This window comes from Conger conger, chromosome 6 (assembly GCF_963514075.1).
Source record: "Conger conger chromosome 6, fConCon1.1, whole genome shotgun sequence".
Lineage (NCBI taxonomy): Eukaryota > Metazoa > Chordata > Actinopteri > Anguilliformes > Congridae > Conger > Conger conger.
Window position 1 is genome coordinate 64738047 of NC_083765.1, and position 137126 is coordinate 64875172.

Sequence of the window (137126 nt, forward strand, 5' to 3'; positions counted from 1 at the left end):
AATGTGAAAATAGACTGTTCTTTTTTATGCTGCTTCTTTCCTTAATGGTCAAGTCGTTTGGTTTTGTGCATTCTCCCCAATTGTTAGCTATGGATTCCCTTTCTGGGAATGTTTCATGTCATTCTCTCGTCCTTTGTCAACAGATTGTGGTCTGGTTTTCAGACTCATCCCATTATTAGGAGGCATAAAAATTGCCCTTGGTGTGTGCTAGTGGTGTTGGGGTATCATGTTAGATTCCCCTTCTTGCGACCTGCGTTCGATTCCAGGCTGGCGCAAGGGTCCTGTTCCCTTTTGGGCTGCTGCCGCTTCTTCTCTTTGCCAGACGTACCTTAATGTTGGCTGTGTTGAAATATCCGGACATTTGGAACGTTTCAAAGCCCTTTCTGTACTCCTCTGCTCTATCGCAATCTCCAATCAACTGCTTTGCCTGGACATAATCCAGGTTGTGCCATTGGATTACTTGAGTGTGCCATCTGCAACTTGAAAATAGACTGTTCTTTTTTATGTTGCTTATTTCCATAATGGTCAAGTCGTTTTGCTTCTGTGCATTCTCCCCAATTGTTAGCCATGGATTCCCTTTCTGGGAATGTTTTATGTCATTCTCTCTAGTCCTTTGTCAACAGATTGTGGTCTGGTTTTCAGGCTCATCCCTTTATTAGGAGACATAAAAATTGCCCTTGGTGTGTGCTAGTGGTGTTGGGGTATCATGTTAGATTCCCCTTCTTGCGACCTGCGTTCGATTCCGGGCTGGCGCAAGGGTCCTGTTCCCTTTTGGGCTGCTGCCGCTTCTTCTCTTTGCCAGACGTACCTTAATGTTGGCTGTGTTGAAATATCCGGACATTTGGAACGTTTCAAAGCCCTTTCTGTACTCCTCTGCTCTATCGCAATCTCCAATGAACTGCTTTGCCTGCACATAATCCAGGTTATGCCATTGGACTACTTGAGTGTGCCATCTGCAACTTGAAAATAGACTGTTCTTTTTTATGTTGCTTATTTCCATAATGGTCAAGTCGTTTTGCTTCTGTGCATTCTCCCCAATTGTTAGCCATGGATTCCCTTTCTGGGAATGTTTTATGTCATTCTCTCTAGTCCTTTGTCAACAGATTGTGGTCTGGTTTTCAGGCTCATCCCTTTATTAGGAGACATAAAAATTGCCCTTGGTGTGTGCTAGTGGTGTTGGGGTATCATGTTAGATTCCCCTTCTTGCGACCTGCGTTCGATTCCGGGCTGGCGCAAGGGTCCTGTTCCCTTTTGGGCTGCTGCCGCTTCTTCTCTTTGCCAGACGTACCTTAATGTTGGCTGTGTTGAAATATCCGGACATTTGGAACGTTTCAAAGCCCTTTCTGTACTCCTCTGCTCTATCGCAATCTCCAATGAACTGCTTTGCCTGCACATAATCCAGGTTATGCCATTGGACTACTTGAGTGTGCCATCTGCAACTTGAAAATAGACTGTTCTTTTTTATGTTGCTTATTTCCATAATGGTCAAGTCGTTTTGCTTCTGTGCATTCTCCCCAATTGTTAGCTATGGATTCCCTTTCTGGGAATGTTTTATGTCATTCTCTCTAGTCCTTTGTCAACAGATTGTGGTCTGGTTTTCAGGCTCATCCCATTATTAGGAGGCATAAAAATTGCCCTTGGTGTGTGCTAGTGGTGTTGGGGTATCATGTTAGATTCCCCTTCTTGCGACCTGCGTTCGATTCCGGGCTGGCGCAAGGGTCCTGTTCCCTTTTGGGCTTCTTCCGCTTCTTCTCTTTGCCAGACGTACCTTAATGTTGGCTGTGTTGAAATATCCGGACATTTGGAACGTTTCAAAGCCCTTTCTGTACTCCTCTGCTCTATCGCAATCTCCAATGAACTGCTTTGCCTGTACATAATCCAGGTTGTGCCATTGGATTACTTAAGTGTGCCATCTGCAACTTGAAAATAGACTGTTCTTTTTTATGTTGCTTATTTCCATAATGGTCAAGTCGTTTTGCTTCTGTGCATTCTCCCCAATTGTTAGCCATGGATTCCCTTTCTGGGAATGTTTTATGTCATTCTCTCTAGTCCTTTGTCAACAGATTGTGGTCTGGTTTTCAGGCTCATCCCTTTATTAGGAGACATAAAAATTGCCCTTGGTGTGTGCTAATGGTGTTGGGGTATCATGTTAGATTCCTCTTCTTGCGAACCGCGTTCGATTCCTGGCTGGCGCAAGGGTCTGGTTCCCTTTTGGGCTGCTGCCGCTTCTTCTCTTTGCCAGACGTACCTTAATGTTGGCTGTGTTGAAATATCCGGACATTTGGAACGTTTCAAAGCCCTTTCTGTACTCCTCTGCTGTATCGCAATCTCCAATGAACTGGATTGCCTCTAGATAATCCAGGTTGTGCCATTGGATTACTTGAGTGTGCCATCTGAAATGTGAAAATAGACTGTTCTTTTTTATGCTGCTTCTTTCCTTAATGGTCAAGTCGTTTTGTTTCTGTGCATTCTCCCTAATTGTTAGCTATGGATTCCGTTTCTGGGAATGTTTCATGTCATTCTCTCTTGTCCTTTGAAAACAGATTGTGGTCTGGTTTTCAGACTCATCCCTTTATTAGGAGGCATAAACCATGGCCACTCTGTGTGCCAGTGGTGTAGGGGTATCATGCAAGATTCCCATTCTTGCGACCCGGGTTCGATTCCCGGCTGGCGCAAGGGTCCTGTTGCCTTTTGGGCTGCTGCCGCTTCTCCTCTTTGCCAGACGTACCTTAATGTTGGCTGTGTTGAAATATCCGGACATTTGGAACGTTTCAAAGCCCTTTCTGTACTCCTCTGCTGTATCGCAATCTCCAATGAACTGCATTGCCTCTAGATAATCCAGGTTGTGCCATTGGAGTACTTGAGTGTGCCATCTGAAATGTGAAAATAGACTGTTCTTTTTTATGCTGCTTCTTTCCTTAATGGTCAAGTCGTTTGGTTTTGTGCATTCTCCCCAATTGTTAGCTATGGATTCCCTTTCTGGGAATGTTTCATGTCATTCTCTCGTCCTTTGTCAACAGATTGTGGTCTGGTTTTCAGACTCATCCCATTATTAGGAGGCATAAAAATTGCCCTTGGTGTGTGCTAGTGGTGTTGGGGTATCATGTTAGATTCCCCTTCTTGCGACCTGCGTTCGATTCCAGGCTGGCGCAAGGGTCCTGTTCCCTTTTGGGCTGCTGCCGCTTCTTCTCTTTGCCAGACGTACCTTAATGTTGGCTGTGTTGAAATATCCGGACATTTGGAACGTTTCAAAGCCCTTTCTGTACTCCTCTGCTCTATCGCAATCTCCAATCAACTGCTTTGCCTGGACATAATCCAGGTTGTGCCATTGGATTACTTGAGTGTGCCATCTGCAACTTGAAAATAGACTGTTCTTTTTTATGTTGCTTATTTCCATAATGGTCAAGTCGTTTTGCTTCTGTGCATTCTCCCCAATTGTTAGCCATGGATTCCCTTTCTGGGAATGTTTTATGTCATTCTCTCTAGTCCTTTGTCAACAGATTGTGGTCTGGTTTTCAGGCTCATCCCTTTATTAGGAGACATAAAAATTGCCCTTGGTGTGTGCTAGTGGTGTTGGGGTATCATGTTAGATTCCCCTTCTTGCGACCTGCGTTCGATTCCGGGCTGGCGCAAGGGTCCTGTTCCCTTTTGGGCTGCTGCCGCTTCTTCTCTTTGCCAGACGTACCTTAATGTTGGCTGTGTTGAAATATCCGGACATTTGGAACGTTTCAAAGCCCTTTCTGTACTCCTCTGCTCTATCGCAATCTCCAATGAACTGCTTTGCCTGCACATAATCCAGGTTATGCCATTGGACTACTTGAGTGTGCCATCTGCAACTTGAAAATAGACTGTTCTTTTTTATGTTGCTTATTTCCATAATGGTCAAGTCGTTTTGCTTCTGTGCATTCTCCCCAATTGTTAGCCATGGATTCCCTTTCTGGGAATGTTTTATGTCATTCTCTCTAGTCCTTTGTCAACAGATTGTGGTCTGGTTTTCAGGCTCATCCCTTTATTAGGAGACATAAAAATTGCCCTTGGTGTGTGCTAGTGGTGTTGGGGTATCATGTTAGATTCCCCTTCTTGCGACCTGCGTTCGATTCCGGGCTGGCGCAAGGGTCCTGTTCCCTTTTGGGCTGCTGCCGCTTCTTCTCTTTGCCAGACGTACCTTAATGTTGGCTGTGTTGAAATATCCGGACATTTGGAACGTTTCAAAGCCCTTTCTGTACTCCTCTGCTCTATCGCAATCTCCAATGAACTGCTTTGCCTGCACATAATCCAGGTTATGCCATTGGACTACTTGAGTGTGCCATCTGCAACTTGAAAATAGACTGTTCTTTTTTATGTTGCTTATTTCCATAATGGTCAAGTCGTTTTGCTTCTGTGCATTCTCCCCAATTGTTAGCTATGGATTCCCTTTCTGGGAATGTTTTATGTCATTCTCTCTAGTCCTTTGTCAACAGATTGTGGTCTGGTTTTCAGGCTCATCCCATTATTAGGAGGCATAAAAATTGCCCTTGGTGTGTGCTAGTGGTGTTGGGGTATCATGTTAGATTCCCCTTCTTGCGACCTGCGTTCGATTCCGGGCTGGCGCAAGGGTCCTGTTCCCTTTTGGGCTTCTTCCGCTTCTTCTCTTTGCCAGACGTACCTTAATGTTGGCTGTGTTGAAATATCCGGACATTTGGAACGTTTCAAAGCCCTTTCTGTACTCCTCTGCTCTATCGCAATCTCCAATGAACTGCTTTGCCTGTACATAATCCAGGTTGTGCCATTGGATTACTTAAGTGTGCCATCTGCAACTTGAAAATAGACTGTTCTTTTTTATGTTGCTTATTTCCATAATGGTCAAGTCGTTTTGCTTCTGTGCATTCTCCCCAATTGTTAGCCATGGATTCCCTTTCTGGGAATGTTTTATGTCATTCTCTCTAGTCCTTTGTCAACAGATTGTGGTCTGGTTTTCAGGCTCATCCCTTTATTAGGAGACATAAAAATTGCCCTTGGTGTGTGCTAATGGTGTTGGGGTATCATGTTAGATTCCTCTTCTTGCGAACCGCGTTCGATTCCTGGCTGGCGCAAGGGTCTGGTTCCCTTTTGGGCTGCTGCCGCTTCTTCTCTTTGCCAGACGTACCTTAATGTTGGCTGTGTTGAAATATCCGGACATTTGGAACGTTTCAAAGCCCTTTCTGTACTCCTCTGCTGTATCGCAATCTCCAATGAACTGGATTGCCTCTAGATAATCCAGGTTGTGCCATTGGATTACTTGAGTGTGCCATCTGAAATGTGAAAATAGACTGTTCTTTTTTATGCTGCTTCTTTCCTTAATGGTCAAGTCGTTTTGTTTCTGTGCATTCTCCCTAATTGTTAGCTATGGATTCCGTTTCTGGGAATGTTTCATGTCATTCTCTCTTGTCCTTTGAAAACAGATTGTGGTCTGGTTTTCAGACTCATCCCTTTATTAGGAGGCATAAACCATGGCCACTCTGTGTGCCAGTGGTGTAGGGGTATCATGCAAGATTCCCATTCTTGCGACCCGGGTTCGATTCCCGGCTGGCGCAAGGGTCCTGTTGCCTTTTGGGCTGCTGCCGCTTCTCCTCTTTGCCAGACGTACCTTAATGTTGGCTGTGTTGAAATATCCGGACATTTGGAACGTTTCAAAGCCCTTTCTGTACTCCTCTGCTGTATCGCAATCTCCAATGAACTGCATTGCCTCTAGATAATCCAGGTTGTGCCATTGGAGTACTTGAGTGTGCCATCTGAAATGTGAAAATAGACTGTTCTTTTTTATGCTGCTTCTTTCCTTAATGGTCAAGTCGTTTGGTTTTGTGCATTCTCCCCAATTGTTAGCTATGGATTCCCTTTCTGGGAATGTTTCATGTCATTCTCTCGTCCTTTGTCAACAGATTGTGGTCTGGTTTTCAGACTCATCCCATTATTAGGAGGCATAAAAATTGCCCTTGGTGTGTGCTAGTGGTGTTGGGGTATCATGTTAGATTCCCCTTCTTGCGACCTGCGTTCGATTCCAGGCTGGCGCAAGGGTCCTGTTCCCTTTTGGGCTGCTGCCGCTTCTTCTCTTTGCCAGACGTACCTTAATGTTGGCTGTGTTGAAATATCCGGACATTTGGAACGTTTCAAAGCCCTTTCTGTACTCCTCTGCTCTATCGCAATCTCCAATCAACTGCTTTGCCTGGACATAATCCAGGTTGTGCCATTGGATTACTTGAGTGTGCCATCTGCAACTTGAAAATAGACTGTTCTTTTTTATGTTGCTTATTTCCATAATGGTCAAGTCGTTTTGCTTCTGTGCATTCTCCCCAATTGTTAGCTATGGATTCCCTTTCTGGGAATGTTTTATGTCATTCTCTCTAGTCCTTTGTCAACAGATTGTGGTCTGGTTTTCAGGCTCATCCCATTATTAGGAGGCATAAAAATTGCCCTTGGTGTGTGCTAGTGGTGTTGGGGTATCATGTTAGATTCCCCTTCTTGCGACCTGCGTTCGATTCCGGGCTGGCGCAAGGGTCCTGTTCCCTTTTGGGCTGCTGCCGCTTCTTCTCTTTGCCAGACGTACCTTAATGTTGGCTGTGTTGAAATATCCGGACATTTGGAACGTTTCAAAGCCCTTTCTGTACTCCTCTGCTCTATCGCAATCTCCAATGAACTGCTTTGCCTGTACATAATCCAGGTTGTGCCATTGGATTACTTAAGTGTGCCATCTGCAACTTGAAAATAGACTGTTCTTTTTTATGTTGCTTATTTCCATAATGGTCAAGTCGTTTTGCTTCTGTGCATTCTCCCCAATTGTTAGCCATGGATTCCCTTTCTGGGAATGTTTTATGTCATTCTCTCTAGTCCTTTGTCAACAGATTGTGGTCTGGTTTTCAGGCTCATCCCTTTATTAGGAGACATAAAAATTGCCCTTGGTGTGTGCTAATGGTGTTGGGGTATCATGTTAGATTCCTCTTCTTGCGACCCGCGTTCGATTCCTGGCTGGCGCAAGGGTCTGGTTCCCTTTTGGGCTGCTGCCGCTTCTTCTCTTTGCCAGACGTACCTTAATGTTGGCTGTGTTGAAATATCCGGACATTTGGAACGTTTCAAAGCCCTTTCTGTACTCCTCTGCTCTATCGCAATCTCCATTGAACTGCTTTGCCTGCACATAATCCAGGTTATGCCATTGGACTACTTGAGTGTGCCATCTGCAACTTGAAAATAGACTGTTCTTTTTCATGCTGCTTATTTCCATAATGGTCAAGTCGTTTTGCTTCTGTGCATTTTCCCCAATTGTTAGCTCTGGATTCCCTTTCTGGGAATGTTTTATGTCATTCTCTCTAGTCCTTTGTCAACAGATTGTGGTCTGGTTTTCAGGCTCATCCCATTATTAGGAGGCATAAAAATTGCCCTTGGTGTGTGCTAGTGGTGTTGGGGTATCATGTTAGATTCCCCTTCTTGCGACCTGCGTTCGATTCCGGGCTGGCGCAAGGGTCCTGTTCCCTTTTGGGCTGCTGCCGCTTCTTCTCTTTGCCAGACGTACCTTAATGTTGGCTGTGTTGAAATATCCGGACATTTGGAACGTTTCAAAGCCCTTTCTGTACTCCTCTGCTCTATCGCAATCTCCAATCAACTGCTTTGCCTGGACATAATCCAGGTTGTGCCATTGGATTACTTGAGTGTGCCATCTGCAACTTGAAAATAGACTGTTCTTTTTTATGTTGCTTATTTCCATAATGGTCAAGTCGTTTTGCTTCTGTGCATTCTCCCCAATTGTTAGCTATGGATTCCCTTTCTGGGAATGTTTTATGTCATTCTCTCTAGTCCTTTGTCAACAGATTGTGGTCTGGTTTTCAGGCTCATCCCATTATTAGGAGGCATAAAAATTGCCCTTGGTGTGTGCTAGTGGTGTTGGGGTATCATGTTAGATTCCCCTTCTTGCGACCTGCGTTCGATTCCGGGCTGGCGCAAGGGTCCTGTTCCCTTTTGGGCTGCTGCCGCTTCTTCTCTTTGCCAGACGTACCTTAATGTTGGCTGTGTTGAAATATCCGGACATTTGGAACGTTTCAAAGCCCTTTCTGTACTCCTCTGCTCTATCGCAATCTCCAATGAACTGCTTTGCCTGTACATAATCCAGGTTGTGCCATTGGATTACTTAAGTGTGCCATCTGCAACTTGAAAATAGACTGTTCTTTTTTATGTTGCTTATTTCCATAATGGTCAAGTCGTTTTGCTTCTGTGCATTCTCCCCAATTGTTAGCCATGGATTCCCTTTCTGGGAATGTTTTATGTCATTCTCTCTAGTCCTTTGTCAACAGATTGTGGTCTGGTTTTCAGGCTCATCCCTTTATTAGGAGGCATAAAAATTGCCCTTGGTGTGTGCTAATGGTGTTGGGGTATCATGTTAGATTCCTCTTCTTGCGACCCGCGTTCGATTCCTGGCTGGCGCAAGGGTCTGGTTCCCTTTTGGGCTGCTGCCGCTTCTTCTCTTTGCCAGACGTACCTTAATGTTGGCTGTGTTGAAATATCCGGACATTTGGAACGTTTCAAAGCCCTTTCTGTACTCCTCTGCTCTATCGCAATCTCCAATGAACTGCTTTGCCTGCACATAATCCAGGTTATGCCATTGGACTACTTGAGTGTGCCATCTGCAACTTGAAAATAGACTGTTCTTTTTCATGCTGCTTATTTCCATAATGGTCAAGTCGTTTTGCTTCTGTGCATTTTCCCCAATTGTTAGCTATGGATTCCCTTTCTGGGAATGTTTTATGTCATTCTCTCGAGTCCTTTGTCAACAGATTGTGGTCTGGTTTTCAGACTCATCCCATTATTAGGAGGCATAAAAATTGCCCTTGGTGTGTGCTAGTGGTGTTGGGGTATCATGTTAGATTCCCCTTCTTGCGACCTGCGTTCGATTCCGGGCTGGCGCAAGGGTCCTGTTCCCTTTTGGGCTGCTGCCGCTTCTTCTCTTTGCCAGACGTACCTTAATGTTGGCTGTGTTGAAATATCCGGACATTTGGAACGTTTCAAAGCCCTTTCTGTACTCCTCTGCTCTATCGCAATCTCCAATGAACTGCTTTGCCTGCACATAATCCAGGTTATGCCATTGGACTACTTGAGTGTGCCATCTGCAACTTGAAAATAGACTGTTCTTTTTCATGCTGCTTATTTCCATAATGGTCAAGTCGTTTTGCTTCTGTGCATTCTCCCCAATTGTTAGCTATGGATTCCCTTTTTGGGAATGTTTTATGTCATTCTCTCGAGTCCTTTGTCAACAGATTGTGGTCTGGTTTTCAGACTCATCCCATTATTAGGAGGCATAAAAATTGCCCTTGGTGTGTGCTAGTGGTGTTGGGGTATCATGTTAGATTCCCCTTCTTGCGACCTGCGTTCGATTCCGGGCTGGCGCAAGGGTCCTGTTCCCTTTTGGGCTGCTGCCGCTTCTTCTCTTTGCCAGACGTACCTTAATGTTGGCTGTGTTGAAATATCCGGACATTTGGAACGTTTCAAAGCCCTTTCTGTACTCCTCTGCTCTATCGCAATCTCCAATCAACTGCTTTGCCTGGACATAATCCAGGTTGTGCCATTGGATTACTTGAGTGTGCCATCTGCAACTTGAAAATAGACTGTTCTTTTTTATGTTGCTTATTTCCATAATGGTCAAGTCGTTTTGCTTCTGTGCATTCTCCCCAATTGTTAGCTATGGATTCCCTTTCTGGGAATGTTTTATGTCATTCTCTCTAGTCCTTTGTCAACAGATTGTGGTCTGGTTTTCAGGCTCATCCCATTATTAGGAGGCATAAAAATTGCCCTTGGTGTGTGCTAGTGGTGTTGGGGTATCATGTTAGATTCCCCTTCTTGCGACCTGCGTTCGATTCCGGGCTGGCGCAAGGGTCCTGTTCCCTTTTGGGCTGCTGCCGCTTCTTCTCTTTGCCAGACGTACCTTAATGTTGGCTGTGTTGAAATATCCGGACATTTGGAACGTTTCAAAGCCCTTTCTGTACTCCTCTGCTCTATCGCAATCTCCAATGAACTGCTTTGCCTGTACATAATCCAGGTTGTGCCATTGGATTACTTAAGTGTGCCATCTGCAACTTGAAAATAGACTGTTCTTTTTTATGTTGCTTATTTCCATAATGGTCAAGTCGTTTTGCTTCTGTGCATTCTCCCCAATTGTTAGCCATGGATTCCCTTTCTGGGAATGTTTTATGTCATTCTCTCTAGTCCTTTGTCAACAGATTGTGGTCTGGTTTTCAGGCTCATCCCTTTATTAGGAGGCATAAAAATTGCCCTTGGTGTGTGCTAATGGTGTTGGGGTATCATGTTAGATTCCTCTTCTTGCGACCCGCGTTCGATTCCTGGCTGGCGCAAGGGTCTGGTTCCCTTTTGGGCTGCTGCCGCTTCTTCTCTTTGCCAGACGTACCTTAATGTTGGCTGTGTTGAAATATCCGGACATTTGGAACGTTTCAAAGCCCTTTCTGTACTCCTCTGCTCTATCGCAATCTCCAATGAACTGCTTTGCCTGCACATAATCCAGGTTATGCCATTGGACTACTTGAGTGTGCCATCTGCAACTTGAAAATAGACTGTTCTTTTTCATGCTGCTTATTTCCATAATGGTCAAGTCGTTTTGCTTCTGTGCATTTTCCCCAATTGTTAGCTATGGATTCCCTTTCTGGGAATGTTTTATGTCATTCTCTCGAGTCCTTTGTCAACAGATTGTGGTCTGGTTTTCAGACTCATCCCATTATTAGGAGGCATAAAAATTGCCCTTGGTGTGTGCTAGTGGTGTTGGGGTATCATGTTAGATTCCCCTTCTTGCGACCTGCGTTCGATTCCGGGCTGGCGCAAGGGTCCTGTTCCCTTTTGGGCTGCTGCCGCTTCTTCTCTTTGCCAGACGTACCTTAATGTTGGCTGTGTTGAAATATCCGGACATTTGGAACGTTTCAAAGCCCTTTCTGTACTCCTCTGCTCTATCGCAATCTCCAATGAACTGCTTTGCCTGCACATAATCCAGGTTATGCCATTGGACTACTTGAGTGTGCCATCTGCAACTTGAAAATAGACTGTTCTTTTTCATGCTGCTTATTTCCATAATGGTCAAGTCGTTTTGCTTCTGTGCATTTTCCCCAATTGTTAGCTATGGATTCCCTTTTTGGGAATGTTTTATGTCATTCTCTCGAGTCCTTTGTCAACAGATTGTGGTCTGGTTTTCAGACTCATCCCATTATTAGGAGGCATAAAAATTGCCCTTGGTGTGTGCTAGTGGTGTTGGGGTATCATGTTAGATTCCCCTTCTTGCGACCTGCGTTCGATTCCGGGCTGGCGCAAGGGTCCTGTTCCCTTTTGGGCTGCTGCCGCTTCTTCTCTTTGCCAGACGTACCTTAATGTTGGCTGTGTTGAAATATCCGGACATTTGGAACGTTTCAAAGCCCTTTCTGTACTCCTCTGCTGTATCGCAATCTCCAATGAACTGGATTGCCTGTACATAATCCAGGTTGTGCCATTGGATTACTTAAGTGTGCCATCTGCAACTTGAAAATAGACTGTTCTTTTTTATGTTGCTTATTTCCATAATGGTCAAGTCGTTTTGCTTCTGTGCATTCTCCCCAATTGTTAGCCATGGATTCCCTTTCTGGGAATGTTTTATGTCATTCTCTCTAGTCCTTTGTCAACAGATTGTGGTCTGGTTTTCAGGCTCATCCCATTATTAGGAGGCATAAAAATTGCCCTTGGTGTGTGCTAATGGTGTAGGGGTATCATGCAAGATTCCCATTCTTGCGACCCGGGTTCGATTCCCGGCTGGCGCAAGGGTCCTGTTGCCTTTTGGGCTGCTGCCGCTTCTTCTCTTTGCCAGACGTACCTTAATGTTGGCTGTGTTGAAATATCCGGACATTTGGAACGTTTCAAAGCCCTTTCTGTACTCCTCTGCTGTATCGCAATCTCCAATGAACTGCATTGCCTCTAGATAATCCAGGTTGTGCCATTGGAGTACTTGAGTGTGCCATCTGAAATGTGAAAATAGACTGTTCTTTTTTATGCTGCTTCTTTCCTTAATGGTCAAGTCGTTTTGTTTTTGTGCATTCTCCCCAATTGTTAGCTATGGATTCCCTTTCTGGGAATGTTTCATGTCATTCTCTCTTGTCCTTTGAAAACAGATTGTGGTCTGGTTTTCAGACTCATCCCTTTATTAGGAGGCATAAACCATGGCCACTCTGTGTGCCAGTGGTGTAGGGGTATCATGCAAGATTCCCATTCTTGCGACCCGGGTTCGATTCCCGGCTGGCGCAAGGGTCCTGTTCCCTTTTGGGCTGCTGCCGCTTCTCCTCTTTGCCAGACGTACCTTAATGTTGGCTGTGTTGAAATATCCGGACATTTGGAACGTTTCAAAGCCCTTTCTGTACTCCTCTGCTGTATCGCAATCTCCAATGAACTGCATTGCCTCTAGATAATCCAGGTTGTGCCATTGGAGTACTTGAGTGTGCCATCTGAAATGTGAAAATAGACTGTTCTTTTTTATGCTGCTTCTTTCCTTAATGGTCAAGTCGTTTGGTTTTGTGCATTCTCCCCAATTGTTAGCTATGGATTCCCTTTCTGGGAATGTTTCATGTCATTCTCTCGTCCTTTGTCAACAGATTGTGGTCTGGTTTTCAGACTCATCCCATTATTAGGAGGCATAAAAATTGCCCTTGGTGTGTGCTAGTGGTGTTGGGGTATCATGTTAGATTCCCCTTCTTGCGACCTGCGTTCGATTCCAGGCTGGCGCAAGGGTCCTGTTCCCTTTTGGGCTGCTGCCGCTTCTTCTCTTTGCCAGACGTACCTTAATGTTGGCTGTGTTGAAATATCCGGACATTTGGAACGTTTCAAAGCCCTTTCTGTACTCCTCTGCTCTATCGCAATCTCCAATCAACTGCTTTGCCTGGACATAATCCAGGTTGTGCCATTGGATTACTTGAGTGTGCCATCTGCAACTTGAAAATAGACTGTTCTTTTTTATGTTGCTTATTTCCATAATGGTCAAGTCGTTTTGCTTCTGTGCATTCTCCCCAATTGTTAGCTATGGATTCCCTTTCTGGGAATGTTTTATGTCATTCTCTCTAGTCCTTTGTCAACAGATTGTGGTCTGGTTTTCAGGCTCATCCCATTATTAGGAGGCATAAAAATTGCCCTTGGTGTGTGCTAGTGGTGTTGGGGTATCATGTTAGATTCCCCTTCTTGCGACCTGCGTTCGATTCCGGGCTGGCGCAAGGGTCCTGTTCCCTTTTGGGCTGCTGCCGCTTCTTCTCTTTGCCAGACGTACCTTAATGTTGGCTGTGTTGAAATATCCGGACATTTGGAACGTTTCAAAGCCCTTTCTGTACTCCTCTGCTCTATCGCAATCTCCAATGAACTGCTTTGCCTGTACATAATCCAGGTTGTGCCATTGGATTACTTAAGTGTGCCATCTGCAACTTGAAAATAGACTGTTCTTTTTTATGTTGCTTATTTCCATAATGGTCAAGTCGTTTTGCTTCTGTGCATTCTCCCCAATTGTTAGCCATGGATTCCCTTTCTGGGAATGTTTTATGTCATTCTCTCTAGTCCTTTGTCAACAGATTGTGGTCTGGTTTTCAGGCTCATCCCTTTATTAGGAGGCATAAAAATTGCCCTTGGTGTGTGCTAATGGTGTTGGGGTATCATGTTAGATTCCTCTTCTTGCGACCCGCGTTCGATTCCTGGCTGGCGCAAGGGTCTGGTTCCCTTTTGGGCTGCTGCCGCTTCTTCTCTTTGCCAGACGTACCTTAATGTTGGCTGTGTTGAAATATCCGGACATTTGGAACGTTTCAAAGCCCTTTCTGTACTCCTCTGCTGTATCGCAATCTCCAATGAACTGCATTGCCTCTAGATAATCCAGGTTGTGCCATTGGAGTACTTGAGTGTGCCATCTGAAATGTGAAAATAGACTGTTCTTTTTTATGCTGCTTCTTTCCTTAATGGTCAAGTCGTTTGGTTTTGTGCATTCTCCCCAATTGTTAGCTATGGATTCCCTTTCTGGGAATGTTTCATGTCATTCTCTCGTCCTTTGTCAACAGATTGTGGTCTGGTTTTCAGACTCATCCCATTATTAGGAGGCATAAAAATTGCCCTTGGTGTGTGCTAGTGGTGTTGGGGTATCATGTTAGATTCCCCTTCTTGCGACCTGCGTTCGATTCCAGGCTGGCGCAAGGGTCCTGTTCCCTTTTGGGCTGCTGCCGCTTCTTCTCTTTGCCAGACGTACCTTAATGTTGGCTGTGTTGAAATATCCGGACATTTGGAACGTTTCAAAGCCCTTTCTGTACTCCTCTGCTCTATCGCAATCTCCAATCAACTGCTTTGCCTGGACATAATCCAGGTTGTGCCATTGGATTACTTGAGTGTGCCATCTGCAACTTGAAAATAGACTGTTCTTTTTTATGTTGCTTATTTCCATAATGGTCAAGTCGTTTTGCTTCTGTGCATTCTCCCCAATTGTTAGCTATGGATTCCCTTTCTGGGAATGTTTTATGTCATTCTCTCTAGTCCTTTGTCAACAGATTGTGGTCTGGTTTTCAGGCTCATCCCATTATTAGGAGGCATAAAAATTGCCCTTGGTGTGTGCTAGTGGTGTTGGGGTATCATGTTAGATTCCCCTTCTTGCGACCTGCGTTCGATTCCAGGCTGGCGCAAGGGTCCTGTTCCCTTTTGGGCTGCTGCCGCTTCTTCTCTTTGCCAGACGTACCTTAATGTTGGCTGTGTTGAAATATCCGGACATTTGGAACGTTTCAAAGCCCTTTCTGTACTCTTCTGCTGTATCGCAATCTCCAATGAACTGGATTGCCTCTAGATAATCCAGGTTGTGCCATTGGATTACTTGAGTGTGCCATCTGAAATGTGAAAATAGACTGTTCTTTTTTATGCTGCTTCTTTCCTTAATGGTCAAGTCGTTTTGTTTCTGTGCATTCTCCCTAATTGTTAGCTATGGATTCCGTTTCTGGGAATGTTTCATGTCATTCTCTCTTGTCCTTTGAAAACAGATTGTGGTCTGGTTTTCAGACTCATCCCTTTATTAGGAGGCATAAACCATGGCCACTCTGTGTGCCAGTGGTGTAGGGGTATCATGCAAGATTCCCATTCTTGCGACCCGGGTTCGATTCCCGGCTGGCGCAAGGGTCCTGTTGCCTTTTGGGCTGCTGCCGCTTCTCCTCTTTGCCAGACGTACCTTAATGTTGGCTGTGTTGAAATATCCGGACATTTGGAACGTTTCAAAGCCCTTTCTGTACTCCTCTGCTGTATCGCAATCTCCAATGAACTGCATTGCCTCTAGATAATCCAGGTTGTGCCATTGGAGTACTTGAGTGTGCCATCTGAAATGTGAAAATAGACTGTTCTTTTTTATGCTGCTTCTTTCCTTAATGGTCAAGTCGTTTGGTTTTGTGCATTCTCCCCAATTGTTAGCTATGGATTCCCTTTCTGGGAATGTTTCATGTCATTCTCTCGTCCTTTGTCAACAGATTGTGGTCTGGTTTTCAGACTCATCCCATTATTAGGAGGCATAAAAATTGCCCTTGGTGTGTGCTAGTGGTGTTGGGGTATCATGTTAGATTCCCCTTCTTGCGACCTGCGTTCGATTCCGGGCTGGCGCAAGGGTCCTGTTCCCTTTTGGGCTGCTGCCGCTTCTTCTCTTTGCCAGACGTACCTTAATGTTGGCTGTGTTGAAATATCCGGACATTTGGAACGTTTCAAAGCCCTTTCTGTACTCCTCTGCTCTATCGCAATCTCCAATGAACTGCTTTGCCTGTACATAATCCAGGTTGTGCCATTGGATTACTTAAGTGTGCCATCTGCAACTTGAAAATAGACTGTTCTTTTTTATGTTGCTTATTTCCATAATGGTCAAGTCGTTTTGCTTCTGTGCATTCTCCCCAATTGTTAGCCATGGATTCCCTTTCTGGGAATGTTTTATGTCATTCTCTCTAGTCCTTTGTCAACAGATTGTGGTCTGGTTTTCAGGCTCATCCCTTTATTAGGAGACATAAAAATTGCCCTTGGTGTGTGCTAATGGTGTTGGGGTATCATGTTAGATTCCTCTTCTTGCGACCCGCGTTCGATTCCTGGCTGGCGCAAGGGTCTGGTTCCCTTTTGGGCTGCTGCCGCTTCTTCTCTTTGCCAGACGTACCTTAATGTTGGCTGTGTTGAAATATCCGGACATTTGGAACGTTTCAAAGCCCTTTCTGTACTCCTCTGCTCTATCGCAATCTCCATTGAACTGCTTTGCCTGCACATAATCCAGGTTATGCCATTGGACTACTTGAGTGTGCCATCTGCAACTTGAAAATAGACTGTTCTTTTTCATGCTGCTTATTTCCATAATGGTCAAGTCGTTTTGCTTCTGTGCATTTTCCCCAATTGTTAGCTATGGATTCCCTTTCTGGGAATGTTTTATGTCATTCTCTCGAGTCCTTTGTCAACAGATTGTGGTCTGGTTTTCAGACTCATCCCATTATTAGGAGGCATAAAAATTGCCCTTGGTGTGTGCTAGTGGTTTTGGGGTATCATGTTAGATTCCCCTTCTTGCGACCTGCGTTCGATTCCAGGCTGGCGCAAGGGTCCTGTTCCCTTTTGGGCTGCTGCCGCTTCTTCTCTTTGCCAGACGTACCTTAATGTTGGCTGTGTTGAAATATCCGGACATTTGGAACGTTTCAAAGCCCTTTCTGTACTCCTCTGCTCTATCGCAATCTCCAATCAACTGCTTTGCCTGGACATAATCCAGGTTGTGCCATTGGATTACTTGAGTGTGCCATCTGCAACTTGAAAATAGACTGTTCTTTTTTATGTTGCTTATTTCCATAATGGTCAAGTCGTTTTGCTTCTGTGCATTCTCCCCAATTGTTAGCTATGGATTCCCTTTCTGGGAATGTTTTATGTCATTCTCTCTAGTCCTTTGTCAACAGATTGTGGTCTGGTTTTCAGGCTCATCCCATTATTAGGAGGCATAAAAATTGCCCTTGGTGTGTGCTAGTGGTGTTGGGGTATCATGTTAGATTCCCCTTCTTGCGACCTGCGTTCGATTCCAGGCTGGCGCAAGGGTCCTGTTCCCTTTTGGGCTGCTGCCGCTTCTTCTCTTTGCCAGACGTACCTTAATGTTGGCTGTGTTGAAATATCCGGACATTTGGAACGTTTCAAAGCCCTTTCTGTACTCCTCTGCTCTATCGCAATCTCCAATGAACTGCTTTGCCTGCACATAATCCAGGTTATGCCATTGGACTACTTGAGTGTGCCATCTGAAATGTGAAAATAGACTGTTCTTTTTTATGCTGCTTCTTTCCTTAATGGTCAAGTCGTTTTGTTTTTGTGCATTCTCCCCAATTGTTAGCTATGGATTCCCTTTCTGGGAATGTTTCATGTCATTCTCTCGTCCTTTGTCAACAGATTGTGGTCTGGTTTTCAGACTCATCCCTTTATTAGGAGGCATAAACCATGGCCACTCTGTGTGCCAGTGGTGTAGGGGTATCATGCAAGATTCCCATTCTTGCGACCCGGGTTCGATTCCCGGCTGGCGCAAGGGTCCTGTTGCCTTTTGGGCTGCTGCCGCTTCTTCTCTTTGCCAGACGTACCTTAATGTTGGCTGTGTTGAAATATCCGGACATTTGGAACGTTTCAAAGCCCTTTCTGTACTCCTCTGCTCTATCGCAATCTCCAATGAACTGCTTTGCCTGTACATAATCCAGGTTGTGCCATTGGATTACTTAAGTGTGCCATCTGCAACTTGAAAATAGACTGTTCTTTTTTATGTTGCTTATTTCCATAATGGTCAAGTCGTTTTGCTTCTGTGCATTCTCCCCAATTGTTAGCCATGGATTCCCTTTCTGGGAATGTTTTATGTCATTCTCTCTAGTCCTTTGTCAACAGATTGTGGTCTGGTTTTCAGGCTCATCCCATTATTAGGAGGCATAAAAATTGCCCTTGGTGTGTGCTAGTGGTGTTGGGGTATCATGTTAGATTCCCCTTCTTGCGACCTGCGTTCGATTCCAGGCTGGCGCAAGGGTCCTGTTCCCTTTTGGGCTGCTGCCGCTTCTTCTCTTTGCCAGACGTACCTTAATGTTGGCTGTGTTGAAATATCCGGACATTTGGAACGTTTCAAAGCCCTTTCTGTACTCCTCTGCTGTATCGCAATCTCCAATGAACTGGATTGCCTCTAGATAATCCAGGTTGTGCCATTGGATTACTTGAGTGTGCCATCTGAAATGTGAAAATAGACTGTTCTTTTTTATGCTGCTTCTTTCCTTAATGGTCAAGTCGTTTTGTTTCTGTGCATTCTCCCTAATTGTTAGCTATGGATTCCGTTTCTGGGAATGTTTCATGTCATTCTCTCTTGTCCTTTGAAAACAGATTGTGGTCTGGTTTTCAGACTCATCCCTTTATTAGGAGGCATAAACCATGGCCACTCTGTGTGCCAGTGGTGTAGGGGTATCATGCAAGATTCCCATTCTTGCGACCTGGGTTCGATTCCCAGCTGGCGCAAGGGTCTTGTTCCATTTGGGGCTGCTGCCGCTTCTTCTCTTTGCCAGACTTACCTTACTGTTGGCTGTGTTGAAATATCCGGACATTTGGAACGTTTCAAAGCCCTTTCTGTACTCCTCTGCTCTATCGCAATCTCCAATCAACTGCTTTGCCTGGACATAATCCAGGTTGTGCCATTGGATTACTTGAGTGTGCCATCTGCAACTTGAAAATAGACTGTTCTTTTTTATGTTGCTTATTTCCATAATGGTCAAGTCGTTTTGCTTCTGTGCATTCTCCCCAATTGTTAGCTATGGATTCCCTTTCTGGGAATGTTTTATGTCATTCTCTCTAGTCCTTTGTCAACAGATTGTGGTCTGGTTTTCAGGCTCATCCCATTATTAGGAGGCATAAAAATTGCCCTTGGTGTGTGCTAGTGGTGTTGGGGTATCATGTTAGATTCCCCTTCTTGCGACCTGCGTTCGATTCCGGGCTGGCGCAAGGGTCCTGTTCCCTTTTGGGCTGCTGCCGCTTCTTCTCTTTGCCAGACGTACCTTAATGTTGGCTGTGTTGAAATATCCGGACATTTGGAACGTTTCAAAGCCCTTTCTGTACTCCTCTGCTCTATCGCAATCTCCAATGAACTGCTTTGCCTGTACATAATCCAGGTTGTGCCATTGGATTACTTAAGTGTGCCATCTGCAACTTGAAAATAGACTGTTCTTTTTTATGTTGCTTATTTCCATAATGGTCAAGTCGTTTTGCTTCTGTGCATTCTCCCCAATTGTTAGCCATGGATTCCCTTTCTGGGAATGTTTTATGTCATTCTCTCTAGTCCTTTGTCAACAGATTGTGGTCTGGTTTTCAGGCTCATCCCATTATTAGGAGGCATAAAAATTGCCCTTGGTGTGTGCTAATGGTGTTGGGGTATCATGTTAGATTCCTCTTCTTGCGACCCGCGTTCGATTCCTGGCTGGCGCAAGGGTCTGGTTCCCTTTTGGGCTGCTGCCGCTTCTTCTCTTTGCCAGACGTACCTTAATGTTGGCTGTGTTGAAATATCCGGACATTTGGAACGTTTCAAAGCCCTTTCTGTACTCCTCTGCTCTATCGCAATCTCCAATGAACTGCATTGCCTCTAGATAATCCAGGTTGTGCCATTGGAGTACTTGAGTGTGCCATCTGAAATGTGAAAATAGACTGTTCTTTTTTATGCTGCTTCTTTCCTTAATGGTCAAGTCGTTTTGTTTCTGTGCATTCTCCCTAATTGTTAGCTATGGATTCCGTTTCTGGGAATGTTTCATGTCATTCTCTCTTGTCCTTTGAAAACAGATTGTGGTCTGGTTTTCAGACTCATCCCTTTATTAGGAGGCATAAACCATGGCCACTCTGTGTGCCAGTGGTGTAGGGGTATCATGCAAGATTCCCATTCTTGCGACCCGGATTCGATTCCGGGCTGGCGCAAGGGTCCTGTTGCCTTTTGGGCTGCTGCCGCTTCTTCTCTTTGCCAGACGTACCTTAATGTTGGCTGTGTTGAAATATCCGGACATTTGGAACGTTTCAAAGCCCTTTCTGTACTCCTCTGCTGTATCGCAATCTCCAATGAACTGCATTGCCTCTAGATAATCCAGGTTGTGCCATTGGAGTACTTGAGTGTGCCATCTGAAATGTGAAAATAGACTGTTCTTTTTTATGCTGCTTCTTTCCTTAATGGTCAAGTCGTTTTGTTTTTGTGCATTCTCCCCAATTGTTAGCTATGGATTCCCTTTCTGGGAATGTTTCATGTCATTCTCTCGTCCTTTGTCAACAGATTGTGGTCTGGTTTTCAGACTCATCCCTTTATTAGGAGGCATAAACCATGGCCACTCTGTGTGCCAGTGGTGTAGGGGTATCATGCAAGATTCCCATTCTTGCGACCTGGGTTCGATTCCCAGCTGGCGCAAGGGTCTTGTTCCATTTGGGGCTGCTGCCGCTTCTTCTCTTTGCCAGACTTACCTTACTGTTGGCTGTGTTGAAATATCCGGACATTTGGAACGTTTCAAAGCCCTTTCTGTACTCCTCTGCTCTATCGCAATCTCCAATCAACTGCTTTGCCTGGACATAATCCAGGTTGTGCCATTGGATTACTTGAGTGTGCCATCTGCAACTTGAAAATAGACTGTTCTTTTTTATGTTGCTTATTTCCATAATGGTCAAGTCGTTTTGCTTCTGTGCATTCTCCCCAATTGTTAGCTATGGATTCCCTTTCTGGGAATGTTTTATGTCATTCTCTCTAGTCCTTTGTCAACAGATTGTGGTCTGGTTTTCAGGCTCATCCCATTATTAGGAGGCATAAAAATTGCCCTTGGTGTGTGCTAGTGGTGTTGGGGTATCATGTTAGATTCCCCTTCTTGCGACCTGCGTTCGATTCCGGGCTGGCGCAAGGGTCCTGTTCCCTTTTGGGCTGCTGCCGCTTCTTCTCTTTGCCAGACGTACCTTAATGTTGGCTGTGTTGAAATATCCGGACATTTGGAACGTTTCAAAGCCCTTTCTGTACTCCTCTGCTCTATCGCAATCTCCAATGAACTGCTTTGCCTGTACATAATCCAGGTTGTGCCATTGGATTACTTAAGTGTGCCATCTGCAACTTGAAAATAGACTGTTCTTTTTTATGTTGCTTATTTCCATAATGGTCAAGTCGTTTTGCTTCTGTGCATTCTCCCCAATTGTTAGCCATGGATTCCCTTTCTGGGAATGTTTTATGTCATTCTCTCTAGTCCTTTGTCAACAGATTGTGGTCTGGTTTTCAGGCTCATCCCATTATTAGGAGGCATAAAAATTGCCCTTGGTGTGTGCTAATGGTGTTGGGGTATCATGTTAGATTCCTCTTCTTGCGACCCGCGTTCGATTCCTGGCTGGCGCAAGGGTCTGGTTCCCTTTTGGGCTGCTGCCGCTTCTTCTCTTTGCCAGACGTACCTTAATGTTGGCTGTGTTGAAATATCCGGACATTTGGAACGTTTCAAAGCCCTTTCTGTACTCCTCTGCTCTATCGCAATCTCCAATGAACTGCATTGCCTCTAGATAATCCAGGTTGTGCCATTGGAGTACTTGAGTGTGCCATCTGAAATGTGAAAATAGACTGTTCTTTTTTATGCTGCTTCTTTCCTTAATGGTCAAGTCGTTTTGTTTCTGTGCATTCTCCCTAATTGTTAGCTATGGATTCCGTTTCTGGGAATGTTTCATGTCATTCTCTCTTGTCCTTTGAAAACAGATTGTGGTCTGGTTTTCAGACTCATCCCTTTATTAGGAGGCATAAACCATGGCCACTCTGTGTGCCAGTGGTGTAGGGGTATCATGCAAGATTCCCATTCTTGCGACCCGGGTTCGATTCCGGGCTGGCGCACGGGTCCTGTTGCCTTTTGGGCTGCTGCCGCTTCTTCTCTTTGCCAGACGTACCTTAATGTTGGCTGTGTTGAAATATCCGGACATTTGGAACGTTTCAAAGCCCTTTCTGTACTCCTCTGCTGTATCGCAATCTCCAATGAACTGCATTGCCTCTAGATAATCCAGGTTGTGCCATTGGAGTACTTGAGTGTGCCATCTGAAATGTGAAAATAGACTGTTCTTTTTTATGCTGCTTCTTTCCTTAATGGTCAAGTCGTTTTGTTTTTGTGCATTCTCCCCAATTGTTAGCTATGGATTCCCTTTCTGGGAATGTTTCATGTCATTCTCTCGTCCTTTGTCAACAGATTGTGGTCTGGTTTTCAGACTCATCCCTTTATTAGGAGGCATAAACCATGGCCACTCTGTGTGCAAGTGGTGTAGGGGTATCATGCAAGATTCCCATTCTTGCGACCTGGGTTCGATTCCCAGCTGGCGCAAGGGTCTTGTTCCATTTGGGGCTGCTGCCGCTTCTTCTCTTTGCCAGACTTACCTTACTGTTGGCTGTGTTGAAATATCCGGACATTTGGAACGTTTCAAAGCCCTTTCTGTACTCCTCTGCTCTATCGCAATCTCCAATCAACTGCTTTGCCTGGACATAATCCAGGTTGTGCCATTGGATTACTTGAGTGTGCCATCTGCAACTTGAAAATAGACTGTTCTTTTTTATGTTGCTTATTTCCATAATGGTCAAGTCGTTTTGCTTCTGTGCATTCTCCCCAATTGTTAGCTATGGATTCCCTTTCTGGGAATGTTTTATGTCATTCTCTCTAGTCCTTTGTCAACAGATTGTGGTCTGGTTTTCAGGCTCATCCCATTATTAGGAGGCATAAAAATTGCCCTTGGTGTGTGCTAGTGGTGTTGGGGTATCATGTTAGATTCCCCTTCTTGCGACCTGCGTTCGATTCCGGGCTGGCGCAAGGGTCCTGTTCCCTTTTGGGCTGCTGCCGCTTCTTCTCTTTGCCAGACGTACCTTAATGTTGGCTGTGTTGAAATATCCGGACATTTGGAACGTTTCAAAGCCCTTTCTGTACTCCTCTGCTCTATCGCAATCTCCAATGAACTGCTTTGCCTGTACATAATCCAGGTTGTGCCATTGGATTACTTAAGTGTGCCATCTGCAACTTGAAAATAGACTGTTCTTTTTTATGTTGCTTATTTCCATAATGGTCAAGTCGTTTTGCTTCTGTGCATTCTCCCCAATTGTTAGCCATGGATTCCCTTTCTGGGAATGTTTTATGTCATTCTCTCTAGTCCTTTGTCAACAGATTGTGGTCTGGTTTTCAGGCTCATCCCATTATTAGGAGGCATAAAAATTGCCCTTGGTGTGTGCTAATGGTGTTGGGGTATCATGTTAGATTCCTCTTCTTGCGACCCGCGTTCGATTCCTGGCTGGCGCAAGGGTCTGGTTCCCTTTTGGGCTGCTGCCGCTTCTTCTCTTTGCCAGACGTACCTTAATGTTGGCTGTGTTGAAATATCCGGACATTTGGAACGTTTCAAAGCCCTTTCTGTACTCCTCTGCTCTATCGCAATCTCCAATGAACTGCATTGCCTCTAGATAATCCAGGTTGTGCCATTGGAGTACTTGAGTGTGCCATCTGAAATGTGAAAATAGACTGTTCTTTTTTATGCTGCTTCTTTCCTTAATGGTCAAGTCGTTTTGTTTCTGTGCATTCTCCCTAATTGTTAGCTATGGATTCCGTTTCTGGGAATGTTTCATGTCATTCTCTCTTGTCCTTTGAAAACAGATTGTGGTCTGGTTTTCAGACTCATCCCTTTATTAGGAGGCATAAACCATGGCCACTCTGTGTGCCAGTGGTGTAGGGGTATCATGCAAGATTCCCATTCTTGCGACCCGGGTTCGATTCCGGGCTGGCGCAAGGGTCCTGTTGCCTTTTGGGCTGCTGCCGCTTCTTCTCTTTGCCAGACGTACCTTAATGTTGGCTGTGTTGAAATATCCGGACATTTGGAACGTTTCAAAGCCCTTTCTGTACTCCTCTGCTGTATCGCAATCTCCAATGAACTGCATTGCCTCTAGATAATCCAGGTTGTGCCATTGGAGTACTTGAGTGTGCCATCTGAAATGTGAAAATAGACTGTTCTTTTTTATGCTGCTTCTTTCCTTAATGGTCAAGTCGTTTTGTTTTTGTGCATTCTCCCCAATTGTTAGCTATGGATTCCCTTTCTGGGAATGTTTCATGTCATTCTCTCGTCCTTTGTCAACAGATTGTGGTCTGGTTTTCAGACTCATCCCTTTATTAGGAGGCATAAACCATGGCCACTCTGTGTGCCAGTGGTGTAGGGGTATCATGCAAGATTCCCATTCTTGCGACCTGGGTTCGATTCCCAGCTGGCGCAAGGGTCTTGTTCCATTTGGGGCTGCTGCCGCTTCTTCTCTTTGCCAGACTTACCTTACTGTTGGCTGTGTTGAAATATCCGGACATTTGGAACGTTTCAAAGCCCTTTCTGTACTCCTCTGCTCTATCGCAATCTCCAATCAACTGCTTTGCCTGGACATAATCCAGGTTGTGCCATTGGATTACTTGAGTGTGCCATCTGCAACTTGAAAATAGACTGTTCTTTTTTATGTTGCTTATTTCCATAATGGTCAAGTCGTTTTGCTTCTGTGCATTCTCCCCAATTGTTAGCTATGGATTCCCTTTCTGGGAATGTTTTATGTCATTCTCTCTAGTCCTTTGTCAACAGATTGTGGTCTGGTTTTCAGGCTCATCCCATTATTAGGAGGCATAAAAATTGCCCTTGGTGTGTGCTAGTGGTGTTGGGGTATCATGTTAGATTCCCCTTCTTGCGACCTGCGTTCGATTCCGGGCTGGCGCAAGGGTCCTGTTCCCTTTTGGGCTGCTGCCGCTTCTTCTCTTTGCCAGACGTACCTTAATGTTGGCTGTGTTGAAATATCCGGACATTTGGAACGTTTCAAAGCCCTTTCTGTACTCCTCTGCTCTATCGCAATCTCCAATCAACTGCTTTGCCTGGACATAATCCAGGTTGTGCCATTGGATTACTTGAGTGTGCCATCTGCAACTTGAAAATAGACTGTTCTTTTTTATGTTGCTTATTTCCATAATGGTCAAGTCGTTTTGCTTCTGTGCATTCTCCCCAATTGTTAGCTATGGATTCCCTTTCTGGGAATGTTTTATGTCATTCTCTCTAGTCCTTTGTCAACAGATTGTGGTCTGGTTTTCAGGCTCATCCCATTATTAGGAGGCATAAAAATTGCCCTTGGTGTGTGCTAGTGGTGTTGGGGTATCATGTTAGATTCCCCTTCTTGCGACCTGCGTTCGATTCCAGGCTGGCGCAAGGGTCCTGTTCCCTTTTGGGCTGCTGCCGCTTCTTCTCTTTGCCAGACGTACCTTAATGTTGGCTGTGTTGAAATATCCGGACATTTGGAACGTTTCAAAGCCCTTTCTGTACTCCTCTGCTCTATCGCAATCTCCAATGAACTGCTTTGCCTGCACATAATCCAGGTTATGCCATTGGACTACTTGAGTGTGCCATCTGAAATGTGAAAATAGACTGTTCTTTTTTATGCTGCTTCTTTCCTTAATGGTCAAGTCGTTTTGTTTTTGTGCATTCTCCCCAATTGTTAGCTATGGATTCCCTTTCTGGGAATGTTTCATGTCATTCTCTCGTCCTTTGTCAACAGATTGTGGTCTGGTTTTCAGACTCATCCCTTTATTAGGAGGCATAAACCATGGCCACTCTGTGTGCCAGTGGTGTAGGGGTATCATGCAAGATTCCCATTCTTGCGACCCGGGTTCGATTCCCGGCTGGCGCAAGGGTCCTGTTGCCTTTTGGGCTGCTGCCGCTTCTTCTCTTTGCCAGACGTACCTTAATGTTGGCTGTGTTGAAATATCCGGACATTTGGAACGTTTCAAAGCCCTTTCTGTACTCCTCTGCTCTATCGCAATCTCCAATGAACTGCTTTGCCTGTACATAATCCAGGTTGTGCCATTGGATTACTTAAGTGTGCCATCTGCAACTTGAAAATAGACTGTTCTTTTTTATGTTGCTTATTTCCATAATGGTCAAGTCGTTTTGCTTCTGTGCATTCTCCCCAATTGTTAGCCATGGATTCCCTTTCTGGGAATGTTTTATGTCATTCTCTCTAGTCCTTTGTCAACAGATTGTGGTCTGGTTTTCAGGCTCATCCCATTATTAGGAGGCATAAAAATTGCCCTTGGTGTGTGCTAGTGGTGTTGGGGTATCATGTTAGATTCCCCTTCTTGCGACCTGCGTTCGATTCCAGGCTGGCGCAAGGGTCCTGTTCCCTTTTGGGCTGCTGCCGCTTCTTCTCTTTGCCAGACGTACCTTAATGTTGGCTGTGTTGAAATATCCGGACATTTGGAACGTTTCAAAGCCCTTTCTGTACTCCTCTGCTGTATCGCAATCTCCAATGAACTGGATTGCCTCTAGATAATCCAGGTTGTGCCATTGGATTACTTGAGTGTGCCATCTGAAATGTGAAAATAGACTGTTCTTTTTTATGCTGCTTCTTTCCTTAATGGTCAAGTCGTTTTGTTTCTGTGCATTCTCCCTAATTGTTAGCTATGGATTCCGTTTCTGGGAATGTTTCATGTCATTCTCTCTTGTCCTTTGAAAACAGATTGTGGTCTGGTTTTCAGACTCATCCCTTTATTAGGAGGCATAAACCATGGCCACTCTGTGTGCCAGTGGTGTAGGGGTATCATGCAAGATTCCCATTCTTGCGACCTGGGTTCGATTCCCAGCTGGCGCAAGGGTCTTGTTCCATTTGGGGCTGCTGCCGCTTCTTCTCTTTGCCAGACTTACCTTACTGTTGGCTGTGTTGAAATATCCGGACATTTGGAACGTTTCAAAGCCCTTTCTGTACTCCTCTGCTCTATCGCAATCTCCAATCAACTGCTTTGCCTGGACATAATCCAGGTTGTGCCATTGGATTACTTGAGTGTGCCATCTGCAACTTGAAAATAGACTGTTCTTTTTTATGTTGCTTATTTCCATAATGGTCAAGTCGTTTTGCTTCTGTGCATTCTCCCCAATTGTTAGCTATGGATTCCCTTTCTGGGAATGTTTTATGTCATTCTCTCTAGTCCTTTGTCAACAGATTGTGGTCTGGTTTTCAGGCTCATCCCATTATTAGGAGGCATAAAAATTGCCCTTGGTGTGTGCTAGTGGTGTTGGGGTATCATGTTAGATTCCCCTTCTTGCGACCTGCGTTCGATTCCGGGCTGGCGCAAGGGTCCTGTTCCCTTTTGGGCTGCTGCCGCTTCTTCTCTTTGCCAGACGTACCTTAATGTTGGCTGTGTTGAAATATCCGGACATTTGGAACGTTTCAAAGCCCTTTCTGTACTCCTCTGCTCTATCGCAATCTCCAATGAACTGCTTTGCCTGTACATAATCCAGGTTGTGCCATTGGATTACTTAAGTGTGCCATCTGCAACTTGAAAATAGACTGTTCTTTTTTATGTTGCTTATTTCCATAATGGTCAAGTCGTTTTGCTTCTGTGCATTCTCCCCAATTGTTAGCCATGGATTCCCTTTCTGGGAATGTTTTATGTCATTCTCTCTAGTCCTTTGTCAACAGATTGTGGTCTGGTTTTCAGGCTCATCCCATTATTAGGAGGCATAAAAATTGCCCTTGGTGTGTGCTAATGGTGTTGGGGTATCATGTTAGATTCCTCTTCTTGCGACCCGCGTTCGATTCCTGGCTGGCGCAAGGGTCTGGTTCCCTTTTGGGCTGCTGCCGCTTCTTCTCTTTGCCAGACGTACCTTAATGTTGGCTGTGTTGAAATATCCGGACATTTGGAACGTTTCAAAGCCCTTTCTGTACTCCTCTGCTCTATCGCAATCTCCAATGAACTGCATTGCCTCTAGATAATCCAGGTTGTGCCATTGGAGTACTTGAGTGTGCCATCTGAAATGTGAAAATAGACTGTTCTTTTTTATGCTGCTTCTTTCCTTAATGGTCAAGTCGTTTTGTTTCTGTGCATTCTCCCTAATTGTTAGCTATGGATTCCGTTTCTGGGAATGTTTCATGTCATTCTCTCTTGTCCTTTGAAAACAGATTGTGGTCTGGTTTTCAGACTCATCCCTTTATTAGGAGGCATAAACCATGGCCACTCTGTGTGCCAGTGGTGTAGGGGTATCATGCAAGATTCCCATTCTTGCGACCCGGATTCGATTCCGGGCTGGCGCAAGGGTCCTGTTGCCTTTTGGGCTGCTGCCGCTTCTTCTCTTTGCCAGACGTACCTTAATGTTGGCTGTGTTGAAATATCCGGACATTTGGAACGTTTCAAAGCCCTTTCTGTACTCCTCTGCTGTATCGCAATCTCCAATGAACTGCATTGCCTCTAGATAATCCAGGTTGTGCCATTGGAGTACTTGAGTGTGCCATCTGAAATGTGAAAATAGACTGTTCTTTTTTATGCTGCTTCTTTCCTTAATGGTCAAGTCGTTTTGTTTTTGTGCATTCTCCCCAATTGTTAGCTATGGATTCCCTTTCTGGGAATGTTTCATGTCATTCTCTCGTCCTTTGTCAACAGATTGTGGTCTGGTTTTCAGACTCATCCCTTTATTAGGAGGCATAAACCATGGCCACTCTGTGTGCCAGTGGTGTAGGGGTATCATGCAAGATTCCCATTCTTGCGACCTGGGTTCGATTCCCAGCTGGCGCAAGGGTCTTGTTCCATTTGGGGCTGCTGCCGCTTCTTCTCTTTGCCAGACTTACCTTACTGTTGGCTGTGTTGAAATATCCGGACATTTGGAACGTTTCAAAGCCCTTTCTGTACTCCTCTGCTCTATCGCAATCTCCAATCAACTGCTTTGCCTGGACATAATCCAGGTTGTGCCATTGGATTACTTGAGTGTGCCATCTGCAACTTGAAAATAGACTGTTCTTTTTTATGTTGCTTATTTCCATAATGGTCAAGTCGTTTTGCTTCTGTGCATTCTCCCCAATTGTTAGCTATGGATTCCCTTTCTGGGAATGTTTTATGTCATTCTCTCTAGTCCTTTGTCAACAGATTGTGGTCTGGTTTTCAGGCTCATCCCATTATTAGGAGGCATAAAAATTGCCCTTGGTGTGTGCTAGTGGTGTTGGGGTATCATGTTAGATTCCCCTTCTTGCGACCTGCGTTCGATTCCGGGCTGGCGCAAGGGTCCTGTTCCCTTTTGGGCTGCTGCCGCTTCTTCTCTTTGCCAGACGTACCTTAATGTTGGCTGTGTTGAAATATCCGGACATTTGGAACGTTTCAAAGCCCTTTCTGTACTCCTCTGCTCTATCGCAATCTCCAATGAACTGCTTTGCCTGTACATAATCCAGGTTGTGCCATTGGATTACTTAAGTGTGCCATCTGCAACTTGAAAATAGACTGTTCTTTTTTATGTTGCTTATTTCCATAATGGTCAAGTCGTTTTGCTTCTGTGCATTCTCCCCAATTGTTAGCCATGGATTCCCTTTCTGGGAATGTTTTATGTCATTCTCTCTAGTCCTTTGTCAACAGATTGTGGTCTGGTTTTCAGGCTCATCCCATTATTAGGAGGCATAAAAATTGCCCTTGGTGTGTGCTAATGGTGTTGGGGTATCATGTTAGATTCCTCTTCTTGCGACCCGCGTTCGATTCCTGGCTGGCGCAAGGGTCTGGTTCCCTTTTGGGCTGCTGCCGCTTCTTCTCTTTGCCAGACGTACCTTAATGTTGGCTGTGTTGAAATATCCGGACATTTGGAACGTTTCAAAGCCCTTTCTGTACTCCTCTGCTCTATCGCAATCTCCAATGAACTGCATTGCCTCTAGATAATCCAGGTTGTGCCATTGGAGTACTTGAGTGTGCCATCTGAAATGTGAAAATAGACTGTTCTTTTTTATGCTGCTTCTTTCCTTAATGGTCAAGTCGTTTTGTTTCTGTGCATTCTCCCTAATTGTTAGCTATGGATTCCGTTTCTGGGAATGTTTCATGTCATTCTCTCTTGTCCTTTGAAAACAGATTGTGGTCTGGTTTTCAGACTCATCCCTTTATTAGGAGGCATAAACCATGGCCACTCTGTGTGCCAGTGGTGTAGGGGTATCATGCAAGATTCCCATTCTTGCGACCCGGGTTCGATTCCGGGCTGGCGCACGGGTCCTGTTGCCTTTTGGGCTGCTGCCGCTTCTTCTCTTTGCCAGACGTACCTTAATGTTGGCTGTGTTGAAATATCCGGACATTTGGAACGTTTCAAAGCCCTTTCTGTACTCCTCTGCTGTATCGCAATCTCCAATGAACTGCATTGCCTCTAGATAATCCAGGTTGTGCCATTGGAGTACTTGAGTGTGCCATCTGAAATGTGAAAATAGACTGTTCTTTTTTATGCTGCTTCTTTCCTTAATGGTCAAGTCGTTTTGTTTTTGTGCATTCTCCCCAATTGTTAGCTATGGATTCCCTTTCTGGGAATGTTTCATGTCATTCTCTCGTCCTTTGTCAACAGATTGTGGTCTGGTTTTCAGACTCATCCCTTTATTAGGAGGCATAAACCATGGCCACTCTGTGTGCAAGTGGTGTAGGGGTATCATGCAAGATTCCCATTCTTGCGACCTGGGTTCGATTCCCAGCTGGCGCAAGGGTCTTGTTCCATTTGGGGCTGCTGCCGCTTCTTCTCTTTGCCAGACTTACCTTACTGTTGGCTGTGTTGAAATATCCGGACATTTGGAACGTTTCAAAGCCCTTTCTGTACTCCTCTGCTCTATCGCAATCTCCAATCAACTGCTTTGCCTGGACATAATCCAGGTTGTGCCATTGGATTACTTGAGTGTGCCATCTGCAACTTGAAAATAGACTGTTCTTTTTTATGTTGCTTATTTCCATAATGGTCAAGTCGTTTTGCTTCTGTGCATTCTCCCCAATTGTTAGCTATGGATTCCCTTTCTGGGAATGTTTTATGTCATTCTCTCTAGTCCTTTGTCAACAGATTGTGGTCTGGTTTTCAGGCTCATCCCATTATTAGGAGGCATAAAAATTGCCCTTGGTGTGTGCTAGTGGTGTTGGGGTATCATGTTAGATTCCCCTTCTTGCGACCTGCGTTCGATTCCGGGCTGGCGCAAGGGTCCTGTTCCCTTTTGGGCTGCTGCCGCTTCTTCTCTTTGCCAGACGTACCTTAATGTTGGCTGTGTTGAAATATCCGGACATTTGGAACGTTTCAAAGCCCTTTCTGTACTCCTCTGCTCTATCGCAATCTCCAATGAACTGCTTTGCCTGTACATAATCCAGGTTGTGCCATTGGATTACTTAAGTGTGCCATCTGCAACTTGAAAATAGACTGTTCTTTTTTATGTTGCTTATTTCCATAATGGTCAAGTCGTTTTGCTTCTGTGCATTCTCCCCAATTGTTAGCCATGGATTCCCTTTCTGGGAATGTTTTATGTCATTCTCTCTAGTCCTTTGTCAACAGATTGTGGTCTGGTTTTCAGGCTCATCCCATTATTAGGAGGCATAAAAATTGCCCTTGGTGTGTGCTAATGGTGTTGGGGTATCATGTTAGATTCCTCTTCTTGCGACCCGCGTTCGATTCCTGGCTGGCGCAAGGGTCTGGTTCCCTTTTGGGCTGCTGCCGCTTCTTCTCTTTGCCAGACGTACCTTAATGTTGGCTGTGTTGAAATATCCGGACATTTGGAACGTTTCAAAGCCCTTTCTGTACTCCTCTGCTCTATCGCAATCTCCAATGAACTGCATTGCCTCTAGATAATCCAGGTTGTGCCATTGGAGTACTTGAGTGTGCCATCTGAAATGTGAAAATAGACTGTTCTTTTTTATGCTGCTTCTTTCCTTAATGGTCAAGTCGTTTTGTTTCTGTGCATTCTCCCTAATTGTTAGCTATGGATTCCGTTTCTGGGAATGTTTCATGTCATTCTCTCTTGTCCTTTGAAAACAGATTGTGGTCTGGTTTTCAGACTCATCCCTTTATTAGGAGGCATAAACCATGGCCACTCTGTGTGCCAGTGGTGTAGGGGTATCATGCAAGATTCCCATTCTTGCGACCCGGGTTCGATTCCGGGCTGGCGCAAGGGTCCTGTTGCCTTTTGGGCTGCTGCCGCTTCTTCTCTTTGCCAGACGTACCTTAATGTTGGCTGTGTTGAAATATCCGGACATTTGGAACGTTTCAAAGCCCTTTCTGTACTCCTCTGCTGTATCGCAATCTCCAATGAACTGCATTGCCTCTAGATAATCCAGGTTGTGCCATTGGAGTACTTGAGTGTGCCATCTGAAATGTGAAAATAGACTGTTCTTTTTTATGCTGCTTCTTTCCTTAATGGTCAAGTCGTTTTGTTTTTGTGCATTCTCCCCAATTGTTAGCTATGGATTCCCTTTCTGGGAATGTTTCATGTCATTCTCTCGTCCTTTGTCAACAGATTGTGGTCTGGTTTTCAGACTCATCCCTTTATTAGGAGGCATAAACCATGGCCACTCTGTGTGCCAGTGGTGTAGGGGTATCATGCAAGATTCCCATTCTTGCGACCTGGGTTCGATTCCCAGCTGGCGCAAGGGTCTTGTTCCATTTGGGGCTGCTGCCGCTTCTTCTCTTTGCCAGACTTACCTTACTGTTGGCTGTGTTGAAATATCCGGACATTTGGAACGTTTCAAAGCCCTTTCTGTACTCCTCTGCTCTATCGCAATCTCCAATCAACTGCTTTGCCTGGACATAATCCAGGTTGTGCCATTGGATTACTTGAGTGTGCCATCTGCAACTTGAAAATAGACTGTTCTTTTTTATGTTGCTTATTTCCATAATGGTCAAGTCGTTTTGCTTCTGTGCATTCTCCCCAATTGTTAGCTATGGATTCCCTTTCTGGGAATGTTTTATGTCATTCTCTCTAGTCCTTTGTCAACAGATTGTGGTCTGGTTTTCAGGCTCATCCCATTATTAGGAGGCATAAAAATTGCCCTTGGTGTGTGCTAGTGGTGTTGGGGTATCATGTTAGATTCCCCTTCTTGCGACCTGCGTTCGATTCCGGGCTGGCGCAAGGGTCCTGTTCCCTTTTGGGCTGCTGCCGCTTCTTCTCTTTGCCAGACGTACCTTAATGTTGGCTGTGTTGAAATATCCGGACATTTGGAACGTTTCAAAGCCCTTTCTGTACTCCTCTGCTCTATCGCAATCTCCAATGAACTGCTTTGCCTGTACATAATCCAGGTTGTGCCATTGGATTACTTAAGTGTGCCATCTGCAACTTGAAAATAGACTGTTCTTTTTTATGTTGCTTATTTCCATAATGGTCAAGTCGTTTTGCTTCTGTGCATTCTCCCCAATTGTTAGCCATGGATTCCCTTTCTGGGAATGTTTTATGTCATTCTCTCTAGTCCTTTGTCAACAGATTGTGGTCTGGTTTTCAGGCTCATCCCATTATTAGGAGGCATAAAAATTGCCCTTGGTGTGTGCTAATGGTGTTGGGGTATCATGTTAGATTCCTCTTCTTGCGACCCGCGTTCGATTCCTGGCTGGCGCAAGGGTCTGGTTCCCTTTTGGGCTGCTGCCGCTTCTTCTCTTTGCCAGACGTACCTTAATGTTGGCTGTGTTGAAATATCCGGACATTTGGAACGTTTCAAAGCCCTTTCTGTACTCCTCTGCTCTATCGCAATCTCCAATGAACTGCATTGCCTCTAGATAATCCAGGTTGTGCCATTGGAGTACTTGAGTGTGCCATCTGAAATGTGAAAATAGACTGTTCTTTTTTATGCTGCTTCTTTCCTTAATGGTCAAGTCGTTTTGTTTCTGTGCATTCTCCCTAATTGTTAGCTATGGATTCCGTTTCTGGGAATGTTTCATGTCATTCTCTCTTGTCCTTTGAAAACAGATTGTGGTCTGGTTTTCAGACTCATCCCTTTATTAGGAGGCATAAACCATGGCCACTCTGTGTGCCTGTGGTGTAGGGGTATCATGCAAGATTCCCATTCTTGCGACCCGGGTTCGATTCCGGGCTGGCGCAAGGGTCCTGTTGCCTTTTGGGCTGCTGCCGCTTCTTCTCTTTGCCAGACGTACCTTAATGTTGGCTGTGTTGAAATATCCGGACATTTGGAACGTTTCAAAGCCCTTTCTGTACTCCTCTGCTGTATCGCAATCTCCAATGAACTGCATTGCCTCTAGATAATCCAGGTTGTGCCATTGGAGTACTTGAGTGTGCCATCTGAAATGTGAAAATAGACTGTTCTTTTTTATGCTGCTTCTTTCCTTAATGGTCAAGTCGTTTTGTTTCTGTGCATTCTCCCTAATTGTTAGCTATGGATTCCGTTTCTGGGAATGTTTCATGTCATTCTCTCGTCCTTTGTCAACAGATTGTGGTCTGGTTTTCAGACTCATCCCTTTATTAGGAGGCATAAACCATGGCCACTCTGTGTGCCAGTGGTGTAGGGGTATCATGCAAGATTCCCATTCTTGCGACCCGGGTTCGATTCCGGGCTGGCGCAAGGGTCCTGTTGCCTTTTGGGCTGCTGCCGCTTCTTCTCTTTGCCAGACGTACCTTAATGTTGGCTGTGTTGAAATATCCGGACATTTGGAACGTTTCAAAGCCCTTTCTGTACTCCTCTGCTGTATCGCAATCTCCAATGAACTGCATTGCCTCTAGATAATCCAGGTTGTGCCATTGGAGTACTTGAGTGTGCCATCTGAAATGTGAAAATAGACTGTTCTTTTTTATGCTGCTTCTTTCCTTAATGGTCAAGTCGTTTTGTTTTTGTGCATTCTCCCCAATTGTTAGCTATGGATTCCCTTTCTGGGAATGTTTCATGTCATTCTCTCGTCCTTTGTCAACAGATTGTGGTCTGGTTTTCAGACTCATCCCTTTATTAGGAGGCATAAACCATGGCCACTCTGTGTGCCAGTGGTGTAGGGGTATCATGCAAGATTCCCATTCTTGCGACCTGGGTTCGATTCCCAGCTGGCGCAAGGGTCTTGTTCCATTTGGGGCTGCTGCCGCTTCTTCTCTTTGCCAGACTTACCTTACTGTTGGCTGTGTTGAAATATCCGGACATTTGGAACGTTTCAAAGCCCTTTCTGTACTCCTCTGCTCTATCGCAATCTCCAATCAACTGCTTTGCCTGGACATAATCCAGGTTGTGCCATTGGATTACTTGAGTGTGCCATCTGCAACTTGAAAATAGACTGTTCTTTTTTATGTTGCTTATTTCCATAATGGTCAAGTCGTTTTGCTTCTGTGCATTCTCCCCAATTGTTAGCTATGGATTCCCTTTCTGGGAATGTTTTATGTCATTCTCTCTCGTCCTTTGTCAACAGATTGTGGTCTGGTTTTCAGACTCATCCCTTTATTAGGAGGCATAAACCATGGCTACTCTGTGTGCCAGTGGTGTAGGGGTATCATGCAAGATTCCCATTCTTGCGACCCGGGTTCGATTCCGGGCTGGCGCAAGGGTCCTGTTGCCTTTTGGGCTGCTGCCGCTTCTTCTCTTTGCCAGACGTACCTTAATGTTGGCTGTGTTGAAATATCCGGACATTTGGAACGTTTCAAAGCCCTTTCTGTACTCCTCTGCTGTATCGCAATCTCCAATGAACTGCATTGCCTCTAGATAATCCAGGTTGTGCCATTGGAGTACTTGAGTGTGCCATCTGAAATGTGAAAATAGACTGTTCTTTTTTATGCTGCTTCTTTCCTTAATGGTCAAGTCGTTTTGTTTTTGTGCATTCTCCCCAATTGTTAGCTATGGATTCCCTTTCTGGGAATGTTTCATGTCATTCTCTCGTCCTTTGTCAACAGATTGTGGTCTGGTTTTCAGACTCATCCCTTTATTAGGAGGCATAAACCATGGCCACTCTGTGTGCCAGTGGTGTAGGGGTATCATGCAAGATTCCCATTCTTGCGACCTGGGTTCGATTCCCAGCTGGCGCAAGGGTCTTGTTCCATTTGGGGCTGCTGCCGCTTCTTATCTTTGCCAGACTTACCTTACTGTTGGCTGTGTTGAAATATCCGGACATTTGGAACGTTTCAAAGCCCTTTCTGTACTCCTCTGCTCTATCGCAATCTCCAATCAACTGCTTTGCCTGGACATAATCCAGGTTGTGCCATTGGATTACTTGAGTGTGCCATCTGCAACTTGAAAATAGACTGTTCTTTTTTATGTTGCTTATTTCCATAATGGTCAAGTCGTTTTGCTTCTGTGCATTCTCCCCAATTGTTAGCTATGGATTCCCTTTCTGGGAATGTTTTATGTCATTCTCTCTAGTCCTTTGTCAACAGATTGTGGTCTGGTTTTCAGGCTCATCCCATTATTAGGAGGCATAAAAATTGCCCTTGGTGTGTGCTAGTGGTGTTGGGGTATCATGTTAGATTCCCCTTCTTGCGACCTGCGTTCGATTCCGGGCTGGCGCAAGGGTCCTGTTCCCTTTTGGGCTGCTGCCGCTTCTTCTCTTTGCCAGACGTACCTTAATGTTGGCTGTGTTGAAATATCCGGACATTTGGAACGTTTCAAAGCCCTTTCTGTACTCCTCTGCTCTATCGCAATCTCCAATGAACTGCTTTGCCTGTACATAATCCAGGTTGTGCCATTGGATTACTTAAGTGTGCCATCTGCAACTTGAAAATAGACTGTTCTTTTTTATGTTGTATATTTCCATAATGGTCAAGTCGTTTTGCTTCTGTGCATTCTCCCCAATTGTTAGCCATGGATTCCCTTTCTGGGAATGTTTTATGTCATTCTCTCTAGTCCTTTGTCAACAGATTGTGGTCTGGTTTTCAGGCTCATCCCATTATTAGGAGGCATAAAAATTGCCCTTGGTGTGTGCTAATGGTGTTGGGGTATCATGTTAGATTCCTCTTCTTGCGACCCGCGTTCGATTCCTGGCTGGCGCACGGGTCTGGTTCCCTTTTGGGCTGCTGCCGCTTCTTCTCTTTGCCAGACGTACCTTAATGTTGGCTGTGTTGAAATATCCGGACATTTGGAACGTTTCAAAGCCCTTTCTGTACTCCTCTGCTCTATCGCAATCTCCAATGAACTGCATTGCCTCTAGATAATCCAGGTTGTGCCATTGGAGTACTTGAGTGTGCCATCTGAAATGTGAAAGTAGACTGTTCTTTTTTATGCTGCTTCTTTCCTTAATGGTCAAGTCGTTTTGTTTCTGTGCATTCTCCCTAATTGTTAGCTATGGATTCCGTTTCTGGGAATGTTTCATGTCATTCTCTCTTGTCCTTTGAAAACAGATTGTGGTCTGGTTTTCAGACTCATCCCTTTATTAGGAGGCATAAACCATGGCCACTCTGTGTGCCAGTGGTGTAGGGGTATCATGCAAGATTCCCATTCTTGCGACCCGGGTTCGATTCCGTGCTGGCGCAAGGGTCCTGTTGCCTTTTGGGCTGCTGCCGCTTCTTCTCTTTGCCAGACGTACCTTAATGTTGGCTGTGTTGAAATATCCGGACATTTGGAACGTTTCAAAGCCCTTTCTGTACTCCTCTGCTGTATCGCAATCTCCAATGAACTGCATTGCCTCTAGATAATCCAGGTTGTGCCATTGGAGTACTTGAGTGTGCCATCTGAAATGTGAAAATAGACTGTTCTTTTTTATGCTGCTTCTTTCCTTAATGGTCAAGTCGTTTTGTTTTTGTGCATTCTCCCCAATTGTTAGCTATGGATTCCCTTTCTGGGAATGTTTCATGTCATTCTCTCGTCCTTTGTCAACAGATTGTGGTCTGGTTTTCAGACTCATCCCTTTATTAGGAGGCATAAACCATGGCCACTCTGTGTGCCAGTGGTGTAGGGGTATCATGCAAGATTCCCATTCTTGCGACCTGGGTTCGATTCCCAGCTGGCGCAAGGGTCTTGTTCCATTTGGGGCTGCTGCCGCTTCTTCTCTTTGCCAGACTTACCTTACTGTTGGCTGTGTTGAAATATCCGGACATTTGGAACGTTTCAAAGCCCTTTCTGTACTCCTCTGCTCTATCGCAATCTCCAATCAACTGCTTTGCCTGGACATAATCCAGGTTGTGCCATTGGATTACTTGAGTGTGCCATCTGCAACTTGAAAATAGACTGTTCTTTTTTATGTTGCTTATTTCCATAATGGTCAAGTCGTTTTGCTTCTGTGCATTCTCCCCAATTGTTAGCTATGGATTCCCTTTCTGGGAATGTTTTATGTCATTCTCTCTAGTCCTTTGTCAACAGATTGTGGTCTGGTTTTCAGGCTCATCCCATTATTAGGAGGCATAAAAATTGCCCTTGGTGTGTGCTAGTGGTGTTGGGGTATCATGTTAGATTCCCCTTCTTGCGACCTGCGTTCGATTCCGGGCTGGCGCAAGGGTCCTGTTCCCTTTTGGGCTGCTGCCGCTTCTTCTCTTTGCCAGACGTACCTTAATGTTGGCTGTGTTGAAATATCCAGACATTTGGAACGTTTCAAAGCCCTTTCTGTACTCCTCTGCTCTTTCGCAATCTCCAATGAACTGCTTTGCCTGTACATAATCCAGGTTGTGCCATTGGATTACTTAAGTGTGCCATCTGCAACTTGAAAATAGACTGTTCTTTTTTATGTTGCTTATTTCCATAATGGTCAAGTCGTTTTGCTTCTGTGCATTCTCCCCAATTGTTAGCCATGGATTCCCTTTCTGGGAATGTTTTATGTCATTCTCTCTAGTCCTTTGTCAACAGATTGTGGTCTGGTTTTCAGGCTCATCCCATTATTAGGAGGCATAAAAATTGCCCTTGGTGTGTGCTAATGGTGTTGGGGTATCATGTTAGATTCCTCTTCTTGCGACCCGCGTTCAATTCCTGGCTGGCGCAAGGGTCTGGTTCCCTTTTGGGCTGCTGCCGCTTCTTCTCTTTGCCAGACGTACCTTAATGTTGGCTGTGTTGAAATATCCGGACATTTGGAACGTTTCAAAGCCCTTTCTGTACTCCTCTGCTCTATCGCAATCTCCAATGAACTGCATTGCCTCTAGATAATCCAGGTTGTGCCATTGGAGTACTTGAGTGTGCCATCTGAAATGTGAAAATAGACTGTTCTTTTTTATGCTGCTTCTTTCCTTAATGGTCAAGTCGTTTTGTTTCTGTGCATTCTCCCTAATTGTTAGCTATGGATTCCGTTTCTGGGAATGTTTCATGTCATTCTCTCTTGTCCTTTGAAAACAGATTGTGGTCTGGTTTTCAGACTCATCCCTTTATTAGGAGGCATAAACCATGGCCACTCTGTGTGCCTGTGGTGTAGGGGTATCATGCAAGATTCCCATTCTTGCGACCCGGGTTCGATTCCGGGCTGGCGCAAGGGTCCTGTTGCCTTTTGGGCTGCTGCCGCTTCTTCTCTTTGCCAGACGTACCTTAATGTTGGCTGTGTTGAAATATCCGGACATTTGGAACGTTTCAAAGCCCTTTCTGTACTCCTCTGCTGTATCGCAATCTCCAATGAACTGCATTGCCTCTAGATAATCCAGGTTGTGCCATTGGAGTACTTGAGTGTGCCATCTGAAATGTGAAAATAGACTGTTCTTTTTTATGCTGCTTCTTTCCTTAATGGTCAAGTCGTTTTGTTTCTGTGCATTCTCCCTAATTGTTAGCTATGGATTCCGTTTCTGGGAATGTTTCATGTCATTCTCTCGTCCTTTGTCAACAGATTGTGGTCTGGTTTTCAGACTCATCCCTTTATTAGGAGGCATAAACCATGGCCACTCTGTGTGCCAGTGGTGTAGGGGTATCATGCAAGATTCCCATTCTTGCGACCCGGGTTCGATTCCGGGCTGGCGCAAGGGTCCTGTTGCCTCTTGGGCTGCTGCCGCTTCTTCTCTTTGCCAGACGTACCTTAATGTTGGCTGTGTTGAAATATCCGGACATTTGGAACGTTTCAAAGCCCTTTCTGTACTCCTCTGCTGTATCGCAATCTCCAATGAACTGCATTGCCTCTAGATAATCCAGGTTGTGCCATTGGAGTACTTGAGTGTGCCATCTGAAATGTGAAAATAGACTGTTCTTTTTTATGCTGCTTCTTTCCTTAATGGTCAAGTCGTTTTGTTTTTGTGCATTCTCCCCAATTGTTAGCTATGGATTCCCTTTCTGGGAATGTTTCATGTCATTCTCTCGTCCTTTGTCAACAGATTGTGGTCTGGTTTTCAGACTCATCCCTTTATTAGGAGGCATAAACCATGGCCACTCTGTGTGCCAGTGGTGTAGGGGTATCATGCAAGATTCCCATTCTTGCGACCTGGGTTCGATTCCCAGCTGGCGCAAGGGTCTTGTTCCATTTGGGGCTGCTGCCGCTTCTTCTCTTTGCCAGACTTACCTTACTGTTGGCTGTGTTGAAATATCCGGACATTTGGAACGTTTCAAAGCCCTTTCTGTACTCCTCTGCTCTATCGCAATCTCCAATCAACTGCTTTGCCTGGACATAATCCAGGTTGTGCCATTGGATTACTTGAGTGTGCCATCTGCAACTTGAAAATAGACTGTTCTTTTTTATGTTGCTTATTTCCATAATGGTCAAGTCGTTTTGCTTCTGTGCATTCTCCCCAATTGTTAGCTATGGATTCCCTTTCTGGGAATGTTTTATGTCATTCTCTCTAGTCCTTTGTCAACAGATTGTGGTCTGGTTTTCAGGCTCATCCCATTATTAGGAGGCATAAAAATTGCCCTTGGTGTGTGCTAGTGGTGTTGGGGTATCATGTTAGATTCCCCTTCTTGCGACCTGCGTTCGATTCCGGGCTGGCGCAAGGGTCCTGTTCCCTTTTGGGCTGCTGCCGCTTCTTCTCTTTGCCAGACGTACCTTAATGTTGGCTGTGTTGAAATATCCGGACATTTGGAACGTTTCAAAGCCCTTTCTGTACTCCTCTGCTCTATCGCAATCTCCAATGAACTGCTTTGCCTGTACATAATCCAGGTTGTGCCATTGGATTACTTAAGTGTGCCATCTGCAACTTGAAAATAGACTGTTCTTTTTTATGTTGTATATTTCCATAATGGTCAAGTCGTTTTGCTTCTGTGCATTCTCCCCAATTGTTAGCCATGGATTCCCTTTCTGGGAATGTTTTATGTCATTCTCTCTAGTCCTTTGTCAACAGATTGTGGTCTGGTTTTCAGGCTCATCCCATTATTAGGAGGCATAAAAATTGCCCTTGGTGTGTGCTAATGGTGTTGGGGTATCATGTTAGATTCCTCTTCTTGCGACCCGCGTTCGATTCCTGGCTGGCGCACGGGTCTGGTTCCCTTTTGGGCTGCTGCCGCTTCTTCTCTTTGCCAGACGTACCTTAATGTTGGCTGTGTTGAAATATCCGGACATTTGGAACGTTTCAAAGCCCTTTCTGTACTCCTCTGCTCTATCGCAATCTCCAATGAACTGCATTGCCTCTAGATAATCCAGGTTGTGCCATTGGAGTACTTGAGTGTGCCATCTGAAATGTGAAAATAGACTGTTCTTTTTTATGCTGCTTCTTTCCTTAATGGTCAAGTCGTTTTGTTTCTGTGCATTCTCCCTAATTGTTAGCTATGGATTCCGTTTCTGGGAATGTTTCATGTCATTCTCTCTTGTCCTTTGAAAACAGATTGTGGTCTGGTTTTCAGACTCATCCCTTTATTAGGAGGCATAAACCATGGCCACTCTGTGTGCCAGTGGTGTAGGGGTATCATGCAAGATTCCCATTCTTGCGACCCGGGTTCGATTCCGTGCTGGCGCAAGGGTCCTGTTGCCTTTTGGGCTGCTGCCGCTTCTTCTCTTTGCCAGACGTACCTTAATGTTGGCTGTGTTGAAATATCCGGACATTTGGAACGTTTCAAAGCCCTTTCTGTACTCCTCTGCTGTATCGCAATCTCCAATGAACTGCATTGCCTCTAGATAATCCAGGTTGTGCCATTGGAGTACTTGAGTGTGCCATCTGAAATGTGAAAATAGACTGTTCTTTTTTATGCTGCTTCTTTCCTTAATGGTCAAGTCGTTTTGTTTTTGTGCATTCTCCCCAATTGTTAGCTATGGATTCCCTTTCTGGGAATGTTTCATGTCATTCTCTCGTCCTTTGTCAACAGATTGTGGTCTGGTTTTCAGACTCATCCCTTTATTAGGAGGCATAAACCATGGCCACTCTGTGTGCCAGTGGTGTAGGGGTATCATGCAAGATTCCCATTCTTGCGACCTGGGTTCGATTCCCAGCTGGCGCAAGGGTCTTGTTCCATTTGGGGCTGCTGCCGCTTCTTCTCTTTGCCAGACGTACCTTACTGTTGGCTGTGTTGAAATATCCGGACATTTGGAACGTTTCAAAGCCCTTTCTGTACTCCTCTGCTCTATCGCAATCTCCAATCAACTGCTTTGCCTGGACATAATCCAGGTTGTGCCATTGGATTACTTGAGTGTGCCATCTGCAACTTGAAAATAGACTGTTCTTTTTTATGTTGCTTATTTCCATAATGGTCAAGTCGTTTTGCTTCTGTGCATTCTCCCCAATTGTTAGCTATGGATTCCCTTTCTGGGAATGTTTTATGTCATTCTCTCTAGTCCTTTGTCAACAGATTGTGGTCTGGTTTTCAGGCTCATCCCATTATTAGGAGGCATAAAAATTGCCCTTGGTGTGTGCTAGTGGTGTTGGGGTATCATGTTAGATTCCCCTTCTTGCGACCTGCGTTCGATTCCGGGCTGGCGCAAGGGTCCTGTTCCCTTTTGGGCTGCTGCCGCTTCTTCTCTTTGCCAGACGTACCTTAATGTTGGCTGTGTTGAAATATCCAGACATTTGGAACGTTTCAAAGCCCTTTCTGTACTCCTCTGCTCTTTCGCAATCTCCAATGAACTGCTTTGCCTGTACATAATCCAGGTTGTGCCATTGGATTACTTAAGTGTGCCATCTGCAACTTGAAAATAGACTGTTCTTTTTTATGTTGCTTATTTCCATAATGGTCAAGTCGTTTTGCTTCTGTGCATTCTCCCCAATTGTTAGCCATGGATTCCCTTTCTGGGAATGTTTTATGTCATTCTCTCTAGTCCTTTGTCAACAGATTGTGGTCTGGTTTTCAGGCTCATCCCATTATTAGGAGGCATAAAAATTGCCCTTGGTGTGTGCTAATGGTGTTGGGGTATCATGTTAGATTCCTCTTCTTGCGACCCGCGTTCAATTCCTGGCTGGCGCAAGGGTCTGGTTCCCTTTTGGGCTGCTGCCGCTTCTTCTCTTTGCCAGACGTACCTTAATGTTGGCTGTGTTGAAATATCCGGACATTTGGAACGTTTCAAAGCCCTTTCTGTACTCCTCTGCTCTATCGCAATCTCCAATGAACTGCATTGCCTCTAGATAATCCAGGTTGTGCCATTGGAGTACTTGAGTGTGCCATCTGAAATGTGAAAATAGACTGTTCTTTTTTATGCTGCTTCTTTCCTTAATGGTCAAGTCGTTTTGTTTCTGTGCATTCTCCCTAATTGTTAGCTATGGATTCCGTTTCTGGGAATGTTTCATGTCATTCTCTCTTGTCCTTTGAAAACAGATTGTGGTCTGGTTTTCAGACTCATCCCTTTATTAGGAGGCATAAACCATGGCCACTCTGTGTGCCTGTGGTGTAGGGGTATCATGCAAGATTCCCATTCTTGTGACCCGGGTTCGATTCCGGGCTGGCGCAAGGGTCCTGTGTTGCCTCTTGGGCTGCTGCCGCTTCTTCTCTTTGCCAGACGTACCTTAATGTTGGCTGTGTTGAAATATCCGGACATTTGGAACGTTTCAAAGCCCTTTCTGTACTCCTCTGCTGTATCGCAATCTCCAATGAACTGCATTGCCTCTAGATAATCCAGGTTGTGCCATTGGAGTACTTGAGTGTGCCATCTGAAATGTGAAAATAGACTGTTCTTTTTTATGCTGCTTCTTTCCTTAATGGTCAAGTCGTTTTGTTTTTGTGCATTCTCCCCAATTGTTAGCTATGGATTCCCTTTCTGGGAATGTTTCATGTCATTCTCTCGTCCTTTGTCAACAGATTGTGGTCTGGTTTTCAGACTCATCCCTTTATTAGGAGGCATAAACCATGGCCACTCTGTGTGCCAGTGGTGTAGGGGTATCATGCAAGATTCCCATTCTTGCGACCTGGGTTCGATTCCCAGCTGGCGCAAGGGTCTTGTTCCATTTGGGGCTGCTGCCGCTTCTTCTCTTTGCCAGACTTACCTTACTGTTGGCTGTGTTGAAATATCCGGACATTTGGAACGTTTCAAAGCCCTTTCTGTACTCCTCTGCTCTATCGCAATCTCCAATCAACTGCTTTGCCTGGACATAATCCAGGTTGTGCCATTGGATTACTTGAGTGTGCCATCTGCAACTTGAAAATAGACTGTTCTTTTTTATGTTGCTTATTTCCATAATGGTCAAGTCGTTTTGCTTCTGTGCATTCTCCCCAATTGTTAGCTATGGATTCCCTTTCTGGGAATGTTTTATGTCATTCTCTCTAGTCCTTTGTCAACAGATTGTGGTCTGGTTTTCAGGCTCATCCCATTATTAGGAGGCATAAAAATTGCCCTTGGTGTGTGCTAGTGGTGTTGGGGTATCATGTTAGATTCCCCTTCTTGCGACCTGCGTTCGATTCCGGGCTGGCGCAAGGGTCCTGTTCCCTTTTGGGCTGCTGCCGCTTCTTCTCTTTGCCAGACGTACCTTAATGTTGGCTGTGTTGAAATATCCGGACATTTGGAACGTTTCAAAGCCCTTTCTGTACTCCTCTGCTCTATCGCAATCTCCAATGAACTGCTTTGCCTGTACATAATCCAGGTTGTGCCATTGGATTACTTAAGTGTGCCATCTGCAACTTGAAAATAGACTGTTCTTTTTTATGTTGTATATTTCCATAATGGTCAAGTCGTTTTGCTTCTGTGCATTCTCCCCAATTGTTAGCCATGGATTCCCTTTCTGGGAATGTTTTATGTCATTCTCTCTAGTCCTTTGTCAACAGATTGTGGTCTGGTTTTCAGGCTCATCCCATTATTAGGAGGCATAAAAATTGCCCTTGGTGTGTGCTAATGGTGTTGGGGTATCATGTTAGATTCCTCTTCTTGCGACCCGCGTTCGATTCCTGGCTGGCGCACGGGTCTGGTTCCCTTTTGGGCTGCTGCCGCTTCTTCTCTTTGCCAGACGTACCTTAATGTTGGCTGTGTTGAAATATCCGGACATTTGGAACGTTTCAAAGCCCTTTCTGTACTCCTCTGCTCTATCGCAATCTCCAATGAACTGCATTGCCTCTAGATAATCCAGGTTGTGCCATTGGAGTACTTGAGTGTGCCATCTGAAATGTGAAAATAGACTGTTCTTTTTTATGCTGCTTCTTTCCTTAATGGTCAAGTCGTTTTGTTTCTGTGCATTCTCCCTAATTGTTAGCTATGGATTCCGTTTCTGGGAATGTTTCATGTCATTCTCTCTTGTCCTTTGAAAACAGATTGTGGTCTGGTTTTCAGACTCATCCCTTTATTAGGAGGCATAAACCATGGCCACTCTGTGTGCCAGTGGTGTAGGGGTATCATGCAAGATTCCCATTCTTGCGACCCGGGTTCGATTCCGTGCTGGCGCAAGGGTCCTGTTGCCTTTTGGGCTGCTGCCGCTTCTTCTCTTTGCCAGACGTACCTTAATGTTGGCTGTGTTGAAATATCCGGACATTTGGAACGTTTCAAAGCCCTTTCTGTACTCCTCTGCTGTATCGCAATCTCCAATGAACTGCATTGCCTCTAGATAATCCAGGTTGTGCCATTGGAGTACTTGAGTGTGCCATCTGAAATGTGAAAATAGACTGTTCTTTTTTATGCTGCTTCTTTCCTTAATGGTCAAGTCGTTTTGTTTTTGTGCATTCTCCCCAATTGTTAGCTATGGATTCCCTTTCTGGGAATGTTTCATGTCATTCTCTCGTCCTTTGTCAACAGATTGTGGTCTGGTTTTCAGACTCATCCCTTTATTAGGAGGCATAAACCATGGCCACTCTGTGTGCCAGTGGTGTAGGGGTATCATGCAAGATTCCCATTCTTGCGACCTGGGTTCGATTCCCAGCTGGCGCAAGGGTCTTGTTCCATTTGGGGCTGCTGCCGCTTCTTCTCTTTGCCAGACTTACCTTACTGTTGGCTGTGTTGAAATATCCGGACATTTGGAACGTTTCAAAGCCCTTTCTGTACTCCTCTGCTCTATCGCAATCTCCAATCAACTGCTTTGCCTGGACATAATCCAGGTTGTGCCATTGGATTACTTGAGTGTGCCATCTGCAACTTGAAAATAGACTGTTCTTTTTTATGTTGCTTATTTCCATAATGGTCAAGTCGTTTTGCTTCTGTGCATTCTCCCCAATTGTTAGCTATGGATTCCCTTTCTGGGAATGTTTTATGTCATTCTCTCTAGTCCTTTGTCAACAGATTGTGGTCTGGTTTTCAGGCTCATCCCATTATTAGGAGGCATAAAAATTGCCCTTGGTGTGTGCTAGTGGTGTTGGGGTATCATGTTAGATTCCCCTTCTTGCGACCTGCGTTCGATTCCGGGCTGGCGCAAGGGTCCTGTTCCCTTTTGGGCTGCTGCCGCTTCTTCTCTTTGCCAGACGTACCTTAATGTTGGCTGTGTTGAAATATCCAGACATTTGGAACGTTTCAAAGCCCTTTCTGTACTCCTCTGCTCTTTCGCAATCTCCAATGAACTGCTTTGCCTGTACATAATCCAGGTTGTGCCATTGGATTACTTAAGTGTGCCATCTGCAACTTGAAAATAGACTGTTCTTTTTTATGTTGCTTATTTCCATAATGGTCAAGTCGTTTTGCTTCTGTGCATTCTCCCCAATTGTTAGCCATGGATTCCCTTTCTGGGAATGTTTTATGTCATTCTCTCTAGTCCTTTGTCAACAGATTGTGGTCTGGTTTTCAGGCTCATCCCATTATTAGGAGGCATAAAAATTGCCCTTGGTGTGTGCTAATGGTGTTGGGGTATCATGTTAGATTCCTCTTCTTGCGACCCGCGTTCAATTCCTGGCTGGCGCAAGGGTCTGGTTCCCTTTTGGGCTGCTGCCGCTTCTTCTCTTTGCCAGACGTACCTTAATGTTGGCTGTGTTGAAATATCCGGACATTTGGAACGTTTCAAAGCCCTTTCTGTACTCCTCTGCTCTATCGCAATCTCCAATGAACTGCATTGCCTCTAGATAATCCAGGTTGTGCCATTGGAGTACTTGAGTGTGCCATCTGAAATGTGAAAATAGACTGTTCTTTTTTATGCTGCTTCTTTCCTTAATGGTCAAGTCGTTTTGTTTCTGTGCATTCTCCCTAATTGTTAGCTATGGATTCCGTTTCTGGGAATGTTTCATGTCATTCTCTCTTGTCCTTTGAAAACAGATTGTGGTCTGGTTTTCAGACTCATCCCTTTATTAGGAGGCATAAACCATGGCCACTCTGTGTGCCTGTGGTGTAGGGGTATCATGCAAGATTCCCATTCTTGCGACCCGGGTTCGATTCCGGGCTGGCGCAAGGGTCCTGTTGCCTTTTGGGCTGCTGCCGCTTCTTCTCTTTGCCAGACGTACCTTAATGTTGGCTGTGTTGAAATATCCGGACATTTGGAACGTTTCAAAGCCCTTTCTGTACTCCTCTGCTGTATCGCAATCTCCAATGAACTGCATTGCCTCTAGATAATCCAGGTTGTGCCATTGGAGTACTTGAGTGTGCCATCTGAAATGTGAAAATAGACTGTTCTTTTTTATGCTGCTTCTTTCCTTAATGGTCAAGTCGTTTTGTTTCTGTGCATTCTCCCTAATTGTTAGCTATGGATTCCGTTTCTGGGAATGTTTCATGTCATTCTCTCGTCCTTTGTCAACAGATTGTGGTCTGGTTTTCAGACTCATCCCTTTATTAGGAGGCATAAACCATGGCCACTCTGTGTGCCAGTGGTGTAGGTGTATCATGCAAGATTCCCATTCTTGCGACCCGGGTTCGATTCCGGGCTGGCGCAAGGGTCCTGTTGCCTCTTGGGCTGCTGCCGCTTCTTCTCTTTGCCAGACGTACCTTAATGTTGGCTGTGTTGAAATATCCGGACATTTGGAACGTTTCAAAGCCCTTTCTGTACTCCTCTGCTGTATCGCAATCTCCAATGAACTGCATTGCCTCTAGATAATCCAGGTTGTGCCATTGGAGTACTTGAGTGTGCCATCTGAAATGTGAAAATAGACTGTTCTTTTTTATGCTGCTTCTTTCCTTAATGGTCAAGTCGTTTTGTTTTTGTGCATTCTCCCCAATTGTTAGCTATGGATTCCCTTTCTGGGAATGTTTCATGTCATTCTCTCGTCCTTTGTCAACAGATTGTGGTCTGGTTTTCAGACTCATCCCTTTATTAGGAGGCATAAACCATGGCCACTCTGTGTGCCAGTGGTGTAGGGGTATCATGCAAGATTCCCATTCTTGCGACCTGGGTTCGATTCCCAGCTGGCGCAAGGGTCTTGTTCCATTTGGGGCTGCTGCCGCTTCTTCTCTTTGCCAGACTTACCTTACTGTTGGCTGTGTTGAAATATCCGGACATTTGGAACGTTTCAAAGCCCTTTCTGTACTCCTCTGCTCTATCGCAATCTCCAATCAACTGCTTTGCCTGGACATAATCCAGGTTGTGCCATTGGATTACTTGAGTGTGCCATCTGCAACTTGAAAATAGACTGTTCTTTTTTATGTTGCTTATTTCCATAATGGTCAAGTCGTTTTGCTTCTGTGCATTCTCCCCAATTGTTAGCTATGGATTCCCTTTCTGGGAATGTTTTATGTCATTCTCTCTAGTCCTTTGTCAACAGATTGTGGTCTGGTTTTCAGGCTCATCCCATTATTAGGAGGCATAAAAATTGCCCTTGGTGTGTGCTAGTGGTGTTGGGGTATCATGTTAGATTCCCCTTCTTGCGACCTGCGTTCGATTCCGGGCTGGCGCAAGGGTCCTGTTCCCTTTTGGGCTGCTGCCGCTTCTTCTCTTTGCCAGACGTACCTTAATGTTGGCTGTGTTGAAATATCCGGACATTTGGAACGTTTCAAAGCCCTTTCTGTACTCCTCTGCTCTATCGCAATCTCCAATGAACTGCTTTGCCTGTACATAATCCAGGTTGTGCCATTGGATTACTTAAGTGTGCCATCTGCAACTTGAAAATAGACTGTTCTTTTTTATGTTGTATATTTCCATAATGGTCAAGTCGTTTTGCTTCTGTGCATTCTCCCCAATTGTTAGCCATGGATTCCCTTTCTGGGAATGTTTTATGTCATTCTCTCTAGTCCTTTGTCAACAGATTGTGGTCTGGTTTTCAGGCTCATCCCATTATTAGGAGGCATAAAAATTGCCCTTGGTGTGTGCTAATGGTGTTGGGGTATCATGTTAGATTCCTCTTCTTGCGACCCGCGTTCGATTCCTGGCTGGCGCAAGGGTCTGGTTCCCTTTTGGGCTGCTGCCGCTTCTTCTCTTTGCCAGACGTACCTTAATGTTGGCTGTGTTGAAATATCCGGACATTTGGAACGTTTCAAAGCCCTTTCTGTACTCCTCTGCTCTATCGCAATCTCCAATGAACTGCATTGCCTCTAGATAATCCAGGTTGTGCCATTGGAGTACTTGAGTGTGCCATCTGAAATGTGAAAATAGACTGTTCTTTTTTATGCTGCTTCTTTCCTTAATGGTCAAGTCGTTTTGTTTCTGTGCATTCTCCCTAATTGTTAGCTATGGATTCCGTTTCTGGGAATGTTTCATGTCATTCTCTCTTGTCCTTTGAAAACAGATTGTGGTCTGGTTTTCAGACTCATCCCTTTATTAGGAGGCATAAACCATGGCCACTCTGTGTGCCAGTGGTGTAGGGGTATCATGCAAGATTCCCATTCTTGCGACCCGGGTTCGATTCCGGGCTGGCGCAAGGGTCCTGTTGCCTTTTGGGCTGCTGCCGCTTCTTCTCTTTGCCAGACGTACCTTAATGTTGGCTGTGTTGAAATATCCGGACATTTGGAACGTTTCAAAGCCCTTTCTGTACTCCTCTGCTGTATCGCAATCTCCAATGAACTGCATTGCCTCTAGATAATCCAGGTTGTGCCATTGGAGTACTTGAGTGTGCCATCTGAAATGTGAAAATAGACTGTTCTTTTTTATGCTGCTTCTTTCCTTAATGGTCAAGTCGTTTTGTTTTTGTGCATTCTCCCCAATTGTTAGCTATGGATTCCCTTTCTGGGAATGTTTCATGTCATTCTCTCGTCCTTTGTCAACAGATTGTGGTCTGGTTTTCAGACTCATCCCTTTATTAGGAGGCATAAACCATGGCCACTCTGTGTGCCAGTGGTGTAGGGGTATCATGCAAGATTCCCATTCTTGCGACCTGGGTTCGATTCCCAGCTGGCGCAAGGGTCTTGTTCCATTTGGGGCTGCTGCCGCTTCTTCTCTTTGCCAGACTTACCTTACTGTTGGCTGTGTTGAAATATCCGGACATTTGGAACGTTTCAAAGCCCTTTCTGTACTCCTCTGCTCTATCGCAATCTCCAATCAACTGCTTTGCCTGGACATAATCCAGGTTGTGCCATTGGATTACTTGAGTGTGCCATCTGCAACTTGAAAATAGACTGTTCTTTTTTATGTTGCTTATTTCCATAATGGTCAAGTCGTTTTGCTTCTGTGCATTCTCCCCAATTGTTAGCCATGGATTCCCTTTCTGGGAATGTTTTATGTCATTCTCTCTAGTCCTTTGTCAACAGATTGTGGTCTGGTTTTCAGGCTCATCCCATTATTAGGAGGCATAAAAATTGCCCTTGGTGTGTGCTAATGGTGTTGGGGTATCATGTTAGATTCCTCTTCTTGCGACCCGCGTTCGATTCCTGGCTGGCGCAAGGGTCTGGTTCCCTTTTGGGCTGCTGCCGCTTCTTCTCTTTGCCAGACGTACCTTAATGTTGGCTGTGTTGAAATATCCGGACATTTGGAACGTTTCAAAGCCCTTTCTGTACTCCTCTGCTCTATCGCAATCTCCAATGAACTGCTTTGCCTGCACATAATCCAGGTTATGCCATTGGACTACTTGAGTGTGCCATCTGCAACTTGAAAATAGACTGTTCTTTTTCATGCTGCTTATTTCCATAATGGTCAAGTCGTTTTGCTTCTATGCATTTTCCCCAATTGTTAGCTATGGATTCCCTTTCTGGGAATGTTTTATGTCATTCTCTCTAGTCCTTTGTCAACAGATTGTGGTCTGGTTTTCAGGCTCATCCCATTATTAGGAGGCATTAAAATTGCCCTTGGTGTGTGCTAGTGGTGTTGGGGTATCATGTTAGATTCCCCTTCTTGCGACCTGCGTTCGATTCCAGGCTGGCGCGAGGGTCCTGTTCCCTTTTGGGCTGCTGCCGCTTCTTCTCTTTGCCAGACGTACCTTAATGTTGGCTGTGTTGAAATATCCGGACATTTGGAACGTTTCAAAGCCCTTTCTGTACTCCTCTGCTGTATCGCAATCTCCAATGAACTGGATTGCCTCTAGATAATCCAGGTTGTGCCATTGGATTACTTGAGTGTGCCATCTGAAATGTGAAAATAGACTGTTCTTTTTTATGCTGCTTCTTTCCTTAATGGTCAAGTCGTTTTGTTTCTGTGCATTCTCCCTAATTGTTAGCTATGGATTCCGTTTCTGGGAATGTTTCATGTCATTCTCTCTTGTCCTTTGAAAACAGATTGTGGTCTGGTTTTCAGACTCATCCCTTTATTAGGAGGCATAAACCAAGGCCACTCTGTGTGCCAGTGGTGTAGGGGTATCATGCAAGATTCCCATTCTTGCGACCCGGGTTCGATTCCCGCCTGGCGCAAGGGTCCTGTTGCCTTTTGGGCTGCTGCCGCTTCTTCTCTTTGCCAGACGTACCTTAATGTTGGCTGTGTTGAAATATCCGGACATTTGGAACGTTTCAAAGCCCTTTCTGTACTCCTCTGCTCTATCGCAATCTCCAATGAACTGCATTGCCTCTAGATAATCCAGGTTGTGCCATTGGAGTACTTGAGTGTGCCATCTGAAATGTGAAAATAGACTGTTCTTTTTTATGCTGCTTCTTTCCTTAATGGTCAAGTCGTTTGGTTTTGTGCATTCTCCCCAATTGTTAGCTATGGATTCCCTTTCTGGGAATGTTTCATGTCATTCTCTCGTCCTTTGTCAACAGATTGTGGTCTGGTTTTCAGACTCATCCCATTATTAGGAGGCATAAAAATTGCCCTTGGTGTGTGCTAGTGGTGTTGGGGTATCATGTTAGATTCCCCTTCTTGCGACCTGCGTTCGATTCCAGGCTGGCGCAAGGGTCCTGTTCCCTTTTGGGCTGCTGCCGCTTCTTCTCTTTGCCAGACGTACCTTAATGTTGGCTGTGTTGAAATATCCGGACATTTGGAACGTTTCAAAGCCCTTTCTGTACTCCTCTGCTCTATCGCAATCTCCAATGAACTGCTTTGCCTGTACATAATCCAGGTTGTACCATTGGATTACTTAAGTGTGCCATCTGCAACTTGAAAATAGACTGTTCTTTTTTATGTTGCTTATTTCCATAATGGTCAAGTCGTTTTGCTTCTGTGCATTCTCCCCAATTGTTAGCCATGGATTCCCTTTCTGGGAATGTTTTATGTCATTCTCTCTAGTCCTTTGTCAACAGATTGTGGTCTGGTTTTCAGGCTCATCCCTTTATTAGGAGGCATAAAAATTGCCCTTGGTGTGTGCTAATGGTGTTGGGGTATCATGTTAGATTCCTCTTCTTGCGACCCGCGTTCGATTCCTGGCTGGCGCAAGGGTCTGGTTCCCTTTTGGGCTGCTGCCGCTTCTTCTCTTTGCCAGACGTACCTTAATGTTGGCTGTGTTGAAATATCCGGACATTTGGAACGTTTCAAAGCCCTTTCTGTACTCCTCTGCTCTATCGCAATCTCCAATGAACTGTTTTGCCTGCACATAATCCAGGTTGTGCCATTGGATTACTTGAGTGTGCCATCTGCAACTTGAAAATAGACTGTTCTTTTTCATGTTGCTTATTTCCATAATGGTCAAGTCGTTTTGCTTCTGTGCATTTTCCCCAATTGTTAGCTATGGATTTCCTTTCTGGGAATGTTTTATGTCATTCTCTCTAGTCCTTTGTCAACAGATTGTGGTCTGGTTTTCAGGCTCATCCCATTATTAGGAGGCATAAAAATTGCCCTTGGTGTGTTTTAGTGGTGTTGGGGTATCATGTTAGATTCCCCTTCTTGCGACCTGCGTTCGATTCCAGGCTGGCGCAAGGGTCCTGTTCCCTTTTGGGCTGCTGCCGCTTCTTCTCTTTGCCAGACGTACCTTAATGTTGGCTGTGTTGAAATATCCGGACATTTGGAACGTTTCAAAGCCCTTTCTGTACTCCTCTGCTGTATCGCAATCTCCAATGAACTGGATTGCCTCTAGATAATCCAGGTTGTGCCATTGGATTACTTGAGTGTGCCATCTGAAATGTGAAAATAGACTGTTCTTTTTTATGCTGCTTCTTTCCTTAATGGTCAAGTCGTTTTGTTTCTGTGCATTCTCCCTAATTGTTAGCTATGGATTCCGTTTCTGGGAATGTTTCATGTCATTCTCTCTTGTCCTTTGAAAACAGATTGTGGTCTGGTTTTCAGACTCATCCCTTTATTAGGAGGCATAAACCAAGGCCACTCTGTGTGCCAGTGGTGTAGGGGTATCATGCAAGATTCCCATTCTTGCGACCCGGGTTCGATTCCCGCCTGGCGCAAGGGTCCTGTTGCCTTTTGGGCTGCTGCCGCTTCTTCTCTTTGCCAGACGTACCTTAATGTTGGCTGTGTTGAAATATCCGGACATTTGGAACGTTTCAAAGCCCTTTCTGTACTCCTCTGCTCTATCGCAATCTCCAATGAACTGCATTGCCTCTAGATAATCCAGGTTGTGCCATTGGAGTACTTGAGTGTGCCATCTGAAATGTGAAAATAGACTGTTCTTTTTTATGCTGCTTCTTTCCTTAATGGTCAAGTCGTTTGGTTTTGTGCATTCTCCCCAATTGTTAGCTATGGATTCCCTTTCTGGGAATGTTTCATGTCATTCTCTCGTCCTTTGTCAACAGATTGTGGTCTGGTTTTCAGACTCATCCCATTATTAGGAGGCATAAAAATTGCCCTTGGTGTGTGCTAGTGGTGTTGGGGTATCATGTTAGATTCCCCTTCTTGCGACCTGCGTTCGATTCCAGGCTGGCGCAAGGGTCCTGTTCCCTTTTGGGCTGCTGCCGCTTCTTCTCTTTGCCAGACGTACCTTAATGTTGGCTGTGTTGAAATATCCGGACATTTGGAACGTTTCAAAGCCCTTTCTGTACTCCTCTGCTCTATCGCAATCTCCAATGAACTGCTTTGCCTGTACATAATCCAGGTTGTACCATTGGATTACTTAAGTGTGCCATCTGCAACTTGAAAATAGACTGTTCTTTTTTATGTTGCTTATTTCCATAATGGTCAAGTCGTTTTGCTTCTGTGCATTCTCCCCAATTGTTAGCCATGGATTCCCTTTCTGGGAATGTTTTATGTCATTCTCTCTAGTCCTTTGTCAACAGATTGTGGTCTGGTTTTCAGGCTCATCCCTTTATTAGGAGGCATAAAAATTGCCCTTGGTGTGTGCTAATGGTGTTGGGGTATCATGTTAGATTCCTCTTCTTGCGACCCGCGTTCGATTCCTGGCTGGCGCAAGGGTCTGGTTCCCTTTTGGGCTGCTGCCGCTTCTTCTCTTTGCCAGACGTACCTTAATGTTGGCTGTGTTGAAATATCCGGACATTTGGAACGTTTCAAAGCCCTTTCTGTACTCCTCTGCTCTATCGCAATCTCCAATGAACTGTTTTGCCTGCACATAATCCAGGTTGTGCCATTGGATTACTTGAGTGTGCCATCTGCAACTTGAAAATAGACTGTTCTTTTTCATGTTGCTTATTTCCATAATGGTCAAGTCGTTTTGCTTCTGTGCATTTTCCCCAATTGTTAGCTATGGATTTCCTTTCTGGGAATGTTTTATGTCATTCTCTCTAGTCCTTTGTCAACAGATTGTGGTCTGGTTTTCAGGCTCATCCCATTATTAGGAGGCATAAAAATTGCCCTTGGTGTGTGCTAGTGGTGTTGGGGTATCATGTTAGATTCCCCTTCTTGCGACCTGCGTTCGATTCCAGGCTGGCGCAAGGGTCCTGTTCCCTTTTGGGCTGCTGCCGCTTCTTCTCTTTGCCAGACGTACCTTAATGTTGGCTGTGTTGAAATATCCGGACATTTGGAACGTTTCAAAGCCCTTTCTGTACTCCTCTGCTGTATCGCAATCTCCAATGAACTGGATTGCCTCTAGATAATCCAGGTTGTGCCATTGGATTACTTGAGTGTGCCATCTGAAATGTGAAAATAGACTGTTCTTTTTTATGCTGCTTCTTTCCTTAATGGTCAAGTCGTTTTGTTTCTGTGCATTCTCCCTAATTGTTAGCTATGGATTCCGTTTCTGGGAATGTTTCATGTCATTCTCTCTTGTCCTTTGAAAACAGATTGTGGTCTGGTTTTCAGACTCATCCCTTTATTAGGAGGCATAAACCATGGCCACTCTGTGTGCCAGTGGTGTAGGGGTATCATGCAAGATTCCCATTCTTGCGACCTGGGTTCGATTCCCAGCTGGCGCAAGGGTCTTGTTCCATTTGGGGCTGCTGCCGCTTCTTCTCTTTGCCAGACTTACCTTACTGTTGGCTGTGTTGAAATATCCGGACATTTGGAACGTTTCAAAGCCCTTTCTGTACTCCTCTGCTCTATCGCAATCTCCAATGAACTGCTTTGCCTGTACATAATCCAGGTTGTGCCATTGGATTACTTAAGTGTGCCATCTGCAACTTGAAAATAGACTGTTCTTTTTTATGTTGCTTATTTCCATAATGGTCAAGTCGTTTTGCTTCTGTGCATTCTCCCAAATTGTTAGCCATGGATTCCCTTTCTGGGAATGTTTTATGTCATTCTCTCTAGTCCTTTGTCAACAGATTGTGGTCTGGTTTTCAGGCTCATCCCATTATTAGGAGGCATAAAAATTGCCCTTGGTGTGTGCTAATGGTGTTGGGGTATCATGTTAGATTCCTCTTCTTGCGACCCGCGTTCGATTCCTGGCTGGCGCAAGGGTCTGGTTCCCTTTTGGGCTGCTGCCGCTTCTTCTCTTTGCCAGACGTACCTTAATGTTGGCTGTGTTGAAATATCCGGACATTTGGAACGTTTCAAAGCCCTTTCTGTACTCCTCTGCTCTATCGCAATCTCCAATGAACTGCTTTGCCTGCACATAATCCAGGTTATGCCATTGGACTACTTGAGTGTGCCATCTGCAACTTGAAAATAGACTGTTCTTTTTCATGCTGCTTATTTCCATAATGGTCAAGTCGTTTTGTTTTTGTGCATTCTCCCCAATTGTTAGCTATGGATTCCCTTTCTGGGAATGTTTCATGTCATTCTCTCGTCCTTTGTCAACAGATTGTGGTCTGGTTTTCAGACTCATCCCTTTATTAGGAGGCATAAACCATGGCCACTCTGTGTGCCAGTGGTGTAGGGGTATCATGCAAGATTCCCATTCTTGCGACCCGGGTTCGATTCCGGGCTGGCGCAAGGGTCCTGTTGCCTTTTGGGCTGCTGCCGCTTCTTCTCTTTGCCAGACGTACCTTAATGTTGGCTGTGTTGAAATATCCGGACATTTGGAACGTTTCAAAGCCCTTTCTGTACTCCTCTGCTCTATCGCAATCTCCAATGAACTGCTTTGCCTGCACATAATCCAGGTTATGCCATTGGACTACTTGAGTGTGCCATCTGCAACTTGAAAATAGACTGTTCTTTTTCATGCTGCTTATTTCCATAATGGTCAAGTCGTTTTGCTTCTATGCATTTTCCCCAATTGTTAGCTATGGATTCCCTTTCTGGGAATGTTTTATGTCATTCTCTCTAGTCCTTTGTCAACAGATTGTGGTCTGGTTTTCAGGCTCATCCCATTATTAGGAGGCATAAAAATTGCCCTTGGTGTGTGCTAGTGGTGTTGGGGTATCATGTTAGATTCCCCTTCTTGCGACCTGCGTTCGATTCCAGGCTGGCGCAAGGGTCCTGTTCCCTTTTGGGCTGCTGCCGCTTCTTCTCTTTGCCAGACGTACCTTAATGTTGGCTGTGTTGAAATATCCGGACATTTGGAACGTTTCAAAGCCCTTTCTGTACTCCTCTGCTCTATCGCAATCTCCAATGAACTGCATTGCCTCTAGATAATCCAGGTTGTGCCATTGGAGTACTTGAGTGTGCCATCTGAAATGTGAAAATAGACTGTTCTTTTTTATGCTGCTTCTTTCCTTAATGGTCAAGTCGTTTTGTTTCTGTGCATTCTCCCTAATTGTTAGCTATGGATTCCGTTTCTGGGAATGTTTCATGTCATTCTCTCTTGTCCTTTGAAAACAGATTGTGGTCTGGTTTTCAGACTCATCCCTTTATTAGGAGGCATAAACCATGGCCACTCTGTGTGCCAGTGGTGTAGGGGTATCATGCAAGATTCCCATTCTTGCGACCTGGGTTCGATTCCCGGCTGGCGCAAGGGTCCTGTTGCCTTTTGGGCTGCTGCCGCTTCTTCTCTTTGCCAGACGTACCTTAATGTTGGCTGTGTTGAAATATCCGGACATTTGGAACGTTTCAAAGCCCTTTCTGTACTCCTCTGCTGTATCGCAATCTCCAATGAACTGCATTGCCTCTAGATAATCCAGGTTGTGCCATTGGAGTACTTGAGTGTGCCATCTGAAATGTGAAAATAGACTGTTCTTTTTTATGCTGCTTCTTTCCTTAATGGTCAAGTCGTTTGGTTTTGTGCATTCTCCCCAATTGTTAGCTATGGATTCCCTTTCTGGGAATGTTTCATGTCATTCTCTCGTCCTTTGTCAACAGATTGTGGTCTGGTTTTCAGACTCATCCCTTTATTAGGAGGCATAAACCATGGCCACTCTGTGTGCCAGTGGTGTAGGTGTATCATGCAAGATTCCCATTCTTGCGACCTGGGTTCGATTCCCAGCTGGCGCAAGGGTCTTGTTCCATTTGGGGCTGCTGCCGCTTCTTCTCTTTGCCAGACTTACCTTACTGTTGGCTGTGTTGAAATATCCGGACATTTGGAACGTTTCAAAGCCCTTTCTGTACTCCTCTGCTCTATCGCAATCTCCAATCAACTGCTTTGCCTGGACATAATCCAGGTTGTGCCATTGGATTACTTGAGTGTGCCATCTGCAACTTGAAAATAGACTGTTCTTTTTTATGTTGCTTATTTCCATAATGGTCAAGTCGTTTTGCTTCTGTGCATTCTCCCCAATTGTTAGCTATGGATTCCCTTTCTGGGAATGTTTTATGTCATTCTCTCTAGTCCTTTGTCAACAGATTGTGGTCTGGTTTTCAGGCTCATCCCATTATTAGGAGGCATAAAAATTGCCCTTGGTGTGTGCTAGTGGTGTTGGGGTATCATGTTAGATTCCCCTTCTTGCGACCTGCGTTCGATTCCGGGCTGGCGCAAGGGTCCTGTTCCCTTTTGGGCTGCTGCCGCTTCTTCTCTTTGCCAGACGTACCTTAATGTTGGCTGTGTTGAAATATCCGGACATTTGGAACGTTTCAAAGCCCTTTCTGTACTCCTCTGCTCTATCGCAATCTCCGATGAACTGCTTTGCCTGTACATAATCCAGGTTGTGCCATTGGATTACTTAAGTGTGCCATCTGCAACTTGAAAATAGACTGTTCTTTTTTATGTTGCTTATTTCCATAATGGTCAAGTCGTTTTGCTTCTGTGCATTCTCCCCAATTGTTAGCCATGGATTCCCTTTCTGGGAATGTTTTATGTCATTCTCTCTAGTCCTTTGTCAACAGATTGTGGTCTGGTTTTCAGGCTCATCCCATTATTAGGAGGCATAAAAATTGCCCTTGGTGTGTGCTAATGGTGTTGGGGTATCATGTTAGATTCCTCTTCTTGCGACCCGCGTTCGATTCCTGGCTGGCGCAAGGGTCTGGTTCCCTTTTGGGCTGCTGCCGCTTCTTCTCTTTGCCAGACGTACCTTAATGTTGGCTGTGTTGAAATATCCGGACATTTGGAACGTTTCAAAGCCCTTTCTGTACTCCTCTGCTCTATCGCAATCTCCAATGAACTGCTTTGCCTGAACATAATCCAGGTTATGCCATTGGACTACTTGAGTGTGCCATCTGCAACTTGAAAATAGACTGTTCTTTTTCATGCTGCTTATTTCCATAATGGTCAAGTCGTTTTGCTTCTATGCATTTTCCCCAATTGTTAGCTATGGATTCCCTTTCTGGGAATGTTTTATGTCATTCTCTCTAGTCCTTTGTCAACAGATTGTGGTCTGGTTTTCAGGCTCATCCCATTATTAGGAGGCATAAAAATTGCCCTTGGTGTGTGCTAGTGGTGTTGGGGTATCATGTTAGATTCCCCTTCTTGCGACCTGCGTTCGATTCCAGGCTGGCGCAAGGGTCCTGTTCCCTTTTGGGCTGCTGCCGCTTCTTCTCTTTGCCAGACGTACCTTAATGTTGGCTGTGTTGAAATATCCGGACATTTGGAACGTTTCAAAGCCCTTTCTGTACTCCTCTGCTCTATCGCAATCTCCAATGAACTGCATTGCCTCTAGATAATCCAGGTTGTGCCATTGGAGTACTTGAGTGTGCCATCTGAAATGTGAAAATAGACTGTTCTTTTTTATGCTGCTTCTTTCCTTAATGGTCAAGTCGTTTTGTTTCTGTGCATTCTCCCTAATTGTTAGCTATGGATTCCGTTTCTGGGAATGTTTCATGTCATTCTCTCTTGTCCTTTGAAAACAGATTGTGGTCTGGTTTTCAGACTCATCCCTTTATTAGGAGGCATAAACCATGGCCACTCTGTGTGCCAGTGGTGTAGGGGTATCATGCAAGATTCCCATTCTTGCGACCTGGGTTCGATTCCCGGCTGGCGCAAGGGTCCTGTTGCCTTTTGGGCTGCTGCCGCTTCTTCTCTTTGCCAGACGTACCTTAATGTTGGCTGTGTTGAAATATCCGGACATTTGGAACGTTTCAAAGCCCTTTCTGTACTCCTCTGCTGTATCGCAATCTCCAATGAACTGCATTGCCTCTAGATAATCCAGGTTGTGCCATTGGAGTACTTGAGTGTGCCATCTGAAATGTGAAAATAGACTGTTCTTTTTTATGCTGCTTCTTTCCTTAATGGTCAAGTCGTTTGGTTTTGTGCATTCTCCCCAATTGTTAGCTATGGATTCCCTTTCTGGGAATGTTTCATGTCATTCTCTCGTCCTTTGTCAACAGATTGTGGTCTGGTTTTCAGACTCATCCCTTTATTAGGAGGCATAAACCATGGCCACTCTGTGTGCCAGTGGTGTAGGTGTATCATGCAAGATTCCCAGCTGGCGCAAGGGTCTTGTTCCATTTGGGGCTGCTGCCGCTTCTTCTCTTTGCCAGACGTACCTTACTGTTGGCTGTGTTGAAATATCCGGACATTTGGAACGTTTCAAAGCCCTTTCTGTACTCCTCTGCTCTATCGCAATCTCCAATGAACTGCTTTGCCTGAACATAATCCAGGTTATGCCATTGGACTACTTGAGTGTGCCATCTGCAACTTGAAAATAGACTGTTCTTTTTCATGCTGCTTATTTCCATAATGGTCAAGTCGTTTTGCTTCTATGCATTTTCCCCAATTGTTAGCTATGGATTCCCTTTCTGGGAATGTTTTATGTCATTCTCTCTAGTCCTTTGTCAACAGATTGTGGTCTGGTTTTCAGGCTCATCCCATTATTAGGAGGCATAAAAATTGCCCTTGGTGTGTGCTAGTGGTGTTGGGGTATCATGTTAGATTCCCCTTCTTGCGACCTGCGTTCGATTCCAGGCTGGCGCAAGGGTCCTGTTCCCTTTTGGGCTGCTGCCGCTTCTTCTCTTTGCCAGACGTACCTTAATGTTGGCTGTGTTGAAATATCCGGACATTTGGAACGTTTCAAAGCCCTTTCTGTACTCCTCTGCTCTATCGCAATCTCCAATGAACTGCATTGCCTCTAGATAATCCAGGTTGTGCCATTGGAGTACTTGAGTGTGCCATCTGAAATGTGAAAATAGACTGTTCTTTTTTATGCTGCTTCTTTCCTTAATGGTCAAGTCGTTTTGTTTCTGTGCATTCTCCCTAATTGTTAGCTATGGATTCCGTTTCTGGGAATGTTTCATGTCATTCTCTCTTGTCCTTTGAAAACAGATTGTGGTCTGGTTTTCAGACTCATCCCTTTATTAGGAGGCATAAACCATGGCCACTCTGTGTGCCAGTGGTGTAGGGGTATCATGCAAGATTCCCATTCTTGCGACCTGGGTTCGATTCCCGGCTGGCGCAAGGGTCCTGTTGCCTTTTGGGCTGCTGCCGCTTCTTCTCTTTGCCAGACGTACCTTAATGTTGGCTGTCTTGAAATATCCGGACATTTGGAACTTTTCAAAGCCCTTTCTGTACTCCTCTGCTGTATCGCAATCTCCAATGAACTGCATTGCCTCTAGATAATCCAGGTTGTGCCATTGGAGTACTTGAGTGTGCCATCTGAAATGTGAAAATAGACTGTTCTTTTTTATGCTGCTTCTTTCCTTAATGGTCAAGTCGTTTGGTTTTGTGCATTCTCCCCAATTGTTAGCTATGGATTCCCTTTCTGGGAATGTTTCATGTCATTCTCTCGTCCTTTGTCAACAGATTGTGGTCTGGTTTTCAGACTCATCCCTTTATTAGGAGGCATAAACCATGGCCACTCTGTGTGCCAGTGGTGTAGGTGTATCATGCAAGATTCCCATTCTTGCGACCTGGGTTCGATTCCCAGCTGGCGCAAGGGTCTTGTTCCATTTGGGGCTGCTGCCGCTTCTTCTCTTTGCCAGACTTACCTTACTGTTGGCTGTGTTGAAATATCCGGACATTTGGAACGTTTCAAAGCCCTTTCTGTACTCCTCTGCTCTATCGCAATCTCCAATCAACTGCTTTGCCTGGACATAATCCAGGTTGTGCCATTGGATTACTTGAGTGTGCCATCTGCAACTTGAAAATAGACTGTTCTTTTTTATGTTGCTTATTTCCATAATGGTCAAGTCGTTTTGCTTCTGTGCATTCTCCCCAATTGTTAGCTATGGATTCCCTTTCTGGGAATGTTTTATGTCATTCTCTCTAGTCCTTTGTCAACAGATTGTGGTCTGGTTTTCAGGCTCATCCCATTATTAGGAGGCATAAAAATTGCCCTTGGTGTGTGCTAGTGGTGTTGGGGTATCATGTTAGATTCCCCTTCTTGCGACCTGCGTTCGATTCCGGGCTGGCGCAAGGGTCCTGTTCCCTTTTGGGCTGCTGCCGCTTCTTCTCTTTGCCAGACGTACCTTAATGTTGGCTGTGTTGAAATATCCGGACATTTGGAACGTTTCAAAGCCCTTTCTGTACTCCTCTGCTCTATCGCAATCTCCGATGAACTGCTTTGCCTGTACATAATCCAGGTTGTGCCATTGGATTACTTAAGTGTGCCATCTGCAACTTGAAAATAGACTGTTCTTTTTTATGTTGCTTATTTCCATAATGGTCAAGTCGTTTTGCTTCTGTGCATTCTCCCCAATTGTTAGCCATGGATTCCCTTTCTGGGAATGTTTTATGTCATTCTCTCTAGTCCTTTGTCAACAGATTGTGGTCTGGTTTTCAGGCTCATCCCATTATTAGGAGGCATAAAAATTGCCCTTGGTGTGTGCTAATGGTGTTGGGGTATCATGTTAGATTCCTCTTCTTGCGACCCGCGTTCGATTCCTGGCTGGCGCAAGGGTCTGGTTCCCTTTTGGGCTGCTGCCGCTTCTTCTCTTTGCCAGACGTACCTTAATGTTGGCTGTGTTGAAATATCCGGACATTTGGAACGTTTCAAAGCCCTTTCTGTACTCCTCTGCTCTATCGCAATCTCCAATGAACTGCTTTGCCTGCACATAATCCAGGTTATGCCATTGGACTACTTGAGTGTGCCATCTGCAACTTGAAAATAGACTGTTCTTTTTCATGCTGCTTATTTCCATAATGGTCAAGTCGTTTTGCTTCTGTGCATTCTCCCCAATTGTTAGCTATGGATTCCCTTTCTGGGAATGTTTTATGTCATTCTCTCTAGTCCTTTGTCAACAGATTGTGGTCTGGTTTTCAGGCTCATCCCATTATTAGGAGGCATAAAAATTGCCCTTGGTGTGTGCTAGTGGTGTTGGGGTATCATGTTAGATTCCCCTTCTTGCGACCTGCGTTCGATTCCAGGCTGGCGCAAGGGTCCTGTTCCCTTTTGGGCTGCTGCCGCTTCTTCTCTTTGCCAGACGTACCTTAATGTTGGCTGTGTTGAAATATCCGGACATTTGGAACGTTTCAAAGCCCTTTCTGTACTCCTCTGCTCTATCGCAATCTCCAATGAACTGCTTTGCCTGCACATAATCCAGGTTATGCCATTGGACTACTTGAGTGTGCCATCTGCAACTTGAAAATAGACTGTTCTTTTTCATGCTGCTTATTTCCATAATGGTCAAGTCGTTTTGCTTCTGTGCATTTTCCCCAATTGTTAGCTATGGATTCCCTTTCTGGGAATGTTTTATGTCATTCTCTCTAGTCCTTTGTCAACAGATTGTGGTCTGGTTTTCAGGCTCATCCCATTATTAGGAGGCATAAAAATTGCCCTTGGTGTGTGCTAGTGGTGTTGGGGTATCATGTTAGATTCCCCTTCTTGCGACCTGCGTTTGATTCCAGGCTGGCGCGAGGGTCCTGTTCCCTTTTGGGCTGCTGCCGCTTCTTCTCTTTGCCAGACGTACCTTAATGTTGGCTGTGTTGAAATATCCGGACATTTGGAACGTTTCAAAGCCCTTTCTGTACTCCTCTGCTCTATCGCAATCTCCAATGAACTGTTTTGCCTGCACATAATCCAGGTTGTGCCATTGGATTACTTGAGTGTGCCATCTGCAACTTGAAAATAGACTGTTCTTTTTCATGTTGCTTATTTCCATAATGGTCAAGTCGTTTTGCTTCTGTGCATTTTCCCCAATTGTTAGCTATGGATTTCCTTTCTGGGAATGTTTTATGTCATTCTCTCTAGTCCTTTGTCAACAGATTGTGGTCTGGTTTTCAGGCTCATCCCATTATTAGGAGGCATAAAAATTGCCCTTGGTGTGTGCTAGTGGTGTTGGGGTATCATGTTAGATTCCCCTTCTTGCGACCTGCGTTCGATTCCAGGCTGGCGCAAGGGTCCTGTTCCCTTTTGGGCTGCTGCCGCTTCTTCTCTTTGCCAGACGTACCTTAATGTTGGCTGTGTTGAAATATCCGGACATTTGGAACGTTTCAAAGCCCTTTCTGTACTCCTCTGCTGTATCGCAATCTCCAATGAACTGCATTGCCTCTAGATAATCCAGGTTGTGCCATTGGAGTACTTGAGTGTGCCATCTGAAATGTGAAAATAGACTGTTCTTTTTTATGCTGCTTCTTTCCTTAATGGTCAAGTCGTTTTATTTCTGTGCATTCTCCCCAATTGTTAGCTATGGATTCCCTTTCTGGGAATGTTTTATGTCATTCTCTCTAGTCCTTTGTCAACAGATTGTGGTCTGGTTTTCAGGCTCATCCCATTATTAGGAGGCATAAAAATTGCCCTTGGTGTGTGCTAATGGTGTTGGGGTATCATGTTAGATTCCTCTTCTTGCGACCCGCGTTCGATTCCTGGCTGGCGCAAGGGTCTGGTTCCCTTTTGGGCTGCTGCCGCTTCTTCTCTTTGCCAGACGTACCTTAATGTTGGCTGTGTTGAAATATCCGGACATTTGGAACGTTTCAAAGCCCTTTCTGTACTCCTCTGCTCTATCGCAATCTCCAATGAACTGTTTTGCCTGCACATAATCCAGGTTGTGCCATTGGATTACTTGAGTGTGCCATCTGCAACTTGAAAATAGACTGTTCTTTTTCATGTTGCTTATTTCCATAATGGTCAAGTCGTTTTGCTTCTGTGCATTTTCCCCAATTGTTAGCTATGGATTTCCTTTCTGGGAATGTTTTATGTCATTCTCTCTAGTCCTTTGTCAACAGATTGTGGTCTGGTTTTCAGGCTCATCCCATTATTAGGAGGCATAAAAATTGCCCTTGGTGTGTGCTAGTGGTGTTGGGGTATCATGTTAGATTCCCCTTCTTGCGACCTGCGTTCGATTCCAGGCTGGCGCAAGGGTCCTGTTCCCTTTTGGGCTGCTGCCGCTTCTTCTCTTTGCCAGACGTACCTTAATGTTGGCTGTGTTGAAATATCCGGACATTTGGAACGTTTCAAAGCCCTTTCTGTACTCCTCTGCTGTATCGCAATCTCCAATGAACTGGATTGCCTCTAGATAATCCAGGTTGTGCCATTGGATTACTTGAGTGTGCCATCTGAAATGTGAAAATAGACTGTTCTTTTTTATGCTGCTTCTTTCCTTAATGGTCAAGTCGTTTTGTTTCTGTGCATTCTCCCTAATTGTTAGCTATGGATTCCGTTTCTGGGAATGTTTCATGTCATTCTCTCTTGTCCTTTGAAAACAGATTGTGGTCTGGTTTTCAGACTCATCCCTTTATTAGGAGGCATAAACCATGGCCACTCTGTGTGCCAGTGGTGTAGGGGTATCATGCAAGATTCCCATTCTTGCGACCCGGGTTCGATTCCCGGCTGGCGCAAGGGTCCTGTTGCCTTTTGGGCTGCTGCCGCTTCTTCTCTTTGCCAGACGTACCTTAATGTTGGCTGTGTTGAAATATCCGGACATTCGGAACGTTTCAAAGCCCTTTCTGTACTCCTCTGCTGTATCGCAATCTCCAATGAACTGCATTGCCTCTAGATAATCCAGGTTGTGCCATTGGAGTACTTGAGTGTGCCATCTGAAATGTGAAAATAGACTGTTCTTTTTTATGCTGCTTCTTTCCTTAATGGTCAAGTCGTTTTGTTTCTGTGCATTCTCCCCAATTGTTAGCTATGGATTCCCTTTCTGGGAATGTTTTATGTCATTCTCTCTAGTCCTTTGTCAACAGATTGTGGTCTGGTTTTCAGGCTCATCCCATTATTAGGAGGCATAAAAATTGCCCTTGGTGTGTGCTAATGGTGTTGGGGTATCATGTTAGATTCCTCTTCTTGCGACCCGCGTTCGATTCCTGGCTGGCGCAAGGGTCTGGTTCCCTTTTGGGCTGCTGCCGCTTCTTCTCTTTGCCAGACGTACCTTAATGTTGGCTGTGTTGAAATATCCGGACATTTGGAACGTTTCAAAGCCCTTTCTGTACTCCTCTGCTCTATCGCAATCTCCAATGAACTGTTTTGCCTGCACATAATCCAGGTTGTGCCATTGGATTACTTGAGTGTGCCATCTGCAACTTGAAAATAGACTGTTCTTTTTCATGTTGCTTATTTCCATAATGGTCAAGTCGTTTTGCTTCTGTGCATTTTCCCCAATTGTTAGCTATGGATTTCCTTTCTGGGAATGTTTTATGTCATTCTCTCTAGTCCTTTGTCAACAGATTGTGGTCTGGTTTTCAGGCTCATCCCATTATTAGGAGGCATAAAAATTGCCCTTGGTGTGTGCTAGTGGTGTTGGGGTATCATGTTAGATTCCCCTTCTTGCGACCTGCGTTCGATTCCAGGCTGGCGCAAGGGTCCTGTTCCCTTTTGGGCTGCTGCCGCTTCTTCTCTTTGCCAGACGTACCTTAATGTTGGCTGTGTTGAAATATCCGGACATTTGGAACGTTTCAAAGCCCTTTCTGTACTCCTCTGCTGTATCGCAATCTCCAATGAACTGCATTGCCTCTAGATAATCCAGGTTGTGCCATTGGAGTACTTGAGTGTGCCATCTGAAATGTGAAAATAGACTGTTCTTTTTTATGCTGCTTCTTTCCTTAATGGTCAAGTCGTTTTATTTCTGTGCATTCTCCCCAATTGTTAGCTATGGATTCCCTTTCTGGGAATGTTTTATGTCATTCTCTCTAGTCCTTTGTCAACAGATTGTGGTCTGGTTTTCAGGCTCATCCCATTATTAGGAGGCATAAAAATTGCCCTTGGTGTGTGCTAATGGTGTTGGGGTATCATGTTAGATTCCTCTTCTTGCGACCCGCGTTCGATTCCTGGCTGGCGCAAGGGTCTGGTTCCCTTTTGGGCTGCTGCCGCTTCTTCTCTTTGCCAGACGTACCTTAATGTTGGCTGTGTTGAAATATCCGGACATTTGGAACGTTTCAAAGCCCTTTCTGTACTCCTCTGCTCTATCGCAATCTCCAATGAACTGTTTTGCCTGCACATAATCCAGGTTGTGCCATTGGATTACTTGAGTGTGCCATCTGCAACTTGAAAATAGACTGTTCTTTTTCATGTTGCTTATTTCCATAATGGTCAAGTCGTTTTGCTTCTGTGCATTTTCCCCAATTGTTAGCTATGGATTTCCTTTCTGGGAATGTTTTATGTCATTCTCTCTAGTCCTTTGTCAACAGATTGTGGTCTGGTTTTCAGGCTCATCCCATTATTAGGAGGCATAAAAATTGCCCTTGGTGTGTGCTAGTGGTGTTGGGGTATCATGTTAGATTCCCCTTCTTGCGACCTGCGTTCGATTCCAGGCTGGCGCAAGGGTCCTGTTCCCTTTTGGGCTGCTGCCGCTTCTTCTCTTTGCCAGACGTACCTTAATGTTGGCTGTGTTGAAATATCCGGACATTTGGAACGTTTCAAAGCCCTTTCTGTACTCCTCTGCTGTATCGCAATCTCCAATGAACTGGATTGCCTCTAGATAATCCAGGTTGTGCCATTGGATTACTTGAGTGTGCCATCTGCAACTTGAAAATAGACTGTTCTTTTTTATGCTGCTTCTTTCCTTAATGGTCAAGTCGTTTTATTTCTGTGCATTCTCCCCAATTGTTAGCTATGGATTCCCTTTCTGGGAATGTTTTATGTCATTCTCTCTAGTCCTTTGTCAACAGATTGTGGTCTGGTTTTCAGGCTCATCCCATTATTAGGAGGCATAAAAATTGCCCTTGGTGTGTGCTAATGGTGTTGGGGTATCATGTTAGATTCCTCTTCTTGCGACCCGCGTTCGATTCCTGGCTGGCGCAAGGGTCTGGTTCCCTTTTGGGCTGCTGCCGCTTCTTCTCTTTGCCAGACGTACCTTAATGTTGGCTGTGTTGAAATATCCGGACATTTGGAACGTTTCAAAGCCCTTTCTGTACTCCTCTGCTCTATCGCAATCTCCAATGAACTGTTTTGCCTGCACATAATCCAGGTTGTGCCATTGGATTACTTGAGTGTGCCATCTGCAACTTGAAAATAGACTGTTCTTTTTCATGTTGCTTATTTCCATAATGGTCAAGTCGTTTTGCTTCTGTGCATTTTCCCCAATTGTTAGCTATGGATTTCCTTTCTGGGAATGTTTTATGTCATTCTCTCTAGTCCTTTGTCAACAGATTGTGGTCTGGTTTTCAGGCTCATCCCATTATTAGGAGGCATAAAAATTGCCCTTGGTGTGTGCTAGTGGTGTTGGGGTATCATGTTAGATTCCCCTTCTTGCGACCTGCGTTCGATTCCAGGCTGGCGCAAGGGTCCTGTTCCCTTTTGGGCTGCTGCCGCTTCTTCTCTTTGCCAGACGTACCTTAATGTTGGCTGTGTTGAAATATCCGGACATTTGGAACGTTTCAAAGCCCTTTCTGTACTCCTCTGCTGTATCGCAATCTCCAATGAACTGGATTGCCTCTAGATAATCCAGGTTGTGCCATTGGATTACTTGAGTGTGCCATCTGCAACTTGAAAATAGACTGTTCTTTTTTATGCTGCTTCTTTCCTTAATGGTCAAGTCGTTTTATTTCTGTGCATTCTCCCCAATTGTTAGCTATGGATTCCCTTTCTGGGAATGTTTTATGTCATTCTCTCTAGTCCTTTGTCAACAGATTGTGGTCTGGTTTTCAGGCTCATCCCATTATTAGGAGGCATAAAAATTGCCCTTGGTGTGTGCTAATGGTGTTGGGGTATCATGTTAGATTCCTCTTCTTGCGACCCGCGTTCGATTCCTGGCTGGCGCAAGGGTCTGGTTCCCTTTTGGGCTGCTGCCGCTTCTTCTCTTTGCCAGACGTACCTTAATGTTGGCTGTGTTGAAATATCCGGACATTTGGAACGTTTCAAAGCCCTTTCTGTACTCCTCTGCTCTATCGCAATCTCCAATGAACTGTTTTGCCTGCACATAATCCAGGTTGTGCCATTGGATTACTTGAGTGTGCCATCTGCAACTTGAAAATAGACTGTTCTTTTTCATGTTGCTTATTTCCATAATGGTCAAGTCGTTTTGCTTCTGTGCATTTTCCCCAATTGTTAGCTATGGATTTCCTTTCTGGGAATGTTTTATGTCATTCTCTCTAGTCCTTTGTCAACAGATTGTGGTCTGGTTTTCAGGCTCATCCCATTATTAGGAGGCATAAAAATTGCCCTTGGTGTGTGCTAGTGGTGTTGGGGTATCATGTTAGATTCCCCTTCTTGCGACCTGCGTTCGATTCCAGGCTGGCGCAAGGGTCCTGTTCCCTTTTGGGCTGCTGCCGCTTCTTCTCTTTGCCAGACGTACCTTAATGTTGGCTGTGTTGAAATATCCGGACATTTGGAACGTTTCAAAGCCCTTTCTGTACTCCTCTGCTGTATCGCAATCTCCAATGAACTGGATTGCCTCTAGATAATCCAGGTTGTGCCATTGGATTACTTGAGTGTGCCATCTGCAACTTGAAAATAGACTGTTCTTTTTCATGTTGCTTATTTCCATAATGGTCAAGTCGTTTTGCTTCTGTGCATTTTCCCCAATTGTTAGCTATGGATTTCCTTTCTGGGAATGTTTTATGTCATTCTCTCTAGTCCTTTGTCAACAGATTGTGGTCTGGTTTTCAGGCTCATCCCATTATTAGGAGGCATAAAAATTGCCCTTGGTGTGTGCTAATGGTGTTGGGGTATCATGTTAGATTCCTCTTCTTGCGACCCGCGTTCGATTCCTGGCTGGCGCAAGGGTCTGGTTCCCTTTTGGGCTGCTGCCGCTTCTTCTCTTTGCCAGACGTACCTTAATGTTGGCTGTGTTGAAATATCCGGACATTTGGAACGTTTCAAAGCCCTTTCTGTACTCCTCTGCTCTATCGCAATCTCCAATGAACTGTTTTGCCTGCACATAATCCAGGTTGTGCCATTGGATTACTTGAGTGTGCCATCTGCAACTTGAAAATAGACTGTTCTTTTTCATGTTGCTTATTTCCATAATGGTCAAGTCGTTTTGCTTCTGTGCATTTTCCCCAATTGTTAGCTATGGATTTCCTTTCTGGGAATGTTTTATGTCATTCTCTCTAGTCCTTTGTCAACAGATTGTGGTCTGGTTTTCAGGCTCATCCCATTATTAGGAGGCATAAAAATTGCCCTTGGTGTGTGCTAGTGGTGTTGGGGTATCATGTTAGATTCCCCTTCTTGCGACCTGCGTTCGATTCCAGGCTGGCGCAAGGGTCCTGTTCCCTTTTGGGCTGCTGCCGCTTCTTCTCTTTGCCAGACGTACCTTAATGTTGGCTGTGTTGAAATATCCGGACATTTGGAACGTTTCAAAGCCCTTTCTGTACTCCTCTGCTCTATCGCAATCTCCAATGAACTGCATTGCCTCTAGATAATCCAGGTTGTGCCATTGGAGTACTTGAGTGTGCCATCTGAAATGTGAAAATAGACTGTTCTTTTTTATGCTGCTTCTTTCCTTAATGGTCAAGTCGTTTTATTTCTGTGCATTCTCCCCAATTGTTAGCTATGGATTCCCTTTCTGGGAATGTTTTATGTCATTCTCTCTAGTCCTTTGTCAACAGATTGTGGTCTGGTTTTCAGGCTCATCCCATTATTAGGAGGCATAAAAATTGCCCTTGGTGTGTGCTAATGGTGTTGGGGTATCATGTTAGATTCCTCTTCTTGCGACCCGCGTTCGATTCCTGGCTGGCGCAAGGGTCTGGTTCCCTTTTGGGCTGCTGCCGCTTCTTCTCTTTGCCAGACGTACCTTAATGTTGGCTGTGTTGAAATATCCGGACATTTGGAACGTTTCAAAGCCCTTTCTGTACTCCTCTGCTCTATCGCAATCTCCAATGAACTGTTTTGCCTGCACATAATCCAGGTTGTGCCATTGGATTACTTGAGTGTGCCATCTGCAACTTGAAAATAGACTGTTCTTTTTCATGTTGCTTATTTCCATAATGGTCAAGTCGTTTTGCTTCTGTGCATTTTCCCCAATTGTTAGCTATGGATTTCCTTTCTGGGAATGTTTTATGTCATTCTCTCTAGTCCTTTGTCAACAGATTGTGGTCTGGTTTTCAGGCTCATCCCATTATTAGGAGGCATAAAAATTGCCCTTGGTGTGTGCTAGTGGTGTTGGGGTATCATGTTAGATTCCCCTTCTTGCGACCTGCGTTCGATTCCAGGCTGGCGCAAGGGTCCTGTTCCCTTTTGGGCTGCTGCCGCTTCTTCTCTTTGCCAGACGTACCTTAATGTTGGCTGTGTTGAAATATCCGGACATTTGGAACGTTTCAAAGCCCTTTCTGTACTCCTCTGCTGTATCGCAATCTCCAATGAACTGCATTGCCTCTAGATAATCCAGGTTGTGCCATTGGAGTACTTGAGTGTGCCATCTGAAATGTGAAAATAGACTGTTCTTTTTTATGCTGCTTCTTTCCTTAATGGTCAAGTCGTTTTGTTTCTGTGCATTCTCCCCAATTGTTAGCTATGGATTCCCTTTCTGGGAATGTTTTATGTCATTCTCTCTAGTCCTTTGTCAACAGATTGTGGTCTGGTTTTCAGGCTCATCCCATTATTAGGAGGCATAAAAATTGCCCTTGGTGTGTGCTAATGGTGTTGGGGTATCATGTTAGATTCCTCTTCTTGCGACCCGCGTTCGATTCCTGGCTGGCGCAAGGGTCTGGTTCCCTTTTGGGCTGCTGCCGCTTCTTCTCTTTGCCAGACGTACCTTAATGTTGGCTGTGTTGAAATATCCGGACATTTGGAACGTTTCAAAGCCCTTTCTGTACTCCTCTGCTCTATCGCAATCTCCAATGAACTGTTTTGCCTGCACATAATCCAGGTTGTGCCATTGGATTACTTGAGTGTGCCATCTGCAACTTGAAAATAGACTGTTCTTTTTCATGTTGCTTATTTCCATAATGGTCAAGTCGTTTTGCTTCTGTGCATTTTCCCCAATTGTTAGCTATGGATTTCCTTTCTGGGAATGTTTTATGTCATTCTCTCTAGTCCTTTGTCAACAGATTGTGGTCTGGTTTTCAGGCTCATCCCATTATTAGGAGGCATAAAAATTGCCCTTGGTGTGTGCTAGTGGTGTTGGGGTATCATGTTAGATTCCCCTTCTTGCGACCTGCGTTCGATTCCAGGCTGGCGCAAGGGTCCTGTTCCCTTTTGGGCTGCTGCCGCTTCTTCTCTTTGCCAGACGTACCTTAATGTTGGCTGTGTTGAAATATCCGGACATTTGGAACGTTTCAAAGCCCTTTCTGTACTCCTCTGCTCTATCGCAATCTCCAATGAACTGCATTGCCTCTAGATAATCCAGGTTGTGCCATTGGAGTACTTGAGTGTGCCATCTGAAATGTGAAAATAGACTGTTCTTTTTTATGCTGCTTCTTTCCTTAATGGTCAAGTCGTTTTGTTTCTGTGCATTCTCCTCAATTGTTAGCTATGGATTCCGTTTCTGGGAATGTTTCATGTCATTCTCTCTTGTCCTTTGAAAACAGATTGTGGTCTGGTTTTCAGACTCATCCCTTTATTAGGAGGCATAAACCATGGCCACTCTGTGTGCCAGTGGTGTAGGGGTATCATGCAAGATTCCCATTCTTGTGACCCGGGTTCGATTCCCGGCTGGCGCAAGGGTCCTGTTGCCTTTTGGGCTGCTGCCGCTTCTTCTCTTTGCCAGACGTACCTTAATGTTGGCTGTGTTGAAATATCCGGACATTCGGAACGTTTCAAAGCCCTTTCTGTACTCCTCTGCTGTATCGCAATCTCCAATGAACTGTTTTGCCTGCACATAATCCAGGTTGTGCCATTGGATTACTTGAGTGTGCCATCTGAAATGTGAAAATAGACTGTTCTTTTTTATGCTGCTTCTTTCCTTAATGGTCAAGTCGTTTTGTTTCTGTGCATTCTCCCCAATTGTTAGCTATGGATTCCCTTTCTGGGAATGTTTTATGTCATTCTCTCTAGTCCTTTGTCAACAGATTGTGGTCTGGTTTTCAGGCTCATCCCATTATTAGGAGGCATAAAAATTGCCCTTGGTGTGTGCTAGTGGTGTTGGGGTATCATGTTAGATTCCCCTTCTTGCGACCTGCGTTCGATTCCAGGCTGGCGCAAGGGTCCTGTTCCCTTTTGGGCTGCTGCCGCTTCTTCTCTTTGCCAGACGTACCTTAATGTTGGCTGTGTTGAAATATCCGGACATTTGGAACGTTTCAAAGCCCTTTCTGTACTCCTCTGCTGTATCGCAATCTCCAATGAACTGCATTGCCTCTAGATAATCCAGGTTGTGCCATTGGAGTACTTGAGTGTGCCATCTGAAATGTGAAAATAGACTGTTCTTTTTTATGCTGCTTCTTTCCTTAATGGTCAAGTCGTTTTATTTCTGTGCATTCTCCCCAATTGTTAGCTATGGATTCCCTTTCTGGGAATGTTTTATGTCATTCTCTCTAGTCCTTTGTCAACAGATTGTGGTCTGGTTTTCAGGCTCATCCCATTATTAGGAGGCATAAAAATTGCCCTTGGTGTGTGCTAATGGTGTTGGGGTATCATGTTAGATTCCTCTTCTTGCGACCCGCGTTCGATTCCTGGCTGGCGCAAGGGTCTGGTTCCCTTTTGGGCTGCTGCCGCTTCTTCTCTTTGCCAGACGTACCTTAATGTTGGCTGTGTTGAAATATCCGGACATTTGGAACGTTTCAAAGCCCTTTCTGTACTCCTCTGCTCTATCGCAATCTCCAATGAACTGCTTTGCCTGTACATAATCCAGGTTGTGCCATTGGATTACTTAAGTGTGCCATCTGAAATGTGAAAATAGACTGTTCTTTTTTATGCTGCTTCTTTCCTTAATGGTCAAGTCGTTTTGTTTCTGTGCATTCTCCCTAATTGTTAGCTATGGATTCCGTTTCTGGGAATGTTTCATGTCATTCTCTCTTGTCCTTTGAAAACAGATTGTGGTCTGGTTTTCAGACTCATCCCTTTATTAGGAGGCATAAACCATGGCCACTCTGTGTGCCAGTGGTGTAGGGGTATCATGCAAGATTCCCATTCTTGCGACCCGGGTTCGATTCCCGGCTGGCGCAAGGGTCCTGTTGCCTTTTGGGCTGCTGCCGCTTCTTCTCTTTGCCAGACGTACCTTAATGTTGGCTGTGTTGAAATATCCGGACATTTGGAACGTTTCAAAGCCCTTTCTGTACTCCTCTGCTCTATCGCAATCTCCAATGAACTGCTTTGCCTGTACATAATCCAGGTTGTGCCATTGGATTACTTAAGTGTGCCATCTGAAATGTGAAAATAGACTGTTCTTTTTTATGCTGCTTCTTTCCTTAATGGTCAAGTCGTTTTGTTTCTGTGCATTCTCCCTAATTGTTAGCTATGGATTCCGTTTCTTGGAATGTTTCATGTCATTCTCTCTTGTCCTTTGAAAACAGATTGTGGTCTGGTTTTCAGACTCATCCCTTTATTAGGAGGCATAAACCATGGCCACTCTGTGTGCCAGTGGTGTAGGGGTATCATGCAAGATTCCCATTCTTGCGACCCGGGTTCGATTCCCGGCTGGCGCAAGGGTCCTGTTGCCTTTTGGGCTGCTGCCGCTTCTTCTCTTTGCCAGACGTACCTTAATGTTGGCTGTGTTGAAATATCCGGACATTCGGAACGTTTCAAAGCCCTTTCTGTACTCCTCTGCTGTATCGCAATCTCCAATGAACTGCATTGCCTCTAGATAATCCAGGTTGTGCCATTGGAGTACTTGAGTGTGCCATCTGAAATGTGAAAATAGACTGTTCTTTTTTATGCTGCTTCTTTCCTTAATGGTCAAGTCGTTTTGTTTCTGTGCATTCTCCCCAATTGTTAGCTATGGATTCCCTTTCTGGGAATGTTTTATGTCATTCTCTCTAGTCCTTTGTCAACAGATTGTGGTCTGGTTTTCAGGCTCATCCCATTATTAGGAGGCATAAAAATTGCCCTTGGTGTGTGCTAATGGTGTTGGGGTATCATGTTAGATTCCTCTTCTTGCGACCCGCGTTCGATTCCTGGCTGGCGCAAGGGTCTGGTTCCCTTTTGGGCTGCTGCCGCTTCTTCTCTTTGCCAGACGTACCTTAATGTTGGCTGTGTTGAAATATCCGGACATTTGGAACGTTTCAAAGCCCTTTCTGTACTCCTCTGCTCTATCGCAATCTCCAATGAACTGGATTGCCTCTAGATAATCCAGGTTGTGCCATTGGATTACTTGAGTGTGCCATCTGCAACTTGAAAATAGACTGTTCTTTTTCATGTTGCTTATTTCCATAATGGTCAAGTCGTTTTGCTTCTGTGCATTTTCCCCAATTGTTAGCTATGGATTTCCTTTCTGGGAATGTTTTATGTCATTCTCTCTAGTCCTTTGTCAACAGATTGTGGTCTGGTTTTCAGGCTCATCCCATTATTAGGAGGCATAAAAATTGCCCTTGGTGTGTGCTAGTGGTGTTGGGGTATCATGTTAGATTCCCCTTCTTGCGACCTGCGTTCGATTCCAGGCTGGCGCAAGGGTCCTGTTCCCTTTTGGGCTGCTGCCGCTTCTTCTCTTTGCCAGACGTACCTTAATGTTGGCTGTGTTGAAATATCCGGACATTTGGAACGTTTCAAAGCCCTTTCTGTACTCCTCTGCTCTATCGCAATCTCCAATGAACTGCATTGCCTCTAGATAATCCAGGTTGTGCCATTGGAGTACTTGAGTGTGCCATCTGAAATGTGAAAATAGACTGTTCTTTTTTATGCTGCTTCTTTCCTTAATGGTCAAGTCGTTTTATTTCTGTGCATTCTCCCCAATTGTTAGCTATGGATTCCCTTTCTGGGAATGTTTTATGTCATTCTCTCTAGTCCTTTGTCAACAGATTGTGGTCTGGTTTTCAGGCTCATCCCATTATTAGGAGGCATAAAAATTGCCCTTGGTGTGTGCTAATGGTGTTGGGGTATCATGTTAGATTCCTCTTCTTGCGACCCGCGTTCGATTCCTGGCTGGCGCAAGGGTCTGGTTCCCTTTTGGGCTGCTGCCGCTTCTTCTCTTTGCCAGACGTACCTTAATGTTGGCTGTGTTGAAATATCCGGACATTTGGAACGTTTCAAAGCCCTTTCTGTACTCCTCTGCTCTATCGCAATCTCCAATGAACTGTTTTGCCTGCACATAATCCAGGTTGTGCCATTGGATTACTTGAGTGTGCCATCTGCAACTTGAAAATAGACTGTTCTTTTTCATGTTGCTTATTTCCATAATGGTCAAGTCGTTTTGCTTCTGTGCATTTTCCCCAATTGTTAGCTATGGATTTCCTTTCTGGGAATGTTTTATGTCATTCTCTCTAGTCCTTTGTCAACAGATTGTGGTCTGGTTTTCAGGCTCATCCCATTATTAGGAGGCATAAAAATTGCCCTTGGTGTGTGCTAATGGTGTTGGGGTATCATGTTAGATTCCTCTTCTTGCGACCCGCGTTCGATTCCTGGCTGGCGCAAGGGTCTGGTTCCCTTTTGGGCTGCTGCCGCTTCTTCTCTTTGCCAGACGTACCTTAATGTTGGCTGTGTTGAAATATCCGGACATTTGGAACGTTTCAAAGCCCTTTCTGTACTCCTCTGCTCTATCGCAATCTCCAATGAACTGTTTTGCCTGCACATAATCCAGGTTGTGCCATTGGATTACTTGAGTGTGCCATCTGCAACTTGAAAATAGACTGTTCTTTTTCATGTTGCTTATTTCCATAATGGTCAAGTCGTTTTGCTTCTGTGCATTTTCCCCAATTGTTAGCTATGGATTTCCTTTCTGGGAATGTTTTATGTCATTCTCTCTAGTCCTTTGTCAACAGATTGTGGTCTGGTTTTCAGGCTCATCCCATTATTAGGAGGCATAAAAATTGCCCTTGGTGTGTGCTAGTGGTGTTGGGGTATCATGTTAGATTCCCCTTCTTGCGACCTGCGTTCGATTCCAGGCTGGCGCAAGGGTCCTGTTCCCTTTTGGGCTGCTGCCGCTTCTTCTCTTTGCCAGACGTACCTTAATGTTGGCTGTGTTGAAATATCCGGACATTTGGAACGTTTCAAAGCCCTTTCTGTACTCCTCTGCTGTATCGCAATCTCCAATGAACTGCATTGCCTCTAGATAATCCAGGTTGTGCCATTGGAGTACTTGAGTGTGCCATCTGAAATGTGAAAATAGACTGTTCTTTTTTATGCTGCTTCTTTCCTTAATGGTCAAGTCGTTTTGTTTCTGTGCATTCTCCCCAATTGTTAGCTATGGATTCCCTTTCTGGGAATGTTTTATGTCATTCTCTCTAGTCCTTTGTCAACAGATTGTGGTCTGGTTTTCAGGCTCATCCCATTATTAGGAGGCATAAAAATTGCCCTTGGTGTGTGCTAATGGTGTTGGGGTATCATGTTAGATTCCTCTTCTTGCGACCCGCGTTCGATTCCTGGCTGGCGCAAGGGTCTGGTTCCCTTTTGGGCTGCTGCCGCTTCTTCTCTTTGCCAGACGTACCTTAATGTTGGCTGTGTTGAAATATCCGGACATTTGGAACGTTTCAAAGCCCTTTCTGTACTCCTCTGCTCTATCGCAATCTCCAATGAACTGTTTTGCCTGCACATAATCCAGGTTGTGCCATTGGATTACTTGAGTGTGCCATCTGCAACTTGAAAATAGACTGTTCTTTTTCATGTTGCTTATTTCCATAATGGTCAAGTCGTTTTGCTTCTGTGCATTTTCCCCAATTGTTAGCTATGGATTTCCTTTCTGGGAATGTTTTATGTCATTCTCTCTAGTCCTTTGTCAACAGATTGTGGTCTGGTTTTCAGGCTCATCCCATTATTAGGAGGCATAAAAATTGCCCTTGGTGTGTGCTAGTGGTGTTGGGGTATCATGTTAGATTCCCCTTCTTGCGACCTGCGTTCGATTCCAGGCTGGCGCAAGGGTCCTGTTCCCTTTTGGGCTGCTGCCGCTTCTTCTCTTTGCCAGACGTACCTTAATGTTGGCTGTGTTGAAATATCCGGACATTTGGAACGTTTCAAAGCCCTTTCTGTACTCCTCTGCTCTATCGCAATCTCCAATGAACTGCATTGCCTCTAGATAATCCAGGTTGTGCCATTGGAGTACTTGAGTGTGCCATCTGAAATGTGAAAATAGACTGTTCTTTTTTATGCTGCTTCTTTCCTTAATGGTCAAGTCGTTTTGTTTCTGTGCATTCTCCTCAATTGTTAGCTATGGATTCCGTTTCTGGGAATGTTTCATGTCATTCTCTCTTGTCCTTTGAAAACAGATTGTGGTCTGGTTTTCAGACTCATCCCTTTATTAGGAGGCATAAACCATGGCCACTCTGTGTGCCAGTGGTGTAGGGGTATCATGCAAGATTCCCATTCTTGTGACCCGGGTTCGATTCCCGGCTGGCGCAAGGGTCCTGTTGCCTTTTGGGCTGCTGCCGCTTCTTCTCTTTGCCAGACGTACCTTAATGTTGGCTGTGTTGAAATATCCGGACATTCGGAACGTTTCAAAGCCCTTTCTGTACTCCTCTGCTGTATCGCAATCTCCAATGAACTGTTTTGCCTGCACATAATCCAGGTTGTGCCATTGGATTACTTGAGTGTGCCATCTGAAATGTGAAAATAGACTGTTCTTTTTTATGCTGCTTCTTTCCTTAATGGTCAAGTCGTTTTGTTTCTGTGCATTCTCCCCAATTGTTAGCTATGGATTCCCTTTCTGGGAATGTTTTATGTCATTCTCTCTAGTCCTTTGTCAACAGATTGTGGTCTGGTTTTCAGGCTCATCCCATTATTAGGAGGCATAAAAATTGCCCTTGGTGTGTGCTAGTGGTGTTGGGGTATCATGTTAGATTCCCCTTCTTGCGACCTGCGTTCGATTCCAGGCTGGCGCAAGGGTCCTGTTCCCTTTTGGGCTGCTGCCGCTTCTTCTCTTTGCCAGACGTACCTTAATGTTGGCTGTGTTGAAATATCCGGACATTTGGAACGTTTCAAAGCCCTTTCTGTACTCCTCTGCTGTATCGCAATCTCCAATGAACTGCATTGCCTCTAGATAATCCAGGTTGTGCCATTGGAGTACTTGAGTGTGCCATCTGAAATGTGAAAATAGACTGTTCTTTTTTATGCTGCTTCTTTCCTTAATGGTCAAGTCGTTTTATTTCTGTGCATTCTCCCCAATTGTTAGCTATGGATTCCCTTTCTGGGAATGTTTTATGTCATTCTCTCTAGTCCTTTGTCAACAGATTGTGGTCTGGTTTTCAGGCTCATCCCATTATTAGGAGGCATAAAAATTGCCCTTGGTGTGTGCTAATGGTGTTGGGGTATCATGTTAGATTCCTCTTCTTGCGACCCGCGTTCGATTCCTGGCTGGCGCAAGGGTCTGGTTCCCTTTTGGGCTGCTGCCGCTTCTTCTCTTTGCCAGACGTACCTTAATGTTGGCTGTGTTGAAATATCCGGACATTTGGAACGTTTCAAAGCCCTTTCTGTACTCCTCTGCTCTATCGCAATCTCCAATGAACTGCTTTGCCTGTACATAATCCAGGTTGTGCCATTGGATTACTTAAGTGTGCCATCTGAAATGTGAAAATAGACTGTTCTTTTTTATGCTGCTTCTTTCCTTAATGGTCAAGTCGTTTTGTTTCTGTGCATTCTCCCTAATTGTTAGCTATGGATTCCGTTTCTGGGAATGTTTCATGTCATTCTCTCTTGTCCTTTGAAAACAGATTGTGGTCTGGTTTTCAGACTCATCCCTTTATTAGGAGGCATAAACCATGGCCACTCTGTGTGCCAGTGGTGTAGGGGTATCATGCAAGATTCCCATTCTTGCGACCCGGGTTCGATTCCCGGCTGGCGCAAGGGTCCTGTTGCCTTTTGGGCTGCTGCCGCTTCTTCTCTTTGCCAGACGTACCTTAATGTTGGCTGTGTTGAAATATCCGGACATTTGGAACGTTTCAAAGCCCTTTCTGTACTCCTCTGCTCTATCGCAATCTCCAATGAACTGCTTTGCCTGTACATAATCCAGGTTGTGCCATTGGATTACTTAAGTGTGCCATCTGAAATGTGAAAATAGACTGTTCTTTTTTATGCTGCTTCTTTCCTTAATGGTCAAGTCGTTTTGTTTCTGTGCATTCTCCCTAATTGTTAGCTATGGATTCCGTTTCTTGGAATGTTTCATGTCATTCTCTCTTGTCCTTTGAAAACAGATTGTGGTCTGGTTTTCAGACTCATCCCTTTATTAGGAGGCATAAACCATGGCCACTCTGTGTGCCAGTGGTGTAGGGGTATCATGCAAGATTCCCATTCTTGCGACCCGGGTTCGATTCCCGGCTGGCGCAAGGGTCCTGTTGCCTTTTGGGCTGCTGCCGCTTCTTCTCTTTGCCAGACGTACCTTAATGTTGGCTGTGTTGAAATATCCGGACATTCGGAACGTTTCAAAGCCCTTTCTGTACTCCTCTGCTGTATCGCAATCTCCAATGAACTGCATTGCCTCTAGATAATCCAGGTTGTGCCATTGGAGTACTTGAGTGTGCCATCTGAAATGTGAAAATAGACTGTTCTTTTTTATGCTGCTTCTTTCCTTAATGGTCAAGTCGTTTTGTTTCTGTGCATTCTCCCCAATTGTTAGCTATGGATTCCCTTTCTGGGAATGTTTTATGTCATTCTCTCTAGTCCTTTGTCAACAGATTGTGGTCTGGTTTTCAGGCTCATCCCATTATTAGGAGGCATAAAAATTGCCCTTGGTGTGTGCTAATGGTGTTGGGGTATCATGTTAGATTCCTCTTCTTGCGACCCGCGTTCGATTCCTGGCTGGCGCAAGGGTCTGGTTCCCTTTTGGGCTGCTGCCGCTTCTTCTCTTTGCCAGACGTACCTTAATGTTGGCTGTGTTGAAATATCCGGACATTTGGAACGTTTCAAAGCCCTTTCTGTACTCCTCTGCTCTATCGCAATCTCCAATGAACTGGATTGCCTCTAGATAATCCAGGTTGTGCCATTGGATTACTTGAGTGTGCCATCTGCAACTTGAAAATAGACTGTTCTTTTTCATGTTGCTTATTTCCATAATGGTCAAGTCGTTTTGCTTCTGTGCATTTTCCCCAATTGTTAGCTATGGATTTCCTTTCTGGGAATGTTTTATGTCATTCTCTCTAGTCCTTTGTCAACAGATTGTGGTCTGGTTTTCAGGCTCATCCCATTATTAGGAGGCATAAAAATTGCCCTTGGTGTGTGCTAGTGGTGTTGGGGTATCATGTTAGATTCCCCTTCTTGCGACCTGCGTTCGATTCCAGGCTGGCGCAAGGGTCCTGTTCCCTTTTGGGCTGCTGCCGCTTCTTCTCTTTGCCAGACGTACCTTAATGTTGGCTGTGTTGAAATATCCGGACATTTGGAACGTTTCAAAGCCCTTTCTGTACTCCTCTGCTCTATCGCAATCTCCAATGAACTGCATTGCCTCTAGATAATCCAGGTTGTGCCATTGGAGTACTTGAGTGTGCCATCTGAAATGTGAAAATAGACTGTTCTTTTTTATGCTGCTTCTTTCCTTAATGGTCAAGTCGTTTTGTTTCTGTGCATTCTCCTCAATTGTTAGCTATGGATTCCGTTTCTGGGAATGTTTCATGTCATTCTCTCTTGTCCTTTGAAAACAGATTGTGGTCTGGTTTTCAGACTCATCCCTTTATTAGGAGGCATAAACCATGGCCACTCTGTGTGCCAGTGGTGTAGGGGTATCATGCAAGATTCCCATTCTTGTGACCCGGGTTCGATTCCCGGCTGGCGCAAGGGTCCTGTTGCCTTTTGGGCTGCTGCCGCTTCTTCTCTTTGCCAGACGTACCTTAATGTTGGCTGTGTTGAAATATCCGGACATTCGGAACGTTTCAAAGCCCTTTCTGTACTCCTCTGCTGTATCGCAATCTCCAATGAACTGTTTTGCCTGCACATAATCCAGGTTGTGCCATTGGATTACTTGAGTGTGCCATCTGAAATGTGAAAATAGACTGTTCTTTTTTATGCTGCTTCTTTCCTTAATGGTCAAGTCGTTTTGTTTCTGTGCATTCTCCCCAATTGTTAGCTATGGATTCCCTTTCTGGGAATGTTTTATGTCATTCTCTCTAGTCCTTTGTCAACAGATTGTGGTCTGGTTTTCAGGCTCATCCCATTATTAGGAGGCATAAAAATTGCCCTTGGTGTGTGCTAGTGGTGTTGGGGTATCATGTTAGATTCCCCTTCTTGCGACCTGCGTTCGATTCCAGGCTGGCGCAAGGGTCCTGTTCCCTTTTGGGCTGCTGCCGCTTCTTCTCTTTGCCAGACGTACCTTAATGTTGGCTGTGTTGAAATATCCGGACATTTGGAACGTTTCAAAGCCCTTTCTGTACTCCTCTGCTGTATCGCAATCTCCAATGAACTGCATTGCCTCTAGATAATCCAGGTTGTGCCATTGGAGTACTTGAGTGTGCCATCTGAAATGTGAAAATAGACTGTTCTTTTTTATGCTGCTTCTTTCCTTAATGGTCAAGTCGTTTTATTTCTGTGCATTCTCCCCAATTGTTAGCTATGGATTCCCTTTCTGGGAATGTTTTATGTCATTCTCTCTAGTCCTTTGTCAACAGATTGTGGTCTGGTTTTCAGGCTCATCCCATTATTAGGAGGCATAAAAATTGCCCTTGGTGTGTGCTAATGGTGTTGGGGTATCATGTTAGATTCCTCTTCTTGCGACCCGCGTTCGATTCCTGGCTGGCGCAAGGGTCTGGTTCCCTTTTGGGCTGCTGCCGCTTCTTCTCTTTGCCAGACGTACCTTAATGTTGGCTGTGTTGAAATATCCGGACATTTGGAACGTTTCAAAGCCCTTTCTGTACTCCTCTGCTCTATCGCAATCTCCAATGAACTGCTTTGCCTGTACATAATCCAGGTTGTGCCATTGGATTACTTAAGTGTGCCATCTGAAATGTGAAAATAGACTGTTCTTTTTTATGCTGCTTCTTTCCTTAATGGTCAAGTCGTTTTGTTTCTGTGCATTCTCCCTAATTGTTAGCTATGGATTCCGTTTCTGGGAATGTTTCATGTCATTCTCTCTTGTCCTTTGAAAACAGATTGTGGTCTGGTTTTCAGACTCATCCCTTTATTAGGAGGCATAAACCATGGCCACTCTGTGTGCCAGTGGTGTAGGGGTATCATGCAAGATTCCCATTCTTGCGACCCGGGTTCGATTCCCGGCTGGCGCAAGGGTCCTGTTGCCTTTTGGGCTGCTGCCGCTTCTTCTCTTTGCCAGACGTACCTTAATGTTGGCTGTGTTGAAATATCCGGACATTTGGAACGTTTCAAAGCCCTTTCTGTACTCCTCTGCTCTATCGCAATCTCCAATGAACTGCTTTGCCTGTACATAATCCAGGTTGTGCCATTGGATTACTTAAGTGTGCCATCTGAAATGTGAAAATAGACTGTTCTTTTTTATGCTGCTTCTTTCCTTAATGGTCAAGTCGTTTTGTTTCTGTGCATTCTCCCTAATTGTTAGCTATGGATTCCGTTTCTTGGAATGTTTCATGTCATTCTCTCTTGTCCTTTGAAAACAGATTGTGGTCTGGTTTTCAGACTCATCCCTTTATTAGGAGGCATAAACCATGGCCACTCTGTGTGCCAGTGGTGTAGGGGTATCATGCAAGATTCCCATTCTTGCGACCCGGGTTCGATTCCCGGCTGGCGCAAGGGTCCTGTTGCCTTTTGGGCTGCTGCCGCTTCTTCTCTTTGCCAGACGTACCTTAATGTTGGCTGTGTTGAAATATCCGGACATTCGGAACGTTTCAAAGCCCTTTCTGTACTCCTCTGCTGTATCGCAATCTCCAATGAACTGCATTGCCTCTAGATAATCCAGGTTGTGCCATTGGAGTACTTGAGTGTGCCATCTGAAATGTGAAAATAGACTGTTCTTTTTTATGCTGCTTCTTTCCTTAATGGTCAAGTCGTTTTGTTTCTGTGCATTCTCCCCAATTGTTAGCTATGGATTCCCTTTCTGGGAATGTTTTATGTCATTCTCTCTAGTCCTTTGTCAACAGATTGTGGTCTGGTTTTCAGGCTCATCCCATTATTAGGAGGCATAAAAATTGCCCTTGGTGTGTGCTAATGGTGTTGGGGTATCATGTTAGATTCCTCTTCTTGCGACCCGCGTTCGATTCCTGGCTGGCGCAAGGGTCTGGTTCCCTTTTGGGCTGCTGCCGCTTCTTCTCTTTGCCAGACGTACCTTAATGTTGGCTGTGTTGAAATATCCGGACATTTGGAACGTTTCAAAGCCCTTTCTGTACTCCTCTGCTCTATCGCAATCTCCAATGAACTGGATTGCCTCTAGATAATCCAGGTTGTGCCATTGGATTACTTGAGTGTGCCATCTGAAATGTGAAAATAGACTGTTCTTTTTTATGCTGCTTCTTTCCTTAATGGTCAAGTCGTTTTGTTTCTGTGCATTCTCCCTAATTGTTAGCTATGGATTCCGTTTCTGGGAATGTTTCATGTCATTCTCTCTTGTCCTTTGAAAACAGATTGTGGTCTGGTTTTCAGACTCATCCCTTTATTAGGAGGCATAAACCATGGCCACTCTGTGTGCCAGTGGTGTAGGGGTATCATGCAAGATTCCCACGCGGGGGCCAGTCGCGGATTGCCGTAACAGAGTTTTTGACCGAAGGTGACCCCTCCCTTGAAAGAAGGGTTCGAATCCAGCTCCGGCTGTTATTTAAACATTATAAACCTCACCTTTTTAAGTTAATGTGACCCACTCAAGTGATGTTGAACAATAACCTTTTATAGCAATTTATAAAAAGGAAAATGCATAAATATAAAGTGACAATGAGTTTTGAGTAGGATTCCTGTCTTTGGAATGTGCATTTGTCTCCCCCCTCAGATAACAGCCTGAAAAGGGTATTCAAAGCCATTCCTTATAGCGGGATTACGATAAAGTCCACTGAATCCAGAGTGCATTGCCTGTATCTGTGACAAATGCTGTTCCAGCAGATAAACATAATTTTTCTGTTAAAAAGTCTTTTCATAATTTTCATTTAAAATTTGTTTTGTATAATTCCATAATTTGCTAATAAACAAAGAAAGATTCATTCCTTTGAGGTCCTGACACTCATTAGATATTTGATATTTTGCGATCGTGAGCATAAACATTTTTGATTCAGTGATTTTATACAGGGGCCTAAGAGATAAATAGGCCTAACAATTATTTCATTGATAAAACCACCTTCAACTGCACAAAGAGCATGACTCTCTTAAAGGTCATTTTATTTTGATCTTTTGATAATTTAAATCAAAATGTTCTTAGTTGATTGGTTATATTACACAAAGTGGTTCAAGATAAAAAGTTTAGTTTCTTAAAATAATTTCAGTATAATAATAATAAAAAGTAAAAATGAGTATCATCAAGAAGAATACATTTCCTGCTTCAGTGTTATTTGATGGTCACCGAACACCTCAACCCTACTCGATGATCAAAGGGGGTTAGGAACAACCATTTGGTTTCCTTCCACATCACATGCGTACAAAATAATGCGTATTCGTCTGCCTGTCACCTCATCAGGGACAGGACCTGCATTTTATTTCAGCATTTTACTTCAGGAGGTTTGGGGCATAAAAGCTCATTCTCATACAACATGATTTTGTGATTGAAATGATACGCTTCATACTGTAATGAAGACTATTTTTGCTGCATTAATAAATAGTTATTGATCTGCATTTTGGACTACAAGTATTACTTCACAAAGGACCAAATTCCTACACATATCAACTGGAGTCAGTGATTTAATACAAACATAATTTATTAATTTCAGTGATATTAACAGACGCACATACACATCCTGATACAGTACCCAATACACACATACATGAAGACACCCGTATACAATACAAACTCTTTAATTACTAGGTATGCAACATCTATGTAAAAAAAACTGTGCGGCAACAGCACAAACATACACTTAAACAAAGGGACTGAAACGAATATATAAACCTGTCCCAAAAAAAGGCATTTTACATTGTTCCAAGGTTCAATGGTGGGGGGTGGGGGCCTGGAAGAACTGTGTGTATCTGTGTGTGTGTGTGCATATGTGTGTGCCTCATTTTCCTCTCTCAGCTGACCATCTCTGTTTCTCCTTTTCATAAAAGGCAGTGGCCTGAAACTCGCTCCAGGTCATCTCCCTTGCCATGCCTTGTGCTTGGTATTGGGAAAATACCTTAGCCGGGCAGTATATGTACTTGCCAGCCACACCTGGGAAGCCTGCATGAATATGCGGGCTATTTGGGCCTTGTTTCAGTTCTTTGTGGCAGAACCTACATAAACGCCCTTTCTGTGCTTCTTCGGCCCTGGTCCTCTTTAATTTCTTTTCTTCAACCCTCACTTTTGTTGCCTCAATCTCTCGGACGAAAAATGGTGTCGATATAAAGTCTTCAAAACGCATTTTGGGGTTTGCAAGACCCTCTCCCTGGTAAGTTTTGAATACTTTAGTTGAGCAGTAAAAGTACCTGCTTTGTCCACTTTGATGGAAGTAATGAATAGAGGACCCGTCATTTTCATAACGTGATTTAGGTTGGCCACAAGCAAGGCACATTTTGGTCCTCTTCTTTTGAGGCAGCTGTTGTTGTTGTTGTTGTTGCTGCTGCTGCTGTGTTTGCAAGATGCTGCGAACCATGCTCTCCACAGCGGCTTCAGTCAGAGGCACAGATACTGTTGGTGGGTTGACAGTTGCGGGGGGCAGAGTCACCACTGGTATGCTGACTGAACTGTCTGATGTCAGGCGCTGCCATAGCTGCTGTGTTTCCTGAAGCTTCTCTGGGCTCGTATTCATAGATGCGTTGGTGTTTTGAAGCTTCGCCAGGTGTTTTACATACCTACATATGTGTAGCTTAGTTGTTGGGTGCAGGAGGCTGTTTGGATCTGTGCTTGACCTATGCACCAATGCCGCGTAATCATGATCCACCAGTCTCAGAAGGTCTTTTTGACCATGATATTTGGTCAGTAGACCATCAATGGCTTCCCGCATTGGCTGTGTCCACCTGCTGTGGTCCAGGACAAACACCCTGCCACCTGTTTTTATTCGTCCTGTCCGTACACTTCGGGGGGAAGCAGAGAGCGGGAGAGCAAGAGATGTTGTAGCTCCTACAAAAGAGAAAAGTTGGCAAAAGAAAGAGACATTATCAGTCATTGTTAAATAGCCAGGCCTTGATCAACAATGATACTTCACACAAAAACAGGAAGAAAGGATGTAGTGAATCTGCGACACCTATCAATTAGGTAGTGTATTCAATCCTGTGGTGATTGAATTAGCATGTCTGTTAACTTGAGTAGTTCCCAGTCTCTTACACTCAGCCACTATTTTCCATGAATCAGTGTGTACCAGCTGTGCAGTAAATATGATAAGATCAAGGGAATGTGTGGCTAGCAAACATATTTGGCGTCAGAGACAGATATCTTTTAATAAACTTTGAAAATATATATAACATACAATCAACCAATAACTACTTTAGCAGTGGCCTGGGCTGTGAGTGAGAGAGTCACCTGTATCCATCTCAGGCAATCCAGACCACTCTGTCTTCACAGTGTGTGGTGGCACGGGCTGGTGCATGAGAGGAGACTGCTGGTGTGGCACAGGCTGGTGCATGAGAGGAGGCTGCTGGTGTGGCACAGGCTGGTGCATGAGAGGAGGCTGCTGGTGTGGCACAGGCTGGTGCATGAGAGGAGGCTGCTGGTGTGGCACAGGCTGGTGCATGAGAGGAGGCTGCTGGTGTGGCACAGGCTGGTGTGGTGGTGCAGGCTGGAGCAGCAGAGTTGGCAGGTGTGGCAGAGGAGATGGGGCTGTCCGGGTTAGATCTGCCTCGGGGAGTGGGGTCAAGAACACGGACATGTCCTTATGTTTCAGAGTCCTGTGTTTATCCCAGTCAATGGGCACAGGACGGCAACCGGGCTCATGGTACCGCAGACCGAATCTCTCTCCGGTATCAATCTTTGAGACTTGCAGGGCAGGATATTTAGGTTGGCCGGTAACCCTCGCAGACACAGCGTTCAGTTCTGCCATAAGCACCGGATCGAACACTGCAGGTAACACCACACCTGGCAGCTTGAGGTCCAGCAGCCGCTGGAAATTCCAGCGAGCGACACCAGTTATCCCCTGTGCTTGGAACAACTCAGGTGATACTTTGTTGCCCGTCACCCACTGCGCTTGGTGGAAGTGGTAGCCCTCCTGTTGAGAGGTGCCTCTCACAGGAATCCAGATGGGCACGGCAGCCCCCTCTCCCTGGACATGGTTCAGCTGGAGCGTGCCCCCGTAGCGGTACTGGATACCATCCTCTAGCTCTGGGTCACTGAGGCAGCCCCTGAGGATGTGCACCCGCTGGATTCTCCAGGTCTTCAGCATGGATGGCTTAAAGAGAGGGAGGTTGTTTGGGTCTTTGGCATGGTGGAAATGGCAAAGGACACTCTCAACCCTCTCTACCAATTCCGCTGGGGGTGGGATTTTCATTCGGCAGTGCTCATGGATGTGCTTCTTTGTAGGCTCTGCTGGCAGAATCCCACAGAAGGCATATGCCTCCTTCAGCTTCTGCAGATCCTGCTGGTCCACGACAGTAAATGCACGCGACAGGAACTGACAGAAGGAGCTGTAAAGTGCATGGTGTTCCGATACGCACTCCCTGCAGAACCGCCGCATGCAGTGGAACAGGTCCAACTTCACAACAATGTGTCTGTTGAACTTGCTCCTCGATGCACATTTGTTGGCACAATTGCCATTTGTGGCCTCTGCAGCTATAATGTCTGTGGTCTTCCAAGAGTCCCAGTAGAGGTGTTCATCTGCCTTGGGATCCTGTACCCGGAATGCTGCACAACAGTCCCTGATGGAAAAGAAATAAAGAAAAATTAGAACTTGTGAAATAGGTACTGTGACCCTATTGAGCAGACACACTTTTCGTATATTGAAATATAATGTCGGGCCTGAGAGATATGTAATTTCATACCTGTCCATCCACTGGTAGCTGGCTTTTTGTACTCCGGCAGCGGTGTACCTCTGTGCCAGTCCTTCGTATAAAGGCTCCAGTGATGCCTCGCTCTCAGACTGGACCATCACCCAGGAGAGGATCATCCAGTTCTCATTCATCACGGCATATGATGACATGGTGCCTGTTGTTAACGTCACCTTCCTGGCGACCTTCCGGGTGTGGTCCGATCTGAGGACCTGGCCAAAGGTGCCCTGGAGGAGGAGATTGATATCTCCCTCTTGTCGCTGGAATTCATTCAGGAGGCAGTCTGTGAGGTAGTATCCAGAAATGGACACACCGGACCACCCATGTGGACTGCCGTAGCCACCAAAGGGTGCAGCCTCCTTACCCCCCCTAATAAAGCCGGTGATGGTCCGATGTCCATGAGCTCCAGCCTCGCCGTCTCTGACACTTTGCACACTGTGCAGGTAGGCCAGGTGTGCCTGCTCATACTTTAAGTGGAGCATCTCCATGACCTGGTTGGCCATATCACCCGGAGACTTCCCGGTCCGTCTCAGCTCATGCACGATGGATTTGCACACGGCTTTTTTATAAGTGAGAATGGCTGGGAGGATGTTTTTTAATCTGGACGGCAGCATGGACAGCCATTCGGGGTTATCTGCGAACCAGTACTTCCTGCATGCCTTGCAGCAAAGCCTGGAGGCAAACACGTAGTATTGTCCACTAATTCCTACAACTGCACGTGGCCTTCCCACGCCAGCAGAGGCAATCTGGGGATGACTGCAGCCGTGGAGACAGGGCAGAACATAATTGTTCCTCGCCCGCTCCATTAAGGACGATTCTGGCTTCCAAATAAAAAAAGGATGGAGCTGGAAATAATTTGGAGAAGGCAGGTCTGATATATGGTCAATGAGCTCCGGCTGAGGAGGGTGACGCCATAGTGAGACCATATTCATGAGATGTCTTACAGGCCGTGACCCTGGCCATAGGCCCAAATCCCCCAATTCGGTCTTCATCCACACCCTCTGCTGGTGTGAACAGTTCCAGCGAAGGAGCTCCTGGTCATAGCTTGGAGGGAGTGGAGGCGGAGGGGGAGGAGTTGTTGCTGGCTGCATTACTGCTACAAAACACAAAGTATGGGGTTACTGACTGAAAACACAAAATTAACAAAGTATCTAAGAGCTGACACAATAACACTCAACAATCACTTCAGTTGTGTTTTTATGGAGTGAGGCTCACCTTCATCCAGTCGTGTCTCTGGCTCATGTTTGGCAGGGGCTGGAGGGTGTAAAAGGGTCATCAGTCAAACAATTGTATAATTTCAACAATTGTAGTATATTATCTAATAAAAAGTAAATACATGAATGATGGCTCTGAATATTTACTATTGGGTAAGGTTCAATGCCATACTTTGCGCTACTGCTTCAGTGGGCTCCACGAACACACGCAGAAGTTCCACTGGGACTGGAATGGGGGCCTTCACTGGCGCTGAAGGTTCATCAGTACCCTCTGTTCTTGACACAGTGGCTGTACATGATGCAGGAGAAGCTATTCAGGCAAAAAAAACAATGTTATCTATGGTATCTAATTTCAGCATAAACAAGTAAAATGATGTAATGGTTAAATATTTACCACGCAAGGAAGAGGCATGCACAGATAGAGGTCTGCCTCTGGACACTGCTGATGTGGGACCACTCGGTTCTGAAGGAAAAAGTCAAGAGTCAAGCTCACATTCTGATACCATTCCTTTTTATAAATGCTATACTTCAATGCTATATTAAAATTGTAAACTCACCGATCCATTAAAAGATGTTTGACACTGCAATAGAACTTTTAGAACACAAGAGAAATTAAACAACACAGCCAGAACACGGCCAAAAAAACAAACCAAGGTAATAAAATATTTGTTATGAGAGGATAGCCTCTCAATAACCAAGGGGGGAGAACCTCTGCCTGAAGACTTCGTTGGAGCTCTGGTGACTGGAGCAGGTGCTGAAGCTGAAGAAATAGACAAGACTTTGCTCAGAGGACATGCAAACCATAATTTCTCATGAAAAATAACCAGATTTGACAGGTAAAAAATTGTTTGCACAAAAAGATTCTTTTATTTTTAACAAAACATAAATTTACTTACACGGCCGAGTCTCCAGTTTGGAGGGCGACAGGTTCAGCATTGCTGCCTCCAACTCCTCATCGTCGTCCATGGCTGTTAAAAGAATGATACAAAATAAAAATTACATTACGCTTGTATCTGGGGCACCGTTTGTCCATGTGTTGAACGTGAATATACACACACGATAACTCACCGAGTTGTTGTGAGCCCTGACTAGAGGGGGCTGGCGCAACAACAGTCGCCGTAGCTACTCCCTGTTGCCGTTGTTGCAGCAGCAGGAACTGTTGCAGCCTGTGCATCCGAGTTCCAGGACCGCATTTCCGTGCCAGGATGAAAGAAGCGTAGCCGTCAGCCCGGCTCTCCCACACTTCTTTCCAGGTGCTGTTGGCCCGGTGCCCGAAACCGACCAAATTTTCTCCATCGCAGGTGACAGTCGCAGGTGGAGCCTGTTTCTTTCTTTCGTATGCCAACAGGTCCTGGATTTCCTGGAAGCTGTGGGCATATTCCAGGAATGACAATAGGCTGTTCTTGCTGTGCCCTTCTGCTGTAAAAGTGCCAGCCTTGGTCTCTTTTTCCACTCTTCCGCTTAAGTATATCGCATACCCCACATCATTTTCCAAAAGCCACTTGAAGCTTTTGCCCTTATATTTTCCAAACTGGAGGATGTATTCCCCCAGTAACTCTGTCCGGTCGGTGTAGTCCCCTCCTCTTTGGAAGACGACATCATGCGCATTCTGTCTGACCACCTCTTCTTTCACTGGCGCTGACCTGTCTTGCAAGGAGGGGTTGTTTTTAATCACTCTTGCTGCTTCAGAAGGATCCTGCCTTAAAAAGCCCAGGGCCCCCCTTCTAAAACAAACCTTCGCCTTCCCAGGGAAGAAAGGACCGGTTTTCTGGGCCATCTGTACAAAAATAATAAGAAATTAGTCCACTAAATAATGAATTGAAATTGTATCATATGTTTGAAATCTATGATGAAGCTGGTTGCCAAGTTGTTACTAGGCAGTAGGAAGGGTGATTTCTTAGAGGTTGCAACATGTCCAAAGCAGCCAATAAAATAGCTGAGTATGTACTATGACATCTGTAGGATGAAACAGGTGCACAAAAGGCGCCAATAATAACAACGATAATAATAATGAGTTAGGTTAACTCGCGACACCGTCGTAGTAATCTAACTTCGTAGTAACGTTACACCCACAGCCGCCGTGAACAGCGTCCCTAGATACCACGAACAGCGTCCCTAGATACCATAAAAGTTAACTTCACAAATGACTCCCACTACTAGCTACCCAGCTAGCTACCAAAAACTTTTCATTCCATCGACATTATTTAAAGGGTGACACTGTATCTTCCCATTTTCGCGACGAAAGGTTAACAATAAATTACGTTCTCAAGAAATTAACGTCGTGTTGCTATCGGTGGAGGTAACTTACCTTAGTAAGTAGACTGACTGACGACAGGATAAAAACCGGCGATCCTGATGATTCTTTCTTCCCGACGATGGAAATGGTCAAAAGAAATCTTCAGTTCGTCGGTTTAAAAATGTAAACGCGAATAAAATAAAATATCAATATCAATAAAATCCGATCTTCTGTAAATCTCAGCTCGTCGCTCTCTCTCTCTCTCTCTCGCTCCGGCTCTCTCTGTGGCCGGCTCGCTGTCATTCTCTCTCTCTCGTACCGTTTCAAACGGACACGCCGTCTTCTCATTGGCCGCGGCGGAAAAAGGGAAATAGCGCCAGGGCTCCGTCGGGTTCAACGTAGTGGCGGAAAATATATTACATCCGTAGTGGTTTAGGACTACCATTGAGAATGAATGGGTTTTGGTTTAGGGAGTTTTAGCTAAACAATACGCGGCTGCCGTTCTTGCGACCCGGGTTCGATTCCCGGCTGGCGCAAGGGTCCTGTTGCCTTTTGGGCTGCTGCCGCTTCTTCTCTTTGCCAGACGTACCTTAATGTTGGCTGTGTTGAAATATCCGGACATTTGGAACGTTTCAAAGCCCTTTCTGTACTCCTCTGCTGTATCGCAATCTCCAATGAACTGCATTGCCTCTAGATAATCCAGGTTGTGCCATTGGAGTACTTGAGTGTGCCATCTGAAATGTGAAAATAGACTGTTCTTTTTTATGCTGCTTCTTTCCTTAATGGTCAAGTCGTTTGGTTTTGTGCATTCTCCCCAATTGTTAGCTATGGATTCCCTTTCTGGGAATGTTTCATGTCATTCTCTCGTCCTTTGTCAACAGATTGTGGTCTGGTTTTCAGACTCATCCCATTATTAGGAGGCATAAAAATTGCCTTTGGTGTGTGCTAGTGGTGTTGGGGTATCATGTTAGATTCCCCTTCTTGCGACCTGCGTTCGATTCCAGGCTGGCGCAAGGGTCCTGTTCCCTTTTGGGCTGCTGCCGCTTCTTCTCTTTGCCAGACGTACCTTAATGTTGGCTGTGTTGAAATATCCGGACATTTGGAACGTTTCAAAGCCCTTTCTGTACTCCTCTGCTCTATCGCAATCTCCAATGAACTGCTTTGCCTGTACATAATCCAGGTTGTACCATTGGATTACTTAAGTGTGCCATCTGCAACTTGAAAATAGACTGTTCTTTTTTATGTTGCTTATTTCCATAATGGTCAAGTCGTTTTGCTTCTGTGCATTCTCCCCAATTGTTAGCCATGGATTCCCTTTCTGGGAATGTTTTATGTCATTCTCTCTAGTCCTTTGTCAACAGATTGTGGTCTGGTTTTCAGGCTCATCCCTTTATTAGGAGGCATAAAAATTGCCCTTGGTGTGTGCTAATGGTGTTGGGGTATCATGTTAGATTCCTCTTCTTGCGACCCGCGTTCGATTCCTGGCTGGCGCAAGGGTCCTGTTCCCTTTTGGGCTGCTGCCGCTTCTTCTCTTTGCCAGACGTACCTCAATGTTTGCTGTGTTGAAATATCCGGACATTTGGAACGTCTCAAAGCCCTTTCTGTACTCCTCTGCTCTATCGCAATCTCCAATGAACTGCTTTGCCTCTAGATAATCCAGGTTGTGTCACTGGATTACTTGAGTGTGCCATCAGAAATGTGAAAATAGACTGTTCTTTTTCATGCTGCTTATTTCCATAATGGTCAAGTCGTTTTGTTTTTGTGCATTCTCCCCAATTGTTAGCTATGGATTCCCTTTCTGGGAATGTTTCATGTCATTCTCTCGTCCTTTGTCAACAGATTGTGGTCTGGTTTTCAGACTCATCCCTTTATTAGAAGGCATAAACATGAACCGTACCGTTTGCCAGTGGTGTTGGGGTATCATGTTAGATTCCTCTTCTTGCGTCCTGCATTCGATTCCCGGCTGGCGCAAGGGTCTGGTTCCCTTTTGGGCTGCTGCCGCTTCTTCTCTTTGCCAGACGTACCTTAATGTTGGCTGTTTTGAAATATCCGGACATTTGGAACATGTTTCAAAGCCCTTTCTGTACTCCTCTGCTCTATCGCAATCTCCAATGAACTGCTTTGCCTGGACAAAATCCAGGTTGTGCCATTGGATTACTTGAGTGTGCCATCTGCAACTTGAAAATAGACTGTTCTTTTTTATGTTGCTTATTTCCATAATGGTCAAGTCGTTTTGCTTCTGTGCATTCTCCCCAATTGTTAGCTATGGATTCCCTTTCTGGGAATGTTTTATGTCATTCTCTCGAGTCCTTTGTCAACAGATTGTGGTCTGGTTTTCAGACTCATCCCATTATTAGGAGGCATAAAAATTGCCCTTGGTGTGTGGTAGTGGTGTTGGGGTATCATGTTAGATTCCCCTTCTTGTGACCCGGGTTCGATTCCCGGCTGGCGCAAGGGTCCTGTTGCCTTTTGGGCTGCTGCCGCTTCTTCTCTTTGCCAGACGTACCTTAATGTTGGCTGTGTTGAAATATCCAGACATTTGGAACGTTTCAAAGCCCTTTCTGTACTCCTCTGCTGTATCGCAATCTCCAATGAACTGCATTGCCTCTAGATAATCCAGGTTGTGCCATTGGAGTACTTGAGTGTGCCATCTGAAATGTGAAAATAGACTGTTCTTTTTTATGCTGCTTCTTTCCTTAATGGTCAAGTCGTTTGGTTTTGTGCATTCTCCCCAATTGTTAGCTATGGATTCCCTTTCTGGGAATGTTTCATGTCATTCTCTCGTCCTTTGTCAACAGATTGTGGTCTGGTTTTCAGACTCATCCCATTATTAGGAGGCATAAAAATTGCCCTTGGTGTGTGCTAGTGGTGTTGGGGTATCATGTTAGATTCCTCTTCTTGCGTCCTGCATTCGATTCCCGGCTGGCGCAAGGGTCTGGTTCCCTTTTGGGCTGCTGCCGCTTCTTCTCTTTGCCAGACGTACCTTAATGTTGGCTGTGTTGAAATATCCGGACATTTGGAACATGTTTCAAAGCCCTTTCTGTACTCCTCTGCTCTATCGCAATCTCCAATGAACTGCTTTGCCTGGACAAAATCCAGGTTGTGCCATTGGATTACTTGAGTGTGCCATCTGCAACTTGAAAATAGACTGTTCTTTTTTATGTTGCTTATTTCCATAATGGTCAAGTCGTTTTGCTTCTGTGCATTCTCCCCAATTGTTAGCTATGGATTCCCTTTCTGGGAATGTTTTATGTCATTCTCTCGAGTCCTTTGTCAACAGATTGTGGTCTGGTTTTCAGACTCATCCCATTATTAGGAGGCATAAAAATTGCCCTTGGTGTGTGCTAGTGGTGTTGGGGTATCATGTTAGATTCCCCTTCTTGCGACCTGCGTTCGATTCCGGGCTGGCGCAAGGGTCCTGTTCCCTTTTGGGCTGCTGCCGCTTCTTCTCTTTGCCAGACGTACCTTAATGTTGGCTGTGTTGAAATATCCGGACATTTGGAACGTTTCAAAGCCCTTTCTGTACTCCTCTTCTCTATCGCAATCTCCAATGAACTGCTTTGCCTCTAGATAATCCAGGTTGTGTCACTGGATTACTTGAGTGTGCCATCAGAAATGTGAAAATAGACTGTTCTTTTTCATGCTGCTTATTTCCATAATGGTCAAGTCGTTTTGTTTTTGTGCATTCTCCCCAATTGTTAGCTATGGATTCCCTTTCTGGGAATGTTTCATGTCATTCTCTCGTCCTTTGTCAACAGATTGTGGTCTGGTTTTCAGACTCATCCCTTTATTAGAAGGCATAAACATGAACCGTACCGTTTGCCAGTGGTGTTGGGGTATCATGTTAGATTCCTCTTCTTGCGTCCTGCATTCGATTCCCGGCTGGCGCAAGGGTCTGGTTCCCTTTTGGGCTGCTGCCGCTTCTTCTCTTTGCCAGACGTACCTTAATGTTGGCTGTTTTGAAATATCCGGACATTTGGAACATGTTTCAAAGCCCTTTCTGTACTCCTCTGCTCTATCGCAATCTCCAATGAACTGCTTTGCCTGGACAAAATCCAGGTTGTGCCATTGGATTACTTGAGTGTGCCATCTGCAACTTGAAAATAGACTGTTCTTTTTTATGTTGCTTATTTCCATAATGGTCAAGTCGTTTTGCTTCTGTGCATTCTCCCCAATTGTTAGCTATGGATTCCCTTTCTGGGAATGTTTTATGTCATTCTCTCGAGTCCTTTGTCAACAGATTGTGGTCTGGTTTTCAGACTCATCCCATTATTAGGAGGCATAAAAATTGCCCTTGGTGTGTGCTAGTGGTGTTGGGGTATCATGTTAGATTCCCCTTCTTGCGACCTGCGTTCGATTCCGGGCTGGCGCAAGGGTCCTGTTCCCTTTTGGGCTGCTGCCGCTTCTTCTCTTTGCCAGACGTACCTTAATGTTGGCTGTGTTGAAATATCCGGACATTTGGAACGTTTCAAAGCCCTTTCTGTACTCCTCTGCTCTATCGCAATCTCCAATGAACTGCTTTGCCTCTAGATAATCCAGGTTGTGTCACTGGATTACTTGAGTGTGCCATCAGAAATGTGAAAATAGACTGTTCTTTTTCATGCTGCTTATTTCCATAATGGTCAAGTCGTTTTGTTTTTGTGCATTCTCCCCAATTGTTAGCTATGGATTCCCTTTCTGGGAATGTTTCATGTCATTCTCTCGTCCTTTGTCAACAGATTGTGGTCTGGTTTTCAGACTCATCCCTTTATTAGAAGGCATAAACAAAAACGAAAGTGTGTGCCAGTGGTGTAGGGGTATCATGCAAGATTCCCATTCTTGCGACCCGGGTTCGATTCCCGGCTGGCGCAAGGGTCCTGTTGCCTTTTGGGCTGCTGCCGCTTCTTCTCTTTGCCAGACGTACCTTAATGTTGGCTGTGTTGAAATATCCGGACATTTGGAACGTTTCAAAGCCCTTTCTGTACTCCTCTGCTGTATCGCAATCTCCAATGAACTGCATTGCCTCTAGATAATCCAGGTTGTGCCATTGGAGTACTTGAGTGTGCCATCTGAAATGTGAAAATAGACTGTTCTTTTTTATGCTGCTTCTTTCCTTAATGGTCAAGTCGTTTTGTTTTTGTGCATTCTCCCCAATTGTTAGCTATGGATTCCCTTTCTGGGAATGTTTCATGTCATTCTCTCGTCCTTTGTCAACAGATTGTGGTCTGGTTTTCAGACTCATCCCATTATTAGGAGGCATAAAAATTGCCCTTGGTGTGTGCTAGTGGTGTTGGGGTATCATGTTAGATACCCCTTCTTGCGACCTGCGTTCGATTCCAGGCTGGCGCAAGGGTCCTGTTCCCTTTTGGGCTGCTGCCGCTTCTTCTCTTTGCCAGACGTACCTCAATGTTTGCTGTGTTGAAATATCCGGACATTTGGAACGTCTCAAAGCCCTTTCTGTACTCCTCTGCTCTATCGCAATCTCCAATGAACTGCTTTGCCTCTAGATAATCCAGGTTGTGTCACTGGATTACTTGAGTGTGCCATCAGAAATGTGAAAATAGACTGTTCTTTTTCATGCTGCTTATTTCCATAATGGTCAAGTCGTTTTGTTTTTGTGCATTCTCCCCAATTGTTAGCTATGGATTCCCTTTCTGGGAATGTTTCATGTCATTCTCTCGTCCTTTGTCAACAGATTGTGGTCTGGTTTTCAGACTCATCCCTTTATTAGAAGGCATAAACAAAAATGAAAGCGTGTGCCAGTGGTGTAGGGGTATCATGCAAGATTCCCATTCTTGCGATCTGGGTTCGATTCCCGGCTGGCGCAAGGGTCCTGTTCCCTTTTGGGCTGCTGCCGCTTCTTCTCTTTGCCAGACGTACCTCAATGTTTGCTGTGTTGAAATATCCGGACATTTGGAACGTCTCAAAGCCCTTTCTGTACTCCTCTGCTCTATCGCAATCTCCAACGAACTGCTTTGCCTGTACATAATCAAGGTTGTGCCATTGGATTACTTGAGTGTGCCATCTGCAACTTGAAAATAGACTGTTCTTTTTTATGTTGCTTATTTCCATAATGGTCAAGTCGTTTTGCTTCTGTGCATTCTCCCCAATTGTTAGCTATGGATTCCCTTTCTGGGAATGTTTTATGTCATTCTCTCTAGTCCTTTGTCAACAGATTGTGGTCTGGTTTTCAGGCTCATCCCTTTATTAGGAGGCATAAAAATAGCCCTTGGTGTGTGCTAATGGTGTTGGGGTATCATGTTAGATTCCTCTTCTTGCGACCCGCATTCGATTCCCGGCTGGCGCAAGGGTCTGGTTCCCTTTTCGGCTGCTGCCGCTTCTTCTCTTTGCCAGACGTACCTTAATGTTGGCTGTGTTGAAATATCCGGACATTTGGAACGTTTCAAAGCCCTTTCTGTACTCCTCTGCTCTATCGCAATCTCCAATGAACTGCTTTGCCTGGACATAATCCAGGTTGTGCCATTGGATTACTTGAGTGTGCCATCTGCAACTTGAAAATAGACTGTTCTTTTTTATGTTGCTTATTTCCATAATGGTCAAGTCGTTTTGCTTCTGTGCATTCTCCCCAATTGTTAGCTATGGATTCCCTTTCTGGGAATGTTTTATGTCATTCTCTCTAGTCCTTTGTCAACAGATTGTGGTCTGGTTTTCAGGCTCATCCCATTATTAGGAGGCATAAAAATTGCCCTTGGTGTGTGCTAGTGGTGTTGGGGTATCATGTTAGATTCCCCTTCTTGCGACCTGCGTTCGATTCCGGGCTGGCGGAAGGGTCCTGTTCCCTTTTGGGCTGCTGCCGCTTCTTCTCTTTGCCAGACATACCTTAATGTTGGCTGTGTTGAAATATCCGGACATTTGGAACGTTTCAAAGCCCTTTCTGTACTCCTCTGCTCTATCGCAATCTCCAATGAACTGCTTTGCCTGGACAAAATCCAGGTTGGGGCATTTGATTTCTTGAGTGTGCCATCTGCAACTTGAAAATAGACTGTTCTTTTTTATGTTGCTTATTTCCATAATGGTCAAGTCGTTTTGCTTCTGTGCATTCTCCCCAATTGTTAGCTATGGATTCCCTTTCTGGGAATGTTTTATGTCATTCTCTCGAGTCCTTTGTCAACAGATTGTGGTCTGGTTTTCAGACTCATCCCATTATTAGGAGGCATAAAAATTGCCCTTGGTGTGTGCTAGTGGTGTTGGGGTATCATGTTAGATTCCCCTTCTTGCGACCTGCGTTCGATTCCGGGCTGGCGCAAGGGTCCTGTTCCCTTTTGGGCTGCTGCCGCTTCTTCTCTTTGCCAGACGTACCTTAATGTTGGCTGTGTTGAAATATCCGGACATTTGGAACGTTTCAAAGCCCTTTCTGTACTCCTCTTCTCTATCGCAATCTCCAATGAACTGCTTTGCCTCTAGATAATCCAGGTTGTGTCACTGGATTACTTGAGTGTGCCATCAGAAATGTGAAAATAGACTGTTCTTTTTCATGCTGCTTATTTCCATAATGGTCAAGTCGTTTTGTTTTTGTGCATTCTCCCCAATTGTTAGCTATGGATTCCCTTTCTGGGAATGTTTCATGTCATTCTCTCGTCCTTTGTCAACAGATTGTGGTCTGGTTTTCAGACTCATCCCTTTATTAGAAGGCATAAACAAAAACGAAAGCGTGTGCCAGTGGTGTAGGGGTATCATGCAAGATTCCCATTCTTGCGATCTGGGTTCGATTCCCGGCTGGCGCAAGGGTCCTGTTCCCTTTTGGGCTGCTGCCGCTTCTTCTCTTTGCCAGACGTACCTTAATGTTGGCTGTGTTGAAATATCCGGACATTTGGAACGTTTCAAAGCCCTTTCTGTACTCCTCTGCTCTATCGCAATCTCCAATGAACTGCTTTGCCTGGACAAAATCCAGGTTGTGCCATTTGATTTCTTGAGTGTGCCATCTGCAACTTGAAAATAGACTGTTCTTTTTTATGTTGCTTATTTCCATAATGGTCAAGTCGTTTTGCTTCTGTGCATTCTCCCCAATTGTTAGCTATGGATTCCCTTTCTGGGAATGTTTTATGTCATTCTCTCGAGTCTTTTGTCAACAGATTGTGGTCTGGTTTTCAGACTCATCCCATTATTAGGAGGCATAAAAATTGCCCTTGGTGTGTGCTAGTGGTGTTGGGGTATCATGTTAGATTCCCCTTCTTGCGACCTGCGTTCGATTCCGGGCTGGCGCAAGGGTCCTGTTCCCTTTTGGGCTGCTGCCGCTTCTTCTCTTTGCCAGACGTACCTTAATGTTGGCTGTGTTGAAATATCCGGACATTTGGAACGTTTCAAAGCCCTTTCTGTACTCCTCTTCTCTATCGCAATCTCCAATGAACTGCTTTGCCTCTAGATAATCCAGGTTGTGTCACTGGATTACTTGAGTGTGCCATCAGAAATGTGAAAATAGACTGTTCTTTTTCATGCTGCTTATTTCCATAATGGTCAAGTCGTTTTGTTTTTGTGCATTCTCCCCAATTGTTAGCTATGGATTCCCTTTCTGGGAATGTTTCATGTCATTCTCTCGTCCTTTGTCAACAGATTGTGGTCTGGTTTTCAGACTCATCCCTTTATTAGAAGGCATAAACATGAACCGTACCGTTTGCCAGTGGTGTTGGGGTATCATGTTAGATTCCTCTTCTTGCGTCCTGCATTCGATTCCCGGCTGGCGCAAGGGTCTGGTTCCCTTTTGGGCTGCTGCCGCTTCTTCTCTTTGCCAGACGTACCTTAATGTTGGCTGTGTTGAAATATCCGGACATTTGGAATGTTTCAAAGCCCTTTCTGTACTCCTCTGCTGTATCGCAATCTCCAATGAACTGCATTGCCTCTAGATAATCCAGGTTGTGCCATTGGAGTACTTGAGTGTGCCATCTGAAATGTGAAAATAGACTGTTCTTTTTTATGCTGCTGCTTTCCTTAATGGTCAAGTCGTTTTGTTTTTGTGCATTCTCCCCAATTGTTAGCTATGGATTCCCTTTCTGGGAATGTTTCATGTCATTCTCTCGTCCTTTGTCAACAGATTGTGGTCTGGTTTTCAGACTCATCCCATTATTAGGAGGCATAAAAATTGCCCTTGGTGTGTGCTAGTGGTGTTGGGGTATCATGTTAGATACCCCTTCTTGCGACCTGCGTTCGATTCCAGGCTGGCGCAAGGGTCCTGTTCCCTTTTGGGCTGCTGCCGCTTCTTCTCTTTGCCAGACGTACCTCAATGTTTGCTGTGTTGAAATATCCGGACATTTGGAACGTCTCAAAGCCCTTTCTGTACTCCTCTGCTCTATCGCAATCTCCAATGAACTGCTTTGCCTCTAGATAATCCAGGTTGTGTCACTGGATTACTTGAGTGTGCCATCAGAAATGTGAAAATAGACTGTTCTTTTTCATGCTGCTTATTTCCATAATGGTCAAGTCGTTTTGTTTTTGTGCATTCTCCCCAATTGTTAGCTATGGATTCCCTTTCTGGGAATGTTTCATGTCATTCTCTCGTCCTTTGTCAACAGATTGTGGTCTGGTTTTCAGACTCATCCCTTTATTAGAAGGCATAAACAAAAATGAAAGCGTGTGCCAGTGGTGTAGGGGTATCATGCAAGATTCCCATTCTTGCGATCTGGGTTCGATTCCCGGCTGGCGCAAGGGTCCTGTTCCCTTTTGGGCTGCTGCCGCTTCTTCTCTTTGCCAGACGTACCTCAATGTTTGCTGTGTTGAAATATCCGGACATTTGGAACGTCTCAAAGCCCTTTCTGTACTCCTCTGCTCTATCGCAATCTCCAACGAACTGCTTTGCCTGTACATAATCAAGGTTGTGCCATTGGATTACTTGAGTGTGCCATCTGCAACTTGAAAATAGACTGTTCTTTTTTATGTTGCTTATTTCCATAATGGTCAAGTCGTTTTGCTTCTGTGCATTCTCCCCAATTGTTAGCTATGGATTCCCTTTCTGGGAATGTTTTATGTCATTCTCTCTAGTCCTTTGTCAACAGATTGTGGTCTGGTTTTCAGGCTCATCCCTTTATTAGGAGGCATAAAAATAGCCCTTGGTGTGTGCTAATGGTGTTGGGGTATCATGTTAGATTCCTCTTCTTGCGACCCGCATTCGATTCCCGGCTGGCGCAAGGGTCTGGTTCCCTTTTCGGCTGCTGCCGCTTCTTCTCTTTGCCAGACGTACCTTAATGTTGGCTGTGTTGAAATATCCGGACATTTGGAACGTTTCAAAGCCCTTTCTGTACTCCTCTGCTCTATCGCAATCTCCAATGAACTGCTTTGCCTGGACATAATCCAGGTTGTGCCATTGGATTACTTGAGTGTGCCATCTGCAACTTGAAAATAGACTGTTCTTTTTTATGTTGCTTATTTCCATAATGGTCAAGTCGTTTTGCTTCTGTGCATTCTCCCCAATTGTTAGCTATGGATTCCCTTTCTGGGAATGTTTTATGTCATTCTCTCTAGTCCTTTGTCAACAGATTGTGGTCTGGTTTTCAGGCTCATCCCATTATTAGGAGGCATAAAAATTGCCCTTGGTGTGTGCTAGTGGTGTTGGGGTATCATGTTAGATTCCCCTTCTTGCGACCTGCGTTCGATTCCGGGCTGGCGGAAGGGTCCTGTTCCCTTTTGGGCTGCTGCCGCTTCTTCTCTTTGCCAGACATACCTTAATGTTGGCTGTGTTGAAATATCCGGACATTTGGAACGTTTCAAAGCCCTTTCTGTACTCCTCTGCTCTATCGCAATCTCCAATGAACTGCTTTGCCTGGACAAAATCCAGGTTGTGGCATTTGATTTCTTGAGTGTGCCATCTGCAACTTGAAAATAGACTGTTCTTTTTTATGTTGCTTATTTCCATAATGGTCAAGTCGTTTTGCTTCTGTGCATTCTCCCCAATTGTTAGCTATGGATTCCCTTTCTGGGAATGTTTTATGTCATTCTCTCGAGTCCTTTGTCAACAGATTGTGGTCTGGTTTTCAGACTCATCCCATTATTAGGAGGCATAAAAATTGCCCTTGGTGTGTGCTAGTGGTGTTGGGGTATCATGTTAGATTCCCCTTCTTGCGACCTGCGTTCGATTCCGGGCTGGCGCAAGGGTCCTGTTCCCTTTTGGGCTGCTGCCGCTTCTTCTCTTTGCCAGACGTACCTTAATGTTGGCTGTGTTGAAATATCCGGACATTTGGAACGTTTCAAAGCCCTTTCTGTACTCCTCTTCTCTATCGCAATCTCCAATGAACTGCTTTGCCTCTAGATAATCCAGGTTGTGTCACTGGATTACTTGAGTGTGCCATCAGAAATGTGAAAATAGACTGTTCTTTTTCATGCTGCTTATTTCCATAATGGTCAAGTCGTTTTGTTTTTGTGCATTCTCCCCAATTGTTAGCTATGGATTCCCTTTCTGGGAATGTTTCATGTCATTCTCTCGTCCTTTGTCAACAGATTGTGGTCTGGTTTTCAGACTCATCCCTTTATTAGAAGGCATAAACAAAAACGAAAGCGTGTGCCAGTGGTGTAGGGGTATCATGCAAGATTCCCATTCTTGCGATCTGGGTTCGATTCCCGGCTGGCGCAAGGGTCCTGTTCCCTTTTGGGCTGCTGCCGCTTCTTCTCTTTGCCAGACGTACCTCAATGTTTGCTGTGTTGAAATATCCGGACATTTGGAACGTCTCAAAGCCCTTTCTGTACTCCTCTGCTCTATCGCAATCTCCAACGAACTGCTTTGCCTGTACATAATCAAGGTTGTGCCATTGGATTACTTGAGTGTGCCATCTGCAACTTGAAAATAGACTGTTCTTTTTTATGTTGCTTATTTCCATAATGGTCAAGTCGTTTTGCTTCTGTGCATTCTCCCCAATTGTTAGCTATGGATTCCCTTTCTGGGAATGTTTTATGTCATTCTCTCTAGTCCTTTGTCAACAGATTGTGGTCTGGTTTTCAGGCTCATCCCTTTATTAGGAGGCATAAAAATAGCCCTTGGTGTGTGCTAATGGTGTTGGGGTATCATGTTAGATTCCTCTTCTTGCGACCCGCATTCGATTCCCGGCTGGCGCAAGGGTCTGGTTCCCTTTTCGGCTGCTGCCGCTTCTTCTCTTTGCCAGACGTACCTTAATGTTGGCTGTGTTGAAATATCCGGACATTTGGAACGTTTCAAAGCCCTTTCTGTACTCCTCTGCTCTATCGCAATCTCCAATGAACTGCTTTGCCTGGACATAATCCAGGTTGTGCCATTGGATTACTTGAGTGTGCCATCTGCAACTTGAAAATAGACTGTTCTTTTTTATGTTGCTTATTTCCATAATGGTCAAGTCGTTTTGCTTCTGTGCATTCTCCCCAATTGTTAGCTATGGATTCCCTTTCTGGGAATGTTTTATGTCATTCTCTCTAGTCCTTTGTCAACAGATTGTGGTCTGGTTTTCAGGCTCATCCCATTATTAGGAGGCATAAAAATTGCCCTTGGTGTGTGCTAGTGGTGTTGGGGTATCATGTTAGATTCCCCTTCTTGCGACCTGCGTTCGATTCCGGGCTGGCGGAAGGGTCCTGTTCCCTTTTGGGCTGCTGCCGCTTCTTCTCTTTGCCAGACATACCTTAATGTTGGCTGTGTTGAAATATCCGGACATTTGGAACGTTTCAAAGCCCTTTCTGTACTCCTCTGCTCTATCGCAATCTCCAATGAACTGCTTTGCCTGGACAAAATCCAGGTTGTGCCATTTGATTTCTTGAGTGTGCCATCTGCAACTTGAAAATAGACTGTTCTTTTTTATGTTGCTTATTTCCATAATGGTCAAGTCGTTTTGCTTCTGTGCATTCTCCCCAATTGTTAGCTATGGATTCCCTTTCTGGGAATGTTTTATGTCATTCTCTCGAGTCCTTTGTCAACAGATTGTGGTCTGGTTTTCAGACTCATCCCATTATTAGGAGGCATAAAAATTGCCCTTGGTGTGTGCTAGTGGTGTTGGGGTATCATGTTAGATTCCCCTTCTTGCGACCTGCGTTCGATTCCGGGCTGGCGCAAGGGTCCTGTTCCCTTTTGGGCTGCTGCCGCTTCTTCTCTTTGCCAGACGTACCTTAATGTTGGCTGTGTTGAAATATCCGGACATTTGGAACGTTTCAAAGCCCTTTCTGTACTCCTCTTCTCTATCGCAATCTCCAATGAACTGCTTTGCCTCTAGATAATCCAGGTTGTGTCACTGGATTACTTGAGTGTGCCATCAGAAATGTGAAAATAGACTGTTCTTTTTCATGCTGCTTATTTCCATAATGGTCAAGTCGTTTTGTTTTTGTGCATTCTCCCCAATTGTTAGCTATGGATTCCCTTTCTGGGAATGTTTCATGTCATTCTCTCGTCCTTTGTCAACAGATTGTGGTCTGGTTTTCAGACTCATCCCTTTATTAGAAGGCATAAACATGAACCGTACCGTTTGCCAGTGGTGTTGGGGTATCATGTTAGATTCCTCTTCTTGCGTCCTGCATTCGATTCCCGGCTGGCGCAAGGGTCTGGTTCCCTTTTGGGCTGCTGCCGCTTCTTCTCTTTGCCAGACGTACCTTAATGTTGGCTGTGTTGAAATATCCGGACATTTGGAACGTTTCAAAGCCCTTTCTGTACTCCTCTGCTCTATCGCAATCTCCAATGAACTGCTTTGCCTGGACAAAATCCAGGTTGTGCCATTTGATTTCTTGAGTGTGCCATCTGCAACTTGAAAATAGACTGTTCTTTTTTATGTTGCTTATTTCCATAATGGTCAAGTCGTTTTGCTTCTGTGCATTCTCCCCAATTGTTAGCTATGGATTCCCTTTCTGGGAATGTTTTATGTCATTCTCTCGAGTCTTTTGTCAACAGATTGTGGTCTGGTTTTCAGACTCATCCCATTATTAGGAGGCATAAAAATTGCCCTTGGTGTGTGCTAGTGGTGTTGGGGTATCATGTTAGATTCCCCTTCTTGCGACCTGCGTTCGATTCCGGGCTGGCGCAAGGGTCCTGTTCCCTTTTGGGCTGCTGCCGCTTCTTCTCTTTGCCAGACGTACCTTAATGTTGGCTGTGTTGAAATATCCGGACATTTGGAACGTTTCAAAGCCCTTTCTGTACTCCTCTTCTCTATCGCAATCTCCAATGAACTGCTTTGCCTCTAGATAATCCAGGTTGTGTCACTGGATTACTTGAGTGTGCCATCAGAAATGTGAAAATAGACTGTTCTTTTTCATGCTGCTTATTTCCATAATGGTCAAGTCGTTTTGTTTTTGTGCATTCTCCCCAATTGTTAGCTATGGATTCCCTTTCTGGGAATGTTTCATGTCATTCTCTCGTCCTTTGTCAACAGATTGTGGTCTGGTTTTCAGACTCATCCCTTTATTAGAAGGCATAAACATGAACCGTACCGTTTGCCAGTGGTGTTGGGGTATCATGTTAGATTCCTCTTCTTGCGTCCTGCATTCGATTCCCGGCTGGCGCAAGGGTCTGGTTCCCTTTTGGGCTGCTGCCGCTTCTTCTCTTTGCCAGACGTACCTTAATGTTGGCTGTGTTGAAATATCCGGACATTTGGAACGTTTCAAAGCCCTTTCTGTACTCCTCTGCTGTATCGCAATCTCCAATGAACTGCATTGCCTCTAGATAATCCAGGTTGTGCCATTGGAGTACTTGAGTGTGCCATCTGAAATGTGAAAATAGACTGTTCTTTTTTATGCTGCTTCTTTCCTTAATGGTCAAGTCGTTTTGTTTTTGTGCATTCTCCCCAATTGTTAGCTATGGATTCCCTTTCTGGGAATGTTTCATGTCATTCTCTCGTCCTTTGTCAACAGATTGTGGTCTGGTTTTCAGACTCATCCCATTATTAGGAGGCATAAAAATTGCCCTTGGTGTGTGCTAGTGGTGTTGGGGTATCATGTTAGATACCCCTTCTTGCGACCTGCGTTCGATTCCAGGCTGGCGCAAGGGTCCTGTTCCCTTTTGGGCTGCTGCCGCTTCTTCTCTTTGCCAGACGTACCTCAATGTTTGCTGTGTTGAAATATCCGGACATTTGGAACGTCTCAAAGCCCTTTCTGTACTCCTCTGCTCTATCGCAATCTCCAATGAACTGCTTTGCCTCTAGATAATCCAGGTTGTGTCACTGGATTACTTGAGTGTGCCATCAGAAATGTGAAAATAGACTGTTCTTTTTCATGCTGCTTATTTCCATAATGGTCAAGTCGTTTTGTTTTTGTGCATTCTCCCCAATTGTTAGCTATGGATTCCCTTTCTGGGAATGTTTCAAGTCATTCTCTCGTCCTTTGTCAACAGATTGTGGTCTGGTTTTCAGACTCATCCCTTTATTAGAAGGCATAAACAAAAATGAAAGCGTGTGCCAGTGGTGTAGGGGTATCATGCAAGATTCCCATTCTTGCGATCTGGGTTCGATTCCCGGCTGGCGCAAGGGTCCTGTTCCCTTTTGGGCTGCTGCCGCTTCTTCTCTTTGCCAGACGTACCTCAATGTTTGCTGTGTTGAAATATCCGGACATTTGGAACGTCTCAAAGCCCTTTCTGTACTCCTCTGCTCTATCGCAATCTCCAACGAACTGCTTTGCCTGTACATAATCAAGGTTGTGCCATTGGATTACTTGAGTGTGCCATCTGCAACTTGAAAATAGACTGTTCTTTTTTATGTTGCTTATTTCCATAATGGTCAAGTCGTTTTGCTTCTGTGCATTCTCCCCAATTGTTAGCTATGGATTCCCTTTCTGGGAATGTTTTATGTCATTCTCTCTAGTCCTTTGTCAACAGATTGTGGTCTGGTTTTCAGGCTCATCCCTTTATTAGGAGGCATAAAAATAGCCCTTGGTGTGTGCTAATGGTGTTGGGGTATCATGTTAGATTCCTCTTCTTGCGACCCGCATTCGATTCCCGGCTGGCGCAAGGGTCTGGTTCCCTTTTCGGCTGCTGCCGCTTCTTCTCTTTGCCAGACGTACCTTAATGTTGGCTGTGTTGAAATATCCGGACATTTGGAACGTTTCAAAGCCCTTTCTGTACTCCTCTGCTCTATCGCAATCTCCAATGAACTGCTTTGCCTGGACATAATCCAGGTTGTGCCATTGGATTACTTGAGTGTGCCATCTGCAACTTGAAAATAGACTGTTCTTTTTTATGTTGCTTATTTCCATAATGGTCAAGTCGTTTTGCTTCTGTGCATTCTCCCCAATTGTTAGCTATGGATTCCCTTTCTGGGAATGTTTTATGTCATTCTCTCTAGTCCTTTGTCAACAGATTGTGGTCTGGTTTTCAGGCTCATCCCATTATTAGGAGGCATAAAAATTGCCCTTGGTGTGTGCTAGTGGTGTTGGGGTATCATGTTAGATTCCCCTTCTTGCGACCTGCGTTCGATTCCGGGCTGGCGGAAGGGTCCTGTTCCCTTTTGGGCTGCTGCCGCTTCTTCTCTTTGCCAGACATACCTTAATGTTGGCTGTGTTGAAATATCCGGACATTTGGAACGTTTCAAAGCCCTTTCTGTACTCCTCTGCTCTATCGCAATCTCCAATGAACTGCTTTGCCTGGACAAAATCCAGGTTGTGGCATTTGATTTCTTGAGTGTGCCATCTGCAACTTGAAAATAGACTGTTCTTTTTTATGTTGCTTATTTCCATAATGGTCAAGTCGTTTTGCTTCTGTGCATTCTCCCCAATTGTTAGCTATGGATTCCCTTTCTGGGAATGTTTTATGTCATTCTCTCGAGTCCTTTGTCAACAGATTGTGGTCTGGTTTTCAGACTCATCCCATTATTAGGAGGCATAAAAATTGCCCTTGGTGTGTGCTAGTGGTGTTGGGGTATCATGTTAGATTCCCCTTCTTGCGACCTGCGTTCGATTCCGGGCTGGCGCAAGGGTCCTGTTCCCTTTTGGGCTGCTGCCGCTTCTTCTCTTTGCCAGACGTACCTTAATGTTGGCTGTGTTGAAATATCCGGACATTTGGAACGTTTCAAAGCCCTTTCTGTACTCCTCTTCTCTATCGCAATCTCCAATGAACTGCTTTGCCTCTAGATAATCCAGGTTGTGTCACTGGATTACTTGAGTGTGCCATCAGAAATGTGAAAATAGACTGTTCTTTTTCATGCTGCTTATTTCCATAATGGTCAAGTCGTTTTGTTTTTGTGCATTCTCCCCAATTGTTAGCTATGGATTCCCTTTCTGGGAATGTTTCATGTCATTCTCTCGTCCTTTGTCAACAGATTGTGGTCTGGTTTTCAGACTCATCCCTTTATTAGAAGGCATAAACAAAAACGAAAGCGTGTGCCAGTGGTGTAGGGGTATCATGCAAGATTCCCATTCTTGCGATCTGGGTTCGATTCCCGGCTGGCGCAAGGGTCCTGTTCCCTTTTGGGCTGCTGCCGCTTCTTCTCTTTGCCAGACGTACCTCAATGTTTGCTGTGTTGAAATATCCGGACATTTGGAACGTCTCAAAGCCCTTTCTGTACTCCTCTGCTCTATCGCAATCTCCAACGAACTGCTTTGCCTGTACATAATCAAGGTTGTGCCATTGGATTACTTGAGTGTGCCATCTGCAACTTGAAAATAGACTGTTCTTTTTTATGTTGCTTATTTCCATAATGGTCAAGTCGTTTTGCTTCTGTGCATTCTCCCCAATTGTTAGCTATGGATTCCCTTTCTGGGAATGTTTTATGTCATTCTCTCTAGTCCTTTGTCAACAGATTGTGGTCTGGTTTTCAGGCTCATCCCTTTATTAGGAGGCATAAAAATAGCCCTTGGTGTGTGCTAATGGTGTTGGGGTATCATGTTAGATTCCTCTTCTTGCGACCCGCATTCGATTCCCGGCTGGCGCAAGGGTCTGGTTCCCTTTTGGGCTGCTGCCGCTTCTTCTCTTTGCCAGACGTACCTTAATGTTGGCTGTGTTGAAATATCCGGACATTTGGAACGTTTCAAAGCCCTTTCTGTACTCCTCTGCTCTATCGCAATCTCCAATGAACTGCTTTGCCTGGACATAATCCAGGTTGTGCCATTGGATTACTTGAGTGTGCCATCTGCAACTTGAAAATAGACTGTTCTTTTTTATGTTGCTTATTTCCATAATGGTCAAGTCGTTTTGCTTCTGTGCATTCTCCCCAATTGTTAGCTATGGATTCCCTTTCTGGGAATGTTTTATGTCATTCTCTCTAGTCCTTTGTCAACAGATTGTGGTCTGGTTTTCAGGCTCATCCCATTATTAGGAGGCATAAAAATTGCCCTTGGTGTGTGCTAGTGGTGTTGGGGTATCATGTTAGATTCCCCTTCTTGCGACCTGCGTTCGATTCCGGGCTGGCGGAAGGGTCCTGTTCCCTTTTGGGCTGCTGCCGCTTCTTCTCTTTGCCAGACATACCTTAATGTTGGCTGTGTTGAAATATCCGGACATTTGGAACGTTTCAAAGCCCTTTCTGTACTCCTCTGCTCTATCGCAATCTCCAATGAACTGCTTTGCCTGGACAAAATCCAGGTTGTGGCATTTGATTTCTTGAGTGTGCCATCTGCAACTTGAAAATAGACTGTTCTTTTTTATGTTGCTTATTTCCATAATGGTCAAGTCGTTTTGCTTCTGTGCATTCTCCCCAATTGTTAGCTATGGATTCCCTTTCTGGGAATGTTTTATGTCATTCTCTCGAGTCCTTTGTCAACAGATTGTGGTCTGGTTTTCAGACTCATCCCATTATTAGGAGGCATAAAAATTGCCCTTGGTGTGTGCTAGTGGTGTTGGGGTATCATGTTAGATTCCCCTTCTTGCGACCTGCGTTCGATTCCGGGCTGGCGCAAGGGTCCTGTTCCCTTTTGGGCTGCTGCCGCTTCTTCTCTTTGCCAGACGTACCTTAATGTTGGCTGTGTTGAAATATCCGGACATTTGGAACGTTTCAAAGCCCTTTCTGTACTCCTCTTCTCTATCGCAATCTCCAATGAACTGCTTTGCCTCTAGATAATCCAGGTTGTGTCACTGGATTACTTGAGTGTGCCATCAGAAATGTGAAAATAGACTGTTCTTTTTCATGCTGCTTATTTCCATAATGGTCAAGTCGTTTTGTTTTTGTGCATTCTCCCCAATTGTTAGCTATGGATTCCCTTTCTGGGAATGTTTCATGTCATTCTCTCGTCCTTTGTCAACAGATTGTGGTCTGGTTTTCAGACTCATCCCTTTATTAGAAGGCATAAACAAAAACGAAAGCGTGTGCCAGTGGTGTAGGGGTATCATGCAAGATTCCCATTCTTGCGATCTGGGTTCGATTCCCGGCTGGCGCAAGGGTCCTGTTCCCTTTTGGGCTGCTGCCGCTTCTTCTCTTTGCCAGACGTACCTCAATGTTTGCTGTGTTGAAATATCCGGACATTTGGAACGTCTCAAAGCCCTTTCTGTACTCCTCTGCTCTATCGCAATCTCCAACGAACTGCTTTGCCTGTACATAATCAAGGTTGTGCCATTGGATTACTTGAGTGTGCCATCTGCAACTTGAAAATAGACTGTTCTTTTTTATGTTGCTTATTTCCATAATGGTCAAGTCGTTTTGCTTCTGTGCATTCTCCCCAATTGTTAGCTATGGATTCCCTTTCTGGGAATGTTTTATGTCATTCTCTCTAGTCCTTTGTCAACAGATTGTGGTCTGGTTTTCAGGCTCATCCCTTTATTAGGAGGCATAAAAATAGCCCTTGGTGTGTGCTAATGGTGTTGGGGTATCATGTTAGATTCCTCTTCTTGCGACCCGCATTCGATTCCCGGCTGGCGCAAGGGTCTGGTTCCCTTTTCGGCTGCTGCCGCTTCTTCTCTTTGCCAGACGTACCTTAATGTTGGCTGTGTTGAAATATCCGGACATTTGGAACGTTTCAAAGCCCTTTCTGTACTCCTCTGCTCTATCGCAATCTCCAATGAACTGCTTTGCCTGGACATAATCCAGGTTGTGCCATTGGATTACTTGAGTGTGCCATCTGCAACTTGAAAATAGACTGTTCTTTTTTATGTTGCTTATTTCCATAATGGTCAAGTCGTTTTGCTTCTGTGCATTCTCCCCAATTGTTAGCTATGGATTCCCTTTCTGGGAATGTTTTATGTCATTCTCTCTAGTCCTTTGTCAACAGATTGTGGTCTGGTTTTCAGGCTCATCCCATTATTAGGAGGCATAAAAATTGCCCTTGGTGTGTGCTAGTGGTGTTGGGGTATCATGTTAGATTCCCCTTCTTGCGACCTGCGTTCGATTCCGGGCTGGCGGAAGGGTCCTGTTCCCTTTTGGGCTGCTGCCGCTTCTTCTCTTTGCCAGACATACCTTAATGTTGGCTGTGTTGAAATATCCGGACATTTGGAACGTTTCAAAGCCCTTTCTGTACTCCTCTGCTCTATCGCAATCTCCAATGAACTGCTTTGCCTGGACAAAATCCAGGTTGTGCCATTTGATTTCTTGAGTGTGCCATCTGCAACTTGAAAATAGACTGTTCTTTTTTATGTTGCTTATTTCCATAATGGTCAAGTCGTTTTGCTTCTGTGCATTCTCCCCAATTGTTAGCTATGGATTCCCTTTCTGGGAATGTTTTATGTCATTCTCTCGAGTCCTTTGTCAACAGATTGTGGTCTGGTTTTCAGACTCATCCCATTATTAGGAGGCATAAAAATTGCCCTTGGTGTGTGCTAGTGGTGTTGGGGTATCATGTTAGATTCCCCTTCTTGCGACCTGCGTTCGATTCCGGGCTGGCGCAAGGGTCCTGTTCCCTTTTGGGCTGCTGCCGCTTCTTCTCTTTGCCAGACGTACCTTAATGTTGGCTGTGTTGAAATATCCGGACATTTGGAACGTTTCAAAGCCCTTTCTGTACTCCTCTTCTCTATCGCAATCTCCAATGAACTGCTTTGCCTCTAGATAATCCAGGTTGTGTCACTGGATTACTTGAGTGTGCCATCAGAAATGTGAAAATAGACTGTTCTTTTTCATGCTGCTTATTTCCATAATGGTCAAGTCGTTTTGTTTTTGTGCATTCTCCCCAATTGTTAGCTATGGATTCCCTTTCTGGGAATGTTTCATGTCATTCTCTCGTCCTTTGTCAACAGATTGTGGTCTGGTTTTCAGACTCATCCCTTTATTAGAAGGCATAAACATGAACCGTACCGTTTGCCAGTGGTGTTGGGGTATCATGTTAGATTCCTCTTCTTGCGTCCTGCATTCGATTCCCGGCTGGCGCAAGGGTCTGGTTCCCTTTTGGGCTGCTGCCGCTTCTTCTCTTTGCCAGACGTACCTTAATGTTGGCTGTTTTGAAATATCCGGACATTTGGAACATGTTTCAAAGCCCTTTCTGTACTCCTCTGCTCTATCGCAATCTCCAATGAACTGCTTTGCCTGGACAAAATCCAGGTTGTGCCATTGGATTACTTGAGTGTGCCATCTGCAACTTGAAAATAGACTGTTCTTTTTTATGTTGCTTATTTCCATAATGGTCAAGTCGTTTTGCTTCTGTGCATTCTCCCCAATTGTTAGCTATGGATTCCCTTTCTGGGAATGTTTTATGTCATTCTCTCGAGTCCTTTGTCAACAGATTGTGGTCTGGTTTTCAGACTCATCCCATTATTAGGAGGCATAAAAATTGCCCTTGGTGTGTGCTAGTGGTGTTGGGGTATCATGTTAGATTCCCCTTCTTGCGACCTGCGTTCGATTCCGGGCTGGCGCAAGGGTCCTGTTCCCTTTTGGGCTGCTGCCGCTTCTTCTCTTTGCCAGACGTACCTTAATGTTGGCTGTGTTGAAATATCCGGACATTTGGAACGTTTCAAAGCCCTTTCTGTACTCCTCTGCTCTATCGCAATCTCCAATGAACTGCTTTGCCTCTAGATAATCCAGGTTGTGTCACTGGATTACTTGAGTGTGCCATCAGAAATGTGAAAATAGACTGTTCTTTTTCATGCTGCTTATTTCCATAATGGTCAAGTCGTTTTGTTTTTGTGCATTCTCCCCAATTGTTAGCTATGGATTCCCTTTCTGGGAATGTTTCATGTCATTCTCTCGTCCTTTGTCAACAGATTGTGGTCTGGTTTTCAGACTCATCCCTTTATTAGGAGGCATAAACCATGGCCACTCTGTGTGCCAGTGGTGTAGGGGTATCATGCAAGATTCCCATTCTTGCGACCCGGGTTCGATTCCCGGCTGGCGCAAGGGTCCTGTTGCCTTTTGGGCTGCTGCCGCTTCTTCTCTTTGCCAGACGTACCTTAATGTTGGCTGTGTTGAAATATCCGGACATTTGGAACGTTTCAAAGCCCTTTCTGTACTCCTCTGCTCTATCGCAATCTCCAATGAACTGCTTTGCCTGGACAAAATCCAGGTTGTGCCATTTGATTTCTTGAGTGTGCCATCTGCAACTTGAAAATAGACTGTTCTTTTTTATGTTGCTTATTTCCATAATGGTCAAGTCGTTTTGCTTCTGTGCATTCTCCCCAATTGTTAGCTATGGATTCCCTTTCTGGGAATGTTTTATGTCATTCTCTCGAGTCCTTTGTCAACAGATTGTGGTCTGGTTTTCAGACTCATCCCATTATTAGGAGGCATAAAAATTGCCCTTGGTGTGTGCTAGTGGTGTTGGGGTATCATGTTAGATTCCCCTTCTTGCGACCTGCGTTCGATTCCGGGCTGGCGCAAGGGTCCTGTTCCCTTTTGGGCTGCTGCCGCTTCTTCTCTTTGCCAGACGTACCTTAATGTTGGCTGTGTTGAAATATCCGGACATTTGGAACGTTTCAAAGCCCTTTCTGTACTCCTCTTCTCTATCGCAATCTCCAATGAACTGCTTTGCCTCTAGATAATCCAGGTTGTGTCACTGGATTACTTGAGTGTGCCATCAGAAATGTGAAAATAGACTGTTCTTTTTCATGCTGCTTATTTCCATAATGGTCAAGTTGTTTTGTTTTTGTGCATTCTCCCCAATTGTTAGCTATGGATTCCCTTTCTGGGAATGTTTCATGTCATTCTCTCGTCCTTTGTCAACAGATTGTGGTCTGGTTTTCAGACTCATCCCTTTATTAGAAGGCATAAACAAAAACGAAAGTGTGTGCCAGTGGTGTAGGGGTATCATGCAAGATTCCCATTCTTGCGACCCGGGTTCGATTCCCGGCTGGCGCAAGGGTCCTGTTCCCTTTTGGGCTGCTGCCGCTTCTTCTCTTTGCCAGACGTACCTCAATGTTTGCTGTGTTGAAATATCCGGACATTTGGAACGTCTCAAAGCCCTTTCTGTACTCCTCTGCTCTATCGCAATCTCCAACAAACTGCTTTGCCTGTACATAATCAAGGTTGTGCCATTGGATTACTTGAGTGTGCCATCTGCAACTTGAAAATAGACTGTTCTTTTTTATGTTGCTTATTTCCATAATGGTCAAGTCGTTTTGCTTCTGTGCATTCTCCCCAATTGTTAGCTATGGATTCCCTTTCTGGGAATGTTTTATGTCATTCTCTCTAGTCCTTTGTCAACAGATTGTGGTCTGGTTTTCAGGCTCATCCCTTTATTAGGAGGCATAAAAATAGCCCTTGGTGTGTGCTAATGGTGTTGGGGTATCATGTTAGATTCCTCTTCTTGCGACCCGCATTCGATTCCCGGCTGGCGCAAGGGTCTGGTTCCCTTTTCGGCTGCTGCCGCTTCTTCTCTTTGCCAGACGTACCTTAATGTTGGCTGTGTTGAAATATCCGGACATTTGGAACGTTTCAAAGCCCTTTCTGTACTCCTCTGCTCTATCGCAATCTCCAATGAACTGCTTTGCCTGGACATAATCCAGGTTGTGCCATTGGATTACTTGAGTGTGCCATCTGCAACTTGAAAATAGACTGTTCTTTTTTATGTTGCTTATTTCCATAATGGTCAAGTCGTTTTGCTTCTGTGCATTCTCCCCAATTGTTAGCTATGGATTCCCTTTCTGGGAATGTTTTATGTCATTCTCTCTAGTCCTTTGTCAACAGATTGTGGTCTGGTTTTCAGGCTCATCCCATTATTAGGAGGCATAAAAATTGCCCTTGGTGTGTGCTAGTGGTGTTGGGGTATCATGTTAGATTCCCCTTCTTGCGACCTGCGTTCGATTCCGGGCTGGCGCAAGGGTCCTGTTCCCTTTTGGGCTGCTGCCGCTTCTTCTCTTTGCCAGACATACCTTAATGTTGGCTGTGTTGAAATATCCGGACATTTGGAACGTTTCAAAGCCCTTTCTGTACTCCTCTGCTCTATCGCAATCTCCAATGAACTGCTTTGCCTGGACAAAATCCAGGTTGTGCCATTGGATTTCTTGAGTGTGCCATCTGCAACTTGAAAATAGACTGTTCTTTTTTATGTTGCTTATTTCCATAATGGTCAAGTCGTTTTGCTTCTGTGCATTCTCCTCAATTGTTAGCTATGGATTCCCTTTCTGGGAATGTTTTATGTCATTCTCTCGAGTCCTTTGTCAACAGATTGTGGTCTGGTTTTCAGACTCATCCCATTATTAGGAGGCATAAAAATTGCCCTTGGTGTGTGCTAGTGGTGTTGGGGTATCATGTTAGATTCCCCTTCTTGCGACCTGCGTTCGATTCCGGGCTGGCGCAAGGGTCCTGTTCCCTTTTGGGCTGCTGCCGCTTCTTCTCTTTGCCAGACGTACCTTAATGTTGGCTGTTTTGAAATATCCGGACATTTGGAACATGTTTCAAAGCCCTTTCTGTACTCCTCTGCTCTATCGCAATCTCCAATGAACTGCTTTGCCTGGACAAAATCCAGGTTGTGCCATTGGATTACTTGAGTGTGCCATCTGCAACTTGAAAATAGACTGTTCTTTTTTATGTTGCTTATTTCCATAATGGTCAAGTCGTTTTGCTTCTGTGCATTCTCCTCAATTGTTAGCTATGGATTCCCTTTCTGGGAATGTTTTATGTCATTCTCTCGAGTCCTTTGTCAACAGATTGTGGTCTGGTTTTCAGACTCATCCCATTATTAGGAGGCATAAAAATTGCCCTTGGTGTGTGCTAGTGGTGTTGGGGTATCATGTTAGATTCCCCTTCTTGCGACCTGCGTTCGATTCCGGGCTGGCGCAAGGGTCCTGTTCCCTTTTGGGCTGCTGCCGCTTCTTCTCTTTGCCAGACGTACCTTAATGTTGGCTGTTTTGAAATATCCGGACATTTGGAACATGTTTCAAAGCCCTTTCTGTACTCCTCTGCTCTATCGCAATCTCCAATGAACTGCTTTGCCTGGACAAAATCCAGGTTGTGCCATTGGATTACTTGAGTGTGCCATCTGCAACTTGAAAATAGACTGTTCTTTTTTATGTTGCTTATATCCATAATGGTCAAGTCATTTTGCTTCTGTGCATTCTCCCCAATTGTTAGCTATGGATTCCCTTTCTGGGAATGTTTTATGTCATTCTCTCTAGTCCTTTGTCAACAGATTGTGGTCTGGTTTTCAGGCTCATCCCATTATTAGGAGGCATAAAAATTGCCCTTGGTGTGTGCTAGTGGTGTTGGGGTATCATGTTAGATTCCCCTTCTTGCGACCTGCGTTCGATTCCGGGCTGGCGCAAGGGTCCTGTTCCCTTTTGGGCTGCTGCCGCTTCTTCTCTTTGCCAGACGTACCTTAATGTTGGCTGTGTTGAAATATCCGGACATTTGGAACGTTTCAAAGCCCTTTCTGTACTCCTCTGCTCTATCGCAATCTCCAATGAACTGCTTTCCCTGGACAAAATCCAGGTTGTGCCATTGGATTACTTGAGTGTGCCATCTGCTTGTGAAATACATACATGACGATTTCAAGCTTTGGCACTCTAAGTTTCTTAGTAGTTGAAAATGAGCATATCTTGAAGAGAGAATACACTAGCTGCTTCCAAATGAAATATGTATGATGGTGAGTGGTTCCATATCATATATTCAAAAGGTAGCCATCTGCTCCTTTAGGAGCTTTAGATATAGACTTTATAAAACCTTTAACTTTTCCCGCATTCAGAAACAAAGTTTTTCAAACAGTGCATTTCATGAAAGTCAAAACTCAAATTTCATCCAAAAGGAAAAGGTTTGATGTTGGGCCGATAATCTATAAGGGGTGCCCATTTGCCAGATAACGCATTCAGAGCATGTGAAATCCCCAAAATGACGATTTCAAGCTTTGGCACTCTAAGTTTCATAGTAGGTGAAAATGAGCATATCTTGAAGAGAGAATACACTAGCTGCTTCCAAATGAAATTTCTTTGATGGTGAGTGGTTCCATAACATATATTCAAAAGGTAGCCATCTGCTCCTTTAGGAGCTTAAGATATAGGCTTTATAAAACCTTTAACTTTTCCCGCATTCAGGAACAAAGTTTTTCAAACTGTGCATTTCTTGAAAGTCAATAGTCAAACATGAACCAAAAGAAAAAGGTTTGATGGTGAGGCGATAATCTGTCAGGGGCATGCCCATTTGCCAGAAACCGCATTCAGAGCTTGTGAAATACATACATGCCGATTTCAAGCTTTGGCACTCTAAGTTTCTTAGTAGTTGAAAATGAGCATATCTTGAAGAGAGAATACACTAGCTGCTTCCAAATTAAATATGTATGATGGTGAGTGGTTCCATATCATATATTTAAAAGGTAGCCATCTGCTCCTTTAGGAGCTTTAGATATTGGCTTTATAAAACCTTTATCTTTTCCCGCATTCAGAAATAAAGTTTTTCAAACTGTGCATTTCTTGAAAGTCAACACTCAAATTTCATCCAAAAGGAAATGGTTTGATGGTGGGCCAATACTCTATCAGGGGTATGCCCAATTGCCAGAAACCGCATTCAGAGCATGTGAAATACAGACATGACGAGTTCAAGCTTTGGCACTCTGTTTCTTAGGAGTTGAAAATGAACATATCTTGAAGAGAGAATACACTAGCTGCTTCCAAATGAAATATGTATGATCGTGAGTGGTTCCATATCATATATTCAAAAGGTAGCCATCTTCTCCTTTAGGAGCATTAGATATAGGCTTTATAAAACCTTTAACTTTTCCCGCATTCAGAAACAAAGTTTTTCAAACAGTGCATTTCTTGAAAGTCAAAACTCAAATTTTATCCAAAAGGAAAAGGTTTGATGGTGGGCCGATAATCTATCAGGGGTATGCCCATTTTCAAAATACCGCATTCAGAGCATGTGAAATCCCCAAAATGACGATTTCAAGCTTTGGCACTCTAAGTTTCTTCCTAGTTGAAAATGAGCATATCTTGAAGAGAGAATACACTAGTTGCTTCCAAATGAAATATGTATGATGGTGAGTGGTTCCATATCATATATTCAAAAGGTTGCCATCTGCTCCTTTAGGAGCTTTAGATATGGGCTTTATAAAACCTTTAACTTTTCCCGCATTCAGAAACAAAGTTTCTCAAAGTGTGCATTTCTTGAAAGTCAACACTCAAATTTCATCCAAAAGGCAATGGTTTGATGGTGGGCCGATACTCTATCAGGGGCATGCCCATTTGCCAGAAACCGCATTCAGAGCTTGTGAAATACCTACATGCCGATTTCAAGCTTTGGCACTCTAAGTTTCTTAGTAGTTGAAAATGAGCATATCTTGAAGAGAGAATACACTAGCTGCTTCCAAATTAAATATGTATGATGGTGAGTGGTTCCATATCATAGATTTAAAAGGTAGCCATCTGCTCCTTTAGGAGCTTTAGATATTGGCTTTATAAAACCTTTATCTTTTCCCGCATTCAGAAATAAAGTTTTTCAAACTGTGCATTTCTTGAAAGTCAACACTCAAATTTCATCCAAAAGGAAATGGTTTGATGGTGGGCCAATACTCTATCAGGGGTATGCCCATTTGCCAGAAACCGCATTCAGAGCATGTGAAATACAGACATGACGATTTCAAGCTTTGGCACTCTGTTTCTTAGGAGTTGAAAATTCGCATATCTTGAAGAGAGAATACACTAGCTGCTTCCAAAGGAAATATGTATGATGGTGAGTGGTTCCATATCATATATTCAAAAGGTAGCCATCTGCTCCTTTAGGAGCTTTAGATATAGGCTTTATGAAACCTTTAACTTTACCCGTATTCAGAAACAAAGTTTTTCAAACTGTGCATTTCTTGAAAGTCACAACACTCAAATTTCATCCAAATGGAAAAGGTTTGATGGTGGGCCGATACTCCATCAGGGGTATGCCCATTTGCCATAAAAACCGCATTCAGAGCTTGTGAAATATATACATGACGATTTCAAGCTTTGGCACTCTACGTTTCATAGTCGTTGAAAATGAGCAAATCTTGAAGAGAGAATACACTAGCTGCTTCCAAATGAACTATGTATTATGGTGAGTGGTTCCATATCATATATTCAAGAGGTAGCCATCTGCTCCTTTAGGAGCTTTAGATATAGGCTTTATGAAACCTTTAACTTTTCCCGCATTCAGGAACAAAGTTTTTCAAACTGTGCATTTCTTGAAAGTCAATACTCAAATTTCATCCAAAAGAAAAAGGTTTGATGGTGAGGCGATAATCTATCAGGGGTATGCCCATTTACCAGAAACCGCATTCAGAGCTTGTGAAATACATACATGACGATTTCAAGCTTTGGCACTGTAAGTTTCAAAGTAGTTGAAAATGAGCATATCTTGAAGAGAGAATACACTAGCTGCTTCCAAATGAAATATGTATGATCGTGAGTGGTTCCATATCATATATTCAAAAGGTAGCCATCTGCTCCTTTAGGAGCATTAGATATAGGCTTTATAAAACCTTTAACTTTTCCCGCATTCAGAAACAAAGTTTTTCAAACAGTGCATTTCTTGAAAGTCAAAACTCAAATTTTATCCAAAAGGAAAAGGTTTGATGGTGGGCCGATAATCTATCAGGGGTATGCCCATTTTCCAAATACCGCATTCAGAGCATGTGAAATCCCCAAAATGACGATTTCAAGCTTTGGCACTCTAAGTTTCTTCCTAGTTGAAAATGAGCATATCTTGAAGAGAGAATACACTAGTTGCTTCCAAATGAAATATGTATGATGGTGAGTGGTTCCATATCATATATTCAAAAGGTTGCCATCTGCTCCTTTAGGAGCTTTAGATATGGGCTTTATAAAACCTTTAACTTTTTCCGCATTCAGAAACAAAGTTTCTCAAAGTGTGCATTTCTTGAAAGTCAACACTCAAATTTCATCCAAAAGGAAATGGTTTGATGGTGGGCCGATACTCTATCAGGGGCATGCCCATTTGCCAGAAACCGCATTCAGAGCTTGTGAAGTACATACATGCCGATTTCAAGCTTTGGCACTCTAAGTTTCTTAGTAGTTGAAAATGAGCATATCTTGAAGAGAGAATACACTAGCTGCTTCCAAATTAAATATGTATGATGGTGAGTGGTTCCATATCATATATTTAAAAGGTAGCCATCTGCTCCTTTAGGAGCTTTAGATATTGGCTTTATAAAACCTTTATCTTTTCCCGCATTCAGAAATAAAGTTTTTCAAACTGTGCATTTCTTGAAAGTCAACACTCAAATTTCATCCAAAAGGAAAAGGTTTGATGGTGGGCCGATACTCTATCAGGAGTATGCCCATTTGCCAGAAACCGCATTCAGAGCTTGTCAAATACATACATGACGATTTCAAGCTTTGGCACTCCAACTTTCTAAGTAGTTGAAAATTAGCATATCTTGAAAAGAGAATACACTAGCTGCTTCCAAAGGAAATATGTATGATGGTGAGTGGTTCCATATCATATATTCAAAAGGTAGCCATCTGCTCCTTTAGGAGCTTTAGATATAGGCTTTATGAAACCTTTAACATTACCCGTATTCAGAAACAAAGTTTTTCAAACTGTGCATTTCTTGAAAGTCACAACACTCAAATTTCATCCAAATGGAAAAGGTTTGATGGTGGGCCGATACTCCATCAGGGGTATTCCCATTTGCCAGAAACCGCATTCAGAGCTTGTGAAATATATACATCACGATTTCAAGCTTTGGCACTCTACGTTTCATAGTCGTTGAAAATGAGCAAATCTTGAAGAGAGAATACACTAGCTGCTTCCAAATGAACTATGTATTATGGTGAGTGGTTCCATATCATATATTCAAGAGGTAGCCATCTGCTCCTTTAGGAGCTTTAGATATAGGCTTTATGAAACCTTTAACTTTTCCCGCATTCAGGAACAAAGTTTTTCAAACTGTGCATTTCTTGAAAGTCAATACTCAAATTTCATCCAAAAGAAAAAGGTTTGATGGTGAGGCGATAATCTATCAGGGGTATGCCCATTTGCCAGAAACCGCATTCAGAGCTTGTGAAATATATACATGACGATTTCAAGCTTTGGCACTCTACGTTTCATAGTCGTTGAAAATGAGCAAATCTTGAAGAGAGAATACACTAGCTGCTTCCAAATGAACTATGTATTATGGTGAGTGGTTCCATATCATATATTCAAGAGGTAGCCATCTGCTCCTTTAGGAGCTTTAGATATAGGCTTTATGAAACCTTTAACTTTTCCCGCATTCAGGAACAAAGTTTTTCAAACTGTGCATTTCTTGAAAGTCAATACTCAAATTTCATCCAAAAGAAAAAGGTTTGATGGTGAGGCGATAATCTATCAGGGGTATGCCCATTTACCAGAAACCGCATTCAGAGCTTGTGAAATACATACATGACGATTTCAAGCTTTGGCACTCTAAGTTTCAAAGTAGTTGAAAATGATCATATCTTGAAGAGAGAATACACTAGCTGCTTCCAAATGAAATATGTTTGATGGTGAGTGGTACCATATCATATATTCAAAAGGTAGCCATCTGCTCCTTTAGGAGCTTTAGATATAGGCTTTATAAAACCTTTAACTTTTCCCGCATTCAGAAACAAAGTTTTTCAAAGTGTGCATTTCTTGAAAGTCAACACTCAAATTTCATCCAAAAGGAAATGGTTTTATGGTTGGCCGATAATCTATCAGGGGTATGCCCATTTGCCAGAAAACGCATTCAGAGCTTGTGAAATACATACATGACGATTTCAAGCTTTGGCACTCTGTTTCTTAGGAGTTGAAAATGAGCATATCTTGAAGAGAGAATACACTAGCTGCTTCCAAATGAAATATGTATTATCGTGAGTGGTTCCATATCATATATTTAAAAGGTCGCCATCTGCTCCTTTAGGAGCTTTAGATTTGGGCTTTATAAAACCTTTAACTTTTCCCGCATTCAGAAACAAAGTTTTTCAGTGTGCATTTCTTGAAAGTCAACACTCAAATTTCATCCAAAAGGAAAAGGTTTGATGGTGGGCCGATACTCTATCAGGAGTATGCCCATTTGCCAGAAACCGCATTCAGAGCTTGTCAAATACATCCATGACGATTTCAAGCTTTGGCACTCCAACTTTCTAAGTAGTTGAAAATTAGCATATCTTGAAAAGAGAATACACTAGCTGCTTCCAAAGGAAGTATGTATGATGGTGAGTGGTTCCATATCATATATTCAAAAGGTAGCCATCTGCTCCTTTAGGAGCTTTAGATATAGGCTTAATGAAACCTTTAACATTACCCGTATTCAGAAACAAAGTTTTTCAAACTGTGCATTTCTTGAAAGTCACAACACTCAAATTTCATCCAAATGGAAAAGGTTTGATGGTGAGGCGATAATCTATCAGGGGTATGCCCATTTACCAGAAACCGCATTCAGAGCTTGTGAAATACATACATGACGATTTCAAGCTTTGGCACTCTAAGTTTCAAAGTAGTTGAAAATGAGCATATCTTGAAGAGAGAATACACTAGCTGCTTCCAAATGAAATATGTTTGATGGTGAGTGGTACCATATCATATATTCAAAAGGTAGCCATCTGCTCCTTTAGGAGCTTTAGATATAGGCTTTATAAAACCTTTAACTTTTCCCGCATTCAGAAACAAAGTTTTTCAAAGTGTGCATTTCTTGAAAGTCAACACTCAAATTTCATCCAAAAGGAAATGGTTTTATGGTTGGCCGATAATCTATCAGGGGTATGCCCATTTGCCAGAAAACGCATTCAGAGCTTGTGAAATACATACATGACGATTTCAAGCTTTGGCACTCTGTTTCTTAGGAGTTGAAAATGAGCATATCTTGAAGAGAGAATACACTAGCTGCTTCCAAATGAAATATGTATTATGGTGAGTGGTTCCATATCATATATTCAAAAGGTAGCCATCTGCTCCTTTAGGAGCATTAGATATAGGCTTTATAAAACCTTTAACTTTTCCCGCATTCAGAAACAAAGTTTTTCAAACTGTGCATTTCTTGAAAGTCAACACTCAAATTTCATCCAAAAGGAAATGGTTTGATGGTCGGCCAATACTCTATCAGGGGTATGCCCATTTGCCAGAAACCGCATTCAGAGCATGTGAAATACAGACATGACGATTTCAAGCTTTGGCACTCTGTTTCTTAGGAGTTGAAAATGAGCATATCTTGAAGAGAGAATACACTAGCTGCTTCCAAATGAAATATGTATGATCGTGAGTGGTTCCATATCATATATTTAAAAGGTCGCCATCTGCTCCTTTAGGAGCTTTAGATTTGGGCTTTATAAAACCTTTAACTTTTCCCGCATTCAGAAACAAAGTTTTTCAGTGTGCATTTCTTGAAAGTCAACACTCAAATTTCATCCAAAAGGAAAAGGTTTGATGGTGGGCCGATACTCTATCAGGAGTATGCCCATTTGCCAGAAACCGCATTCAGAGCTTGTCAAATACATACATGACGATTTCAAGCTTTGGCACTCCAACTTTCTAAGTAGTTGAAAATTAGCATATCTTGAAAAGAGAATACACTAGCTGCTTCCAAAGGAAGTATGTATGATGGTGAGTGGTTCCATATCATATATTCAAAAGGTAGCCATCTGCTCCTTTAGGAGCTTTAGATATAGGCTTTATGAAACCTTTAACATTACCCGTATTCAGAAACAAAGTTTTTCAAACTGTGCATTTCTTGAAAGTCACAACACTCAAATTTCATCCAAATGGAAAAGGTTTGATGGTGGGCCGATACTCCATCAGGGGTATGCCCATTTGCCAGAAACCGCATTCAGAGCTTGTGAAATATATACATGACGATTTCAAGCTTTGGCACTCTACGTTTCATAGTCGTTGAAAATGAGCAAATCTTGAAGAGAGAATACACTAGCTGCTTCCAAATGAACTATGTATTCTGGTGAGTGGTTCCATATCATATATTCAAGAGGTAGCCATCTGCTCCTTTAGGAGCTTTAGATATAGGCTTTATGAAACCTTTAACTTTTCCCGCATTCAGGAACAAAGTTTTTCAAACTGTGCATTTCTTGAAAGTCAATACTCAAATTTCATCCAAAAGAAAAAGGTTTGATGGTGAGGCGATAATCTATCAGGGGTATGCCCATTTACCAGAAACCGCATTCAGAGCTTGTGAAATACATACATGACGATTTCAAGCTTTGGCACTCTAAGTTTCAAAGTAGTTGAAAATGAGCATATCTTGAAGAGAGAATACACTAGCTGCTTCCAAATGAAATATGTTTGATGGTGAGTGGTACCATATCATATATTCAAAAGGTAGCCATCTGCTCCTTTAGGAGCTTTAGATATAGGCTTTATAAAACCTTTAACTTTTCCCGCATTCAGAAACAAAGTTTTTCAAAGTGTGCATTTCTTGAAAGTCAACACTCAAATTTCATCCAAAAGGAAATGGTTTTATGGTTGGCCGATAATCTATCAGGGGTATGCCCATTTGCCAGAAAACGCATTCAGAGCTTGTGAAATACATACATGACGATTTCAAGCTTTGGCACTCTGTTTCTTAGGAGTTGAAAATGAGCATATCTTGAAGAGAGAATACACTAGCTGCTTCCAAATGAAATATGTATTATGGTGAGTGGTTCCATATCATATATTCAAAAGGTAGCCATCTGCTCCTTTAGGAGCATTAGATATAGGCTTTATAAAACCTTTAACTTTTCCCGCATTCAGAAACAAAGTTTTTCAAACAGTGCATTTCTTGAAAGTCAAAACTCAAATTTTATCCAAAAGGAAAAGGTTTGATGGTGGGCCGATAATCTATCAGGGGTATGCCCATTTTCCAGATACCGCATTCAGAGCATGTGAAATCCCCAAAATGACGATTTCAAGCTTTGGCACTCTAAGTTTCAAAGTAGTTGAAAATGAGCATATCTTGAAGAGAGAACACACTAGCTCATCCAAAAGGAAAAGGTTTGATGGTGGGCCGATAATCAATCAGGGGTATGCCCATTTGCCAGAAACCGCATTCAGAGCTTTTGAAATACATACATGACGATTTCAAGCTCTAGCACTCTAAGTTTCTTAGTAGTTGAAAATGAGCATATCTTGAAAAGGGAATGCACTAGCTGCTTGCAAATGAAATATTTATGATGGTGAGTGGTTCCGTAACATATATTCCAAAGGTAGCCATATGCTCCTTTAGGAGCTTTAGATATGGGCCTTACAAAACCTTTAACTTTTCCCGCATTCAGAAACAATGTTTTTCAAACTGTGCATTTCTTGAAAGTCAACACTCAAATTTCATCCAAAAGGAAAAGGTTTGATGGTGGGCCAATAATCTATCAGGGATATGCCCATTTGCCAGAAACCGCATTCAGAGCTTCTGAAATACATACATGACGATTTCAAGCTTTGGCACTGTAAGTTTCTTAGGAGTTGAATATGATCATATCATGAAAAGAGAATACACTAGCTGCTTCCAAATGAACTATGTATGATGGTGAGTGGTTCCATATCATATATTCCAAAGGTAGCCATATGCTCCTGTAGGGTCTTTAGATATGGGCTTTATAAAACCTTTAACTTTTCCCGCATTCAGAAACAAAGTTTTTCAAAGTGTGCATTTCTTGAAAGTCAAAACACACATTTCATCCAAAACCAAAAGGTTTGATGGTGGGGCGAAAATCTATCAGGTGTATGCCCATTTGCCAGAAACCGCATTCAGAGCTTGTGAAATCCCCAAAATGACGATTTCAAGCTTTGGCGCTCTAAGTTTCATCGTTGGTGAAAAAGAGCATATCTTGAAGAGAGAATACACTAGCTGCTTCCAAATGAAATATGTATGATGGTGAGTGGTTCCATATCATATATCCCAAAGGTAGCCATGTGCTCCTTTAGGAGCTTTATATATAGGCCTTATAAAAACTTTATCTTTTCCCGCATTCAGAAACAAAGTTTTTCAGAGTGCGCATTTCTTGAAAGTCAAAACACACATTTCATCCAAAACCAAAAGGTTTGATGGTGGGGCGAAAATCTATCAGGTGTATGCCCATTTGCCAGAACCGCATTCAGAGCTTGTGAAATCCCCAAAATGACGATTTCAAGCTTTGGCACTCTAAGTTTCATAGTTGGTGAAAAAGAGCATATCTTGAAGAGAGAATACACTAGCTGCTTCCAAATGAAATATGTATTATGGTGAGTGGTTCCATATCATATATTCAAAAGGTAGCCATCTGCTCCTTTAGGAGCTTTAGATATAGGCTTTATGAAACCTTTAACTTTTCCCGCATTCAGGAACAAAGTTTTTCAAACTGTGCATTTCTTGAAAGTCAATACTCAAATTTCATCCAAAAGAAAAAGGTTTGATGGTGAGGCGATAATCTATCAGGGGTATGCCCATTTACCAGAAACCGCATTCAGAGCTTGTGAAATACATACATGACGATTTAAAGCTTTGGCACTCTAAGTTTCAAAGTAATTGAAAATGAGCATATCTTGAAGAGAGAATACACTAGCTGCTTCCAAATGAAATATGTATGATGGTGAGTGGTTCCATATCATATATTCAAAAGGTCGCCATCTGCTCCTTTAGGAGCTTTAGATATGGGCTTTATAAAACCTTTAACTTTTCCCGCATTCAGAAACAAAGTTTTTCAAACTGTGCATTTCTTGAAAGTCAGCACTCAAATTTCATCCAAAAGGAAAAGGTTTGATGGTGGGCCGATACTCTATCAGGGGTATGCCCATTTGCCAGAAACCGCATTCAGAGCTTGTGAAATACATACATGCCGATTTCAAGCTTTGGCACTCTAAGTTACTTAGTAGTTGAAAATTAGCATATCTTGAAGAGAGAATACACTAGCTTCTTCCAAATGAAATATGTATGATGGTTAGTGGTTCCATATCATATATTGAAAAGGTAGCCATCTGCTCCTTTAGGAGCTTTAGATATAGGCTTTATAAAACCTTTACCTTTTCCCGCATTCAGAAACAAAGTTTTTCAAACTGTACATTTCATGAAAGTCAACACTCAAATTTCATCCAAAAGGAAAAGGTTTGATGGTGGGCCGATACTCTATCAGGGGTATGCCCATTTGCCAGAAACCGCATTCAGAGCTTGTGAAATACATATATGACGATTTCAAGCTTTGGCACTCTAAGTTTCTTAGTAGTTGAAAATGAGCATATCTTCAAAAGAGAATACACTAGCTGCTTCCAAATGAGATATGTATGATGGTGAGTGGTTCCATAACATATATTCCAAAGGTATCCATGTGCTCCATTAGGAGTTTTAGATATAGGCTTTATAAAACCTTTAACTTTTCCCGCATTCAGAAACAAAGTTTTTCAAACTGTGAATTTCTTGAAAGTCAACAATCAAATTTCATCCAAAAGGAAATGGTTTGATGGTGGGCCGTTAATCTATCAGGGGTATGCCCATTTGCCAGAAACCGCATTCAGAGCATGTGAAATACATACATGACGATTTCAAGCTTTGGCACTCTGTTTCTTAGGAGTTGAAAATGAGCATATCTTGAAGAGAGAATACACTAGCTGCTTCCAAATTAAATATGTATGATGGTGAGTGGTTCCATATCATATATTTAAAAGGTAGCCATCTGCTCCTTTAGGAGCTTTAGATATGGGCTTCATAAAACCTTTAACTTTTCCCGTATTCAGAAACAAAGTTTTTCAAACTGTGCATTTCTTGAAAGTCAACACTCAAATTTCATCCAAAAGGTAATGGTTTGATGGTGGGCCGATAATCTATCAGGGGTTACCCATTTGCCAGAAACCGCATTCAGAGCTTGTGAAATACATACATGACGATTTCAAGCTTTGGCACTCTAAGTTTCTTAGGAGTTGAATATGAGCATATCATGAAGAGAGAACACACTAGCTCATCCAAAAGGAAAAGGTTTGATGGTGGGCCGATAATCTATCAGGGGTATGCCCATTGGCCAGAAACCGCATTCAGAGCTTGTGAAATACATACATGACGATTTCAAGCTCTAGCACTCTAAGTTTCTTTGTAGTTGAAAATGAGCATATCTTGAAAAGGGAATACACTAGCTGCTTGCAAATGAAATATTTATGATGGTGAGTGGTTCCGTAACATATATTCCAAAGGTAGCCATATGCTCCTTTAGGAGCTTTAGATATAGGCTTTATAAAACCTTTAACTTTTCCAGCATTCAGAAACAAAGTTTTTCAAACTGTGCATTTCTTGAAAGTCACAACACTCAAATTTCATCCAAAAGGAAATGGTTTGATGGTGGGCCGATAATCTATCAGGGGTTACCCATTTACCAGAAACCGCATTCAGAGCTTGTGAAATACATACATGACGATTTCAAGCTTTGGCACTCTAAGTTTCAAAGTAGTTGAAAATGAGCATATCTTGAAGAGAGAATACACTAGCTGCTTCCAAATGAAATATGTTTGATGGTGAGTGGTACCATATCATATATTCAAAAGGTAGCCATCTGCTCCTTTAGGAGCTTCAGATATAGGCTTTATAAAACCTTTAACTTTTCCCGCATTCAGAAACAAAGTTTTTCAAAGTGTGCATTTCTTGAAAGTCAACACTCAAATTTCATCCAAAAGGAAATGGTTTTATGGTTGGCCGATAATCTATCAGGGGTATGCCCATTTGCCAGAAAACGCATTCAGAGCTTGTGAAATACATACATGACGATTTCAAGCTTTGGCACTCTGTTTCTTAGGAGTTGAAAATGAGCATATCTTGAAGAGAGAATACACTAGCTGCTTCCAAATGAAATATGTATTATGGTGAGTGGTTCCATATCATATATTCAAAAGTTAGCCATCTGCTCCTTTAGGAGCATTAGATATAGGCTTTATAAAACCTTTAACTTTTCCCGCATTCAGAAACAAAGTTTTTCAAACAGTGCATTTCTTGAAAGTCAAAACTCAAATTTTATCCAAAAGGAAAAGGTTTGATGGTGGGCCGATAATCTATCAGGGGTATGCCCATTTTCCAGATACCGCATTCAGAGCATGTGAAATCCCCAAAATGACGATTTCAAGCTTTGGCACTCTAAGTTTCAAAGTAGTTGAAAATGAGCATATCTTGAAGAGAGAACACACTAGCTCATCCAAAAGGAAAAGGTTTGATGGTGGGCCGATAATCAATCAGGGGTATGCCCATTTGCCAGAAACCGCATTCAGAGCTTGTGAAATACATACATGACGATTTCAAGCTTTGGCACTCTAAGTTTCATAGTTGGTGAAAAAGAGCATATCTTGAAGAGAGAATACACTAGCTGCTTCCAAATGAAATATGTATTATGGTGAGTGGTTCCATATCATATATTCAAAAGGTAGCCATCTGCTCCTTTAGGAGCTTTAGATATAGGCTTTATGAAACCTTTAACTTTTCCCGCATTCAGGAACAAAGTTTTTCAAACTGTGCATTTCTTGAAAGTCAATACTCAAATTTCATCCAAAAGAAAAAGGTTTGATGGTGAGGCGATAATCTATCAGGGGTATGCCCATTTACCAGAAACCGCATTCAGAGCTTGTGAAATACATACATGACGATTTAAAGCTTTGGCACTCTAAGTTTCAAAGTAATTGAAAATGAGCATATCTTGAAGAGAGAATACACTAGCTGCTTCCAAATGAAATATGTATGATGGTGAGTGGTTCCATATCATATATTCAAAAGGTCGCCATCTGCTCCTTTAGGAGCTTTAGATATGGGCTTTATAAAACCTTTAACTTTTCCCGCATTCAGAAACAAAGTTTTTCAAACTGTGCATTTCTTGAAAGTCAGCACTCAAATTTCATCCAAAAGGAAAAGGTTTGATGGTGGGCCGATACTCTATCAGGGGTATGCCCATTTGCCAGAAACCGCATTCAGAGCTTGTGAAATACATACATGCCGATTTCAAGCTTTGGCACTCTAAGTTACTTAGTAGTTGAAAATTAGCATATCTTGAAGAGAGAATACACTAGCTTCTTCCAAATGAAATATGTATGATGGTTAGTGGTTCCATATCATATATTGAAAAGGTAGCCATCTGCTCCTTTAGGAGCTTTAGATATAGGCTTTATAAAACCTTTACCTTTTCCCGCATTCAGAAACAAAGTTTTTCAAACTGTACATTTCATGAAAGTCAACACTCAAATTTCATCCAAAAGGAAAAGGTTTGATGGTGGGCCGATACTCTATCAGGGGTATGCCCATTTGCCAGAAACCGCATTCAGAGCTTGTGAAATACATATATGACGATTTCAAGCTTTGGCACTCTAAGTTTCTTAGTAGTTGAAAATGAGCATATCTTCAAAAGAGAATACACTAGCTGCTTCCAAATGAGATATGTATGATGGTGAGTGGTTCCATAACATATATTCCAAAGGTATCCATGTGCTCCATTAGGAGTTTTAGATATAGGCTTTATAAAACCTTTAACTTTTCCCGCATTCAGAAACAAAGTTTTTCAAACTGTGAATTTCTTGAAAGTCAACAATCAAATTTCATCCAAAAGGAAATGGTTTGATGGTGGGCCGTTAATCTATCAGGGGTATGCCCATTTGCCAGAAACCGCATTCAGAGCATGTGAAATATATACATGACGATTTCAAGCTTTGGCACTCTGTTTCTTAGGAGTTGAAAATGAGCATATCTTGAAGAGAGAATACACTAGCTGCTTCCAAATTAAATATGTATGATGGTGAGTGGTTCCATATCATATATTTAAAAGGTAGCCATCTGCTCCTTTAGGAGCTTTAGATATGGGCTTCATAAAACCTTTAACTTTTCCCGTATTCAGAAACAAAGTTTTTCAAACTGTGCATTTCTTGAAAGTCAACACTCAAATTTCATCCAAAAGGTAATGGTTTGATGGTGGGCCGATAATCTATCAGGGGTTACCCATTTGCCAGAAACCGCATTCAGAGCTTGTGAAATACATACATGACGATTTCAAGCTTTGGCACTCTAAGTTTCTTAGGAGTTGAATATGAGCATATCATGAAGAGAGAACACACTAGCTCATCCAAAAGGAAAAGGTTTGATGGTGGGCCGATAATCTATCAGGGGTATGCCCATTGGCCAGAAACCGCATTCAGAGCTTGTGAAATACATACATGACGATTTCAAGCTCTAGCACTCTAAGTTTCTTTGTAGTTGAAAATGAGCATATCTTGAAAAGGGAATACACTAGCTGCTTGCAAATGAAATATTTATGATGGTGAGTGGTTCCGTAACATATATTCCAAAGGTAGCCATATGCTCCTTTAGGAGCTTTAGATATAGGCTTTATAAAACCTTTAACTTTTCCAGCATTCAGAAACAAAGTTTTTCAAACTGTGCATTTCTTGAAAGTCACAACACTCAAATTTCATCCAAAAGGAAATGGTTTGATGGTGGGCCGATAATCTATCAGGGGTTACCCATTTACCAGAAACCGCATTCAGAGCTTGTGAAATACATACATGACGATTTCAAGCTTTGGCACTCTAAGTTTCAAAGTAGTTGAAAATGAGCATATCTTGAAGAGAGAATACACTAGCTGCTTCCAAATGAAATATGTTTGATGGTGAGTGGTACCATATCATATATTCAAAAGGTAGCCATCTGCTCCTTTAGGAGCTTCAGATATAGGCTTTATAAAACCTTTAACTTTTCCCGCATTCAGAAACAAAGTTTTTCAAAGTGTGCATTTCTTGAAAGTCAACACTCAAATTTCATCCAAAAGGAAATGGTTTTATGGTTGGCCGATAATCTATCAGGGGTATGCCCATTTGCCAGAAAACGCATTCAGAGCTTGTGAAATACATACATGACGATTTCAAGCTTTGGCACTCTGTTTCTTAGGAGTTGAAAATGAGCATATCTTGAAGAGAGAATACACTAGCTGCTTCCAAATGAAATATGTATTATGGTGAGTGGTTCCATATCATATATTCAAAAGTTAGCCATCTGCTCCTTTAGGAGCATTAGATATAGGCTTTATAAAACCTTTAACTTTTCCCGCATTCAGAAACAAAGTTTTTCAAACAGTGCATTTCTTGAAAGTCAAAACTCAAATTTTATCCAAAAGGAAAAGGTTTGATGGTGGGCCGATAATCTATCAGGGGTATGCCCATTTTCCAGATACCGCATTCAGAGCATGTGAAATCCCCAAAATGACGATTTCAAGCTTTGGCACTCTAAGTTTCAAAGTAGTTGAAAATGAGCATATCTTGAAGAGAGAACACACTAGCTCATCCAAAAGGAAAAGGTTTGATGGTGGGCCGATAATCAATCAGGGGTATGCCCATTTGCCAGAAACCGCATTCAGAGCTTGTGAAATACATACATGACGATTTCAAGCTTTGGCACTCTAAGTTTCATAGTTGGTGAAAAAGAGCATATCTTGAAGAGAGAATACACTAGCTGCTTCCAAATGAAATATGTATTATGGTGAGTGGTTCCATATCATATATTCAAAAGGTAGCCATCTGCTCCTTTAGGAGCTTTAGATATAGGCTTTATGAAACCTTTAACTTTTCCCGCATTCAGGAACAAAGTTTTTCAAACTGTGCATTTCTTGAAAGTCAATACTCAAATTTCATCCAAAAGAAAAAGGTTTGATGGTGAGGCGATAATCTATCAGGGGTATGCCCATTTACCAGAAACCGCATTCAGAGCTTGTGAAATACATACATGACGATTTAAAGCTTTGGCACTCTAAGTTTCAAAGTAATTGAAAATGAGCATATCTTGAAGAGAGAATACACTAGCTGCTTCCAAATGAAATATGTATGATGGTGAGTGGTTCCATATCATATATTCAAAAGGTCGCCATCTGCTCCTTTAGGAGCTTTAGATATGGGCTTTATAAAACCTTTAACTTTTCCCGCATTCAGAAACAAAGTTTTTCAAACTGTGCATTTCTTGAAAGTCAGCACTCAAATTTCATCCAAAAGGAAAAGGTTTGATGGTGGGCCGATACTCTATCAGGGGTATGCCCATTTGCCAGAAACCGCATTCAGAGCTTGTGAAATACATACATGCCGATTTCAAGCTTTGGCACTCTAAGTTACTTAGTAGTTGAAAATTAGCATATCTTGAAGAGAGAATACACTAGCTTCTTCCAAATGAAATATGTATGATGGTTAGTGGTTCCATATCATATATTGAAAAGGTAGCCATCTGCTCCTTTAGGAGCTTTAGATATAGGCTTTATAAAACCTTTACCTTTTCCCGCATTCAGAAACAAAGTTTTTCAAACTGTACATTTCATGAAAGTCAACACTCAAATTTCATCCAAAAGGAAAAGGTTTGATGGTGGGCCGATACTCTATCAGGGGTATGCCCATTTGCCAGAAACCGCATTCAGAGCTTGTGAAATACATATATGACGATTTCAAGCTTTGGCACTCTAAGTTTCTTAGTAGTTGAAAATGAGCATATCTTCAAAAGAGAATACACTAGCTGCTTCCAAATGAGATATGTATGATGGTGAGTGGTTCCATAACATATATTCCAAAGGTATCCATGTGCTCCATTAGGAGTTTTAGATATAGGCTTTATAAAACCTTTAACTTTTCCCGCATTCAGAAACAAAGTTTTTCAAACTGTGAATTTCTTGAAAGTCAACAATCAAATTTCATCCAAAAGGAAATGGTTTGATGGTGGGCCGTTAATCTATCAGGGGTATGCCCATTTGCCAGAAACCGCATTCAGAGCATGTGAAATACATACATGACGATTTCAAGCTTTGGCACTCTGTTTCTTAGGAGTTGAAAATGAGCATATCTTGAAGAGAGAATACACTAGCTGCTTCCAAATGAAATATGTATGATGGTGAGTGGTTCCATATCATATATTTAAAAGGTAGCCATCTGCTCCTTTAGGAGCTTTAGATATGGGCTTCATAAAACCTTTAACTTTTCCCGTATTCAGAAACAAAGTTTTTCAAACTGTGCATTTCTTGAAAGTCAACACTCAAATTTCATCCAAAAGGTAATGGTTTGATGGTGGGCCGTTAATCTATCAGGGGTATGCCCATTTGCCAGAAACCGCATTCAGAGCTTGTGAAATACATACATGACGATTTCAAGCTCTAGCACTCTAAGTTTCTTAGTAGTTGAAAATGAGCATATCTTGAAAAGGGAATACACTAGCTGCTTGCAAATGAAATATTTATGATGGTGAGTGGTTCCGTAACATATATTCCAAAGGTAGCCATATGCTCCTTTAGGAGCTTTAGATATAGACTTTATAAAACCTTTAACTTTTCCAGCATTCAGAAACAAATTTTTTCAAACTGTGCATTTCTTGAAAGTCGACACTCAAATTTCATCCAAAAGGAAATGGTTTGATGGTGGGCCGATAATCTATCAGGGGTTACCCATTTGCCAGAAACCGCATTCAGAGCTTGTGAAATACATACATGACGATTTCAAGCTTTGGCACTCTAAGTTTCTTAGGAGTTGAATATGAGCATATCTGAAAAGAGAATACACTAGCTGCTTCCAAATGAACTATGTATGATGGTGAGTGGTTCCATATCATATATTCAAGAGGTAGCCATCTGCTCCTTTAGGAGCTTTAGATATAGGCTTTATAAAACCTTTAACTTTTCCCGCATTCAGGAACAAAGTTTTTCAAACTGTGCATTTCTTGAAAGTCAATACTCAAATTTCATCCAAAAGAAAAAGGTTTGATGGTGAGGCGATAATCTATCAGGGGTATGCCCATTTGCCAGAAAACGCATTCAGAGCTTGTGAAATACATACATGACGATTTCAAGCTTTGGCACTCTGTTTCTTAGGAGTTGAAAATGAGCATATCTTGAAGAGAGAATACACTAGCTGCTTCCAAATGAAATATGTATTATGGTGAGTGGTTCCATATCATATATTCAAAAGTTAGCCATCTGCTCCTTTAGGAGCATTAGATATAGGCTTTATAAAACCTTTAACTTTTCCCGCATTCAGAAACAAAGTTTTTCAAACAGTGCATTTCTTGAAAGTCAAAACTCAAATTTTATCCAAAAGGAAAAGGTTTGATGGTGGGCCGATAATCTATCAGGGGTATGCCCATTTTCCAGATACCGCATTCAGAGCATGTGAAATCCCCAAAATGACGATTTCAAGCTTTGGCACTCTAAGTTTCAAAGTAGTTGAAAATGAGCATATCTTGAAGAGAGAACACACGAGCTCATCCAAAAGGAAAAGGTTTGATGGTGGGCCGATAATCAATCAGGGGTATGCCCATTTGCCAGAAACCGCATTCAGAGCTTGTGAAATACATACATGACGATTTCAAGCTTTGGCACTCTAAGTTTCATAGTTGGTGAAAAAGAGCATATCTTGAAGAGAGAATACACTAGCTGCTTCCAAATGAAATATGTATTATGGTGAGTGGTTCCATATCATATATTCAAAAGGTAGCCATCTGCTCCTTTAGGAGCTTTAGATATAGGCTTTATGAAACCTTTAACTTTTCCCGCATTCAGGAACAAAGTTTTTCAAACTGTGCATTTCTTGAAAGTCAATACTCAAATTTCATCCAAAAGAAAAAGGTTTGATGGT

The 137126-nt window shown here is 43.8% G+C and overlaps 52 non-coding genes across 52 annotated transcripts; all 52 read left to right on the forward strand.

Annotated features, from left to right (window-relative positions):
• Window positions 1–2604: 2604 nt before the first annotated feature.
• On the forward strand, window positions 2605–2675 carry trnag-ccc (transfer RNA glycine (anticodon CCC)). The gene has a single exon. It is a non-coding gene; the product is annotated as a tRNA-Gly (tRNA).
• Window positions 2676–5481: 2806 nt separating this feature from the next.
• Window positions 5482–5552, forward strand: trnag-ccc (transfer RNA glycine (anticodon CCC)). The gene has a single exon. It is a non-coding gene; the product is annotated as a tRNA-Gly (tRNA).
• A 6166-nt stretch (window positions 5553–11718) lies between these two features.
• Window positions 11719–11789, forward strand: trnag-ccc (transfer RNA glycine (anticodon CCC)). The gene has a single exon. It is a non-coding gene; the product is annotated as a tRNA-Gly (tRNA).
• Window positions 11790–12198: 409 nt separating this feature from the next.
• On the forward strand, window positions 12199–12269 carry trnag-ccc (transfer RNA glycine (anticodon CCC)). Its single transcript has one exon. It is a non-coding gene; the product is annotated as a tRNA-Gly (tRNA).
• A 2803-nt stretch (window positions 12270–15072) lies between these two features.
• Window positions 15073–15143, forward strand: trnag-ccc (transfer RNA glycine (anticodon CCC)). Its single transcript has one exon. It is a non-coding gene; the product is annotated as a tRNA-Gly (tRNA).
• A 2324-nt stretch (window positions 15144–17467) lies between these two features.
• trnag-ccc (transfer RNA glycine (anticodon CCC)) lies at window positions 17468–17538 on the forward strand. The gene has a single exon. It is a non-coding gene; the product is annotated as a tRNA-Gly (tRNA).
• Window positions 17539–18427: 889 nt separating this feature from the next.
• trnag-ccc (transfer RNA glycine (anticodon CCC)) lies at window positions 18428–18498 on the forward strand. Its single transcript has one exon. It is a non-coding gene; the product is annotated as a tRNA-Gly (tRNA).
• A 1847-nt stretch (window positions 18499–20345) lies between these two features.
• On the forward strand, window positions 20346–20416 carry trnag-ccc (transfer RNA glycine (anticodon CCC)). Its single transcript has one exon. It is a non-coding gene; the product is annotated as a tRNA-Gly (tRNA).
• Window positions 20417–22263: 1847 nt separating this feature from the next.
• On the forward strand, window positions 22264–22334 carry trnag-ccc (transfer RNA glycine (anticodon CCC)). The gene has a single exon. It is a non-coding gene; the product is annotated as a tRNA-Gly (tRNA).
• A 1847-nt stretch (window positions 22335–24181) lies between these two features.
• On the forward strand, window positions 24182–24252 carry trnag-ccc (transfer RNA glycine (anticodon CCC)). The gene has a single exon. It is a non-coding gene; the product is annotated as a tRNA-Gly (tRNA).
• Window positions 24253–25619: 1367 nt separating this feature from the next.
• trnag-ccc (transfer RNA glycine (anticodon CCC)) lies at window positions 25620–25690 on the forward strand. Its single transcript has one exon. It is a non-coding gene; the product is annotated as a tRNA-Gly (tRNA).
• Window positions 25691–26579: 889 nt separating this feature from the next.
• On the forward strand, window positions 26580–26650 carry trnag-ccc (transfer RNA glycine (anticodon CCC)). The gene has a single exon. It is a non-coding gene; the product is annotated as a tRNA-Gly (tRNA).
• A 1847-nt stretch (window positions 26651–28497) lies between these two features.
• trnag-ccc (transfer RNA glycine (anticodon CCC)) lies at window positions 28498–28568 on the forward strand. Its single transcript has one exon. It is a non-coding gene; the product is annotated as a tRNA-Gly (tRNA).
• A 1847-nt stretch (window positions 28569–30415) lies between these two features.
• On the forward strand, window positions 30416–30486 carry trnag-ccc (transfer RNA glycine (anticodon CCC)). The gene has a single exon. It is a non-coding gene; the product is annotated as a tRNA-Gly (tRNA).
• Window positions 30487–32333: 1847 nt separating this feature from the next.
• Window positions 32334–32404, forward strand: trnag-ccc (transfer RNA glycine (anticodon CCC)). Its single transcript has one exon. It is a non-coding gene; the product is annotated as a tRNA-Gly (tRNA).
• A 2325-nt stretch (window positions 32405–34729) lies between these two features.
• trnag-ccc (transfer RNA glycine (anticodon CCC)) lies at window positions 34730–34800 on the forward strand. The gene has a single exon. It is a non-coding gene; the product is annotated as a tRNA-Gly (tRNA).
• Window positions 34801–35687: 887 nt separating this feature from the next.
• trnag-ccc (transfer RNA glycine (anticodon CCC)) lies at window positions 35688–35758 on the forward strand. Its single transcript has one exon. It is a non-coding gene; the product is annotated as a tRNA-Gly (tRNA).
• A 1847-nt stretch (window positions 35759–37605) lies between these two features.
• trnag-ccc (transfer RNA glycine (anticodon CCC)) lies at window positions 37606–37676 on the forward strand. Its single transcript has one exon. It is a non-coding gene; the product is annotated as a tRNA-Gly (tRNA).
• A 2325-nt stretch (window positions 37677–40001) lies between these two features.
• trnag-ccc (transfer RNA glycine (anticodon CCC)) lies at window positions 40002–40072 on the forward strand. The gene has a single exon. It is a non-coding gene; the product is annotated as a tRNA-Gly (tRNA).
• Window positions 40073–41919: 1847 nt separating this feature from the next.
• trnag-ccc (transfer RNA glycine (anticodon CCC)) lies at window positions 41920–41990 on the forward strand. The gene has a single exon. It is a non-coding gene; the product is annotated as a tRNA-Gly (tRNA).
• Window positions 41991–43839: 1849 nt separating this feature from the next.
• trnag-ccc (transfer RNA glycine (anticodon CCC)) lies at window positions 43840–43910 on the forward strand. Its single transcript has one exon. It is a non-coding gene; the product is annotated as a tRNA-Gly (tRNA).
• A 1847-nt stretch (window positions 43911–45757) lies between these two features.
• On the forward strand, window positions 45758–45828 carry trnag-ccc (transfer RNA glycine (anticodon CCC)). Its single transcript has one exon. It is a non-coding gene; the product is annotated as a tRNA-Gly (tRNA).
• A 2325-nt stretch (window positions 45829–48153) lies between these two features.
• trnag-ccc (transfer RNA glycine (anticodon CCC)) lies at window positions 48154–48224 on the forward strand. The gene has a single exon. It is a non-coding gene; the product is annotated as a tRNA-Gly (tRNA).
• A 1847-nt stretch (window positions 48225–50071) lies between these two features.
• Window positions 50072–50142, forward strand: trnag-ccc (transfer RNA glycine (anticodon CCC)). Its single transcript has one exon. It is a non-coding gene; the product is annotated as a tRNA-Gly (tRNA).
• A 1369-nt stretch (window positions 50143–51511) lies between these two features.
• On the forward strand, window positions 51512–51582 carry trnag-ccc (transfer RNA glycine (anticodon CCC)). The gene has a single exon. It is a non-coding gene; the product is annotated as a tRNA-Gly (tRNA).
• Window positions 51583–53428: 1846 nt separating this feature from the next.
• trnag-ccc (transfer RNA glycine (anticodon CCC)) lies at window positions 53429–53499 on the forward strand. The gene has a single exon. It is a non-coding gene; the product is annotated as a tRNA-Gly (tRNA).
• Window positions 53500–55345: 1846 nt separating this feature from the next.
• trnag-ccc (transfer RNA glycine (anticodon CCC)) lies at window positions 55346–55416 on the forward strand. The gene has a single exon. It is a non-coding gene; the product is annotated as a tRNA-Gly (tRNA).
• Window positions 55417–57263: 1847 nt separating this feature from the next.
• On the forward strand, window positions 57264–57334 carry trnag-ccc (transfer RNA glycine (anticodon CCC)). The gene has a single exon. It is a non-coding gene; the product is annotated as a tRNA-Gly (tRNA).
• Window positions 57335–57740: 406 nt separating this feature from the next.
• On the forward strand, window positions 57741–57811 carry trnag-ccc (transfer RNA glycine (anticodon CCC)). Its single transcript has one exon. It is a non-coding gene; the product is annotated as a tRNA-Gly (tRNA).
• Window positions 57812–59660: 1849 nt separating this feature from the next.
• trnag-ccc (transfer RNA glycine (anticodon CCC)) lies at window positions 59661–59731 on the forward strand. The gene has a single exon. It is a non-coding gene; the product is annotated as a tRNA-Gly (tRNA).
• A 1340-nt stretch (window positions 59732–61071) lies between these two features.
• Window positions 61072–61142, forward strand: trnag-ccc (transfer RNA glycine (anticodon CCC)). Its single transcript has one exon. It is a non-coding gene; the product is annotated as a tRNA-Gly (tRNA).
• A 406-nt stretch (window positions 61143–61548) lies between these two features.
• Window positions 61549–61619, forward strand: trnag-ccc (transfer RNA glycine (anticodon CCC)). The gene has a single exon. It is a non-coding gene; the product is annotated as a tRNA-Gly (tRNA).
• A 3769-nt stretch (window positions 61620–65388) lies between these two features.
• Window positions 65389–65459, forward strand: trnag-ccc (transfer RNA glycine (anticodon CCC)). The gene has a single exon. It is a non-coding gene; the product is annotated as a tRNA-Gly (tRNA).
• Window positions 65460–72588: 7129 nt separating this feature from the next.
• On the forward strand, window positions 72589–72659 carry trnag-ccc (transfer RNA glycine (anticodon CCC)). Its single transcript has one exon. It is a non-coding gene; the product is annotated as a tRNA-Gly (tRNA).
• Window positions 72660–74028: 1369 nt separating this feature from the next.
• trnag-ccc (transfer RNA glycine (anticodon CCC)) lies at window positions 74029–74099 on the forward strand. The gene has a single exon. It is a non-coding gene; the product is annotated as a tRNA-Gly (tRNA).
• A 409-nt stretch (window positions 74100–74508) lies between these two features.
• Window positions 74509–74579, forward strand: trnag-ccc (transfer RNA glycine (anticodon CCC)). Its single transcript has one exon. It is a non-coding gene; the product is annotated as a tRNA-Gly (tRNA).
• A 3769-nt stretch (window positions 74580–78348) lies between these two features.
• On the forward strand, window positions 78349–78419 carry trnag-ccc (transfer RNA glycine (anticodon CCC)). The gene has a single exon. It is a non-coding gene; the product is annotated as a tRNA-Gly (tRNA).
• Window positions 78420–79788: 1369 nt separating this feature from the next.
• On the forward strand, window positions 79789–79859 carry trnag-ccc (transfer RNA glycine (anticodon CCC)). The gene has a single exon. It is a non-coding gene; the product is annotated as a tRNA-Gly (tRNA).
• A 409-nt stretch (window positions 79860–80268) lies between these two features.
• On the forward strand, window positions 80269–80339 carry trnag-ccc (transfer RNA glycine (anticodon CCC)). The gene has a single exon. It is a non-coding gene; the product is annotated as a tRNA-Gly (tRNA).
• A 1369-nt stretch (window positions 80340–81708) lies between these two features.
• Window positions 81709–81779, forward strand: trnag-ccc (transfer RNA glycine (anticodon CCC)). The gene has a single exon. It is a non-coding gene; the product is annotated as a tRNA-Gly (tRNA).
• A 1369-nt stretch (window positions 81780–83148) lies between these two features.
• trnag-ccc (transfer RNA glycine (anticodon CCC)) lies at window positions 83149–83219 on the forward strand. Its single transcript has one exon. It is a non-coding gene; the product is annotated as a tRNA-Gly (tRNA).
• Window positions 83220–83628: 409 nt separating this feature from the next.
• On the forward strand, window positions 83629–83699 carry trnag-ccc (transfer RNA glycine (anticodon CCC)). Its single transcript has one exon. It is a non-coding gene; the product is annotated as a tRNA-Gly (tRNA).
• A 13525-nt stretch (window positions 83700–97224) lies between these two features.
• trnag-ccc (transfer RNA glycine (anticodon CCC)) lies at window positions 97225–97295 on the forward strand. The gene has a single exon. It is a non-coding gene; the product is annotated as a tRNA-Gly (tRNA).
• Window positions 97296–98180: 885 nt separating this feature from the next.
• Window positions 98181–98251, forward strand: trnag-ccc (transfer RNA glycine (anticodon CCC)). The gene has a single exon. It is a non-coding gene; the product is annotated as a tRNA-Gly (tRNA).
• Window positions 98252–100098: 1847 nt separating this feature from the next.
• Window positions 100099–100169, forward strand: trnag-ccc (transfer RNA glycine (anticodon CCC)). Its single transcript has one exon. It is a non-coding gene; the product is annotated as a tRNA-Gly (tRNA).
• A 1843-nt stretch (window positions 100170–102012) lies between these two features.
• trnag-ccc (transfer RNA glycine (anticodon CCC)) lies at window positions 102013–102083 on the forward strand. Its single transcript has one exon. It is a non-coding gene; the product is annotated as a tRNA-Gly (tRNA).
• Window positions 102084–103930: 1847 nt separating this feature from the next.
• trnag-ccc (transfer RNA glycine (anticodon CCC)) lies at window positions 103931–104001 on the forward strand. The gene has a single exon. It is a non-coding gene; the product is annotated as a tRNA-Gly (tRNA).
• Window positions 104002–107762: 3761 nt separating this feature from the next.
• trnag-ccc (transfer RNA glycine (anticodon CCC)) lies at window positions 107763–107833 on the forward strand. Its single transcript has one exon. It is a non-coding gene; the product is annotated as a tRNA-Gly (tRNA).
• A 1847-nt stretch (window positions 107834–109680) lies between these two features.
• Window positions 109681–109751, forward strand: trnag-ccc (transfer RNA glycine (anticodon CCC)). Its single transcript has one exon. It is a non-coding gene; the product is annotated as a tRNA-Gly (tRNA).
• Window positions 109752–111598: 1847 nt separating this feature from the next.
• On the forward strand, window positions 111599–111669 carry trnag-ccc (transfer RNA glycine (anticodon CCC)). Its single transcript has one exon. It is a non-coding gene; the product is annotated as a tRNA-Gly (tRNA).
• A 2807-nt stretch (window positions 111670–114476) lies between these two features.
• trnag-ccc (transfer RNA glycine (anticodon CCC)) lies at window positions 114477–114547 on the forward strand. The gene has a single exon. It is a non-coding gene; the product is annotated as a tRNA-Gly (tRNA).
• Window positions 114548–115434: 887 nt separating this feature from the next.
• Window positions 115435–115505, forward strand: trnag-ccc (transfer RNA glycine (anticodon CCC)). Its single transcript has one exon. It is a non-coding gene; the product is annotated as a tRNA-Gly (tRNA).
• Window positions 115506–137126: the final 21621 nt, after the last annotated feature.